Source organism: Triticum urartu, chromosome 6A, assembly GCF_056163025.1.
Source record: "Triticum urartu cultivar PI428250 chromosome 6A, HENAU_Tu73, whole genome shotgun sequence".
In the NCBI taxonomy this organism is placed as follows: domain Eukaryota; kingdom Viridiplantae; phylum Streptophyta; class Magnoliopsida; order Poales; family Poaceae; genus Triticum; species Triticum urartu.
The window spans coordinates 24,076,966-24,221,144 of record NC_141878.1 but is presented as its reverse complement, the minus strand read 5'-3'; the positions used below and the strand labels follow the sequence as shown (position 1 = coordinate 24,221,144).

The 144,179-nt window shown below is 43.1% G+C and overlaps 6 protein-coding genes and 1 pseudogene across 13 annotated transcripts; 4 read left to right on the top strand and 3 right to left on the bottom strand.

Annotated features, from left to right (window-relative positions):
- The first annotated feature begins 2,040 nt into the window (after positions 1-2,040).
- On the top strand, positions 2,041-3,859 carry LOC125528214 (high-affinity nitrate transporter 2.1-like). The gene has a single exon (XM_048692715.2). The coding sequence runs from the start codon at positions 2,141-2,143 to the stop codon at positions 3,665-3,667; it is 1,527 nt and encodes a 508-aa protein (XP_048548672.1). The 5' UTR covers positions 2,041-2,140; the 3' UTR covers positions 3,668-3,859.
- A 32,208-nt stretch (positions 3,860-36,067) lies between these two features.
- Positions 36,068-41,090, top strand: LOC147963441 (transcription termination factor MTERF8, chloroplastic-like). Of its 7 annotated transcripts, none has more exons than XM_087528425.1 (5): positions 36,068-37,365; positions 39,418-39,498; positions 39,640-39,722; positions 39,829-39,874; positions 40,651-41,090. In XM_087528425.1, exon 1 carries the CDS (start codon positions 36,150-36,152, stop codon positions 37,299-37,301), a length of 1,152 nt encoding a protein of 383 aa, XP_087384551.1. In that variant the 5' UTR covers positions 36,068-36,149; the 3' UTR covers positions 37,302-37,365; positions 39,418-39,498; positions 39,640-39,722; positions 39,829-39,874; positions 40,651-41,090. The 7 variants fall into 7 exon arrangements, with proteins under 7 accessions (XP_087384551.1, XP_087384546.1, XP_087384547.1 ...); XM_087528420.1 differs by having other exon boundaries at positions 36,068-37,373; XM_087528421.1 differs by lacking the exon at positions 39,829-39,874 and having other exon boundaries at positions 36,068-37,373.
- A 1,980-nt stretch (positions 41,091-43,070) lies between these two features.
- Positions 43,071-46,168, top strand: LOC125528001 (transcription termination factor MTERF15, mitochondrial). Of its 2 annotated transcripts, XR_015608576.1 has the most exons (2): positions 43,071-44,335; positions 45,470-46,168. XR_015608576.1 is itself a non-coding variant. In XM_048692513.2 (1 exon), the coding sequence occupies exon 1, from the start codon at positions 43,162-43,164 to the stop codon at positions 44,272-44,274; it is 1,113 nt and encodes a 370-aa protein (XP_048548470.2). In that variant the 5' UTR covers positions 43,071-43,161; the 3' UTR covers positions 44,275-44,564. The 2 variants fall into 2 exon arrangements, 1 of the variants encoding a protein (XP_048548470.2); XM_048692513.2 differs by lacking the exon at positions 45,470-46,168 and having other exon boundaries at positions 43,071-44,564.
- LOC147963440 (uncharacterized) lies at positions 45,525-47,510 on the bottom strand. The gene is made up of 3 exons (XM_087529576.1): positions 47,428-47,510; positions 45,877-46,027; positions 45,525-45,782 (listed from the first exon to the last, which is right to left on the bottom strand). The coding sequence occupies exons 1-3, from the start codon at positions 47,508-47,510 to the stop codon at positions 45,525-45,527; spliced, it is 492 nt and encodes a 163-aa protein (XP_087385702.1).
- Positions 47,511-57,730: 10,220 nt separating this feature from the next.
- On the bottom strand, positions 57,731-60,987 carry LOC125528003 (disease resistance protein RGA5). The gene is made up of 2 exons (XM_048692516.2): positions 60,053-60,987; positions 57,731-59,926 (listed from the first exon to the last, which is right to left on the bottom strand). Exons 1-2 carry the CDS (start codon positions 60,838-60,840, stop codon positions 57,955-57,957), a joined length of 2,760 nt encoding a protein of 919 aa, XP_048548473.1. The 5' UTR covers positions 60,841-60,987; the 3' UTR covers positions 57,731-57,954.
- A 2,595-nt stretch (positions 60,988-63,582) lies between these two features.
- Positions 63,583-120,137, bottom strand: LOC147963439 (disease resistance protein PIK6-NP-like; annotated as a pseudogene).
- A 9,175-nt stretch (positions 120,138-129,312) lies between these two features.
- LOC125517174 (transcription termination factor MTERF8, chloroplastic-like) lies at positions 129,313-130,338 on the top strand. The gene has a single exon (XM_087529575.1). It carries the CDS (start codon positions 129,313-129,315, stop codon positions 130,261-130,263), a length of 951 nt encoding a protein of 316 aa, XP_087385701.1. The 3' UTR covers positions 130,264-130,338.
- The last annotated feature ends 13,841 nt before the right edge of the window (positions 130,339-144,179 follow it).

Genomic DNA, 144,179 nt, shown 5'->3' with positions numbered 1-144,179 from the left:
TTAGTATTCTAAATGCTTTTATATTAGTTTACGGAGGGAGTACAATCTTAACATATGTACTACTCCCTCCATAAAGGGAGATATAAGAGCGTTTAGAAAATTGAAGTGATGATCTAAACACTCTTATATTTCTTTATAGAGAGAGTACGTACCATGCCAACCCTGATAAGCTCCACTCGACAGATCATATAATGTATTATTATAATTTCTCAATTACGTTAGAAGCCAATTTCTCAATTTCGTTAGAAGCCAATAAGCTGTCAAGTCGCCATTAATTACTTGAAAGTAATTCTCACTTTAGCTCTGTTGTTCCGAGAACACATAAACTATGCACACTAGCTAGCTAGATTCCAAAAGAAGAAACTCCCAGCACGGTTTCACACAGCGCTTTCACCAGTGTCCTCTAAATATTGGTGAATTGGTCCTCACCTAATTAACCTTTGTTTGGAGCTGTCATAAACCTCTAAAGAAATACACCAGTCCATCTTAGAATACTTTGGATATTAGGTTGGGACAAGCCGTTCCTCAACAATTATGTGATTAGTATATTTATGTGACATCTCCTCTGTAAAGAAATATAAGAACATTTAGATCACTAATAGATCTTATATATTTTTACAGAGAGTGTACTTACTTATGACTATATATCATAAAAGTTGCATATTACTATATTCACTTGACAAAACTTAATATCTATGTACATAGATAGAGGCCGTAGAGCCACATATTCCTATATATATATATATATATATATATATATATATATATATATATATATATATATATATATATATATATATATATATATATATATATGGAGCCAACGAGTTAACATGGAACGGCACGAACACTACTGTGCATGTTTTTTGTAAATGACTGTGGTTTTGTTTATATTAGCTACTCCCACCTTTCATGTATACTCCCTCCGTCTTTTAAAAAGTGTACTTCCAACTTTGTTGGAAATTCAAACATTTTAATGTTTGACCGTAATTATACAATAATACATCAATATTTATGCCATGAAATTAGTAGCATTAAATTCATAATAGAATATATTTTCATCATATACCTATTTGATTTCACAAATATTGATATATTTTTGCACAAACTCGGTCAAACTTTGAAATAGTCCGACCCTCCAACAAAATTGGAAGTACACTCTTTAAAGGACGGAGGGAGTATATAAGAACAATCTTAAAAATCATCACAAATAAAAGGCCACATTCTCCTCCCTCTACCTTTCTCAAGAGAAATTGAATCGTTTTTCAATAATCAAGCATTCATTCAAAATACTTCTCTTTCAAAAAAAGAAAAACCATCCACTGCATGTCTTAGTTACTCTCCATTTATTGGCATGCTTGGCATTCACTACCTAGGGTGTGACGCCCTAAAATTTCCATTAATCACTATTTTTCCTTTACTTGTTGAGAAGGCTGATCACAGTAGGAAGTATCATACACCAGCAAAAAAAAGTATCATACATCACACTACATGAAAAACACACGTCGCCTAGTATCTATACATATGTCATGTGTTAAAACACAGGTTCACGGCCAGTATCATGCATATGATGATGTGTGAAATATGCACATACCTAAAGATATGAGAAAAAAATCCAATTGAAAACAAGTTGTTGCGTACGACAGCTCCATGGAAAACCATATTATTATTATTTTTCAAAATTTCAGTGCAAACTTGAGAATTTACATGTTTGTATAGCATGGCATTCCCATCATAATGGACTTTGTTTTAGAACCTGTTAGAACCCATACATAGTTTTCACCGGCAACCCCGATAAGTTCAACGAAACAGCCTGATAAGTTCAACGAGACAGATGGACGCTCTTACTAATTAAGAAGCAGAAGAGGTCAAACATGTGACTGATGTTGTGCGTTAATTTCAGCAGATCAAGAGAAATGGGGACAAAAGGAAACGTCAGGATACGACAGAGAACGTGTCAAACTGAAGTAAGGACCGTGCATGCTATAAATACATGTATCCTTCTAACCTCTTGAGCACCCAACCATTACAACATAGAGACTTAGCTACCTAGCTCTCGCCTCTTCAGTCCGCGGTGCAGCTCTGAAGAGAGCTAAGTACCAAGGAAAGAAGAAGGCTTCGGGCCTCAACAGAAGAGGACATGGAAATGGAGATCGGTTCGACAGGCGCCACCGCAGCATCCACCAACTTCTCGCTGCCGGTGGACTCTGAGCACAAGGCCAAGTCCATCAAAATCTTCTCCTTCGGCAACCCACACATGCGTGCATTCCACCTTGGATGGATGTCCTTCTTCACCTGCGTTGTCTCCACCTTCGCCGCCGCACCACTCATCCCCATCATTCGCGACAACCTCAACCTCACCAAGGCTGACATCGGCAACGCTGGGGTTGCCTCTGTGTCTGGTGCCATCTTCTCAAGGCTGGCCATGGGCGCCATCTGCGACCTTCTTGGCCCACGCTACGGCGGTGCTTTCCTCATCATGCTTTCTGCACCGGCAGTGTTCTGCATGTCCGTCATCGACAGTCCCGCCGGATACATCATTGTACGCTTCCTCATCGGTGTCTCACTTGCCACCTTTGTGTCATGCCAATACTGGATCAGCACCATGTTCAATAGCAAGATCATTGGGACAGTCGGCGGCTTAACAGCGGGGTGGGGAGACATGGGTGGAGGTGCCACACAGCTCATCATGCCTTTCGTCTTCGATGCCATCAAGGCATGTGGTGCGACACGTTTCACCGCGTGGCGCATCGCCTACTTCGTGCCAGGAATGATGTTGGTGGTGATGGGCTTGCTCGTGCTCACCTTGGGACAGGACCTTCCCGATGGCAACCTGAGGAACCTCCAAAAAAATGGTGACATGAACAAGGACAAGTTCTCCAAGGTTCTCCGTGGAGCCGTCACCAACTATCGAACCTGGATCTTTGTCTTCATCTATGGCTATTGCATGGGCGTCGAGCTCACCTCAAACAACGTGATTGCCGGGTACTACTACGATAGTTTCTACCTCGACCTTCGAAAAGCAGGTATCATCGCCGCCTGCTTTGGCTTGGCCAATATCTTTGCACGCCCCATGGGCGGGTACCTCTCCGACCTTGGTGCTCGCTACTTCGGCATGCGTGCCCGACTCTGGAACATCTGGATCCTCCAGACTGCTGGTGGAGTCTTCTGCCTTTGTCTCGGTCGTGCATCCACCCTTCCCACCTCCATAGCATGCATGGTCCTGTACTCCATCTGTGTCGAGGCTGCATGCGGCGCTGTCTATGGTGTCATCCCCTTTGTCTCCCGCCGCTCCCTCGGGCTCGTCTCTGGCATGACCGGTGCAGGCGGTAATGTGGGTGGCGGTCTCACACAGCTCCTCTTCTTCACTTCATCGCAATACACCACCGGCAAAGGACTCCAGTACATGGGCATCATGATCATGGTGTGCACGCTCCCCGTCATTCTCGTGCACTTCCCACAGTGGGGCTCCATGCTTGTCCCTCCCAGCGCGGACGCCACCGAGGAGGAGTACTATGCCGCCGAGTGGACGGAGGAGGAGAAGGGCAAGGGTCTCCACATGGCCGGACTCAAGTTCGCTGAGAACAGCATATCTGAGCGTGGCAAACGCAATGCCATCCTGGCCGTACCTGCTACCCCACCCAACAGCACGCCACAACACGTGTAGTACGTTAGTATCTTCTTACCTCAATGTATACAGTGCGCGTATACATATATACATACGTACCCATCAAGGTGGGGCACCCCATTTTGCCGGTGTGGTTTCCCCGACCACCTGCTTTTTGGGCGCTTATGTAGGCCTTAGTCAATAGTAACTGGGGCTTGTATCATGTTATGCGAATGAGCAATATGAGAATATGCATCGTTTCTTATACCTTGCATATATCTCCTTAATTTTATTGTACTTTTTGAGACAATATTTGTATTTCCCGAGATGGCTTACCTGTTGATTAATTTCATTGTACCTTGCATATATACCATGCGATTAATTTCATTGTACTTGTAAGGGCTTGTAATGTGTTACGAGAAAGATCAATATGAGAGCATTGGTCAATGGTGTATTCTAGCACAATGCATCGGCACGTACGAACTTCTTGCACGCCAAAGTACCACATGCATGACTCCACGAGTCTCTACCTTACGCATGCAAGCGTACGGCAGTACGGTGCGCTTTTGTACTTATTCTAGCGTGATGCGAACTTGCGTTCTTCTTCCACACCAAAGTACAGAACCATTCAAAAGGCGACTCTATGAACAACAACGATGGCGGTGCATGCATGAAAGCGTACGGAGTACTATAATATTATGAGTCATCTATAGCCTGACCTCTCAACAGCACATGACACTTGCATTTTCTCTAACCAAGTCAATAAAGTTGTTGTACTCAAGGAAAAAAAGCGTCAAGTTTGCCAAAAGAACAGGAGAGAAAATAAATCAAACGAGTCGGTGGTCCGAATTTCTACCTTTAGATACATTCAGCACGCAAAGAGTTTGACCTGCGAGAGTACTGGTCGATCGACACGTGGTTCGTATGGACAGGACTGTTTACTAGCTATTTTGACGACAAATAAGACGCGTTGCTCTGAGATTCTTAACCTTGAGAAGCTCTTTGTATTTTATGTTTACTAGCTTTTCGGCGTCCGTTAGTATATTTTATGATTTTATACTATGCACTAATATACACACTTTCTGTGGTGGACTGATCTTTATGTAGTTTGTACATAGGCAGCTTCTAAGATGTATCTAGTTTGTATATTTGTCTATATCGATATGTAAAATAAGAAAACGCCAATATCATAATGAAGGAAACATGGAGGGCGTATCGCTAACCAAGAGCCATGGACAAGTGTTGGATCCCTCTACACATACGCGTGCATTTCTATTGGAAAGTGGTGGCCAAAGTCCTCAGCCTAGGTCATGTGTGTCCTTCTCATCTCAAATGGGTGCAACGTGTATACATTTTGGTGGTCAAGTTGTAGCTTCATGGTGGTGACGCCTGTATGGAGACTCTAAGGATGTATTCTTGTGAGATATTTGACCTAATTTGGTGAATTCTTGTGCTACGGATAACAACGTGTATAACTTATTTCATGTGGTAGTTGAAGGTTCACAAGCCCGTGATGAAGCACGTGATAGATCTTGTCGGCATTGTCATTGGGCCAAAGATGATCTAGAGAACAGGCACAATCCTTGGATGTGTGTGCCATACTGTGCCAACCGAAGAGGAAGGGGATTGTGGGTGTGATTAATCTTCATGTTTCAAATTGAGGACCTTTTTCTTAAACAACTACATGATTTTTATCAGAAATGTGATGTTCCATAGGTTGCTCTTATCTGTCAAACATACTATTAGGTTGTGGTTCCTCGTGCTCTTGGTCATGTGGGATCATTTTGTTGGTGTGATGCCTTCTCCCTTTCGCTAACTTACCGTGTCATTACTTGGTGCATTCCAGAAAACAATTTTGAGGACTCTTCTCATATGTCCTCAATCAGAATATTTATCTTGATGGTATGCTTGTGGAGACGGATCTTATTTTTAGACTCCCTCTCTCCACTCAAGCCTATAGGGAATTTTATCAATCGGAGGTATTATTGTATTTTTAGAATGACGTGGGGGCACTGATGTGTAATCTCCATCTAGGATCCAGCATTTCATGTATGTTGGTCTTCAAGTGCCATTTTTTTCTTCATAAAATTTGGAAATGTGAAAGCCTCTCTAAGATCAAAGTTTTCCCTTGGCTTTTTGTTGGGTGGATCTCCTTAACACTCATGATACGATGATAGGGCGACCCTGGTAGCCGGATTCTTTTCCTAATTTATTGCTTAATGTGATCTCTTGCCACCTTGAAAACCTGAAATCATATTTTTCATTGAGTGTGCTTTTGCTTTGTTGTTGGTGGTGGTTTATGGGTATTACTTGGTCTTCTGCAGCCTCCCTGCCCCACGCCATATAGGCTGCTGCTCTTAAGGCCCGTGCTTTTAGGAGGCATCCATTTTTGTCCTATGGAACATGGACCCCGATAAATCCTGAACGTTCGGGATTTGACCATCGCAAATCGAACATTTTCGGTGGCAATTTTAGTGACGCGAGGATGGCAAGTTTAGTTGGCAAGCATGGAAAATCCATGCTCAGTGTATTTTTTTGCCAGTAAAATTATTGTGTGTGTCAACTAAACTTGTCATCCTCGCGTCACTGGAATTGCCATCGAAAACGTTTGATTTGCCATGGTCAAATACCAAATGTTCGGGGTTTATCATTTCCGATGGAACATTTGGAAGGAGCGGAACAGCTTTATTTAAGCATGTGGTGCCTTCTTTTTCTTGGTGCAATATTCTATTTAAAGAAGAGCTACCCCTCATGGCCCATAGGGTTAAAACTTCTTCTAGATCGACCCTCTTGACTTGGTAAGACGCCTTGATGCAAAGCTCTCTGTGGGGATTCTTGCCCATGTATACGTTGTGCATATGTTTATATAATATGAATTCACATCTTTTGGCAGCTCCACCCATCCCTTCTCTCGTGCTTTTTCTTTTGACTTTCTAATTTAAATCCATATCTTTTGAACCAGAAGTCTAATTTTATGTTTCATTTGCATATTCGTGTTCCTTGCGACTAGGACTTTGAAACAAGACCATTCTTTATTACGTTTTGACAAGTTTGGAAAATTTTCACCAAGTTTCAACTACTAAAAGTTGCTGGGAACGAACGATAACACCAAGTTTCAAAACTGAAATTTATTTGGTACGTACTTAATATTACAGCTATCAAGCTTTAATACGAAACTAAATTTAAAAGTTGTCATAACGCAATCAAGAGTGCTCTTGTTCGAAAGTTCTCATCGCAACGAACGCAAATACACGAACAAAACTTAATTTAAACTTTTGGGTCAAAAGATATAATATTTCAAATTTGGAGATAAAATAAAAATATATGAGAGGTGGCGTGCATGCTGCTACTAATTTTCACATTTTATCTACTATAACTATAAGGATGGTGAAATGAAGGCCATAAGTAGTACTTACAAAACAAACAATAACTGTGCGCATAGAGTTGACCCAATAGTGCTAGCTACAGCATGGTTATTTTCCTTGACGTTTAATAGCTAAGTAAACAAGTCTAGTGGGCATAGCTCAGCAGTGACAAACTAAACGTTGGTGACAACGACTGTTGTGCTGGTTGTTTTCCGATCTCCATTGCATGTCAATGAAATTGACCAAAGGGGGGCCTTTCAACGTGTTGAGTAACACGGTTGATGAAAAAGACCGGTAACCGCCGGATATGGAGTTATTTCTGCTGTGACATCAGCTGTACCTAACGGCCTCAGATAGAAAGAAAACAACGGCGAAAGGGATACTTTCTGCGGAAAGAGGATATAACTATCTTAGCTAAATTACAAATAAATCGTTGGCATGAATTAGTTAAATAGATTTATTATACCAGAACTTTATGAAGGACTTGAATACGTTTCTTTATTATACCGGAACTTCTAACGTACTATGTGGTGATCACAAGAAGAGATGCATCCCCATTGAATATGTGACGGCCGCAAAGCAACATATAACTAGATGATAACTAATGCATTAATGTGAAAATGGGTTACTATATATTTTAAATATATTTGCTTGTGTAGAACATTAAGACTAATAATGTGAACTTGAACTAAAAATACAAATAAACTTTGTGTATCTTTTGTATTTGATAATTGCCTAGTTTTTAAAATATTTAATATAAGTAGCATAATACTCCTGCATGGATGCATGTGTGTGATGTATGCGTGCTAAGAAAGATAGTTTTATTGCTGGATCATATTTTACAGTTATATATGATACCATGTGATTAAGATTGTTGAGTGCAATACACGGTTTCTTTCCATACCAGAGATAACTTCATGGCGTGTATTAAATTTGACCCCTGAAAGGTAGGAGCTGATGCATGTTTGATACGTGTTAATTAGACAGATGAGCTCTTTAACGTGGCACTTCAGCTTCTCCAAACCCCTGTGAGAACACAAACACATCATAAGATACTCTTCTTGCACGTGCAGCGACTATATGTTACAACATCGATTACTATAATATTATGGGCTGAAAACAAGGGCCGGTGATCTTAAGTCCGAAGTCTCATTAAATTGGCATCGACTCAAGTGTGGAGATAGGGCATGTAGAAAGCTGCACTGCAAGTTAATTAGTCTTACGGATGCTGAAGGTAAGAAAAAAAATAGAGATACCATTGATCAAAACAAAGATTACAAGTGTGTGCACAATGATGTTATCTTAGGGCTGTCGTGTAGAATATAAATGCTGAATTGGAGGAGTGATGAAGCATAAGAAAAGGTTTGCCTTCTCTTAATCTTCTATATCTAAATAGCTAGCCCTCACTAACATATTTCTCTCAACATGCAAGCATGCCACCTCATCATTCAACATGCATAGGAAATGCCCACCTCAACATGCAACTATGCATATTAAAAATCCACTTCAACATGCAAACATGCATGCATGTAAAATTCCATTCTATTATGGTATTAAATTTAATTCTTATATAATTTTAAAAACTATTATTTCAAATATTCATGTTCCATATAACCAAAATCTCACTAAAATACTGCAAAATATTCTCGCAACAACGTGCGGGGCATCATCTAGTTAAGAAATAATCCCTCAACAACAATATCTCTTTCCACATATGTTTAAGGATATCTACTTAAGACTAAAAAATAACCCAATGTTAATAATTGTTTATTGTCTTCTCTAGATTACATGGCGGACTTAAGATAAGACTACCTTATCAATCACTGTACATGGAATAAAATTACAATTCTTGAGGGCGACCAACAACCCCCCCCCCCCCCCCCCTCACGGGTGACTGTAGGACGACAAACCCTAGCCCCTCTAGCCCCTATCCCCCCCTCCCCTCCACGCCGCCACCTGAGAAGGTCACCGACATCCCCTAGTGACTGCCAGTGAAGGTGGCAGTGAGGTTTATGTTGCCCTCTGTCACTTCTGGGAGCTCTGGATGTTGGGTCAGTGGCCCTGGTGTGAAGGTGGCGTCGACCTCTTTGGGCGGGTGGTGTTGTCTGGCCCTTCCGGTCGCATGGGTGGTGGTTGGTAGCGGTGACTCCTCGCGGCGTGGTCTACTCCAGCGGCCGCGCCAAATATATATATCCCGACACTCTCTCTCGGCTCCATACGTCCTCGTCGGTTGCGGATCTGCCTGCCTCCAGGTCGCCAGATCGGCGTGGGCGGTGGGCGTGACCGTGGTGGAGGAAGGCCTGGGATGGGGAAAACCCCTGGTCGACCTCGACGTCGACGGTAGCTTCTGCTCCATTCTCCCTCTTGAGGGGGGGTGATTCCCCTCCTTCCCCCACCTACTCCTCCCCAAATCCCGGGTGGAAACCCTAGTCGTGTGTGGTCGAGCGATAGTGGTGCTCCAGCATCGTGATCTTCCTAAAGACGCTGCCTTTGGATGGGTGGTGTGGATGTTCTTTGAGTCATCAGCATCGGTGGCAGTTGTGTGTTTTCTGTTGGGAGTCGCTAGAAGTGAGTGTGAGGTCGCCTTCCTGCTTCCACTATTGTGGTTCGCTACCAAGAGGCATTGTGGGTTGCTGGTTCGTGATAGTGCTCCTGTGATGGGGTGAGGGGAGATAAGGTCTCCTCTCCGGCAACGTGTCAGGAGAGATAGTGGTCTCTCCTCCGACCTCGGCTCAGCCATCCTGGCATAGGCGACGGGGCTCCTTCCTACGGCGGTGTTACTCTCACCCTTTGTCTGGTGTGCCTCTGCGGGCGTTGATCCTCTTTGGCATGGAATTCATCCTTGACTTGATCTTGCTATTTTCCTCGATGGCAGTTGTATTTGGGCCTCTCTGTAGATAGCATCTGGGTACTTGTTGCCTACATTCTTTTCATGTATTAAGGCTATATCTTTGTATTCAACACCACAGTATCCCTAGCCGGTATCTTTGTATTCAACACCACTGTATCCCTTGCCGGTTTATGGCTTCATTAATTTGAAGTTGGGATATATGCCTTTTCTCTAGAAAAATAAAGGCACTATATATGCCCTAAGGCGTGGTCACAACCACCTATGATATACTACCTCCACTCTGTGATATACTCCCTCCGTTCCTTGATATAAGGTGTATAGATTTTTGAGAAAAAGTTCAAAATATAAGGTGTATTGCCTTGCACCACTCATTTGGATAACTTTTTAAGGGATTTAATTACATTTCCTTACATAGGGCAAGCTCCTCTACTTTCTCATGTCAATTAGTCAGTTGTAGTCTTGCCCAAAACTTGTGAAATTTTCCCTTCATGTGCATTCTTTAATTTCCATGCCAAAAACTACACACCCTATATTTAGGAATGGAGGGAGTATGTTTTTTATTTTTTATTTTATAATGTATTGTCTATAGTTTTCTCAAAAATCAATTGCTATAAAAATTGACAAAGTTTATCAAGGAAACATCAATAATAATAATAATAATAATATAAGATATAAAATATAAAAATAATTCCTATGCGGTTTCTAATAATATGCTATTTGATTTAGATATGTAGATATTTTTCCCTTTGGTGGTGATCACCCAGAGCGATGCATCTCCTATCGAATTTGCCAAGTTTACAAAGTTACGTCTACATCCAGCATCCAGTGTTTCCATAACATTGATGGTTCGAACTCCATCTGCGTCGAGGCTGCATGAGGCGATGTCTATGGTGTCAACCTCTCCATCTCCAGACGTTCCCTCGGGCTCATCTTTGACATAACCGGTGCGGCTTGGGCATCATGATACTGACGCGGACACTCCCCATTGTACTCGTCAATTCGTGCACTTCCCCAGTGGGGCTCCATTCTTGTCCCTCCAGCAACAATGCCATCAAGGACTACTACATCATCCAGTGGACGAAGGAGGGGGAGGGCAAGGCCTCCACATGTCGGGCCTGAACAACATCTAAGCGTGGCAAACGCAATGCCATCCTCGCCATATCCGTGAAACCACCTAGCAACACGCGAAAGAAAATGTAAGCCGTCAGATTTTTACCCCGAAAGAGCACTAGTGCAGAACCGGGCAATAGCACCGGTTCGTAAGGCCCTTTAGTGCCGGTTCGGTAACTGGCACTAAAGTGTGGGAACTAAAGCCCCCCCCCCTCCTTAGTACCGGTTCAGCACGAACCGGTGCTAAAGGGCAACCACGTAGCACGAGCCAGCTCCGTGGGTGCGTAGGACATTAGTAGCGGTTGGTAACATCAACCGGTACTAAATGTTTGGGTGTGTTTTGGTTTTATTTTTATTTTTACTTTAATTTTGTGTTTTCAATTTAATTTAGTGATTTTTTTACATTATAATGAGTTGTTAAATCATTAGGTGAATGTACCGCAGATTAGTTTGACTGGATGCATGTGGATCCTAGCTAAGTCATCAAGTATATGTCATATCCATATTATATATACCTGATCACCTAATTAAGTGATCGAGGTAATATGGATATGGCATATACTTGATCACTTAGCTAGAATCCATCCAGTTGAAACTAATCTGTGGTTTCTTTCATAAATGATATAATAACTCATCATCATCATCATATTAATATAAAAACTCTTGCATCATATATATCATCACCAACAACAGTTTTCATAGCTAGCTAAAAATTATCATATAATAGTCGTCTCATTACCACTACTTAATCATCATATAGTCATTACCGCTATCTAATCGCCACCAACACTAGCTTAAAAGAAGAAACATTCACTTGTACCAGAAGCAAAGATATCATCGAGTTCAACATGGTAATGATATTATAAGCGTTCATAACACCACAAAAGCAAATCACTCTTTGAGATTAAGTTCAGGACGAAGAACACGGACATGAGAGGACAAGTATTAAGAGCATGAACTAGCTAATTAATCACCCCTGCTGCTCTCTCTCAGGTAAAATAGCATAGAACATGTATAGCTTTCCTGATTCATCATATTGGAGCATGCAGATAAACCTGTCTCCTAATCGTGGGTTGCGCTTCTGATTGCTGCCCCCTAGTACTTCTCTGCGATCGTTCACAATTTTGCTCCAGTCTTTTACTATTAAGCATTCCTCGCTATTAGAAATCCTGAATGCACTAAAGTGCATTGTAGGATATCTTGGCCGTAAGCTAACAATATTCATGGTACCTTTAGTCTCGATCCAATCAGGCACAACATTCATCGGGAGTCCCTGTTGAAGAACATCGTATAGTAACATACTTAGCAATGAAGTTTAGCTTAAAAAAATAATGTATGCAAAAGATGCACTGAGGAGAAATAGTAGAAATCTTACCATCTTTCCTAAATATATGTGACCGTAGTTAAGTATGAACACTATTGGTCGCACGTTTTGAGTAATAACATTTCTAAGTGCAGGAAAAAAATTTGTCTTGACAACATCAAGATCCTCAAGCCATGAAACATAACGACTTGTCTCCTCGCAGTTTAGTTCAGCCCCGGGACAGTGGACGGTCCTGTCTACCAAGCGTCGGACATGTTTGCTTGATTGGAAATAAGCTATCAATATAAATTGAGATCTATTAATTATTCAACTGGTTCAAATAATCCTATATCGAAGACATAAATATGGTTGAGAAACTCACATAATGGTAGAACTGGAGGCGTCTGCACATCGACCCAGATGTCTCTATTACCTTCGATATCATCTTCCAGACGAATATCAAAGGTGATAACCATATCAGTCTCAAATGCATAAACCTTGCATAGTGCTTGCCAAGTTTTGCATTCAAAATAGGTGTATGTGTCTGCATTGTATAATTTGACGTTGAAGGTATAACCATGCTCGGTCTTCAAGTAAAGTCTTTTTACCTCCATAGTTTCGTTAGGACTGAAACCTATCTTATCCAAGACAAAAATTCTTGCATGGCAGGGCATACGCTAGTAGAATAGTGAAAAATTAAAATTAAAAGTTGAAGCAAATGAAGCATAAGTCATGCTTAATTACGAAAAAAGACTTGTTGTTGTGACTTACTGTATCCACTTCGAAGTTCTTATCCAGCTTGATGCTGAAGCGTCTATCATCAACTAGAAAATTTCTGCCACACAGGACGCGCTGGTCTTCGCAGTATTCGCACATAATAAAATCGTGTTCGTCGTCAGACGACATTCCTATGTTCATAGGTGAAACATTAAACAATTATTAGTTCTATTAATTCAACTAGTTATGTTAAATCAACTAGTTCGACTAATTAATTGAACTAATTCAACTAAGCACTTACGAAAAATATACCTAAATAAAATAGCTCAACTAATTCAACTAACTAGTTCAACTAATTGATTCAACTAATTCAACTAAACTAGTTCTATTAATTTTCTTACTAAAAATAAGGTAGCTAGTTCTATATAATAAAATGTTAATTAGATAATCAAATCTCATATAACTAGATTAAATATATATCTAACATATAATTTATATCTAATTCATTTAACATTTGACATTAATATCTAACATATGTTCATATATAGGTGAAACATTAAACACTTACTAGTTCTATTAATTCAACTAAATAAACTAGTTCTATTAATTCAACTAAGCATTTACTAAAAATAAACTAGTTCTATTAATTTCTTACTAAAATAAAGTAGGTAGTTCTATATAGTATTTTGATTAGATCATCAAATCTCATATACCTAAATTTTCTTACTAAAAATAACTATTTCTATTAATTCAACTAAGAATTTACTAAAAATAAACTAGTTCTATTAATTTTCTTACTAAAATATATAAAGTAGACAATTTTATAACATTTATATATAACTGACATTTCTAATATTTCTATAACTAAAAACATAAAAATTTTAACATTTCTATAAATAAAAAACATAAAAATTTCTATAACAAAAATTTATAACTAAAAAACTAAAAAAACAATGTGTGTGTGTGGACATGGCGGCCGGGGCAGGATCTCACCGGCGAGGCGAGGCGACGGGGGCGGCGACGGGGACGGCGACGGGCGGTGCCGACGGGGATGGTGACGACGGGGATGGGGACGATGGGGATGGGGACGGGGCGGCGACAACGGGGACGGGGACGGGCCGGGCGGGGACGACGGGACGACGGGGCGCGGCGCGGCGATGGGGACGGGGACGGCCGGGGCGGCGACGACGGGGACGGGGACGGGGACAGGGCGGCGACGGGGGCAGCGACGGGGGCGGCGGGCGACAGGACAGATGAGAAGAAGCATATGAGAAACTAATTTTTTTGAAGTGTTTTCTTATATAGGATGGGCCTTTAGTACCGGCTGGAGCCACCAGCCGGTACTAAAGGCCAACTTTGGCCAGGCCAAGAGGCAGGAAGAGCACCCTTTAGTACCGGTTGGAGCCACCAACCGGTACTAAAGGTTGTGCGCTGCCACCCGCGATGCACAAAGTTTAGTCCCACCTCGCCGGGCGAAGGGCAGCCGCACTGGTTTATAAACCCAGCCGCGGCTGCCCTTTCGAACTCCTCTATAAAGCAGGCTTCTGGGCCTAACTACGGCGCGCTGCCCTGTGAGCCTGCTGGGCCTTGTGGGCCAGAAATTGCACGCCCGTGGCCTAGCAGGCACACAGGGCAGCGCCCCAAATTTTTTTATATAGTTTTTTTCCTTTGTGCTTTATTTTTTCTTCTATTTATTTCTGAGTAGTTTTTTTCTGCTATATTTATTTTCTTCTATTTATTTATGAGTAGTTTTTTATATAGTTTTTTCTTTTCTGCTATAGTTTTTTTCTTTTCTGCTATTTTTTCTTTTCTGCTTTTTTTCTTTTCTGCTTTATTTATTTTCTTCTATTCATTTATTTTTATATACCATGCCAAGTTGATGGTTGAAAGTTGATGACGTCGCTTTCAATGCTGCATACTGAACGCAAAAGAAGTCGGGAGTTCAAATAAGTTTAAAAAACATTGAAGTGCTCATGTAACAGATGAGTTCTCGTCCGAAACCCTGATACTCCGAAAGAGATTCTCCAGTTTGTACACGAAGTGCGTCCAGTTTTTGCCGTGACCCTCTCTACTCTTTCGCACATGCTATGCGGGTGAAATGATGATACCATTCCAAGTTTTAACATTTTCATAGTTCATTTTGTAGTTATTTTCAATTTCACGGTCATTTAGCTCTCTAAACAATTAGGTAAATGACTGAAAAACAGCAAATGTAGTCAGAACATGTTGGAAATTAATGACGTCACTTTGAATGCTGCATACTGAACGCAAAAGAAGTCCAGAGTTCAAATAAGTTCAAAAAACATTGAAGTGCCCATGTAACAGATGAGTTCTCGTCCGAAACCCTGATACTCCGAAAGAGATTGTCCAGTTTGTACACGAAGTGCGTCCAGTGATGGCCGTGACCCTCTCTACTCTTTCGCACATGCTATGCGGATGAAATGATGATACCATGCCAAGTTTCAACATTTTCACAGTTCATTTTGTAGTGATTTTCAATTTCACGGTCATTTAGCTCTCTAAACAATTAGGTAAATGAATGAAAAACAGCAAATGATGTCAGAACATGTTGGAAATTGATGACGTCGCTTTGAATGCTGCATACTGAACGCAAAAGAAGTCCAGAGTTCAAATAAGTTTAAAAAGATTAAAGTGCCCATGTACCAGATGAGTTCTCGTCCGAAACCCTGATACTCCGAAAGAGATTGTCCAGTTTGTACACGAAGTGCGTCCAGTTTTTGCCGTAACCCTCTCTACTCTTTCGCACATGCTATGCGGGTGAAATGATGATACCATGCCAGGTTTCAACATTTTCACAATTCATTTTGTAGTGATTTTCAATTGAACGGTCATTTAGCTCTCTAAACAATTAGATAAATGACTGAAAAACAACAAATGTAGTCAGAACATGTTGGAAATTGATGATGTCGCTTTGAATGCTGCATACTGAACGCAAAAGAAGTCCGGAGTTCAAATAAGTTTAAAAAACATTGAAGTGCCCATGTAACAGATGAGTTCTCGTCCGAAACCCTGATACTCCGAAAGAGATTGTCCAGTTTGTACACGAACTGCGTCCAGTTTTTGCCGTGGCCCTCTTTACTCTTTCGCACATGCTATGCGGGTAAAATGATGATACCATGCCAAGTTTCAACATTTTCACGGTTCATTTTGTAGTGATTTTCAATTTCACGGTCATTTAGCTCTCTAAACAATTAGGTAAATGACTGAAAAACAGCAAATGTAGTCAGAACATATTGGAAATTGATGACGTCGCTTTGAATGCTGCATACTGAACGCAAAAGAAGTCCGGAGTTCAAATAAGTTTAAAAAACATTGAAGTGCCCATGTAACAGATGAGTTCTCGTCCGAAACCCTGATACTCCGAAAGAGATTGTCCAGTTTGTACACGAAGTGCCTCCAGTTTTTTCCGTGACCCTCTCTACTCTTTCGCACATGCTATGCGGGTGAAATGATGATACCATGCCAAGTTTCAACATTTTCACAGTTCATTTTGTAGTGATTTTCAATTTCATGGTCATTTAGCTCTCTAAACAATTAGGTAAATGACTGAAAAACAGTAAATGTAGTCAGAACATGTTGAAAAATTGATGACGTCGCTTTGAATGCTGCATACTAAACGCAAAAGAAGTCCGGAGTTCAAATAAGTTTAAAAAACATTGAAGTGCCCATGTAACAAATGAGTTCTCGTCCGAAACCCTGATACTCCGAAAGAGATTGTCCAGTTTGTACATGAAGTGCGTCCAGTTTTTGCCGTGACCCTCTCTACTCTTTCGCACATGCTATGCGGGTGAAATGATGATACCATGTCAAGTTTCAACATTTTCATAGTTTATTTTGTAGTGATTTTTAATTTCACGGTCATTTAGCTCTTTAAACAATTAGGTAAATGACAGAAAAACAGCAAATGATGTCAGAACATGTTGGAAATTGATGACGTCACTTTGAATGCTGCATACTGAACGCAAAAGAAGTCCGGAGTTCAAATAAGTTATTAAAAATAAAAAATAGGTGCAATGCTAGTTAATTTGCTTCAAGCCTTTCGGAATAGTATAGACTGCACTGCACATAGCTCAGTGCAATCTATGTTATTCCGAAAGGCCTGAAACTAATCAACGTGCAGGTGAGCATTGCGTCTCTTCGTCATTGTCTCTGCACTCACGGCTTATAAACCGCTCATACTGCCTCTCCCTTGGCGAGGTGGGACTAAAAATCAGTTTACTAAGAAACTCTCACTTGTAGAAAACAGGGCTATGGTCCAGGCCGACTCAGCCCATTAGTCCCGGTTCAGTGTAGAACCGGGACCAATGTGGGCATTGGTCCCGGTTCGTGAGCCCAGGGGGCCGGCCGGGCCACGTGGGCCATTGGTCCCGGTTCGTCTGGACCTTTTGGTCCCGGTTGGTGGGACGAACCGGGACCAATGGGCCTCGCTCCTGGCACACCACCATTGGTCCCGGTTGGTGGCTTGAACCGGGACCAAAGGCTCCCCTTTAGTCCTGGTTCATGCCACCAACCGGGACCAATGATGTGCCTATATATACCCCCTCGCGCAAGAGCAGAGCACAGTGCTCTGTTTTTTCTGGCCGAGGGGGAGAGGGCTTTGTGGTGCTCTAGCTCACCTCCTATGCACATGAGGTGTTCGATGGAATGCCCGAGCCACACTACTTAAGCTTTCTCCTCTCGAAGCTCGACCTCCAAGCTCCATTTTCCTTGAGATTTGTCTAGATTTAGCGGTCTGTCACGCCCCGTCCCCGTCTTCACCGCCGTCGATCACCCGCGCCAATCTCATCACCGACACCATCGTGGTGAGCCTCTTGTTCTTATCTTCTTTCTGAAAGGAAAAATATTCTTACTTGTATGTTTATATAGATACTTGTATCATTTTCTTACATTTATTATTGCATCTTATATAGTGCGATGGTTTTGGTATCCGCCCCCGTCGGCCCTCGTCCTGTCTATGATTCGGATTTGGTATGTATATTATCTTTATAACTATTGGTTCATTTATTGTTTATGAAAATTATGCCGACCAACGTGACATAGATTTTATTTATCTAGGATGTATGTGAATCGGAAATGCCAACCGACCCTATTGTCGAGAGGTTAAATTTAGTTGAAGAAGAAAACAATTTGTTGAAGGAAAAAATAAAAAAAAATTGAGGAGGAGAAGATGATATTGGAGTTGCATGTTGCGGATGTCGTCGATGATCACAAGATCAAGATGGATGCAATGCGCTTGAAGATTAGAAAATATGCCATTCATACCGAGGCTTGGTATCATTATGCCGTTGGATCAATTGTTACCTTGGTTGCGATTATGATCGCATTTGTTTTCGCATTGAAATGTTTTACATAGTTTCAATGTATGGTTTAATTAATTAGATGCTCTGGGGAGCTATATGTTGTTAGATGAGAACTATGTATGCACTTTGGTTTTAATGTGATGATGAACTTCTATTAATTTGCACACTTAATTATATATAATGCACGCAGATGAACCGGCAATGGATGTACGGTGACAGACACACCCGCGAGTACATTAAGGGCGTGCATGAGTTTCTCGATGCGGCTGAGGCAAACAAGCAGAATGGTTTTATGTGTTGTCCATGCACTGAATGTGGGAATACGAGGTCTTGCTCTAACCGGAAAATCCTTCACTCCCACCTACTTTACAAGGGTTTCATGCCACACTATAATGTTTGGACGAGGCACGGAGAAATAGGGGTTATGATGGAAGACGGCGAAGAAGAAGAGTACGATGACAACTATGTGCCCCCTGAATACGGTGATGCTGCAACGGGGGGGGCTGGTGAAGATCAAGAGGAACCAGACGATGTGCCCAATGATGCTGCCACGGGTGAAGCTGCTGAAGATCAAGAGGAACCAGACGATGTGCCCGATGATGATGATCTCCGCCGGGTCATTGTCGATGCAAGGACGCAATGCATTAGTCAAAAGGAGAAGCTGAAGTTCGATCGCATGTTAGAGGATCACAAAAAAGGGTTATACCCTAATTGCGAAGATGGCAACACAAAGCTCGGTACCGTACTGGAATTGCTGCAGTGGAAGGCAGAGAATGCTGTGGCTGACAAAGGATTTGAGAAGCTACTGAAAATATTGAAGAAGAAGCTTCCAGAGGATAACGAATTGCCCGACAGTACATACGCAGCAAAGAAGGTCGTATGCCCTCTAGGATTGGAGGTGGAGAAGATACATGCATGCCCTAATGACTGCATCCTCTACCGCGGTGCATACAAGGATCTGAACGCATGCCCGGTATGCGGTGCGTTGCGGTATAAGATCAGACGAGATGACCCTGGTGATGTTGACGGCGAGCCCCTCAGGAAGAGGGTTCCTGCGAAGGTGATGTGGTATGCTCCTATAATACCACGGTTGAAACGTCTGTTCAGAAACGAAGAGCATGCCAAGTTGATGCGATGGCACAGTGAGAACCGAAAGAAAGATGGGAAGTTGAGAGCACCCGCTGACGGGTCGCAGTGGAGAAAAATCGAGAGAAAGTACTGGGATGAGTTTGCAAAGGACCCAAGGAATGTATGGTTTGCTTTAAGCGCGGATGGCATTAATCCTTTCGGGGAGCAGAGCAGCAATCACAGCACCTGGCCCGTGACTCTATGTATGTATAACCTTCCTCCTTGGATGTGCATGAAGCGGAAGTTCATTATGATGCCAGTTCTCATCCAAGGCCCTAAGCAACCCGGCAACGAAATTGATGTCTACCTAAGGCCATTAGTTGAAGAACTTTTACAGCTATGGAATGGAAACGGTGTACGTACGTGGGATGAGCACAGACAGGAGGAATTTAACCTTAAGGCGTTGCTGTTCGTGACCATCAACGATTGGCCCGCTCTCAGTAACCTTTCAGGACAGACAAACAAAGGATATCACGCATGCACGCACTGTTTAGATGACACTGAAAGTATATACCTGGACAAATGCAGGAAGAATGTGTACCTGGGCCATCGTCGATTTCTTCCGACCAACCATCAATGTCGAAAGAAAGGCAAGCATTTCAAAGGCGAGGCAGATCACCGGAAGAAGCCCGCCATGCGCACCGGTGATCACGTGCTTGCTATGGTCAATGATTTACACTACGTAATCTTTGGAAAGGGTCCCGGTGGACTAGCTGTTCCGAATGACGCTGAGGGACACGCACCCATGTGGAAGAAGAAATCTATATTTTGGGACCTACCCTACTGGAAAGACCTAGAGGTCCGCTCCTCAATCGACGTGATGCACGTGACGAAGAACCTTTGCGTGAACCTGCTAGGCTTCTTGGGCGTGTATGGGAAGACAAAAGATACACCTGAGGCACGAGAGGACCTGCAACGTTTGCACGAAAAAGACAGCATGCATCCGAAGCAGTATAAAGGTCCTGCCAGCTACGCTCTTACGAAAGAAGAGAAAGAAATCTTCTTTGAATGCCTGCTCAGTATGAAGGTCACGACTGGCTTCTCGTCGAATATAAAGGGAATAATAAATATGCCAGAGAAAAAGTTTCAGAACCTAAAGTCTCATGACTGCCACGTGATTATGACGCAACTGCTTTCGGTTGCATTGAGGGGGCTTCTACCGGAAAACGTCCGATTAGCCATTGTGAAGCTATGTGCATTCCTCAATGCAATCTCTCAGAAGGTGATTGATCCAGAAATCGTACCAAGGCTAAGGAGTGATGTGGCGCAATGTCTTGTCAGTTTCGAGCTGGTGTTCCCACCATCCTTCTTCAATATCATGACGCACGTCCTAGTTCATCTAGTCGACGAGATTGTCATCCTGGGGCCCGTATTTCTACACAATATGTTCCCCTTTGAGAGGTTCATGGGAGTCCTAAAGAAATATGTCCGTAACCGCGCTAGGCCAGAAGGAAGCATCTCCATGGGCCATCAAACAGAGGATGTTATCGGGTTTTGTGTTGACTTCATTCCTGGCCTTAACAAGATAGGTCTCCCTAAATCGCGGTATGAGGGGAGACTGACTGGAAAAGGCACTCTTGGAAGAGACTCAATAATATGCAGGGACGGATATTCTTGGTCTCAAGCACACTACACAGTTCTACAGAACTCTACCTTGGTGACCCCGTATGTCGATGAACACAAAAACAGTCTGCGCTCCAAACACCCGGAGCAGTGCGACGACTGGATTACATGTGAACACATCAGGACTTTCAGCAATTGGTTGGAAACATGTCTCAGAGGTGACAACACTGTTTGTGATGAGTTGTACTTGTTGTCCAGGGGACCATCTTTGACTGTATTGACTTACAAAGGATACGAGATAAATGGGAATACATTTTACACGATCGCCCAAGATCAAAAGAGCATCAACCAAAACAGCGGTGTCCGCTTTGATGCAGCAACCGAGAGCGGAAAGGACACATATTATGGTTACATAGTGGACATATGGGAACTTGACTACGGACCTGATTTTAAGGTCCCTTTGTTTAAGTGCAAATGGGTCAATCTGTTAGGCGGCGGGGTACAGATAGACCCACAGTACGGAATGACAACAGTGGATCTGAAAAATCTTGGGTACACTGACGAACCGTTCGTCCTAGCCAATGATGTGGCACAGGTTATCTATGTGAAGGACATGTCTACCAAACCGAGAAAAAGAAAAGATAAGGAAGCGAATACATCATACGATGAGCCAAAGCGCAACATAGTTCTTTCAGGAAAAAGGGACATCCTGGGAGTGGACGGCAAGACAGACATGTCTGAAGATTATGAAAAGTTTCATGAAATTCCTCCCTTCAATGTCAAGGCTGACCCAAGCATCCTGATAAACAATGAAGATTATCCATGGTTACGGCGCAATAAGCAAATGACACAAGCGAAGAAAAAGTGAAGACTTTCTCCCGCAACTATTATGATGATACCATGCCAAATTTGTAACAGACGAACATGCTACCATTGTCCATTTTGTACATGCACATGCTATGTGGGTGAAATTATGATACCATCCCAACTTTCAACTTTTTCAGAGTTCATTTGAAATGCTTTCATGTCTTATGGTTTGAAACTTTGATACTTCGAAAGTGATTGTCCATTTTTTACACGAAGTGCATCAAGTTTTTGTCGTAACCCTCTCTACTTTTTGGAACATGCTATGTGGGTGAAATGATGATACCATGCCAACTTTCAACCTTTTCAGAGTTCATTTTAAAATGCTTTCCAATTTCAGAGTCATTTAGCTCAAAAAATGAATTAATAGCAAATAGAATAAACTACAAAACTTTTATGAAAATAAAAACAATCAATTAAAATATTATGTTATGATCAACTAAAATAAAACTATAATATTCTTCAATAGCAAAAAGAATATAATTTTTGTGACCTAAAATCAAACTATAAGTATTTAATTGTAAGTATAAATAAAAAATAAATAGCAAAGAAGAAAAAATTTCTAATTTTATAGTAAAGTTATTCATAAACTAGTGATTCACACAAATTTTTAAAAATTCAAATTTAAACTATTTAAAATTTAAAACTAATGGCACTAACAGAAAGTTTATAATTTTTGTGACCTAAAAGCAAAAAGAAATCACTAAAAAACTGTAAGTATTTAGTTGTAAGTAGAAATAAAAAATAAATAGAAAAAAAATTCTATTTTTATAGTAAAGTTATTCATAAACTAGTGATTCACACAAATTTTTAAAAATTCAAATTTAAACTATTTAAAATTTAAAACTAATGGCACTAACAGAAAGTTTATAATTTTTGTGACCTAAAAGCAAAAAAAATCACTAAAAAACTGTAAGTATTTAGTTTTAAGTAGAAATAAAAAATAAATAGAAAAAAAATTTATTTTTATAGTAAAGTTATTCATAAACTAGTGATTCACACAAATTTTTAAAAATTCAAATTTAAACTATTTAAAATTTAAAACTAATGGCACTAACAGAAAGTTTATAATTTTTGTGACCTAAAAGCAAAAAGAAATCACTAAAAACTATAAGTATTTAGTTTTAAGTGGAAATAAAAAAATAAAAAACCAAAAAAATATAGAAATAAAAAAGAAAAAACCAAAAAAATGCCTCCTACTGGGCCTCCACGGCCTGAATACGACTAGAAACCCTACATGGGCCAGGATTCAGGCCCGTAGAAGGCCCAATAGGCCCACAGGCAGTAGCAAGTTTAGGCCCGAAAGCCTGCATTAGAGAGGAGCTCGAATGGGTAGGAACACCAGCGCTTATAAACCAGTGCCGGCGCCCTTCAGCTAGCGATGTGGGACTAAACTTTTGGGCTCGGGGCAGCAAAGGCCATTGGTCCCGGTTGGTGGCACCAACCGGGAGTAAAGGGGGCATTGGTCCCGGTTCGTGGCACCAACCGTGACCAATGCCCCCCTTTAGTCCCGGTTGGTTCCACCAACCGGGACCAAAGGCCGCCGCTTCCCGCCCTTTGGGCTGCTGAAAATTGGCCTTTGGTCCCGGTTCGTGGCACCAACTGGGACTAAAGGGGGCATTAGTCCCGGTTTGTGCCACCAACCGGGACCAATGCTCCGTCTATATAAGCCACACTTGTGAAAATTTTGGTTCAGTTTCTTCGATCCCGCCCCGACGTCGCCGCCAGGCTGCCCCTGTGCTCGCCTCGTCGTCGCCGCCGTTGCCCCTGCCCCGCCCCCGAGCGCGCCCTGCCTCGCCGTCGTCGCCGGCCGCCCGTCCACCGCCCCCGAGCACCCCCTGCGCCGCCGAGCCCATCCGCCGTCCACGAGCACCCCCTGCGCCCCCGAGCCCGTCCGCCGCCGCCGAGCGCGCCCCGCCGTCGCCCTCGCCCTCGCCGACCCCGAGCCCGTCCTCGTCGCCGTCGCCCCCGACGCCGGCCGCCCGCGTCTCCTCCCCGATCCCTCCGGGAGAGGTAGCTACCGCACCATCCTCCCCCCTTCCTTCCTTCCCTGCTCCTTAATTTGCAAAATATTGATATGATGTAGATGTATGTATGTATGTATGTATGTATGAGTTGGGGAGAAAGTTTATAATTTTTGTTCATATATACTGTACATGTATGTATGATGAATTTTGATATTTTTTTGTTCATATATAATGTAGATGTATATGTATGTATGGAATGATATCGATGGATGTATGTATATAGAACATTCGTAGAAAAAAATGTCCCCCTCCGGTTCACTCGGGAACACTAACTATCTCGGAGAAAAAAATGTTATCGGGGTCGAGGGTCGTCGAACATGAGAGGAAGAAGAGGATAAAAAAGAAGAGGAAGAAGAAAAAAAAGAGGAGAAGAAAGAATAGAGGAGCTTCTCCTCTATTCTTTCTTCTCCTCTCTTTTTTCTTCTTCTTCATCTTTTTTTTATCGGGAGGGGTCGACGGTCACCTAGGGGTCGAGGGTGGGGGGGTCGAGAACGCCGGACATTCATGAGAGAGGCGAGGAAGAAGGGGAAGAAGAGGGAGAAGAAGAGGAGAGGAAGAAGAGGAAGTCTTCTCCTCTATTCTTTCTTCTCTTCTTTTTTCTTCTTCTTCTTCCTCTTTATTTTATCGGGAACGAGGGTCGTCGAGAGGTCGAGGAGCGGTAGAGGAGAAACCCTAAATAGAAAGTATCGTCGGTGTGAGATACATGTACCGTCGGTGTCGGACACTACACCCACATCCCACAAGTGGCGCGGGCTTCGACGCCCACGTCACTTGTGGGACGTGGATGTAGTGTCCGACACCGAAGGCCACATGTATCTCACACCCACGATACTTGCTAGCTATTTAGGGTTTCCTCTACCGAAAAGAAGAGGAGAAATAAATAAGAAGAAGAAAAAAGAAGAAAAAGAAGAGGAGAAGAAGAAAGGAATAGAGGAGAAGAAGAGAAAAATAGAATATATATTCTATTTTCTCTTTTCTCCTCTATTCCTTTCTTCTTCTCCTCTTTTTTTTCTTCTTTTTTTTCTTCGACACGTGGGGGGGTCGAGAACGCCGGACATTCATGAGAGAGGCGAGGAAGAAGGGGAAGAAGAGGGAGAAGAAGAGGAGAGGAAGAAGAGGAAGTCTTCTCCTCTATTCTTTCTTCTCTTTTTTTTCTTCTTCTTCTTCCTCTTTATTTTATCGGGAACGAGGGTCGTCGAGAGGTCGAGGAGCGGTAGAGGAGAAACCCTAAATTGAAAGTATCGTCGGTGTGAGATACATGTACCATCGGTGTCGGACACTACACCCACATCCCACAAGTGGCGCGGGCTTCGACGCCCACGTCACTTGTGGGACGTGGATGTAGTGTTCGACACCGAAGGCCACATGTATCTCACACCCACGATACTTGCTAGCTATTTAGGGTTTCCTCTACCGAAAAGAAGAGGAGAAATAAATAAGAAGAAGAAAAAAGAAGAAAAAGAAGAGGAGAAGAAGAAAGGAATAGTGGAGAAGAAGAGAAAATAGAATATATTCTATTTTCTCTTCTTCTCCACTATTCCTTTGTTCTTCTCCTCTTTTTTTTCTTCTTTTCTTCTTCTTCTTCTTCTTATTCTTATTAGCCGGAAGTAGAGAGAGGTTTCCTAGTGTCAAAGTATTGAAGAAATCCATGCCTTCATCATTAGCCGGAAGTAACCAGGGCATGTTGGTACGAAGTTGTGCAAAGTTGTTCTGGAATGGAGTCCCGGATAGAATAATCCGCCTTTTGGTACGAATTCAGCAAAGGCCTTCCAAATAGCGATATTCGGAAGGCTCTTGCTGAACTTTGTACCAAAAAGCGAATTATCCTATCTGGGACTCCGTTCCAGAACAACTTTGAAGAGCTTCGTACCATCATGCACATGTTACTTTCACCTAATGATGAAGACATGGTTTTGTTGAATCCCTTGACACTAGGCAACCTCCCGACCCCTCGGCGATCCTATCGAACATGAGAGGAAGAAGAGGATAAAAAAAGAAGAGGAAGAAGAAAAAAAAAGAGGAGAAGAAAGAATAGAGGAGATCTTCTCCTCTATTCTTTCTTCTCCTCTTATTTTTCTTCTTCTTCCTCTTTTTTTTATCGGGAACGAGGGTCGTCGAGGGACATAGATGTAGTGTCGTCGTTGTCGATATATACCCCCTCCCGATAGCTTACTATGATTAGGTAGCTAGTTCTACGTTTGGCACTAATATATCCATCTGTCATGTTTGAATAATAATTGCCATGTTGTAAATATTTGTAGAAACTATGGACACCGCCCTAGACGAAGCAACAAAAGAAGCGTTGTTGAGGGACATAATCGCAGAAGGAAGTGATGCCATCTCGTTGTTTCTCAACGAAACCGATGGTCTGGAAGGAGAGGGTGAACAAGCTGGCTACGATGACCTAATGCCGGTGCAAGAAGAAGAACATGAGGACGGCTCCGGTGACCCAATGCCGGTGCAAGAAGGAGACCGTGATGACGGCTCCGGTGATCGAACCGAGTCCGGCCAGGTATATATATTAGTTAAGCCTATGCTGACTAGCTGATTGATGCATTCATTGTTTTGGTATGTACACATATTAATTAAGTCTTTGTTCTTTTTTCTAGCCCTCCGAATCGAGCACAACTTCGGTAAAGAGACGAGGCCCGAAGAAAAAGTTGAGCTCGGATGAAAAGTTTGAGATCATAGCAATCGCGCCCGACGGCCAACCTATTGAACCCCTCCGGACAAAGAGCGCATTTGTTGCTCAGTGCGGGGTTCTGGTTAGGGACAAGATCCCGATAAGCATCCAACAATGGTTTAAGCCGGCTACAGAAGACCCTGAGGTGTCTTATGTCAATGATATGCAGAAAAATGATCTTTGGACTGAGCTGAAGTCAAATTTCACCCTACCGCCTGAGGATAATCCAGAGAACCCAGTTAAAGAGAAATTAATCAAGTCTTTTGCTCTGAAGAGGATGGCAGAACTATTTAGGAGGTGGAAGAAAGAGCCGAATAAGTTTGTCGAAAATAATGAGACACCAGAATTCAAGGGCAGATATGAGAAGATCAGAGATCACTGGCCCGCATTTGTGGCCCACAAGACATCAGAAAAGAGTAAGAAGATGTCGGCGACAAACAAGCAAAATGCTGCGAAGAAGAAGCTTCACCATCGCACGGGGTCAGGTGGCTACCTCGTAGCCCGGCCTAAGTGGTCCAAGACTGAGAATGATCTGATTCATAAAGGGATCGAACCAGAGACAATTAACTGGCCATACCGTTGCCGGACTTGGTTTCGGGGCTGGCGGAACACTGGACCCTGTAACAGGGAAGTGCATTTGGATGAATGATCAAATGGACATACCAGTCAGTAAGCTTAAGCAGTATATCGAAGCAGCGCAGGAAGGGACGTTCTTTCCAGACAGAGAGAACGACGAGCTCACAATGGCCCTCGGGAATCCTGAGCACCCTGGACGGACACGAGGCACGCCAGGCTCCATTCCGTGGAAGGTTGGGTTTCCGGACGCAGGCGGTTACAAATCCCATGAGAGGAGGAAAAAAGTGCAGCAGACCCAAATACAGGCGCTGCAAGCAAGGGTAGACGCGATAGAGAAACGAGAAGCAAATCGCAGCAAACGTACTGCCGAAGCCTCCCCCGAAGCTACCCCGCCATCTCAGCGCAGAAGCAGCGTGGCTTCCACCGAGCTGCTTCAGCTGGAGCATGCCTTGACGGCTCCTGCCAGCTATCCCGTGGATGCTATAACGGAGTCTCAAAATTGCCACCTTATGACGCAATGGATGAATTTGAAGGTCAAGGCGGTTGTTGGCTCTGTTTATCCTACTGAACCCGGCGCAACTTTTCACTGCCGGCCGATTCCAGAAGGATATGCTAGGGTGATGGTGGATGAGATAACGGAGGGATTTGAGGACCTCCAGCTTGACCACCCTACCGGTGAAGGGGACACTCGGCTGGGGTCTGCTCTGAAGACTCCATGCCTATGGCGGAAGGAGTTCATCAACCTTCCGAACTGGACGCCACCGCCTCCTCCTCCTCCGGCGAGTCAGGGCACTCCGCCTCCACCGCCTCCTCCTCCGGCGAGTGACGATTAGGGCCCTCGGCCGGCTCCTTCTCCGGCGCGTGGCGGCACTCCGCCTTCTTCTCCGCCTGCGCCGACGCGCCCGAGCAGCCAGCCTCCTCCTTCTCCGCCTCATCAGCAAGGGCGGAAGAGACCTGCCGCTGCTCCAGCTGCTCCGGCGCGTCGTAGTCCTTCTCCTCCGCCGCTTAAGCAAGTAAAGAAGACAACCGCTCCGTCTGCTCAGTCGGCGTCTAGCAGTACAACCAGAGGCGGGAGGACATACAGATTCGGTCCTTCTCTGAAGACTCCAGAGAAGTTACCATATGAGAGGACCCTGGAGGAGAACGCCGAGATCGCGCGAGAAGAAGTGAGGAACTTCTTTGAAGGGGTGAAAGCAAAGAAACATCCACCTCCGGAGGAGAAGGTAGATCGGGTGAAAGTGAAGCGCACTCTGGCTGCCCTGACAAAACCACCGAAGTCTGATCCGCCGAAAGGAAACTATGACCGCATTATTGGAAAGGAATTTGCCGAAGCGGAGCGGTCGGGAAGTACTGTCAGTGATCAAAGGCTGAAAGAACGACGAGCTGGGAAACAAATTGCCCAGCTCGGCGAACAAGCGAAGCAATCGTGCCCCCCGCTCAAGGTGCCTAGCCACAACATCGATAATGATCCGAGGATGGTGCCCGGTTATAGCAATCTTGCAGATTACCTGCCCGACGAAGTACATTATGAACCCATGGAGGTGCAAATACAAAGATACGAGTACAGGAAGCCTCTCGTCAAAGATGAAAGATCTCTATCAACGATGATGCGAAGATTGCATGATTGGTACTTGAAAATCTGCACAGACTCTGGGGGAGGAGTACTTTGTATGTGAAAGTTAAAAAGGAGCATGACCTCGTTGGAATTGATCTGTTGCCTATTCCATTTGAGGAGTTCTATCAGTTTTTCAATCAATTGGCCCTCGATAAAACAACGGTCGCCTGCTACTGTCTGTAAGTAGTACTACTTCTGTCATTAAGTTTCTCTATATAGCTTAGCTCTTTCATTGCATGTATTTATAATCATCCTCACTATATTATGCAGATTGAAGATCGCCGAATTGAAGAAAAGACAAGTCGGTGATATTGGGTTCATTAACACATATCTCATAGATGCAACTCAGGTTAAATTTCATGCCGCAGCTACCGAGGCCAACTTGCTACGATCGTTCGTAATAAATCAAAACAAAGATATAATACTCTTTCCTTACAACTTCAGATGAGTGTTACTGTCTTGTGCGTATTCAGTTTCCCTTATATATTAGTCAAGGTTATAGTAATGTAATTCATGAGTTATGCATGTGTGTGCAGTTTCCACTATATTCTCCTAGAGATTAAGCTTGAGCAGGGAGTAGTAACCGTCTTGGACTCTAAACCAAAAGATCCCAAGGAGTATGCGGACATGACTGAAATCCTCAAGAAGTAAGTTAAATCGATCATTATCCACCATATCAACAACTTTGTTCATTTCCTGATATCAAGTAATTGTTTTCTTTGTCCGGCAGGGTTTGGAGAAAATTCACCAAAACAGTTCCGGGACTGCCGAAGGAGCTGGAATTTAGACACCCGAAAGTAAGTACTATAGTAGCATGTTCCGCGCATCTCCTAGTGATTCAAGCGCTAGTTTCATCAATACCATTTAGCATTCTTGCTTATCAGTTTGATTGACCTCTATTTCTTGTAAAGTGGTTGTGGCAGGAACAAGGGAATGATTTCTGTGGATACTACATCTGCGAGTCCATCCGCCACACGACCTGTGAGCGGGGCGGGTACTCTAACGAACAATATGAAGTACGTAAATAACAACATTCACAATTTTATTTTATTACCATCATTTGTGTTGAGTTTCATTCATTTATATATATATATATATATGTATTGACCCCCTTCTTCAAATTAGATGTTTCGGAAGCGGGATGAACTCCTAGCACCAGCTCGCATGCGAGCAATTCAAGAGGAATTGGCGGCATTCTTTCTTGACCACGTGATCCCTGAAGACGGAGAATTCTATGTGGACCCTGAGTCCGTATGATTATATTTGTAAGAGATAATTATTGTATATATGTAGCCGGTAGTGTCAGATAGATATACGAGAACTTGTTGTTCGACCAATCTCTCGGAGAAGAAGAGGTGGTCGATATCACTTCTCTCTATATATATGCATATATGTTCATGACGATCTTCTGTTTCCTTCGTTTGCTTACTAGCTAGCTAGCGTGTCTAGTCCTCTCTATATACGTATGTATAGTACGTAGCGTCGACAAAGCACGGACATAACAGAGGACACTTCTCTCTATTAATTATAACTAGCTAACACAATATATGAAACACCTAAATTAACCCCCCAAAACCCCCAACCCCCAACCCTTCGAAAAAAAACAAAAACCCCAGCCACAGAAGTGCTGACGCGTGGATGCCTATTGGTCCCGGTTGGTGCCACCAACCGGGACCAAAGGGTCTCCTGACTGGGCTCTGCGCACTGCCCACGTGGAGGGCCTTTAGTCCCGGTTTTGGATTGAACCGGGACTAAAGGGGGAGGTATTAGTACCGACACTTTAGTCCCGGTTCCGGAACCGGGACTAAAGGCCCTTACGAACCGGGACTATATGCCCTTTTTCTACCAGTGTCTAGTACCGGTTCATGCCATGAACCGGTACTAAAGGTCTTCGTGGGGGCCCCGGCCTGACCACAGCCGCACTGACCTCATTAGTACCGGTTCGTGGCATGAACCGGTACTAAAGGTTGCCACGAACCGGTACTAATGATGTTCGCCCGCCTAGCCGTTGGAACCGGCACTAATGTGCTTCACATTTGACCCTTTTTCTACTAGTGGAGGCGGGGCACCCATTTGGTTGGTGTGGTTTCCCAGACCAAGTGGCTTTTGGGGCACTTACCCAAACTCCCCATAATAACTGATGCTTATATCATGTTATGAGAGAAGTAATACTCCCTCCGTTTCTAAATATAAGTCATTTTAGATATTTCAATAACTACATACGGATGTATATAGACGTACTTTAGAGTTTAGATTCATTCATTATGCTCCGCATGTAGTTCATATTAGAATCTCTAAAAAGACTTATATTTAGGAACAGAGGGAGTATAATAGTTTGCTTATCCAAACCCACATTATCAGAGGCCTTAATCTATAACACAGGTTTGTAATATGTTATGAGAAAGACAAAAGAATAGTTCGCTTTGTGCCAAAATAAAATATGTTATGAGAGAGATGAATATGTGAACATTCATCGTTTCTAATAGAGTGAATTCCACATTTTATCCCCTACGTATGCATTTGTGACACTAATTACCTCCTCGAGTGGAAATTCATCTAGAATTCTGCTTTTAGAAGCTTTGTAACCTCGTTTTCTAATGTGTGTCATTAGGTAAGGTGTGAGGTGACAACCAGGGTCCAAAAATATCTGGATGACGACAAAGGATGGAACAGATGGACAAGAGAAGTCTAGACATAATCGCCCTCCGATCTTTACAGGTTTTTTACGAATCATTGACGCTGCATGCCGATCCTATCTCCTTTTTTTTTGCGGAAATGCCGATCCTATCTAACATAAAGGAAAATGGAAAACTAGGGTAAAACCGTGTTAAAAGTCTCCAAAATATGATATTTCAATATAAATTCTACTAAATGGGCTAATATGTGTCACAAATGTACAACTACATGGTAAAAAGTGGAATTCACTCTTTTTAATACACCTTGGATATTTCTCCTCAATTTCATTGTATGTGCATGTACTTGCGTGCTTCTGTGCCTTGATTACTACTACACAGCCTTCGTACGTTATACCGCCGCGGCCGGTAACCGAAAGTGGAAGATGCTGCGAAGATCATGCCACCCACTACTAGCTAGTTAATTAGCACACATTGATCAATGAGCTAGCTCTCGAATATGTTTCTTAATTAGCAGGCAGATTACACAGTGATTAAACACAGATATTTTGTATACTTATTCTAGCTAGCGTACTTATTCCACACCAAACTACAGAACCATTCAAAGAATTGACTCTATCAGTCAAACGCATGACTTCATTAATTAGTCTCTATGTTCTACATGCATTCGTCCGGCGGTACGCTGCGGTTGCTATGCATGAACGCGCACGGAGCACTATGATATTCTTGGGCCCCGAACTCTCTCGGTAGCGACAGGAGTGCATTTTCTCTATGCAAAGTCAATAAAGCTAGTGTGTTCTAGAGAAAATGCCAAGTTCTCCTAAAGAACAGGAGAAAACAACAGAGACGGCGACCAGAACTTATACTTTTAGACAATTCAGCACGCCAAGAGTTTGACATGCGAGAGTACGGATCGACGCGGTGGTTGATACGGACATGGCTGCATCAAAACTTCTAGTCTTGAATTCTCCTTCTTGTTGTGTTTTTAAATCCTCTTTGGCCAGTTAACGTTGTGAAAACGATTTTGCCGTGCCGGTTGTTTTCGGACCTCCACTCCATGTGTCAATTAAATTGACCAAAAGGGAACTTTCAGCTTGCTAAGTGACATCTGCCGTATCTGATGACCTCACGTAGAAAGGAAAGTGTAGTGAAAAGGGAGGCTTTGTGCAGAGATAGAGGACAAAATGTATCTTTTTTTGAGCCGGCATATCATCTTGAGATTTACGAAGTCACCGCAGACACCTCGTCGTCGATGGAAACGTCTCCTCCCACTGAAAGCATATCGCCGGAAATCCTGAAATAAATCCAGAAATAATGCGAGCACCAAGATTTGAACCCTGGTGGGTTGGGGATACCACTGTCCACCTAACCAACTCAACCACAGGTTGATTCGCGGACAAAATGTATCTTAGCTAATACGTAAATGCTTGTAGTTAAATAATTGAAGTTTGCCTTTCAAAGTCTCCGTCTCAACGTATGTGGTGACCACACGAAGAGATGCGTCTCACACTGAATATATTGAATAAGTCAGGGATGCAGAATTATGTATAATTAGATGATACCTCACGCGTTTCTGCAGGAATTAGTTGCAATATTTTAATGAGATTTGATGGTATAAAACATTAGTAGTTGGATTGATAATATGAGAACCGAAACCAAGAATACATATGATTTATTGCATTTTATTATCATATAGTAGTACAATATAATGAATATGAGTAGCACAACAGAATGGAAATGTTAGGCTTTTTTCAACGTGTGTTTATGGTGAGTCTTTTTCACACATGGTTGTATGTTGAGGTGGCATATTTACATGTTGTTTAGAGATACATCGGTGGAGATTTTGTTTCATCTATTTCTATTATCTATTATCTAATCACCATGCAAAGCATCATTGCTCAATTTCATCATTTTAAATATGAAGTTGCTTACCACACATACCATGTGGTTAGATTAGTGGAGATTACCTATTTAACTATGTAAGGTACAATAATATGGTACCTACCTATGTGATTGAGATTGTTGAGTGCATTACACGATTACTTCTCACTCCATAGATAACTCCATGTCGTGTATTAATTGTATGCTACTCCACTACGTGTCACTTCAGCTTCTCCAAACCCTTGTCAGCAAAACACATATCACAAGCTACTCCTCTTGCACGCGCAACTAGAGTACGGTAGCTAGCGACCAGTGAAAGGTCCATTGCATTTTAGTCCTACGGACAGTGAAGGCGAAGAATATTAGAGATATGGTTGGTCAAAACAATCGTCGTGAGGTGTCTACCAACAGATATGTTATATTATGAAGAAGTGTAGAGTGATATAAGTCATAGACATTAGGGACCATACACACGTATGATCATGTGTGAGCAGCCTCCCCTCGGCATGGGCAGTTCTGATAATATTTTACAAAAATAGAGGGTAGGCTCTAGCCTTAGAGGGTGTTTGGTTGGGCTTTTACTTGGCGTTTTCACTTTGGCTTATAAGCCAAAAGCACCTATGTACATGCTTTTGCTTTATTTAGAGACAAAGGCCAAAAGCCAAAGTCAAAAGCACCTAAATAGGTGCTTTTGACAAAAGCCAATGCCAAAGCCAAAAGCATATACATAAGTGCTTGTTTGGCTTATAAGTTTTCCACCTTGGCTTATAAGAAAAAAAATCAACTGCTTAGGTACTTTGGGCTTTGGCTTTTGGCTTATTTACAAACAAAAGCCAAAAGCCAAAGCTGAAAGCACATAAATAGGTACTTTTTGGCTTATAAGCCAAAGTGAAAACGCAAGTAAAAGCCCAACCAAATACCCTCTTAAGTATGCCAGTAAAATTGCCCCTAGGTATATCGATGCATCCGATGCATCTACAAATGGACATGTATGTTTATGCTTATATATGTCCTTTAGTACCATGCAAATAAAAAGCAGTGGCATGTCATTGTGTTCTACACTCAAAGTTAGTAAAAAGTCATCTAAAATACTTCCAAAAAACGGTGGATAACCATCTTTTGCACGTTGTTAACATTGGCCAAAATATGAACTATTTATTAAAAGCAGATTATTAGACGTTGGATGAAACTACTATGTGGTCGAGTGGGTGATATTAGGACACTTAAGATTTTGGTTGATCCTCTACATGGAAAAAGGAAGTATGGTTATTACTACGAAAAACCTAAGAAATAATCTATAATACTGTTAAAAAAATCATGGTTTCCATATATTGTGCTTGCTATAAAAAATGGTAGACATAGTTAATAACTTATAAACAAGAACGAAATAACAAGATAACAAAAAAAATGGAGATATTATTTTTGTAGTACAAATGGAGCTTCGTTAAAATGATCCCAGTAAATAATAAAATAACATATTTATGTCTCACTAATTCTAGTTCATTTGAACCTACAACACTCCGTCAAAACATTTTACAACCACTTGTTTTATCCGCTATCATGGTTGTATGTGGAGTTAATTGTTGGCTACGGTTTTCCTAAACTTAAAAATATTAATCATATTTTTGCGTTGAACATGCACTAATCACTAAATATTTTTTGTTGCATGATATTTCTCTAATAATAGAGCAAATTAATATGGTGCCTTCTCTAGTATGTGCATGAGCATGATACCTGCATGATGAAATGGCCCTTAACAACATACAAAAATATACAATGTCTTTTCCTCATTTTCTAATACATAATATGTCTATGATTTCAAAAAACATATATCATAAAATAATAAATAGTAAATATACAACTTTGTACTAAATCAAGACACTTATTTTGGGACGGAGGGAGTACGATACATAAGTGGAATATAGATGGGAAATTTTAAACAGAGACATGCTTGTTCTTTCATCAAAAGAGGATGACAGTTTTTTTTCCTCTATGAATCGAGTTCTAGAATGCGCAAATCAGATGCTGCCACTTGCTTAATTAAGGGAGCACAATGCTTTCTACTTTTCGGTTTATGTTGACCCAAAAAACACATCAAAAATGAAAAGAAAAGGACTGAAATCCACTTTTTTACATGCCATATTTAACTCTCAATTTTCTGTGTCAATTTTGCCCCGTGTATTCATTTCTTTTGAGTCGCGGCAGCGCACTTCATTTTATCGACAAAAGTGTTGGGATACAATCATACAAAGGTTGCTAGGAGGATCTGAGAGCCACACATGGCGTTCCAAACCCAAGCTAGTAGCCATTTTTGCAATATTGTGAGCTTCAGATTATGCTCGCGCTTCTCATGGCATATTTCACGTGCAGAAAACTAGTCTTGCCAGGGTTAAGCTATTGCAATCATACAATAACCACCTAGATGACGTGTCGTCCATAGGTCGTTTGCGACTCTCAGACAGTCAATGGTGAAATAGATCTTGCGCATTGCCAAATCTTCTACTAAAGCTTGAGCTTCTCTGCACGCATGTTTGTTCTTTCTAAAGTTCGCTCAAAAGAGGATCAACCTATTATCGATAAATAATCAACATGAACGACGCACTATATTTCGTTTTGCAAATAATTTTTGCCTGAGTTTTGTTTTGAGAACAGTTTCACTTTTTGAGTGGAAGCAAAGCTCTATTCACCGTGACTGTACGCTCGACAGTCAACGAGGCCGAGGAAGGAAGAAGATGGCAAACTAGCCCACTCAACGATTGCATGAGCCCAAGATGGCATTCGGCCCAGCAGAAAAGCGAGCCATGCGAACATAACTGTACGGTCACGGCCTGTTACGGCAGACGAGACGCAGCTGCAACCTACCCCAAATCCCTCCGCCGCCGCCGCCGCCACTGCTGCCGGCGCAATGCTCCGCCTCCGTGGCTGCATCGTCTCCCACCTCTCCTCTCCGGCCGCCTTCCGCGTCTCTTCGCCCCACCGCCTCCTCTCCGCCGACGCGGCCCCCATTTCCCCGAGCCAGCGCTTCGCCGTGGAGGAGTACCTGGTCGACACCTGCGGCCTCACCCGCGCCCAGGCGCTCAAGGCCTCCACGAAGCTCTCCCACCTCAAGTCCCCCGCCAACCCCGACGCCGTGCTCGCCTTCCTCGCCGGCCTCGGCCTCTCCGGCGCCGACATCGCCGCCGCCGTCGCCAAGGACCCGCGGCTGCTCTGCGCGGGCGTGGACAGGACCCTGGCCTCCAACGTCGTCGGGCTCACCGGCCTCGGCCTGTCCGGCTCCGACGTCGCGCTCCTCGCCACCATCGCCGGCGAGCCCTTCCGGTTCAAGTCCGTCGTCCCCAAGCTGCAGTACTACCTGCCCCTCTTCGGCTCCTCCGAGAACTTCCTCCGGGCCCTCAGGAAGAGCTCCCACCTGCTCACGTCCAACCGCGAAAGGGTCGTCGAGCCCAACGTCGCGCTCCTGCGGGAGTGCGGGCTGGCTGCTTGCGACATTGCCAAGCTGTGTATGGTCGTGCCAAGGATCCTCACCGCAAATCCAGAGCTCGTCCGGGAGATGGTGGCATGCGCCGAAGCTCTAGGCGTGCCCCGCGGCTCTGGGATGTTTAGGCAAGCGCTGCAGGCTGTCTCGTTCAAAAGCGAGGACAAGATCGCCGCCAAAGCCAACTACTTGAAGAAGATATTCAGGTGGTCTGATGCCCAAGTGAGCCATGCTGTGTGCAAGGCTCCGATTGTGCTGAGGAAGTCAAACAGCTCGCTGCAGCAAAGGTCCGAGTTCTTCCTCTCCGAGATGGGGCTGGAACCGGCGTACATTGCTCATCGCCCGGCATTGCTCTCTTACAGCATGGAGGGCCGACTCAGGCCCAGGTACTATGTTATCCAGTTCCTTAAGGCAAATGGATTGCTAGGTCAGTACCGGGACTACTATAATATAGTCATGCTGAGCGACAAAGTATTTATGGAGAGGTTCATATGCCCTCACAAGAAGGCTGCACCACACCTTGCTAAAGACTATGCAACTGCTTGCAAAGGGGAAGTGCCAGCTAATTTCAGATTTACATGAACCAAGAAGAGGCTATGGAAATTTGTAACATGTGTATGGCGCAACAAAGTTTTCACTCTGCATTGTATGCTGGTAACTCTTGTCTCAGTATTCATTGCCTTACTTGATGTTGGCTATATTTTACAGTATATCCATGACATGCCAGTTTCGTCATTGCTAATTCTTGAAATAACTGATAATTTGATTCCTGAACCCCGATATGATGTTTTGTTATTCCTTAGAGTTGATTTTTGAAAATGAGAAGTCTATGTTTGTGTTTCTAACTAATGTTGGGGATCATGGAAATCGGATGTGTGCGTGGACCAACTTTCGGATCAAACCAGGACCCAGAAAACCAGACATAACAGAAGAGCCTTTGTCGTTTTCCACTAAAAATATCAGCGTGATCTGCTTTCATGGCAGCATTTATTTAGCATGTCCTGTTTTGATTTCATTGTATTTTCTGTCCCATCATATTTCAGGTAGTACTAAGCTTGCAGTTCCATGTTCAGTATTTAGATTATGCTTAGAAATACTTTGTCAGTTAGTACTAACTACCAAGTTTGCAGTTCAATGTTAAATATTTCGATTACGCTTAGAAATACATTTCTAATGGACGTCTTTTTTCTTAACCTTTTGTTTTCTTTCCCCTTATTGTTCTAAAGATTCATCATCTTTTTTCTAAATACTATCAAAATTGACCTTTCTTTAGTTTGGAAGCTTTCAAATTTGAAAACGTAACCTAGGTGGGACTAATCCATGATCTACAAATGAATGTTTTATCATTTACATAGTTCATTAATCTTCAAAACAAACCAATGGAGGTGCCATGAAATATGAATAACAAGAAAATCCAATGAAATTTGAACTAACATTTGTTATTGGGAACATATGAAGAAGAAAAGGATAGAAAGTTTTTCCGCTGCAACTTACAGCTTGCATGGATCCAGATGTCTTTTCTTCATATCTATCTACTATTCAGTGATTGCATATGTAACACCGTTGTTCACAAAACCACATACATATGTTTTGGCAGCAAAAGTAGCCAATATGAAATCGTTGGTTTAGTATCTATTTCGCAATGCCACAAAATTCAGCCCAATTTGTTGCTTTGACACGACATTTAGACCTTCGACCCGTTATCCATCCTGACATAAAAAGTGGCAAATTATATTGTTTAGCAATTAGCAATGTCTTCCAACTGAACTAGTCGCATGACTAGTCCATGTGTCAGCTTGTAATCCTTGGTGTTTAGTGATGTAAGTATGTGTTCTGATTGTGCTTAATGAGCAACAGGGGTAACTATCCTAGCTACTGTTACCATGCCATTATATGCAAACATTTTGCTTGTTAAATCACATGACAGATTACGACCATATCTAATCTGAAAAGGAAGAGAAAAATGAGAAATAGTATCTATTCAGTTAAAACAAAATATTAATTCATGAATTACTAAATGAAGTGCCCATCATCGCGGTGACTCCAACTCGCTTTCTCAGCCGTTGGATGAATTGTGCCACTGCTCTGCTGCCTCTGCAGAGCTTCAGCAGATTTGGGTTGCTGCTGTTAGTTTTTTTTATTGCTCAGTGACTTGAACTGAGGTAAGTTTAACTTTCTTTTCCTGAACTTCATGATCGATACAGAGAATTTAAGGGGCGCGAGAGGAAAAAAATTGAAATACTTAGGCAAGATGTATGTGCTTATGTTGACCAGTGCTTTTATATTTATATGGATGAATGTGTGGGATATTAGGTTCAACTAGGATGTATTCTGAACCTATTGCCACTAGGAAAAATTCACTCTACTGTTCAGATTCATAAACTTTCCTTAAAAGGGTTTTATATAATCACAATTGGAGGTTGAGATAGCTTGATATTTTCACTTGGATTAGACTTATGTTTACTAAAACATATCCTATGTTCCTACTGCATGTTTGGCATATATGGTTTGTCGGGCATATTAATGTATCAGCCAGACTGTAGGAAGAACATGATTCTTCCATCCAGAGACTGGGTGGTTGTATTCAGAGCACTGCAGCTATTTTCTCCCTGCAGCTATTTTCATGTACCATCTCATGTTTCTTATACCCCACACCTGAAAGTAGTATCTTCGTACCTGACTTTATGCTATCAAACAGCGCCAAAAATAGCTGTGGGTCAACTCGCGTCCGTGAATCCCTGCTTGACACACTCTTAAGACTCACAAGAACACCTTACAGGTATTCTGACATCTATGGCCTCTATCACACACAGATCTACTGGATTCACTGTATTTTCTATTATTGCAGATGTGACTGCCTTCTCTGTCACTGTCAGTATAACATTCTGTAAAAAGTAATTGTCTCCTTCCCTCATCACAGTTACTCGTCATACATTCTATTGGGGTGATCATTGAAATCCAGAGATATGATCTAGAACTTGGCATTTTCTTTTGCCATAAAAGGTAGCGGCATTCAGTTCTTTGTACACTAAGTAGTCTGGCTGAACACTGAAAGAATTGGCGATTTGGTGTATCCTGCCTATTTGCTGAGATCTGCCTCTTTACGCAGTGCCTTCCCTCATCACAGAGAGTTGCTCGTCGCAGAGTCTATTGGGGTGATCATCTAAATCCCAAGATATGATTTAGAACTTGGCATTTTCTTTTGCTATAAGATGCTACTATCCAATAAAAAGTAGTGGCATTCAGTTCTTTGTACAGTAAGTAGTCTAGCTGAACACTAAGAATAACCACAATCCTACCTTACCACCGATATGGAGAAAACAAGGGGTCCATGAGTTTTCATTCTTTTCTGCTTTTGTTGTAGACGTTCCCTCTGTCTGGTTGCTGTGAGGTGAGCCCTTTCAGAAACCTGCTCACAGCAGTCTACGTTTATATAGTTCCTAACTGGCAGCTATAATAAGCCTATAACGATTTAACAAGTATCCAGACCTTTCAAAAGAAAACAGTACCCACATCACATATAGATACAGTTACTTTTCTGAATTGCTCACGAAGCAGGAGACATTATTCCAGTTGATTAGGTAAAATACAATCGTTTATGCGAGTGGATTGGGAACCATGGTCGTTTGGCTGTTGGTAGGAGGATATTCTTTAAGCCGTGTCGTACTATTATGTAAGTGGATCATATGTAATAGTAGAACCCAAACGTGGCCAAGTGTATAATTCTTGTGTGAGTAGATCATATCATGCCAAATCAGCCTATAACGACAGGAGTAACAGCGGCTCGGTTTTTGTCTTGTTTTTGTCCTGCTTCTTTGTGGTTCAATCGGTTTCCATTGAATTTGTGCGTACATCTTTTAATTATCCAAACCAAAAACAGGAACTTCTGATCTCATATGTGATGCTTGTGCGTTCATGATCTACTGGGCAGGTCTACACAAGCAAGAGGATGGGTGGTGGCTAGCGCGGGCGCGTTGCTCACCGAAGCCATGCGTTATCATCATCAAGGTATTCGAGGCCTAGCGAATGTAATGATCTTCAAAGATGCCGATCCTACAATCATTGGCCTGCTTGACCACCAATTGAAGCCTCATAGCTTGGAGGTTTCTTGCATTGTGGTTTCTCAAATTTGGCTTGTTTGGTTCCGTTGTCGAAAGTCACTGGCTTTTGCATGGCGAGCATGGTGTTGGATTTGTAATGGGCGGCCATTTACTTTGTATCATTGTCATCTCATTTTGTTCTCATGTAAGAACGTCAGTTAGCCCTTTTGGGCAATACCACCTCTGCCCGTTAAGCAACAATAGTGGAGCTCGACAACTTGTAGCATGAACATTTAGCACATCTAATTTTAGATTTTATATCTTTTTTCTCCCAGATTTCTACATGATAAAGTATAGTTTCCGCCATGTTAATTCAAAAATGATACTCCCTCTGTTCATAAATATGTCTTTCTAGATATTTCAATATAGAGTACTTACGGATGTATATAAATGTATTTTAAAGTGTAGATTCACTCATTTTGCTATGTATGTAGTCCATATTAAAATCTCTAATAAGACTTATATTTAGGAACGGAGGGACTACTATACTAGAATAAATAGAAACTATAATAGAGTGTTGAACAAATATTCTTCCCAACAAATGTTATGACTTGTAAAAGTGTCTTGGGTGTAGAAGCTTCTTTCTTGGCATATGTCTTAGTGTACACAAAAATGACCATTTTATGTATATTCGTGTATGTTCAACAAAATTATGAATGAAATTTGTCTATGTTTATCAAATAAAATGTTTATTGTACTTCCAAAAACTAGTGCATCGCATAAAAAATAGAAAAGAGCAAAAGGAATATTAAACCTATATGTTACAAATAATAAAAATATTACTATTTGGAACAAAGTACCTATTAAACTCCGCCTATGTTGTCTCAACATAGCCGGTCTCAAATCCGGGTAAAGGAGAAGGGTTGTGATAGGCTTGGCGAGCAAATGTAAAAACTCAGCCACTCTTATGGAGATGAAATCCAAAAGATTGCTATCCATCTGCCAGAGCCATGAGTTGGTTGGGAGATCTTGTGGGTTTCATCTCTAGCCTACCCCAACTTGTTTGGGACTAAAGACTTTGGTGTTGGTGTTGTTGTTGTTGTTTTGAACAAAGTACCTATTAGTGGAAAAAATCTCCACTTTTATAAGTAGAGTCAAAGAAAAACATAGAACATAGTCATAGTAAATAAATCCAAAATTCCATATATAACAAGTGAGCCTATCTCACATCTGGTCTGAAGTCCTCATGAATGTGAATTTGGCTTCTTATTGTTTCAAAAAAACAAAAATCGTTGTAGAGGCTTCGCATACAACATTTCTTAAAAAAATTTAAAATGCTAGCAAACATATTGGAGAAAAGTAAATACATATAAAAGTTCCAAAAAGCAAATACATAGAAAATGGACCCAAAATAGGGAAAATAATAAAATGATAAATAGGAAAGTGAAAAAAGGGTGGATTACAGTTAAATAGAAATATGAGAAAATAAATAAAACTGCAAAACAAAACAAAAATAGGAGAAAGGAAAAAAAAACATGCTAACTAAACTGGGCCGAACACAAAACAACATTTACTAGTATGCGTACAAAAAATTTGATCGTATTTGAACTAAAGAATTGAGAGTTTTTTACTTTCTCCATACAAAGTTAACTTTGAGTCCCTCTTCATTTCTTTCAAGATTCACCGTTGTTCCCATGATGAGGGAGAAAAAGATTGTCTAAAAAATTTGACTCCGAGGAAAGCAAGCCATGAAGGCCAACTAACCAAACATCAGGGTCGATGATCTCCCGCCGCCATGAGCAGTAGCACTGCCATCTCAACTCACCGCTGTCGTGAGCAGCAACGCCGTTGGCCTCGTTTCTTCGTCGCCACCGCCACCGCCGCCGCCACTGATCTCCCTTCAATTCTGTGAGGAATGGTGCCGATGTGAGCAATTGTTGATCTCGTTTTACATCGCCAGCCATCCCCGGCCGTCGCCCCTCCTCCGGCATCTTCTTCAAGGGCAATGGTTGTATGCCACCTCTTCCTCTTCCCTTGCGTGAAGCAAATACATCACGTATTCACTTATGTCTGATCTAATAATACAATGTATTCTCATTACAACAGTGAATGCAGTACCTCTACTCCAACCAAACGCGTCCTTAGTTGCCTATCGGATCCGGAAAAGCATTTGTTTTTGTATTTTGGAACAAGCGCATGTTTTTTTTTTCTTTTTGAGTGAACATACAGTTTTTTTTAGAACAGTGTTAACACATAGGTAGGCCCATCAAAACCCACGGCCCAATAGAGCCCACGCACCAGACTTGCAGTGACGAGTACGCAGTTGCAATTTGCATTCCAATCCACACCCCCAAAAAAGAATCTCTGTCGCCGCCGGCGCCGCCGCCACCGCCGCCTGCGCCATGTTCCGGCTCCGAGAGTCCATCCTTTCCCATATTCTCTCTTCTCCCTCCAAAGCTGGATTCGCCCCACTCCGCTGTCTCCTCTCCGCCACCGCGTCGCCCCCCATTTCCCCAAATCCCAGTGGCTTCGCCGTGGAGGACTACCTCGTCGGCACCTGCGGGCTCACCCGTCCCCAAGCCCTCAAGGCCTCCAAGAAGCTCTCCCACCTCAACTCCCCCGCAAACCCCGACGCCGTCCTCGCCTTCCTCGCCGGCCTCGGCCTCTCCGGCGCCGATGCCGGCGCCGTCGTCGCCAAAGATCCGCACTTCCTCGGCGCCGAAGTGGACAAAACCCTGGCCCCCGTCGTCGCCGGGCTAACCGGCCTCGGCCTGTCTAGTCCTGAGATCGCTCGCATCGTCTCGCTCGCCCCCGACGGCTTCCGCCGTAGATCCATACTCTCCAGGCTGCTCAAGCGCTCGTCCTGCCTGTTGTTTTCGGACCTCGACAAGGTTGTCAAGCCCAATGTTGTGTTCCTCAGGGAGTGCGGGCTAGGTGATTCTGATATTGCCAAGCTGTGTATCCATGGGCCGAGGATGCTCACCACCAACCCGGAGCGCGTCCGGGCGATGGTGACATGCGCCGAAGGTATAGGCGTGCCCCGTGGCTCTGCGATGTTCAGAAAAGCCCTACATGCTGTCGCATTCCAAAGCAAGGAGAAGATTGCCGCCAAAGTGGACTACTTGAAAAATACCTTCAGGTGGTCTGATGCCGAAGTGAGAATTGCTGTGCGCAAGTATCCGGGTGTGCTGAGGAAGTCAAAGGAATCTCTGAACCGCAGGTCCGAGTTCTTGTTCTCTAAGGTGGGGCTGGAACCCGTGTACATTGCTCATCGACCGGAAATACTTTCTTATAGCATGGAGGGCCGACTCAGACCTCGGTACTATGTTATCAAGTTTCTCAAGCAAAATGGACTGCTAGATTGTGACTTGAGCTTATATTCTTCGATCAAGATGACTGAGAAGGTATTTGTGGAGAAGCTCATATGCCCTCACAAGGAAGCTGCACCACACCTCGCTGAAGATTATGCAGCAGCTTGCAAAGGGGAAGTGCCAACTAATTTCAGATTTACATGAACAAAAAAGGTCTATGGAAATTGGTTACAGTGTATGGTGCAACAAAGTTACCACCCTGCGTGTAAGCTGTATTTCCTGTTTCGGTGTTCTTTGCCTTACTTGATGTTGTTTGTTCTCTGTAGTATGCCTGTTACATGCCACTTGATCATTGCTAAATGCTAACTCCCTATGAAGCTGGCACTTTAATTCCTGAACCCCCATATATGTTGATATTGTCATTCCTTAGAGAAGAACTCTGTAAATGAGAAGTTTATTGATATATATGTGATTCCGACTTCCATTGAAGATCATGGAAATTGGGTGTGTGGGTGGACCAATTTTGTGTTTAAACCAGCACCGGAGCATAATATGGTGATGTTTAGTTACGGTAATCTAACATCACCATATTATGCTCGGGAGCATAATATGGACCAGTTTTGACTGAAGAAGTGGATGTTTCAATTGATGCGTCAGATCAAATATGTATATGTGATTGAGATGAGTTGTATATTTCTGAGGTTTACATTGCAATGAGCACTGTTCTTAGAAACACAAAACTGAATTTATATACTAGGCCCGCATGATTGTTTTCCCTCAGCAAGGTCACCGCAGCTGTTTCCTTAACTTACATTTTTCTTCTACGGTAAGATACTAATATCCAATACATAGTAGCGACATTAAGTTCTTGGCAGACTAAGAAGTCTATGGCTGAAGAATAAAAGAATCGACGCTATCATGTCTTACCACCGTTATGGAGAAAACAAGGGGTGCAGCTTAGTCGGGCTTACTGTTCAGATCCCCATGAGTTCCCATCTTTTGGTTTTCCTTTTCTATGAGGTGAACCATTTCAGAAACCGGCATTGTGTTGGCGCACATATATAGTTTCTAACTTGCAGCCAGAACCATTTAACAAGTATCGACAACTTGCACAAGTAAAGGGAGTATCCACATCCATTATCTTGACATATAAATTCTGTTCCTTTTCTATACTGCTGACACAACAGGAGACCTATGATCTAGTGTTATCAGCGTGTTCCTTAGACATATTCTGCTTTAGTTTTATTCTGTTGCAGTTAATAATGCATCTTCAGTTCCTTCCATTTATTTGTTACTTTTGCAAGACTGAATACGAATTCTGACCATTATATGTGATATGAAATAATGAAATGGAAAATACGAAAGATTGTGACAATACAAATTTATTGAGCGATTGCAGGTCTTAGCAAAGGCGATCAAAACCAAAGGAGAAATAATTTGGGAAGGAGAGGAAATTACAGCCCAGGAGAGGAGGAGACAGATAACCCAAACTCATAGAAATAGAGACAGTGGTGGATCTTGAAGGACTCCAGGACTCTCTCCCTGCCGTCGTCGGCGGCATGGTATGCCTCCATGAACTCCTGGTACTTGGGCGGATTCCCTGCTTCGTGCACCGTCTCCAGTATCGGGCCTATGCGGCATTCCATCTTGGGCATGGCTATGGAGTTGGTGACTAGATAGTGCTGTGCTTGACCCACACCAGCACCCCATTGCTATTGGTGATTACATATATCTCAATGACTCCGTCTGGTGCCCAAGTTGATGACAAATGCATCGGGTACTGTGGGACGATGAGCCACCTCTGACACCCTGGGATTGGGAGAGCACGGTGAGGAGGTGGGGGTCGCAGTGTGGGAAGAAGCCAAGCGTGACAGTGACAGTCGGGTCTGGGCATGGCGGGTAGTAGTTCACGTTTATCTGGGCCACCGCCTCAGAGGTGGGTGAGCCGGAGCGGTGTCTGACAAAACCAAAGTGCGTGACTGTACCTGTCAGAAGCCGAACTCCTGGCCAGCCTGGATGACATGGCTGAATGGTCTCATCCAATTATATTTTTCCAAATCATGGTTGAACGAATTATATGTTGTCAGTTCCATTTTTTTCCCATGTTCAGATTTTAAGAGTGATTTGGGAAGTATCAGTGTTCAGTGATGGACCATCTTCAGATACTGGTCATTGGTTGATTTCGTTAGTGAAATTCTGCACTTGCTTCTCGTTCTCTCATTGCTTCATGTCATTAGTTGAATTCACGCCTTACAGCTAGCTGTTCATAATTTAGATACTCATAATTTAGTTAAGTTCCATGACCTTACTTTCACCTAAATTTTAATTGGTGGTGTCGAGATTTGAACCCAACCTCCAGCCTACTGCAATGGTAGTGAGGTTTGCTGATCCTTGAAATACCATGCATATTTCTTGATTCTTTAATTTGGTGTAACCCGTACCAAAAAATTATGACACATTCTGTAGAAGTTACTGATAGACAAAGTGAAATTCTGTAGAAGTTGTTTTTATTTAGATTCGAGCCTCCTTGGTAGTAGAGAGTAACAGCTATGTTGACACTGCTTTTGATTTTTTTTTCTTTCTTTCTTTGAGATGTAATGCCTAAGATGCATACTGTCTGAATCTTTTTAGGACAATGGCTGCTGTTGATATTTTTAGTGCCTAGTGCAAAATCATACACACACTGTTGTGAGATTTTTTTTAATGATATCAGCTGTTGTCTATATCTTTTTATTGGGTTTTATCAAATTGAAATCGAGATTGTCACCTGCTCATAAGCAGCCTGCAGGTACTAATCCCCATCTCTCTCTGCCTGAGAAGCAAAGATGAATTATTTTGAACTTGGGATTAGTTGACTTGGAAGTATGTACGTACCAGTTAGGTTTGATTAACAATGCGTTCCACTTGTGTAATCATCTCCGGTGCCTTTTCAAAATTTCCGAATCCCTGTGTTTCACCGTTGCGATGACCATCAGGCAGGCCTCACCGGCAAATTAAATTTTGCGTATTATCAATGGTGTTCTGTTGTGAACTTGTGATATATAGGCGAGTAGTAGGAATCGTGGCGATGGAGCTTTCGGCTGGAAATTTGGTTGCTGCTCTGGTAGCAATCCTGAAATTTGATACCGTGTGCTCCAAACCATGCATTGCTGTTCCGATCTCTATCATATGCTTTCCCGTTGCGGCAGAAGCTACAGTACTACGTAGATTTCAAAACTTGAAACCAGAAATTTCGTATGTTTTAATGTTGTATGTTTAAAATGTTCGATGATAAGTGTGATATGCTGCTGAGGTAGTTGCACCCTTTCAGCGTCACCATGGTGCTTGCAACTGCAATAAAAGCAACGCTTCGAGTACAGCATTTTCACCAGCTGCAGCACCGAAGCAATGACGCCGATGCGTTTCCAATCAAGTCGCATCAAGTTGAGCTTAATCAGCATGTGCGCCAAAATTAGACATGTCCAAAAGTATACATGCATGCATACATCGATCGAGACAAGGCAGAGGCAAGATTGATCTATGCATGCATGCATACATTTCCAAACTCATCTTCTGAACTCCCAGTGTAGCAGATAGAGTTCATGTAAGGAGTCCAGCTGGCTGTCAGGGTCACTGTATCCATGCTGCAAGTCAAGCTCGAGGCGCTTGAGGTCTCTAAGCATTCTGATGGAGGAGACCAAAGCATCCTCTTGTTCCAACGTCAAGCACTATGGTAGGGGCGGTGCTCCTGGCCGGCGGATGGTGTCAGGTGCTGGTAATAGAAGGAACAAAGGAGGAGATGAGCAAGAGGGAGGGGGATTTGTGAGTTGGGGTGGGGCCCGCATGACAGTCCCATTTTCACCCTCACATATGTGCTTGATTTGGGGTAGTCTGGACACATGGGCTAGGTTTGGGGGAGCCTACTGGGTAGTCATTCCGAGGAGAAATGGCTACATCCTTGGTGATGTTCTTACCATATACTCCCTCCATCCCAAAATAAGTGTGTGAGACACTTATTTTGGGACGGATGGAGTATAATTTTTCATAAAATTTTCTACATAATAAAAGTATGGTTTCTATCACATTTATTAAAAGAAAAGCTATACTATGACAATGAAAACTAAGCCTTATAATAAAGCATTGAGCAAATATTCTTAAAAATATATTACCCCCTCTATAAAAAACAATCATATATGTTAATAAAGTTCACACGTATGTCAAATAAAGCGCCTATGCTACTTCTATCTTTTTATTTGTAAAATTGCCCCGTTTGTAGATATTTTTCCCACTTGAGATACATCTCATAGTGCTAAAAAATGATCATGCATCATGCATGTCAAATATTTATTTTCTCTATTTCTAGTTTTTGATAGCTATAAATGTCTAATATTTTTCTTTCTTCAGATATATTAATTTAATCTCAATAATTTTATTTATGTATATCAAATAAAATGTTCACTAACATGTTGATTATTATTTACTCACACAAAAAAATTCCATATAATCCTTTTATTTGTCTCGAATTAATAAAGATCTACCATGAGAACAAAGTATCTTTAGTGAAAAGGTCTGCATTTTTAAACTAGTGCTGAAGACAAAGATAAACTTTTGCTAATATAGTATTCCACTGAAATTTGTTTATGTATATCCAATAAAATTTTCACAGCACTATTTCATCAGATAAAGAAATGTTCCATATAAGTGAGCAAATTATTATTCCATAAAACCTTTTTTTAATATGTATGCATGGAAGGTCACTTCATGCAGATAGAGAGTATTCCCGACTCTATTTACACATTCCTTGTGCATGTTTGCAGGGCCAGTTCTGTCTGGTCGAGCCTGTTAATGTATCAGGGGAAGACTGCCCACGCAGCCCATCAAAACTCCTCCGGCCCACGCAGCCCATATTGACTAGGTCACTCACTACGACGGACCAGAGCAATTTGTGAGATCGCAGTAGCAATTGCAATCCACCGGAAATATCTCTGTCGCCGGCTGCGCGATGCTCCGGCTCCGAGAGTGCGTCGTCCTCGCCTTCATGAAGGCCTCCATGAAGCTCTCCCACCTCAAGACCCCCGCCAAACCCAACGCCGTCCTCGCCTTCCTCTCCGGCCTCGGCCTGACGCCGCCGCCGCCGTCGCCAAAGACCCGCGGCTCCTCTGCGCCAAAGTGGACAAAACCCTGGCCCCTAAGGTCGTCGGGCTCATTGGCATCGGCCTGTTGCGTCCTGACATCGCCCGCATCGTCTCCCTTGACCCCTACCGCTTCCGCAGCAGAGCCATAGTCTCCAAGCTGCACTACTACCTGCCCCTCATCGGCTCAGTGGACAACTTACTCCGGATGCTCAAGCGAGAATCCGGCCTTCTCTCGACCAACCTTGACAAGGTGGTCAAGCCCAATGTCGTGTTCCTGAGGGAGTGCGGGCTAGGTGCTTGCGATATTGCCAAGCTCTGTATCCGTGTGCCTAGGATGTTGACCAGCAACCCGGAGCGCGTCCGTACGATGGTGGCGTCCGCTGAAAGATTAGGCGTCCCGCGTGGCTCTGGGATGTTTAGGCAAGCGCTAGAGGCCGTCGTGTTTCTCAGCGAGGAGAAGGTCGCCGCCAAATTGGAGTACTTGAAGAAGACGTTTAGGTGGTCTAATGCCGAAGTGAGCATTGCTGCGTAGTTAAAGCTAGAGATTAGGATCGGTGATGAGGCAAATGAAAAAAAAACAGGTCGGGAAAGAACAAATATTTAGAAATTTACCCACCGTACTAACAAAATACACACGTGCAATAGGATTAGTGATGAGGCAGGCAATGGAAAAGAGATAACAAAGCATGACTACAAGTCAATGTTTATATTTTCTCAAGGAAAATTCCTAAAAGTGTAAAGATAAATGAAAATGAATGAGAAAAAAGTTGGAATAGTTAAAGCTAGAGATTAGTAAGAAAACTTATGGTTTGGCATGTCGGGACACATTTCATGGTTCTTTTTCTCTTTCGATGCCAGATAACCAAATATTTACCAACACATTTTGTACAAATTTGGTATATGTAGTTAATTTTAATAATATGTTCTCAAAATAGGAAAATTGTCGATAACATTTTCTATGACTAATATAACGATGGATCAAATGAAAAAAACAGGTCGAGAGAAACAACAAATATTTAAAAAATTACAGAAAACTAGCCGCGCAAATGCGCGGGTCACCCCACTAGTTATTACTAATCTGGAAAGTATTTTTCAGCATATTCCTAATTTGTTAAATATTTTTAGTGCAAGATTACAAAATAAGTTCATCACTTAATCAATAAAAAACTAACCTTAATTTGCCACATGTTTTGATGTGTTGACTCATGCACTCAGACACATACGACCGTTACGACTGAGCTGTAGATGGTGTGCGAACCCCTTTAGACCCATGTATTTCAAGCACACCTAGCACGTCTTGCTGACTTATTTTTTTCGAGAAAACTTTTGATCTATTCATCTTCAATCGTGGTAGTACAATAAACACTAGAAATAATAAAAATTACATTCAGATCCGTAGACCATCTAGCGACGACTACAAGCACTAAAGCGAGTCGAAGACGCGCCGCCGTCATCGCCCCTTCCTCGTCGGAGTCAGGCATAATTTGTTGTAGTAGACAGTCAGGAAGTTGCCGTGCTAAGGCCCGATAGGATCAACGCACCAAAACAGCAACCGCCGCCGATGAAGAATAACGTAGATCAAATCTTGTTGACTTTATGGAATTCAGACTTACAAGTACTTAACAAATAGCAGTGCTTGCACTGTCATGCACGATGTAAAACCCCGTGGACGGGCGCTTGCCCTTTCCACTCTTAATTGACGATGTGTATCCTAGAAAAAAAAACAAATGATAGTGCTGAAAGAAGTTTGATGTTTAAGCCTAAACATGAAAATCTGTACCTAATAATAAAGCGGCTATTGCTTTTGGCGGTACGTCGAAATTGCCCCTAAATTTGCAAAATATTACTCCCTGATGCCATTTATAAGTGATAAAAAAAATATTTCACACAGGGAAATCCCTGCCTGGGCCGACCCATGTAGTAGAAACCCTGCCTGGGCCGACCCATATACTGCGCTCTGCACGCTGGGATAAGACACAGCGTGCCTATTTGGGCCGGCCCATGTCCGAGTGACCTATTTTTTAAAATAATTTCCATTTTTGTCTTTGTTTTTTTCTACTTTTTATAAATTGGGACTTCAAAAAAGTTATGAAATTAAAAGAAATGTGAATATTGAAATAAAAATGTTTGTGCATTCAGAAAATGTTAGAATTTTTTAAAAAATGTACGCATATTCAAAAGATGTTCACAATTTTGAAAACACATGTTTGAGAAATAAAAAAGGGTCATGATTTTTTAAATAGTTTGTATATTAAAAATGTTAATGAAATTGAACAAAATTTCTCCAATTCAAAATTTTTTCATGAATTGAAAAATATCCTAGAAATTTAAAAACTGTTTGTGACTTGCAAAATAGTTTATTGATTCATAAAATATTTACTGATTCAAAAAAGGATCATGCATTAAGAAAACATTTGTTAAATATATAAAAAAACAAGTTGCATCAAGTTCAGCTTGATCAGCATGCGCTCCAAAATTAAACATGTCCAAAAGTATAGATGCATGCATACATACATTTCCGAACTCTATCTTGTGAACTCCCGGTGTAGCAGATAGAGTTTCTTGAGATGGGGAGGAGGATCGTCATGTAAGGAGTCCAGCTGGCTGTCAGGGTCACTGTATCTATGCTGCCAGTCAAGCTCGAGGCGCTTGAGGACTCGAGGCATTCCGATGGAGGAGACACCAAAGCATCCTCTGGCTCCAACGTTAAGCACTATGGTAGGGTTGGTGCTCCGGGTGGCCGGCGGATGGTGTCAGGTGCGGGCAATGTAAGGAACAGAGGAGGAGAGGAGCAAGAGGGAGGGGGATTTTGTGGGTTGGGGTGGTGCCCGCATGTCCAGGGGACAGTCCCATTTTCACCCTGACATATGTGCTGGATTTGGGGAAGTCCGGATATATGGGCAAGGTTTGCGGGAGCCTACTGGGTAGTCGTTTTGAGGAGAAATGGCTACACCCTTGGTAATGTTCCTAGCACATATAATTTATAGATTATATTTTTTTTCATAAAATTTTCTACATAATAAAAGTATGGTTTCCATCACGTTTATTAAAAGAAAGCGATACTATGACAATGAAAACTAAGCCTTATAATAAAGCATTGAACAAATATTTTGTCCAACAAAAGTTTTTCTAAAAATATATTACCCCCTCTATAAAAAACAATCATATATGTTAATAAAGTTCATACGTATGTAAAATAAAACGTCTATGCTACTTCTATTTCTTTACTTGTAAAATTGCCCTGTTTGTAGAATTGTTTTCCACTTGTGGTACAGCTCATAGTGCTAAAAAATGATCGTGCATGTCAAATATTTGTTTTCTCCATTTCTAGTTTTTGATAGACATAAGTATCTAATATTTTTTATTTCTTCAGATATATTATTTTATTGTCTATACTTTTATTTATGTATATCAAATAAAATATTCACTAAAATTATGATTATTATTTAGTCACACAAAAAGCATTCCATATAATCCTTTTATTCTACCGACGTGCTTTGCACACAGGTGGCTAGCGGGTGTCAGTTTCTCCAACTTTAGTTGAACCGAGTGTGGCTATGCCTGGTCCTTGCGAAGATTAAAACAGCACCAACTTGACAAACTATCGTTGTGGTTTTTAATGCGTAGGTAAGAACGGTTCTTACTAAGCCCGTAGCAGCCACGTAAAACTTGCAACAACAAAGTAGAGGACGTCTAACTTGTTTTTGCAGGGCATGTTGTGATGTGATATGGTCAAGACGTGATGAGATATAAGTTGTTGTATGAGATGATCATGTTTTGTTGAAGTTATCGGCAACTGGCAAAATCCTTATGGTTGTCTCTTTATTGCATAAGATGCAAGCGCCCAATAATTGCTTTACTTTATCGCTATGCGATAGCAATAGTTGCAAGAGTAATTGTTGGCGAGACAACCACGTGACAACACATTGATATAGATCAAGATGATGGAGATCATGGTGTCATGCCGGTGACGATAGAGATCATGACAGTACTTTGGAGATGGAAATCAAAGGCGCAAGATGATGATGGCCATATCATGTCACATATTTTGATTGCATATGATGTTTATTTTTTATACATCTTATTTTGCTTAGTTTGACGGTAGCATTTTAAGATGATCTCTCACTAATTATCAAGAAGTGTTCTCCCTGAGTATGCACCGTTGCGAAAGTTCTTCGTGCTGAGACACCATGTGATGATGGGGTGTGATAGGCTCTACGTTCAAATACAACGGGTGCAAAACAGTTGCACACGCGAAATACTCAAGTTATACTTGACGAGCCAAGCATATACAGATATGGCCTCGGAACACGGAGACCGAAAGGTCGAGCGTGAATCATATAGTAGATATGATCAACATAGTGATGTTCACCAATGAAACTACTCCATCTCACGTGATGATCGGACATGGTTTAGTTGATTTGGATCACGTGATCACTTAGAGGATTAGAGGGATGTCTATCTAAGTGGGAGTTCTTAAGTAATATGATTAATTGAACTTAAATTTATCATGAACTTAGTCCTGGTAGTATTTTGCAAATCATGTTGTAGATCAATAGCTCGCGTTGGTGCTTCCCTGTGTTTATTTTGATATGTTCCTAGAGAAAATTGTATTGAAAGATATTAGTAGCAATGATGCGGATTGGATCCGTGATCTGAGGTTTATCCTCATTGCTGCACAGAAGAATTATGTCCTTGATGCACCGCTAGGTGACAGACCTATTGCAGGAGCAGATGCAGACGTTATGAACGTTTGGCTAGCTAAATATGATGACTACTTGATGGTTTAGTGCACCATGCTTAACGGCTTAGAATCGGGACTTCAAAGACGTTTTGAACATCATGGACCATATGAGATGTTCCAGGAGTTGAAGTTAATATTTCAAGCAAATACCCAAGTTGAGAGATATGAAGTCTCCAACAAGTTCTATAGCTAAAAGATCGAGGAGAATCGCTCAACTAGTGAGCATGTGCTCAGATTGTCTGGGTACTACAATCTCTTGAATCAAGTGGGAGTTAATCTTCCAGATAAGATAGTGATTGACAGAATTCTCTAATCACCATCACCAAGTTAGTAGAACTTCGTGATGAACTATAGTATGCAAGGGATGACGAAAACGACTCCCGAGCTTTTCATGATGATGAAATCGATGAAGGTAGAAATCAAGAAAGATCATCAAGTGTTGATGGTTGACAATATCACTAGTTTCAAGAAAAGGGCAAAGGAAAAAAGGGGAACTTCAAGAAAAACAGCAAGCAAGTTGCTACTCAAGTGAAGAAGCCCAAGTCTGGTCCTAAGCCTGAGACTAAGTGCTTCTGCTGCAAAGGAATTGGTCACTGGAAGCGGAACTACCCCAAGTGATTGGCGGATAAGAAGGATGGCAAAGTGAACATAAGTATATTTGATATACATGTTATTGATATGTACTTTACTAGTGTTTATAGCAACCCCTCAGTATTAGATACTAGTTCAGTTGCTAAGATTAGTAACTCGAAACGGGAGTTGCAGAATAAACAGAGACTAGTTAAGGGTGAAGTGACGATGTATGTTGGAAGTGGTTCCAAGATTGATATGATCATCATCGCACACTCCCTATACTTTCGGGATTAGTGTTGAACCTAAATAAGTGTTATTTGGTGTTTGCGTTGAGCATGAATATGATTTGATCATGTTTATTGTAATACGGTTATTCATTTAAGTAAGAGAATAAATTGTTGTTCTGTTTACATGAATAAAACCTTATATGGTTACACACCCAATGAAAATGGTTCATTGGATCTCGATCGTAGTGATACACATATTCATAACATTAAAACCAAAAGATGCAAAGTTAATAATGATAGTGCAACTTATTTGTGGCACTGCCGTTTAGGTCATATTGGTGTAAAGCGCATGAAGAAACTCCATGCTGATGGGATTTTGGAATCACTTGATTATGAATCACTTGGTGTTTGCGAACCATGCCTTATGGGCAAGATGACTAAAGACTCCGTTCTCCGGAACAATGGAGCGAACAACAGATTTGTTGGAAATCATACATACTGATGTATGTGGTCCGATGAATATTAAAGCTCGCAACAAGTATCATTATTTTCTGACCTTCACAGATGATTTAAGCAGATATGAGTATATCTACTTGATGAAACATAAGTCTGAAAAGTTCAAAAGTATTTCAGAGTGAAGTGGAAAATCATCGTGACAAGAAAATAAAGTTTCTACGATCTGATCGCAGAGACGAATATTTGAGTTACGAGTTTGGTCTTCAATTAAAACAATGTGGAATAGTTTCACAAACTCATGCCACCTGGAACACCACAGCATAATGGTGTGTCCGAACGTCATAACCGTACTTTATTGGATATAGTACAATCTATGATGTTTCTTACCGATTTACCAATATCGTTCTGGGATCATGCATTAGAGACAGCTGCATTCACGTTAAAAAGGGGCACCATCTAAGTCCGTTGAGACGACACAATCTGAACTGTGGTTTGGCAAGAAACCAAAGTTGTCATTTCTTAAAGTTTAGGGATTGTGATGCTTATATGAAAAAAGTTTCATCCTGATAAGCTCAAACCCAAATCGGAGAAATATGTCTTCATAGGATACCCAAAGGAGACTGTTGGGTACACCTTCTATCACAGATCCGAAGGCAAGACATTCGTTGCTAAGAATGGATCCTTTCTAGAGAAGGAGTTTCTATTGAAAGAAGTGAGTGGGAGGAAAGTAGAACTTGATAAGGTAATTGTACCTTCTCCCTTATTGGAAAGTAGTTCATCACAGAAATCTGTTCTTGTGACTACTACACCAATTAGTGAGGAAGCTAATGATGATGATCATGTAACTTCAGATCAAGTTACTACCGAATCTCGTAGGTAAACCAGAATGAGATCCACACCAGTGTGGTACGGTAATCCTGTTCTGGAAGTCATGTTACTAGACCATGACGAACTTGCGAACTATGAGGAAGCGATGATGAGCCCAGATTCCGCGAAATGGTTTGAGGCCATGAAATCTGAGATATGATCCATGTATGAGAACAAAGTATGGACTTTGATGGATTTGCCCGATGATCGGCAAGCCATAGAAAATAAATGGATCTTTAAGAGGAAGACGGACGCTGATAGTGGTGTTACTATCTACAAAGCTAGAATTGTCGCAAAAGGTTTTCGACAAGTTCAAGGTGTTGACTATGATGAGAGTTTCTCACTCGTATCTATGCTTAAGTCTGTCCGAATCATATTAGCAATTGCCGCATTTTATGAAATCTGGCAAATGGATAAACAAAACTGCATTCCTTAATGGATTTATTGTATATGATGCAACCAGAAGGTTTTGTCAATCCTAAAGGTGTTAACAAAATGTGCAAGCTCCAGCGATCCATCTATGGACTGGTGCAAGCATCTTAGAGTTGGAATATACGCTTTGATGAGTTGATCAGAGCATATAGTTTTATACAGACTTGCGGTGAAGCATGTATTTACAAGAAAGTGAGTGGGAGCACTACAACATTTCTGATAAATATATGTGAATGACATATTGTTGATCGGGAATAATGTAGAATTATTCTGCAAAGCATAAAGGAGTGTTTGAAAGGAGTTTTTTTAAGACCTCGGTGAAGCTGCTTACATATTGAGCATCAAGATCTATAGAGATAGATCAAGACGCTTGATAAGTTTTTTCAATGAGTACATACCTTGACAAGATTTTGAAGTAGTTCAAAATGAATCCTTGTAGGACGCTGGTTGTTGTCGATATATTTAGTGCCTACCGCAAAATCATACACACACTGTTGTGAGTTTTAGAAAAATGATATCAGTTGTTGTCTATATCTTTTTAGTGGTTATTTTCAAATCGAAATCGAGGTTGTTTCGTGCTCATAAGTACTAATCCCCATCTCTTTCTCTGCCTGAGAAGCAAAGATTAATTATTTTGAACTTTGGATTATTTAAATTGGGAGCTATGTATGTACCAGTTACATTTGATTAACAATGCGTTCAACTTGTGTGATCATCTCCGGTGGCTTTTCTAAATTTCCGAATCCCTGTGTTTCACCGTTGCGGTGACCATCAGGCAGGTCTCACTGGCAAATTAAGTTTTGCATATTATCAATGGTGTTCTGTTCGGATATATAGGCGAGGAGTATTAGGAATCGTGGCGATGGAGCTTTTGGTTGGAAATTTGGTTGTTGCTGTCTGCTCTCTATCATATAAGTGCCCCTCTGGTAGCAATCCTGAAATCAACTGAAATTTGATACTGTCTGCTCTATCATATGCTTTCCCGTTGTGGAAGAAGCTACAGTAGGTAGATTTCAAAAGTTGAAACCAGAAATTCCATATGTTTTAATGTTCGATGACAAATGCGATGTTGTGCTGCTGAGGTAGCACCCTTTCAGCGTAACCATGTCACTCGCAAATGCAATGAAAGCGACACCTCCAGTATAGCATTCTCAACAGCTGCAGCCTAGATTTTTTCTTTACAGCATCAAAGCAATGACGCCGATGCATTTCCAATCAAGTCACATCAAATTGAGCTTAATTAGTACATCGATCGAGACGAGACATGCACAGGCAAGATTGATCAGGAGCTTAATCAGGATGAAACATTTCCAAACTCTGTTGTCTGCATTAATTGCGCTGGCAGAAATATCCGTTGTAAGAATAAAACTGAAGGTGCATCAGGCTTACAGTCCTCGAGAAGAAGAAAATAATTAAGTTACAGTCCTCGAGAAGAAGAAAATAATTAAGTTACAGACAGCAAAGTGGTGGATCAATCGAATGGATGGCTACCAAAAGTAACATAGGGACGGCAAGTAACAGAGGGATGCCTTGGGTGCAGACTTACGGCGCCCTTGAAGGCAGACTCGACTTCAGCTTGTACATCAGCGAAAAAACCAGCTCGATATGTCCACACTTCGATTTTCTGGAGGCAGGGCAGGCACTCCATGCCGATTGGTGTAGCACCTCTCCACTCTCTCCATCTGAATTGCAGTGTGAGTGTTTGTACCTTGGGCATAGCTCCTGCCTCGAAACTCAGATACGCATTGGCATCTTTGACCCACTCAAACCACAAGTGCTCCAGAACTGGGAACAACCCCGTGCCAACCACAACCTTGTCTTGGGAGACATCCGACACTTTGATCCTGACATGGACGAGGGAGGGGAGCTCACCAAGAATACGAACCTCATCACTCGACAGGTGCAACACACGCAGATCGAGGATCCGGAGGTAATATAGTTCACCGATCCATTTGGGAACTCTTTTGAGCTCCCAGTCTATCAGATAGAGTACCTCGAGACGGGGAGGCGGGTCATGTAAGGAGTCTAGCTGGCTGTCAGGATCACTGCATCTACGCTCCAACTTGAGGGAGAGGCGCTTGAGGTCTCGGAGCATTCCAATGGAGGAGACCAAAGAATTCTCTTGTTCCAACGTCAAACACTCCCATCCAGCCGTGCTTAAGTACAATTCCTTCAGATTGGTCAGCTCACCAAGACCTTTGATATCTTCCAGTGAACTCTCGAACATGTATCGACAACGCAGGGTGCGGAGTGATCTCATCTTCTTGATCCCTTCAGGCAGTCCACCCCTTGGAAGCACCAGATGAAACAAGTTGGCCAAACAACTTATGTCTGAAGGAAAGCTTTGTGTCGACTTGCAATATAGCACCAGAGTTTGCAAATGCACAAGACCTTGGATTTCTTCCGGGAGCGCTACGACTGCTGATGAGGCTAAAACATGCAAATATCTCAGTAAAAACAAACAGCCAATTACAGTGAGGTCGATTGTCATTTCCCAATTATAAGGAAACTCAAGGACAAGCACCCATAGATACTTAAACTGTGAAAGGGGAGGTGTGTATTGGGACTCTCCAAACCGTGCGTATGATCGAACTTGTGACATGCCAGTAGCAAGGGCCTCCGACTTTGCACTACGTACACCTGATTGGAAGGATAATCGACGAACCTTGTACTTACAACTGGGCAATCTTGCCATGTCCTCATAGTTATATGCTACACTGATAAAATTATCTTCTGTACTCTTGCTTAGGATCAAATCAAGCATCATATCATGCACCCTACAAGAAAGTACCTCCCCGTAAGATGTTCTTCCGGGCTGAATCATACTTCTATTGACAAGCTCGTTGAAATAACTTTTCCCAACATCATCCAAATCCGCTCTGTGCAAACTACAAACAAAGCCTTCGGCTATCCATTGCCGAACGAGATCATCCCTCTCAATCTCACGGTCTTCTGGATACATGCCAAGATACAAAAAACATGGCCGAAGATAAACAGGAAGATGCACGTAGCTAAGATTCAGAATACCCCTCATTTCTTCCAAGGTGGGTTTTGTAGCAGACCTAGCACCAAGAGAATTCTTTATGTTCTCCCATTCATTCAACAATCTTGCTTCATGGCTAGCTAATAGGCCAGCTATGGTGATAATTGCAAGTGGCAAACCGCCACACTTCCTGAAAATTTCAACCGAAATTTCTTTGAACTGTGGTGGGCATACATTTTCAGACCCAAATACTCTATCGAAAAATAATTTTCTTGAGTCTTGTTCTTTGAGTGGCTTCATACTGTAAATGCAGGCACGATCACTCAAACATGTTGTGGCAGCTACGTCATCCAATCGCGTGGTTACCATTACTCTACTTCCATTAGTATTGTCTGGAAAGGCACACCTAATAGTATTCCATGTTGACTGATCCCACAGGTCATCAACTATAATTAAGTACCTATTGCAATTCATACATTATATCAGTATATGGTTGTATGGCACAAAGAAACATCAAAACTGAAATGAAGGAAACAAAGTATGTTAAGAATGACGTAAATGTCGGTACTAGAAGAAAAAAAAATACCTTTTATCTTTGAGGCCTTCTCTAAGGCTGTCAATAATATCTTGCAGCTCGTAAGCATGAGAAGAATTCCCCGTCTCAAGCTTTAATTGTAGGCCAATAAGAAGGCTTTTCACATCTGGCCTTTGGGAGACCGAGGAAAATGCCTTGCGATCAAACTGCCCTCCAATTTCATCATACACTTGTTTGGCAAGCGTGGTTTTACCCAAACCTCCAAACCCGACGATGGAAACCACTTTGAGTTTCTTCTGGGAATCCATCAGCAAAGTGACAAGCTCTTCTCTCGGGCCGTCAATACCAACAAGGCCTGCTGCCTCCTTGTAGAGCGCTGGGATCCGGGGATCCATAACCACAGGGCCAGGACTCAAATTGATGCAAGCATCAATATTGTACCTCTTGCACCGAGCATTGGCCTCCACAGCAAGAACCTTGAGCTCCTCGATGCGGTTGGCGATCTGATGGCGCCTCCCAAGCCTCCTGAGGCGCTGAGCCATCTTTCTGACGAAGCCTTTCTTTGCACGGGCACCTTCGATGTCATGAATGAAGTCGTCGATGCAGTTCTCCATATCATAGGACATCTCCCTGATGTGGTCCCTCCAGTCCTTGGCCGATGGATCAAGCTTGTCCATGAGCTCCATCTTGTCAAGGAGAGCTTTCATGGCGCTGAGCTCATCCTTGAGGAAAGATGCCTGCTTCCTCACACCTGTGAGCTTCTTGTACTCTTCGCCGAGCAGCCTGGAGAGTTTGCCGAGGAGCGGATTCAACACCCCCGACGTCGCACTCACTGCCATGCCGAGTTGGAGTTGAACTGCTCCTCTACCCTTCCCTCCTGTGTCGCCTAGGATCCAGAGAGAGGAGGTGGGCAGCGGCTCGAGGCGTGGGTGGGAGTTGGGAAATCGACGCAGGAGGCGCGCGCTGCCGTTGCCGACTCCGGATGTGGATGGGAAAGGTGAGGAGGAGGCTCGGTGGAGATGGTGATGAGGGAATGGGGGATTTGGAACGGGAGAAGAGGTTCGGCCACAACCGCGTGCGTACGTGTGGCCTTTTCATCACCTAAGATAAGAAAGCAGCAGCATGCATAGCAGTTTAGTGTAGCTTCGCTCCATCATATCTCAGCCAATAATTTCAAAGATCTGTGCTCTTATTCGCTGTTTGTAAAAGTATACAGTTAGATGCGCTAGCTTTTTACTGTTGCATCTTAGAGCTGTTTCTGAGCTTACCCTAACATTCCATGCTAGCATGTGCAAGTGTTACCCTAACAACCGACCAGGGAGCCCGCCCCGTCCACGCGCGCATGACTTTTCTGGTTGGCATTTTGAATGAGACAATGGTTAATATTAAGCCTCAAGAAACAACAGTGAGAAAGACTATTTATCAACCATAAATGCATTTTCAGGAATTTTAGGTTTTCTACCAAATTTAGATATTAGAATATTTCAGTATACTGATTTCTAGAAAGTTAAGGAAAACATTTGCCATGGCATTTAATTATTTGTAAAATAAAATTTAAGTGGAAAACTAAGAAATTGAATGATAGTAATCCAAGAAATCTCATTTTGCAAACTCTACGAAATTATGGCTCTTCTAACAAATTTAAGAATTTCATTATACTAGTTCCGGGATTTTGTAGTGAAAGAATTTTCACGATAATGTATGTATTCAAAATTTCAATGGAAAGCTAATAATCCACTACAAGAAATTTCATTATACTAATTCCTACTGTAGTGTAAAAAATGCTCTTATATTATGGAATGGAGGGAATACGAATTATGTATCTTATCAGAAACAAAGAATTTCATGATATAATTTGGGAAATTTTAATCTGCATACAAACATGAATTTTTTAGGACATACAAAATTCATATTACTCCCTCCGTCGTTGAATATAAAGCCACCTCATATTCTTAGGTTAACCCTTTGACCATTAATTTTATCAATAAAATGTGAGTTATATGGCATAAAAAGTATATATTTTTATGACATATAACTCATAACTTGTTGACCAAAAATTTGAAGTCAAAGTTTGACAAAAAAACGAAGTGGCCTTGATGTTTAATGTTCAGCGTATGATCGTTCACCATTTTGTGAAATGACATGTACAAAGCTTGCCGACGAGCGGGTCCATCACCCCTGTCGCTCATCGCACTCACTGCCAACCCCGATTCTGTTTTTGAGAGTGGCCACAGTGCTTGTGTGGACTGAACAAGGGAAGGGCCCAGTCATCTGTACGGTGCAGCGCACGAGACGAGACATTGACCCGAGCTGGTCAAGCGTCAAGAAAAGTAGAGTAAGAAAGATTAGCCACGGAAAATGGTACGTCGCCTACCCCTTTGCTAAAAGTGATTCGGAGAGCACATGGATGGACGGGTCATGATGGGTGGCATTCGTGATTTTTACTGGAGACATGCATTTTACGGTGCATTGCAATACACTAGAGCACGTGTATTATATGAGTGATCCAACGGTTGAGACTAATTGAACCTTATTAAAGCCCAAGGGTATTTTTGACCTAAAAATATATTTAAGTTTAACTAGCCCAATTAAGTCCAGGGGTATTATGCTCCTAAAATTTCAAATTAACTTAATTGCATCATATAGCACTTAATTGTAACTAAACGCCATCGTACGTGGTCATTTAAATTTGGGTAGAGCGGTTCCTCGTCTCCTCTTGAGCTCTAGTCTCCGGTGAACACATGCATCGATGCCGTGGCACTCCCTCTTCCTCCCCCCCCCCGCCTCCCTCGCACGTGATCCCGCTTGGGTTATGTGGCGCCAGATCTTCTAAGGAGCCACCTAATCCCCTCCTCCCCGATTCGACACCCCCTTCCCTGACGCGGGGCCAGATCATCCTCATCGTCGTGCATCAACTTTATCGCATCGGATCTTCGCATCGACCTCTGAGAGTAAGTGGCTAGCCATCTCTAATTTTGGCTAGTCCCTTATGCATAGTATAGATAGGGTTAGATTTGATTAGGGTTTCGGATATGTGATATGGGAAAGTTGTGACTAGATTTCGATTGAAAGAAAATGTAATTCGGATTTAGTTAGGACATATTTTGGACTTAGTTAGGGTTATGTGCCATGAGAAAGTTGTCAGCAGATGTGGATTCAAAGAAAGTGTAGTTTGGATTTAGTTAGGAGATATTTTGGATTGAGTTTGGAGTTATTTTGGATTTAGTGAGGGGATATTTTTGAATTGAATTTGGAGCTATTTTGGATTTAGATAGGAGATCTATGAGGGTAGATTTATCAGGGCGTGATTAGTCACGACATCTAAAGGATTTGTGGATGATTAGAGTAATGAATTTAAACAAACATGCATACATGAAGAATTATGTGATATCCTTACATCATAGACAGAAGCAATCAAATGTTTAGTTACAACAAGTACAACCAATCAAATATTTTTGGATTTAGTTAGGGAATATTTCATACTTACTTAGAGCTTTTGAAGGACTGAGTTAGGTACATGAATCCGAACTGAACATTTATTTCAATTATTTGAGTAGAGTAGTGCAAAATTATTTTGTATATTATCCATCTGTGACATTGTCTATGTGTTTTCGTTGGCAGCATAATGACATGGATGATAAATGCAAGGATGGCGAAAACATGGTTGATAAAGGCAAGATGACAAGGACATGGGTGATAGATGCCTTATAATCAAATTGCCCTCCAATCTCATCATACACTTGTTTGGCAAGTGTAGTTTTTCCTAAGCCTCCAAACCCCACGATGGAAACTAATTTGAGTTTGTTGTGGAAATCCGTCAACAAATTGACCAACTCTTCGCTCGGGCCATCAATACCAACAAGGCATGCTGCCTCCTTGTTGATCGTGTCATTCGGGGATCCACAACCACAACGTCATGACTCGAATTGATTCAAGCATCGATTTTGTACCTCTCACGCCGAGCATTCACCTCCACTACAAGAACCTTGAGCTCCTCGATGTGATTGGCGATCTGAGCCGCTGAGCCATCTTCCTGATGAACCGTTTCTTTGCTTTGGCACCTTCAATTGTTGGAAATATGCTTTAGAGGCAATAATAAATTGATTATTATCATATTTCCTTGTTCATGATAAAGGTTTATTATTCATGCTAGAATTGTATTGATCGGAAACTTAAATACATGTGTAAATACATAAACAAATATCAAGTCCCTAGTGAGCCTCTACTGAACTAGCTCATTGATCAAAAGATGGTTAAGGTTTACTAACCATAGACATGAGTTGTCATTTGATAACGGGATCACATCATTAGGAGAATGATGTGATGGACAAGACCCATCTATTGGCATAGCATATGATCGTTCAGTTTTTGCTACTACTTTCTTAATGTCAAATATATATTCCTTCGACCATGAGATCATGCAACTCCCGAATACCGGAGGAATACCTTGTGTGCTATCAAACGTCACTTCATAACTGGATGATCATAAATGTGCTCTACAGGTATCTTCGAAGGTATCTGTTGAGTTGGCGTGAATCGAGATTGGGATTTGTCACTCCGTATGACGGAGAGGTATCTCTGGGCCCTCTCGGTAATACAACATCACAATAAGCTTGCAAACAAAGTGACTAGGGAGCTAGTTATATGATGATGTATTATGGAACCAGTAAAGAGACTTGACAGTTACGAGATTGAACTAGGTATGGAGATACCGACGATCGAATCTTGGGCAAGTAACATACCGACGGATAATGGGAACTACATATGTTGTCATAAAGGTTCGACTGATAAAGGTCTTCGTAGAATATGTAGGAACCAATATGGGCATCCAGGTCCCGCTATTGGTTATTGATCAGAGAAGCATCTCGGTCATGTCTACATCATTCTCGAACCCGTAGGGTCCGCACGCTTAACGTCCGTTGACGATATAGTATTATATGAGTTATGTATGTTGGTGACCGAATGTTGTTTAGAGTCTTGGATGAGATCACGGACATGACGAGGAGCTCCGAAATGGTCCGGAGGTAAAGATTGATATATAGGATGATATGATTGGGCCAAGGGGTAAGGCCCACGAGTCCTTAAGATAGTGCACAAAGGGGTTTTCTCGGAGGGCAGGGGCTAGACACCAAGGTTCCGGTCGTCTACCCCCTGGGCCAGACGCCATAGTACGTGGCATTTACGTAAACGCCAGGAACCATGGCGTTTGGCCCTGGAGTCCGGGAAGGACTCTTCTTTGCGTTCCAAACCGATTTTGGAGAGGCCCTCTCCCCAAGTAACGACCCCAGGCCTCAACATGTAAATAGAGGAGCAGGGCTAGCCTCTAGAACACAAGTTTTTGGGCCTCCTCTAGTTGGTCCTAGTTGACTAATTAGAGCTAGCCCTAGCTATCTCTAATCCTCATAATTAGAAGCTCACTGTCGTTCTAATCTCCTCCCTCTAGTTCACCACCACCACTATAAGAAATATGTCAACTTGTGACCCTCACTATTGGCCACTGAAAGGTCATAGTTTTTCATTTGCGACCTTTTTTTGACCAAAAACAGAAGGTTAAAAGCTGGCAATCGTAAACTGAAATTAACGACCTTCTGTAAAAGGTCGTTGGTTCTTCGACCAAAATTTTGGTCACTAGCAGCCTCCCCAGACCACGTAGGATCCAGTGTGGCAAGCTGACGTGGATAAGAATCAAGCCGGTCCAATTCGGTGTTTTACATGGGCCGAGCCCAACAATTCAGCCTTTTTATATTTTTTCCTATTAATTTTAGTTAGCCACATGGGCCAGGCCCAACATTTCGGCCTTTTTATCTTTTTTTCTGCCAAATTATGTTTAACCAAATAAGTCCAGCCCAATGTTTTTCAGGCTTTTTCTTTCCTGGGCCTTGGCCTTTCCACATTCATTTATTTTCGTTTCATTTTTTACCCAAAATATTTGTCCAATATAATTTGATCCTTGGCCTCTTTAAGGTCCAACTCCAGCCCATTTAACGAACATTTTCAAACCAGTTTGAATAACAATATGAATCACCACCAATTAGCTGAATATTACAGAAATATCTCAAAACTCACATTCTACAAATTTCCATCACATCCGTATTTTATACAGATCCAAGCAACCTACAACATTATGTATTCAAGCATTCAGCTGCTGAAATACTCTAGAACAGGAAAGAATAAATAGAACTATCTAATGCTTCACAACAAGAAAACATGTAGTCTGCTTCTTCAAGTACTGCTTCTTCCTTAGCAATGACAGGCTGATGCAAAACATCTGGGCATTCAAAAGAGAACAAAAAGTATGTCACTGATAAAAGAAATATTACACGAATACTTTTAAAATAAAAACTAAAGGCACATGAGATGGAAACAAGTAATTTGAGATGAAAAGTTAGCCAACAGAATTTATATAAACTATCTTTTTACAATACAATTATCTTATGTACATATGAATGACACCCAAGTAATTTGAGATGGAAACAAGTACATCTAGCAATCTAACATGTATAGTGGCACCAGCAAAAGAGCAAGACACGGAAGAATTTTAGCTTTACATAATGTTTACAAGAACAGGACCCTGATACAGGATTTAGCTTGTCCTCAACACTGTTAACAAGGTACTGAAAGTAGCTATGTCCATCAGCCTCACCAAGTCTTATCATGAATTGGTTGCTTTTAAAAACTATACTATATTTCTGGACAGCAAACTAAATAGACGGCTGCTCTCAAACCGTACATCCAAACAAAGCAAATAAGTACTCTACGGAAACCTTAGAACATGCTTTACAACTCATATGTAGAGGCCAACTTGAAATTATGAGCATAACAAACTTGTTTTTCAGTTAGAAGCTCGCGGTCCAAAACTGTCAGGTAGTGCAGTTTTTTAACTGAACCAAATTCAGTTTACACAGAGGTAAGGAACTACTTCAAAAACTGAGGTAAGTAAGGAACTACTTCAAAAACAGAGGTGCTAACTATGTTTACACAGAAAAACTGTACTATATTTCTGGACAGCAAACTAAAATAGACGGCTGCTCTCAAACCATACATCCAAATGAAGCAAATAAGTACTCTACGGAAACCTTAGAGCATGCTTTACAACTCATATGTAGAGGTCAACTTGAAACAAGATTTGTTGTTGATTAGCTTAATAGTTGGGGCAGAAGCAGAAGCATTTGAGCAGGAAAGCTACATAGATGTGCACTTGTGGGGCCACATATTCTGGGTCGTCCACCACACTAGCAACCATCACGTACCCGTCGCCATCAGCAATGTTTCTCCTACAGGAGCAACAGGTAACCATTTATAAATTAAACGGACAGTCCAGCTATAAAGTGGATGGCACAAACAAGTTGGCTGCTCACATATAACTTTTTGCAACAACAAATGATTTTCATCGTGACCCAACATGTAAACATCAGTCACTCGCCGCGACATCAGCTTCGGGCACCTTCTTCTTGAAGATTTCTTCTTTGCCCCTGAAGAAGCATCCGCCAGCAGGCTTGGCGTGCCTACAATCTGCATCATCATGCATGCACAAGTGTGTCAGTTTCAATATAGTAGGCTAGCTTTATAAGGAATCAAGGAACACTCCATCCATCCATCTGATGCAAATATTTGCACTAAAACTATGATGAACCTGCACCCAGAATTATATCTCTAGGAGAGAGGGCCCCGCTTGTACAACAACAATACCAACTAACAAGAGCTAATTAATAATCCTACTATATACTAGCATAAAAATCGAACAAGTACTTCCACTTCAATCAAGTGTGGACAAGTAGCTGTTTAAGCAGGGACAGTTTTACAGCCCAATATTGATGTTGCTAAGAAGCCAGATATAAAAGTACGGAGCTGAAAGTGGCAACATATACATATACCTTCAGTACAATCTCCTCAAAGCACTACTCCACATTCACTTTGGTCTTCATGATGCATTCCAGGTAGACATAAAGTCAATGCCTTCCTTCTTGGTGACCACCCCCTCGCTCTCCTGCCAAACCCAACATCTAAATTCAGCTCTTAAACACAGATATGAATAAATCGACACGAGAAACCTACTATGCAACATGCCTCAACACAATACAGACAATAAAGTAGTACTTGTGTCAAGCTGGTCTACTTAATGATGAGGACCAAACATATACAGGCCCTTGGAAATAGAAGTTACATTCAGTTCACCATTGTATTAAGGGCCATTTGCATTTCTGTCCCTAACTCGAACCACCTAATCATATATACCCCTAATTCGAAAGCCTGCTCAAATTTGCCCCTCCGCCGTTAGGTGCCCTTACAGAAAAGCCCTTCTACGTCGTTACCGTCCGGTCAAACAACTTTGACCGTCCTGAAAAAAATAGCAAAAAAATTTAAAAAAATCTAAAATTTTGTGAGATCGAAGATACTCATGTGTGCAAGGTGCGTGCAAATTTTTGTGCTATTTGGACATTCTAGGAGCTCGTGGCGAGGAAAAACAGTTAATATGCACGCTTGTGAACGGTAAATTTGAAATAAAATAGCAAGAAAATTCAAAAAAATATGAAATTTTTTGGCATCAAAGAGGCTTGGGTGCACAAGGTGCTTGCAAGTTTTTGTGATCAAATGACTTGCGAGGAGCTCTCGCAAGAAAAAACAAAATAGTCATTTTTTCCCAAGTTTTTTCCCGGGCCAGATTTTGTTTTTTTCTCCACAAGCCCCTCCAATGTCCAAACACAACAAAAATTGGCACGCAGCTTTTATACCATAGCCTCTTTGATGCCAAAAAATTTCATATTTTTTTGAATTTTCTTGCTATTTTTTTGAATTTACTGTTCACAGGCTTACATATTTACTGTTTTTCCTTTGACACGAGCTCCTGGAATGCCCAAACAGCACGAAAAATTGCACGCACCTTGCGAACCTGAGTATCTTTGATCTCACAAATTTTCAGATTTTTTAGATTTTTTTTGCTATTTTTTTGGGGCCGGTCAATGCCCTTTGACCGGCTTTGACCGGACGGTAACGGCGCAAAAGGGCATTTCTGTAAGGGCACATAATGGCGGAGGGGCATTTTTGAGCAGGCTTTCGAATTAGGGGCAAATGTGAGTAGTGAGTTCGAGTTAGGGACACAGATGTAAAAGACCCTTGTATTAAAACCTACATGCTGTAATGAAAAATAACAAGAAAAGGTTTTCTAGTTATTAACAAGGCAAAAACTGATAAGTAGGAAGCTAGTCACATCAGGTAAAAAGTTAAGTAGCACAGTTTTCAATTTTAAGAAGCATAAAAACGAGCACAGGCTGCAGAACGCTAACATATTGGAAGAACACCCTTCAGAACATATTGCACAACCTGTCTGCAACCAAAACAATTGTCACGGGATTGTAACTTACTAGTAAATCAACAACAAAAAACTAATGATGATACATCTACTCTGCTCTTCAAGTGGCCATTGGAGATGGCGTTGTCAAACCAATCCTCCTATCAGTGAGCAAGTTCGGCCTCTACTAGTATACTACCAAAAAAGAATGGCACAAAATCTTGTTTGTTTGCCGCCAGCAAGGGGCAGGTTGCAGAACAAGAGGCTATATTCATTTAACAAGCATTGAATTCAGTATCTTCAGTGTGTGCACTGCACCACCAAATGCAGCTGGCTGCAGAACATCTCAGTTCGTCAAGCAGGCATGGACGAAATCAATCCAAGCCGCCATCTACCTATTTCAAAGTCAGATAACACTGGAGTGCTATCTAACACCATCAATTCCAAGCCGGCTAATACTACTAGCAAAATCAGGCCTGGACTCTTAACAAGTTAGAGACCACTCCAAAATCAGGCGAACTCTTATACCTCATAGAACGCTGACAGAACAACACAAGCATCAGGTATGCTGACAGAAGAAATCAAGGGTAAAACCACTCTAAAACCTTTCAGACCACCAGATCTGGCTATTGGAGCGGGTGAAAACCGCAGATCGAGGGGCATACCATGTACTCGGTGGTATGAAGGGGTCGTTGACGGCGACGAGCTCGACATCGTCGCTCTAGAGGGCGACCCTGGCGACGAGCCTCCCGATCCTTCCGAAACCTGAGCAAAAGCAGCCACTCGAGTCAAAACAGAGGCACACCAGCACCGATCGGTGAATCGAGAGTTGCGCGTTAAAGTGACAGAGAAACTCACCATTGATTCCGATCTTAATCTTGCCTGCGAAACAGCAAAATCGATCCCAGACCACGCAGAAAGAGCAAAGGAGCAAAATCAATCAGCAAAAGACAATCATCACTCAGATCAGGAGACGAAGTAGCAGTAATTCAACGATCAATTTACCCATGGCAAGGGAGTGGAACTGTCGCTGCGACGCGAGGGAGTGGAAGGGAGGGGAAGAGAAGGTGGGGGCCGACGGCGAGGTGAGGGAGACGGGGGTGGTTGGTGGCGGCGGTGCTGTGAATGGCACTAGGGGGTGGAAGGCGGGAGCGGCGATTCTGGCCGGAGGCGAGGGATGAGTGGAGGGGAGGGGAGGGGAGGGTGCAGACCGGTGGTGAGGGGAGAGGTGGGCGGCGGAAGGAAGGGGAGGACGGGGCAGCGGCGGAGGGATCTGGATCAGGGAGAGGAGTGGGGGCGGGGAGGGATCTGGATCGGCTAGGGTTCACGCGCGTGTGAGAGAGAGGCTGCACTGGGTTGGATCGACGTATGGATTGATGTATGGATGGATGGACGGATGTTTGCCACGTCATCGATCCATGCCACAACGGATTCCACCAATCAGAATTCAGCCTATGTTTAGTTTTTATCCTCTTATTTAGGGCAAACATTCAACATATTAACCACTTATAGTTTGTTAAAAAGAAATAATATTGTGCACATGTGTGTATCTTGTGATGACAAACAATGTTGATCTTGGGAGTTTTCATTTTCATTCCACAAAATACCCGTTTTCCATTTTTTGAGTGCCTAAAAGGAGGTTTTTTTTGTGAAGAACATACCAAATAATTGTTGCAAAATTGGACCAAATCATTTTTCTAAAATACTAGGCCATATTTAATGCACAATTGACCAAATTGTTGGGTGTAAAAAGTTTTGATCCACCTCTCGTAAAAAAGACAAATTTTCGCCGATTTAGCTTGAAGCGGGTCAAATTTAAACTGTAGTTGCCTTATGGTTTGCTCTTTATTTTTTCCAAAAATCATTTCTAGGTACATAAGTATCTACTTAATCAGAGAAAAACCAATAAAATTCCAAGATTCAACCACTAGTTAGGAACGGTCATTCCCACCGTTTTGACCGCATTTTGAAACGGGCATAAAAATTTCAAAAAAAAATCAAAAAATTGGGAAACCTTCGTATTGTGTCATTATATGTAGCCAAGTTCCCAGGAAAAATAATAAACTTGTAGTACGGTAATTATTTTAAAAAAGTGTTCTCAGAAGCGAGCTATCACGTGTGGAGATCGATGGCTTTCAAGCCAAATAATCAATCTTATGGCCACATTCATGGCATAGTTCGTTCAAATGATCTCATATTGTGCACAAGGGTGCATATTGGAATGGCAAACAATATTGCCTAAGGAAGTTTTCATTTTCTTTGGACAAAAAAAACCATTTTCCATTTTTTGAGTGCCCCAAAGGAGGTTTTTTTGTGAAGGACCTCCCAAATAATTGTTGCAAAATTGGACCAAACCAATTTTCCAAAACACTAGGACATATTTAATGCACAATTGACCAAATGGTTGGGTGTAAAAAATTTTGATCCACCTCTCGTGAAAAAGACAAATTTCCACGGATTTAGCTGAAAGCGGGTCAAAATTGAACTGTAGCTGCCTTGTAGTTTGCTCTTTATTTTTTACAAAAATCATTTCTAGGTACATAAGTATCTATTTAATCAGAGAAACACCAAAAAAAGCAAGATTCGACCACTAGCTAGGAACGGTCATTCCCGCCGTTTTAACCGCATTTTGAAACGGGCATAAAAAATTCAAAAAAATTAAATAATTGGGAAACCTTCGCATTGTGTCATTATATTTGGCCAAGTTCCCAGGAAAAATAACAAACTTGTAATACAGCAATTATTTTAAAAAAGTGTTCTCAGAAACGAGCTGTCACGTGTGGAGATCAATGGCTTTCAAGCCAAATGATCAATCTTATGGCGACATTCATGGCATAGTTTATTCAAATGATCTCATATTGTGCACAAGGGTGCATATTGGAATGGCAAAAAATATTGCCTAAGGAAGTTTTCATTTTCTTTGGACGAAAAAACCATTTTCCATTTTTCGAGTGCCCAAAAGGAGGTTTTTTTGTGAAGGACCTCCCAAATAATTGTTGTAAAATTGGACCAAATCAATTTTCTAAAATAATAGGACATATTTAATGCACAATTGAAAAAATGTTTGGGTGTAAAAAGTTTTGATCCACCTCTCGTGAAAAAGACAAATTTACGCCGATTCAGCTGGAAGCGGGTCAAATTTGAACTGCATCTGCCTCATAGTTTGCTATTTATTTTTTCCAAAAATCATTTATAGTTACATAAGTACCTATTTAATCATAAATACATGGTTTGGTGGCGATACACTGGTAGAAAAAGGGCCTATAGTCCCGGTTCTGGAACCGGGACTAAAGTGTCGGTACTAATACCTCCACCCTTTAGTCCCGGTTCAATCCAGAACCGGGACTAAAGGCCCTCCACGTGGGCAGTGCGCAGAGCCCAGTCAGGAGACCCTTTGGTCCCGGTTGGTGCCAACCGGGACCAAAGGGTCTCCTGACTGGGCTCTGCGCACTGCCCACGTGGAGACCCTTTGGTCCCGGTTGGTGGCACCAACCGGGACCAATAGGCATCCACGCGTCAGCACTTTTGTGGCTGGGGTTTTTGTTTTTTTTGAAAGGGGGGGGGGGTTGGGGGTTTTGGGGGGTTAATTTAGGTGTTTCATATATTGTGTTAGCTAGTTATAATTAATAGAGAGAAGTGTCCTCAGTTATGTCTGTGCTTGGTCGACGCTACGTACTATACATACGTATATAGAGAGGACTAGACACGCTAGCTAGCTAGTAAGCAAACGAAGGAAACAGAAGATCGTCATGAACATATATGCATATATACAGAGAGAAGTGATATCGACCACCTCTCCTTCTCCGAGAGATTGGTCGAACAACAAGTTCTCGTATATCTATCTGACACTACCGGCTACATATATACAGTAATTATCTCTTACAAATATAATCATACGGACTCAGGGTTAACATAGAATTCTCCGTCTTCAGGGATCACGTGGTCAAGAAAGAATGCCGCCAATTCCTCTTGAATTCCTCGCATGCGAGCTGGTGCTAGGAGTTCATCCCGCTTCCGAAACATCTAATTTAAAGAAGGGGGTCAATACATATATATGAATGAATGAAACTCAACACAAATGATGGTAATAAAATAGAATTATGAATGTTGTTATTTACGTACTTCATATTGTTCGTCAGTGTAGCCCCGCTCACAGGTCGTGTGGCGGATGGACTCGCAAACATAGTATCCACAGAAATCATTCCCTTATTCCTGCCAAAACCACTTTACAAGAAATAGAGGTTAATCAAACTGATAAGCAAGAATGCCAAATGGTATTGATGAAACTAGCGCTTGAATGACTAGTAGATGCGCTTAAAATGCTACTATAGCTAGTACTTACTTTCGGGTGTCTAAATTGCAGCTCCTTCGGCAGTCCCGGAGCTTTTCTGGTGAATTTTCTCCAAACCCTGCCGGACAAAGAAAACAATTACTTGATATATCAGGAAATGAACAAAGTTGCTGATATGGTGGATAATGATCGATTTAATTTACTTCTCGAGTATTTGAGTCATGTCTGCATAGTCCTTGGGATCTTTTCGTCTTGAGTCTAAGACGGTTACTAGTCCCTGCTCAAGCTTAATATGTAGGAGAATATAGTGGAAACTGCACACGCATGCATAACTCATCAATTACATTACTATAACATTGACTAATATATAACGGAAACCGAATACGCACAAGACAGTAACACTCACTTGAAGTTGTAAGGAAAGAGTATTATATCTTTGTTTTGATTTATTATCAATGATTCTAGCATGCTGGCCTCGGTTTCTGCGGCATGAAATTTAACCTGAGTTGCATCTATGAGATTTGTGTTAATGAACCCAATATCACCGACTTGTTTTTTCTTCAATTCGATGATCTTCAATCTGCATAATATAGTGAGGATGATTATAAATACATGCAATGAAAGAGCTAAGCTATATAGAGAAACTTAATGACAGAAGTAGTACTACTTACAGACAGTAGCAGGTGACAGTTGCTTTATCGAGGGCCAATTGATTGAAGAACTGATAGAACTCCTCAAATGGAACAGGCAAAAGATCAATTCCAACGAGGTCATGCTCCGGTTTAACCCTCGCATACAAAGTACTCCTCCCCCAGAGTCTCTGCAGATTTTCAAGTACCAATCATGCAATCTTCGCATCATCGTTGATAGAGATCTTTCATCTTTGACGAGAGGCTTCCCGTACTCGTATCTTTGTATCTGCACGTCCATGGGTTCATAATGTACTTCGTCGGGCAGGTAATCTGCAAGATTTCTATAACCGGGCACCATCCTCGGATCATTATCGATGTTGTGGCTAGGCACCTTGAGCGGGGGGCACGATTGCTTCGCTTGTTCGCCGAGCTGGGCAATTTGTTTCCCAGCTCGTCGTTGTTTCAGCCTTTGATCACTGACAGTACTTCCCGACCGCTCCGCTTCGGCAAATTCCTTTCCAATAATGCGTTCATAGTTTCCTTTCGGCGAATCAGACTTCGGTGGTTTTGTCAGGGCAGCCAGAGTGCGCTTCACTTTCACCCGATCTACCTTCTCCTCCGGAGGTGGATGTTTCTTTGCTTTCACCCCTTCAAAGAATTTCTTCACTTCTTCTCGCGCGATCTCGGCGTTCTCCTCCTGGGTCCTCTCGTATGGTAACTTCTCTGGAGTCTTCAGAGAAGGACCGAATCTGTATGTCCTCCCGCCTCTGGTTGTACTGCTAGACGCCGACCGAGCAGACGTAGCGGTTGTCTTATTTACTTGCTTAAGCGGCGGAGGAGAAGGACTACGACGCGCCGGAGCAGCTGGAGCGGCGGCAGGTCTCTTCCGCCCTTGCTGACGAGGCGGAGAAGGAGGAGGCTGGCTGCTCGGGCGCGTCGGCGCAGGCGGAGAAGGAGGCGGAGTGCCGCCGCGCGCCGGAGAAGGAGCCGGCCGAGGGCCCTGATCGTCACTCGCCGGAGGAGGAGGAGGCGGTGGAGGCGGAGTGCCCTGACTCGCCGGAGGAGGAGGAGGAGGCGGTGGCGTCCAGTTCGGAAGGTTGATGAGCTCCTTCCGCCATAGGCATGGAGTCTTCAGAGCAGACCCCAGCCGAGTCTCCCCTTCACCGGTAGGGTGGTCAAGCTAGAGGTCCTCAAATCCCTCCGTTATCTCATCCACCATCACCCTAGCATATCCTTCTGGAATCGGCCGGCAGTGAAAATTTGCGCCGGGTTCAGTAGGATAAACAGAGCCAACAGCCGCCTTGACCTTCAAATTCATCCATTGCGTCATAAGGTGGCAATTTTGAGACTCCGTGATAGCATCCACAGGATAGCTGGCAGGAGCCGTCAAGGCATGCTCTAGCTGAAGCAGCTCGGTGGAAGCCACGCTGCTTCTGCGCTGAGATGGCGGGGTAGCTTCGGGGGAGGCTTCGGCAGTATGTTTGCTGCGATTTGCTTCTCGTTCCTCTATCGCGTCCACCCTTGCTTGCAGCGCCTGCATTTGGGTCTGCTGCACTTTTTTCCTCCTCTCATGGGATTTGTAACCGCCTGCGTCCGGAAACCCAACCTTCCACGGAACGGAGCCTGGCGTGCCTCGTGTCCGTCCAGGGTGCTCAGGATTCCTCGTCGTTCTCTCTGTCTGGAAAGAACGTCCCTTCCTGCGCTGCTTCGATATACCGCTTAAGCTTACTGACTGGTATGTCCATTTGATCGTTCGTCCAAATGCACTTCCCTGTTTCAGGGTCCAGGGTTCCGCCAGCCCCGAAGAACCAAGTCCGGCAACGGTCTGGCCAGTTATTTGTCTCTGGTTCGATCCCTTTATGAACCAGATCATTCTCACTCTTGGACCACTTAGGCCGGGCTACGAGGTAGCCACCTGACCCCGTGCGATGGTGAAGCTTCTTCTTCGCAGCATTTTGCTTGTTTGTCGCCGACATCTTCTTACTCTTTTCTGATGTCTTGTGGGCCACAAATGCGGGCCAGTGATCTCTGATCTTCTCATATCTGCCCTTGAATTCTGGTGTCTCATTTTTTTCGACAAACTTATCAGCTCTTTCTTCCACCTCCTGAATAGTTCTGCCATCCTCTTCAGAGCAAAAGACTTGATTAATTTCTCTTTAACTGGGTTCTCTGGATTATCCTCAGGCGGTAGGGTGAAATTTGACTTCAGCTCAGTCCAAAGATCATTTTTCTGCATATCATTGACATAAGACACCTCAGGGTCTTCTGTAGCTGGCTTAAACCATTGCTGGATGCTTATCGGGATCTTGTCCCTAACCAGTACCCCGCACTGAGCAACAAATGCGCTCTTTGTCCGGAGGGGTTCAATAGGTTGGCCGTCGGGCGCGATTGCTATGATCTCAAACTTTTCATCCGAGCTCAACTTTTTCTTCGGGCCTCGTCTCTTTACCGAAGTTGTGCTCGATTCGGAGGGCTAGAAAAAAGAACAAAGACTTAATTAATATGTGTACATACCAAAACAATGAATGCATCAATCAGCTAGTCAGCATAGGCTTAACTAATATATATACCTGGCCGGACTCGGTTCGGTCACCGGAGCCGTCCTCATGTTCTTCTTCTTGCACCGGCATTAGGTCACCGTAGCCAGCTTGTTCACCCTCTCCTTCCAGACCATCGGTTTCGTTGAGAAACAACGAGATGGCATCACTTCCTTCTGCGATTATGTCCCTCAACAACGCTTCTTTTGTTGCTTCGTCTAGGGTGGTGTCCATAGTTTCTACAAATATTTACAACATGGCAATTATTATTCAAACATGACAGATGGATATATTAGTGCCAAACGTAGAACTAGCTACCTAATCATAGTAAGCTATCGGGAGGGGGTATATATCGACAACGACGATACTACATCTATGTCCCTCGACGACCCTCGTTCCCGATAAAAAAAAGAGGAAGAAGAAGAAAAATAAGAGGAGAAGAAAGAATAGAGGAGAAGATCTCCTCTATTCTTTCTTCTCCTCTTTTTTTCTTCTTCCTCTTCTTTTTTTATCCTCTTCTTCCTCTCATGTTCGATAGGATCGCCGAGGGGTCGGGAGGTTGCGTAGTGTCAAAGGATTCAACAAAACCATGTCTTCATCATTAGGCGAAAGTAACATGTGCATGATGGTACGAAGCTCTTCAAAGTTGTTCTAGAACGGAGTCCCAGATAGGATAATTCGCTTTTTGGTACAAAGTTCAGCAAGAGCCTTCCGAATATCGCTATTTGGAAGGCCTTTGCTGAATTCGTACCAAAAAGCGGATTATTCTATCCGGGACTCCATTCCAGAATAACTTTGCAGAACTTCGTACCAACATGCCCTGGTTACTTCCGGCTAATGATGAAGGCATGGATTTCTTCAATACTTTGACACTAGGAAACCTCTCTCTACTTCCGGCTAATAAGAAGAAGAAGAAGAAGAAGAATAAGAAGAAGAAAAGAAGAAAAAAAAGAGAAGAAGAAAGGAATAGTGGAGAAAAGAGAAAATAGAATACTCTTCTCCACTATTCCTTTCTTCTTCTCCTCTTCTTTTTCTTCTTTTTTCTTCTTCTTATTTATTTATCCTCTTCTTTTCGGTAGAGGAAACCCTAAATAGCTAGCAAGTATCGTGGGTGTGAGATACATGTGGCCTTCGGTGTCGGACACTACATCCACGTCCCACAAGTGACGTGGGCGTCGAAGCCCGCGCCACTTGTGGGATGTGGGTGTAGTGTCCGACACCGACGGTACATGTATCTCACACCGACGATACTTTCTATTTAGGGTTTCTCCTCTACCGCTCCTCGACCTCTTGATGACCCGTGTTCCCGATAAAATAAAGAGGAAGAAGAAGAAAAAAGAAGAAAAGAAAGAATAGAGGAGAAGACTTCCTCTTCTTCCTCTCCTCTTCTTCTCCCTCTTCTTCCACTTCTTCCTCGCCTCTCTCATGAATGTCCGACGTTCTCGACCCCCCCCCACGTGTCGAAGAAAAAAAAGAAGAAAAAGAAGAGGAGAAGAAGAAAGGAATAGTGGAGAAGAAGAGAAAATAGAATATATTCTATTTTCTCTTCTTCTCCACTATTCCTTTCTTCTTCTCCTCTTCTTTTTCTTATTTTTTCTTCTTCTTATTTATTTCTCCTTGTCTTCCTCTCCCCTCTCGGCGACCCTAGACCCCCTATCGACCCTCGACCCCTAGGCGACCGTCGACCCCTCTCTTTTTTTTCTTCCTCTTCTATTTTATCCTCTTCCTCCTCTACCGCTCGGCGACCCTCGACGACCCTCATTACCGATAAAAAAAAGAGGAAGAAGAAGAAAAAAAGAGGAGAATAAAGAATAGAGGAGAAGATCATCTCCTCTATTCTTTCTTCTCCTCTTTTTTCTTTTCTTATTCCTCTTCTTTTTTTATCCTCTTCCTCCTCTCATGTTCGACGACCCTCGACCCCCTCTTCTTCTCCCTCTTCTAATTCATTTGTTCATATGAATATACAAACATTTTCATATTTACAATAATTAATATCACCAAAAAAAATCTATGAACAGAAAAAAATCCTAATTTTTCTAATCCTAATCTTTTGCATATATACATGAACATAGATATATACACAGAGAACATATGTATACATATATATAAAAAATCCTAATATTCTTCTCCCTCTTCTAATCCTAATCTTTTGCATATATACATGAACATAGATATATACACAGAGAACATATGTATACATATATATAAAAAACAAGCATATATATATATGAAAAAAGCATATATATGAAAAAAATGCTAGCTAGGGCGCCGGCCGGACCAGAGGAGACGCGGGCGACGGCGACGGCGGGCCGGGGCGGCGGGCGTCGGGCAAGGGGCCGGCCGGAGCGGGCGACGGCGAGGGCGGGACGGGGCGGTGCGCGTCAGGGTAGGAACGAGGGCGACAGCGACGGGGGCGGGCCGGGGCGGGCGACGACGACGATGGGCGCGGGCGACAGCGACGATGGGGGCGGGCGACGGCGACGATGGGGGCGGGCGACGGCGATGATGGGGCGGGCGGCGTCGGGCGGGCGGGGTAGGAGCTCGGGGGCTCGGGGACGGCGGAGCTCGAGGGCGAGGGCGACGGCGACGGCGGGGCGGCTCGGGGTCGGCGACGACGGCGAGGCAGGGCGCGCTCGGGGACGGGGTAGGGGCAACGGCGGCGACGGCGAGGCGAGCAGAGGGGCAGCCTGGCGGCGATCGAAGAAACTGTACCAAAATTTTCACAAGTGTGGCTTATATAGACGGAGCATTGGTCCCGGTTGGTGGCACCAACCGTGACCAATGCCACCCTTTGGTCCCGGTTGGTGCCACAAACCGGGACCAAAGGCCAATTTTCAGGAGCCCAAAGGGCGGGAAGCGAAGCCCATTGGTCCCGGTTGGTGGCACCAACCGGGACTAAAGGGGCGCAATGGTCACGGTTGGTGCCACGAACCAGGACCAATGCCCCCTTTAGTCCCGGTTGGTGCCACCAACCGGGACCAATGCCCTTGTGCGTCCCGCGCCCAAAAGTTTAGTCCCACATCGCTAGCTGAAGGGCGCCGGCACCAGTTTATAAGCTCTGCTGCCTCCTCCCTCTCGAACTCCTCTGAACTGCAGGCCTATGGGACTAATTTGACACTGCTTTGCCTGTGGGCCTATTGGGCCTTCTGCGGGCCTGAATCCTGGCCCATGTAGGGTTTCTAGTCGTATTCAGGCCGTGGAGGCCCAGTAGGTGGCATTTTTTTTGGTTTTTTCTTTTTTATTTCTACATTTTTTTTGGTTTTTTATTTTTTATTTCTTTTTGCTTTTAGGTCAAAAAAATTATAAACTTTCTGTTAGTGCCATTAGTTTTAAATTTTAAATAGTTTAAATTTGAATTTTTAAAAATTTGTGTGAATCACTAGTTTATGAATAACTTTACTATAAAATTAGAATTTTTTCCTATTTATTTTTTATTTCTACTTACAACTAAATACTTACAGTTTTTTAGTGATTTCTTTTTGCTTTTAGGTCACAAAAATTATAAACTTTCTGTTAGTGCCATTAGTTTTAAATTTTAAATAGTTTAAATTTGAATTTTTAAAAATTTGTGTGAATCACTAGTTTATGAATAACTTTACTATAAAATTAGAATTTTTTCTATTTATTTTTTAATTGATCATAACATAATATTTTAATTGATTGTTTTTATTTTCATAAAAGTTTTGTAGTTCATTCTGTTTGCTATTAATTCATTCTTTGAGCTAAATGACTCTGAAATTGGAAAGCATTTCAAAATGAACTCTGAAAAGGTTGAAAGTTGGCATGGTCTCATCATTTCACCCACATAGCATGTTCCAAAAAGTAGAGAGGGTTACGACAAAAACATGATGCACTTCGTGTACAAAATGGACAATCACTTTCGAAGTATCAAAGTTTCGAACCATAAGACATGAAAGCATTTCAAATGAACTCTGAAAAAGTTGAAAGTTGGGATGGTATCATAATTTCACCCACATAGCATTTGCTTATTGCGGGAGAAAGTCTTTACTTTTTCTTCGCTTGTGTCATTTGCTTATTGTGCCGTAACCATGGATAATCTTCATTGTTTATCAGGATGCTTGGGTCAGCCTTGACATTGAAGGGAGGAATTTCATGAAACTTTTCATAATCTTCAGACATGTCTGTCTTGCCGTCCACTCCCAGGATGTCCCTTTTTCCTGAAAGAACTATGTGGCGCTTTGGCTCGTCGTATGATGTATTCGCTTCCTTATCTTTTCTTTTTCTCGGTTTGGTAGACATGTCCTTCACATAGATAACCTGTGCCACATCATTGGCTAGGACGAACGGTTCGTCTGTGTACCCAAGATTTTTCAGATCCACTGTTGTCATTCCGTACTGTGGGTCTACCTGTACCCCGCCGCCTAACAGATTGACCCATTTGCACTTAAACAAAGGGACCTTAAAATCAGGTCCGTAGTCAAGTTCCCATATGTCCACTATGTAACCATAATATGTGTCCTTTCCGCTCTCGGTTGCTGCATCAAAGCGGACACCGCTGTTTTGGTTGGTGCTCTTTTGATCTTGGGCGATCGTGTAAAATGTATTCCCATTTATCTCGTATCCTTTGTAAGTCAATACAGTCAAAGATGGTCCCCTGGACAACAAGTACAACTCATCACAAACAGTGTTGTCACCTCTGAGACGTGTTTCCAACCAACTGCTGAAAGTCCTGATGTGTTCACATGTAATCCAGTCGTCGCACTGCTCCGGGTGTTTGGAGCGCAGACTGTTCTTGTGTTCATCGACATACGGGGTCACCAAGGTAGAGTTCTGTAGAACTGTGTAGTGTGCTTGAGACCAAGAATATCCGTCCCTGCATATTATTGAGTCTCTTCCCAGAGTGCCTTTTCCAGTCAGTCTCCCCTCATACCGCGATTTAGGGAGTCCTATCTTGTTAAGGCCAGGAATGAAGTCAACACAAAACCCGATAACATCCTCTGTTTGATGGCCCATGGAGATGCTTCCTTCTGGCCTAGCGTGGTTACGGACATATTTCTTTAGGACTCCCATGAACCTCTCAAAAGGGAACATATTGTGTAGAAATACGGGCCCCAGGATGACAATCTCGTCGACTAGATGAACTAGGACGTGCGTCATGATATTGAAGAAGGATGGTGGGAACACCAGCTCGAAACTGACAAGACATTGCGCCACATCACTCCTTAGCCTTGGTACGATTTCTGGATCGATCACCTTCTGAGAGATTGCATTGAGGAATGCACATAGCTTCACAATGGCTAATCGAACGTTTTCCGGTAGAAGCCCCCTCAATGCAACCGGAAGCGGTTGTGTCATAATCATGTGGCAGTCATGAGACTTTAGGTTCTGAAACTTTTTCTCTGGCATATTTATTATTCCCTTTATATTCGACGAGAAGCCAGTCGTGACCTTCATACTGAGCAGGCATTCAAAGAAGATTTCTTTCTCTTCTTTCGTAAGAGCGTAGCTGGCAGGACCTTTATACTGCTTCGGTGGCATGCCGTCTTTTTCGTGCAAACGTTGCAGGTCCTCTCGTGCCTCGGGTGTATCTTTTGTCTTCCCATACACGCCCAAGAAGCCTAGCAGGTTCACGAAAAGGTTCTTCGTCACGTGCATCACGTCGATTGAGGAGCGGACCTCTAGGTCTTTCCAGTAGGGTAGGTCCCAAAATATAGATTTCTTCTTCCACATGGGTGCGTGTCCCTCAGCGTCATTCGGAACAGCTAGTCCACCGGGACCCTTTCCAAAGATTACGTAGTGTAAATCATTGACCATAGCAAGCACGTGAACACTGGTGCGCATGGCGGGCTTCTTCCGGTGATCTGCCTCGCCTTTGAAATGCTTGCCTTTCTTTCGACATTGATGGTTGGTCGGAAGAAATCGACGATGGCCCAGGTACACATTCTTCCTGCATTTGTCCAGGTATATACTTTCGGTGTCATCTAAACAGTGCGTGCATGCGTGGTATCCTTTTTTTGTCTGTCCTGAAAGGTTACTGAGAGCGGGCCAATCGTTGATGGTCACGAACAGCAACGCCTTAAGGTTAAATTCCTCCCGTCTGTGCTCATCCCACGTACGTACACCGTTTCCATTCCACAGCTGTAAAAGTTCTTCAACTAATGGCCTTAGGTACACATCAATTTCGTTGCCGGGTTGCTTAGGGCCTTGGATGAGAACTGGCATCATAATGAACTTCCGCTTCATGCACATCCAAGGAGGAAGGTTATACATACATAGAGTCACGGGCCAGGTGCTGTGATTGCTGCTCTGCTCCCCGAAAGGATTAATGCCATCCGCGCTTAAAGCAAACCATACATTCCTTGGGTCCTTTGCAAACTCATCCCAGTACTTTCTCTCGATTTTTCTCCACTGCGACCCGTCAGCGGGTGCTCTCAACTTCCCATCTTTCTTTCGGTTCTCACTGTGCCATCGCATCAACTTGGCATGCTCTTCGTTTCTGAACAGACGTTTCAACCATGGTATTATAGGAGCATACCACATCACCTTCGCAGGAACCCTCTTCCTGAGGGGCTCGCCGTCAACATCACCAGGGTCATCTCGTCTGATCTTATACCGCAACGCACCGCATACCGGGCATGCGTTCAGATCCTTGTATGCACCGCGGTAGAGGATGCAGTCATTAGGGCATGCATGTATCTTCTCCACCTCCAATCCTAGAGGGCATACGACCTTCTTTGCTGCGTATGTACTGTCGGGCAATTCGTTATCGTTTGGAAGCTTCTTCTTCAATATTTTCAGTAGCTTCTCAAATCCTTTGTCAGCCACAGCATTCTCTGCCTTCCAGTGCAGCAATTCCAGTACGGTACCGAGCTTTGTGTTGCCATCTTCGCAATTGGGGTATAACCCTTTTTTGTGATCCTCTAACATGCGATCGAACTTCAGCTTCTCCTTTTGACTAATGCATTGCGTCCTTGCATCGACAATGACCCGGCGGAGATCATCATCATCGGGCACATCGTCTGGTTCCTCTTGATCTTCAGCAGCTTCACCCGTGGCAGCATCATTGGGCACATCGTCTGGTTCCTCTTGATCTTCACCAGCTCCCCCCGTTGCAGCATCACCGTATTCAGGGGGCACATAGTTGTCATCGTACTCTTCTTCTTCGCCGTCTTCCATCATAACCCCTATTTCTCCGTGCCTCGTCCAAACATTATAGTGTGGCATGAAACCCTTGTAAAGCAGGTGGGAGTGAAGGATTTTCCGGTTAGAGTAAGACCTCGTATTCCCACATTCAGTGCATGGACAACACATAAAACCATTCTGCTTGTTTGCCTCAGCCGCATCGAGAAACTCATGCACGCCCTTAATGTACTCGCGGGTGTGTCTGTCACCGTACATCCATTGCCGGTTCATCTGCGTGCATTATATATAATTAAGTGTCCAAATTAATAGAAGTTCATCATCACATTAAAACCAAAGTGCATACATAGTTCTCATCTAACAACATATAGCTCTCCAGAGCATCTAATTAATTAAACCATACATTGAAACTATGTAAAACATTTCAATGCGAAAAAAATGCGATCATAATCGCAACCAAGGTAACAATTGATCCAACGGCATAACGATACCAAGCCTCGGTATGAATGGCATATTTTCTAATCTTTCTAATCTTCAAGCGCATTGCATCCATCTTGATCTTGTGATCATCGACGACATCCGCAACATGCAACTCCAATATCATCTTCTCCTCCTCAATTTTTTTTATTTTTTCCTTCAACAAATTGTTTTCTTCTTCAACTAAATTTAACCTCTCGACAATAGGGTCGGTTGGCATTTCCGATTCACATACATCCTAGATAAATAAAATCTATGTCACGTTGGTCGGCATAATTTTCATAAACAATAAATGAACCAATAGTTATGAAGATAATATACATACCAAATCCGAATCATAGACAGGACGAGGGTCGACGGGGGCGGATACCAAAACCATCGCACTATATAAGATGCAATAATAAATGTAAGAAAATGATACAAGTATCTATCTAAACAAACAAGTAAGAATATTTTTCCTTTCAGAAAGAAGATAAGAACAAGAGGCTCACCACGGTGGTGTCGGTGATGAGATCGGCGCGGGTGATCGACGGCGGTGAAGACGGGGACGGGGCGTGACGGACCGCTAAATCTAGACAAATCTCGAGGAAAATGGAGCTTGGAGGTCGAGCTTCGAGAGGAGAAAGTTTAAGTAGTGTGGCTCGGGCATTCCATCGAACACCTCATGTGCATAGGAGGTGAGCTAGAGCACCACAAACCCCTCCCCTCGCCGGCCAGAGAAAAACAGAGCACTGGAGTGCTCTGCTCGCGGGCGAGGGTATATATAGGCACCTCATTGGTCCCGGTTTGTGGCAAGAACCGGGACTAAAGGGGAGCCTTTGGTCCCGGTTCAGGCCACCAACCGGGACCAATGGTGGTGGGCCAGGAGCGAGGCCCATTGGTCCCAGTTCGTCCCACGAACCGGGACCAAAAGGTCCAGACGAACCGGGACCAATGGCCCACGTGGCCCGGCCGGCCCCCTGGGCTCACGAACCGGGACCAATGCCCACATTAGTCCTGGTTCTACACTGAACCGGGACTAATGGGCTGAGCCGGCCTGGACCATAGCCCTGTTTTCTACTAGTGATATGTTGAGGTTTGGGCGGTGGCCGAGGGCCCCAACTCTAGAGCGCGTAAACTCGCATGCTCGCCGCGTGGTCACCGCGTGACCGTGGTGTTGCCATGTGTTCTGGGTGGCTTAGGCATGTCTAGTGGGTTGGGCACTCCTCAGGTAGGTGCTAGGAAGAAAATTACAACATAAGATTCTCACGAGGAGACCGATCGATGCTCAAACATGAATTAGGAGCCAAGTGTTTGATTAGGGGTACGGGAAATTTACATGGCTAATGGGTGTGAGTTTTGGCTGAGGATGATCAGTTACTAAGAATACCGTCTTCACAAATTTTCAGCTCAAAAGGAGGAGCCTAGGTGGTACAATGTTGCCTAAGGAAGTTTTCATTTTCTTTGGATGAAAAAACCATTTTCCATTTTTCGAGTGCCCAAAAGGAGGTTTTTTTGTGAAGGACCTCCCAAATAATTGTTGTAAAATTGGACCAAATCAATTTTCTAAAATAATAGGACATATTTAATGCACAATTGACAAAATGGTTGGGTGTAAAAAGTTTTGATCCACCTCTCGTGAAAAAGACAAATTTACGCCGATTCAGTTGGAAGCGGGTCAAATTTGAACTGCATCTGCCTCATAGTTTGCTATTTATTTTTTCCAAAAATCATTTATAGTTACATAAGTACCTATTTAATCATAAATACATGGTTTGGTGGCGATACGTCGAGGTTTGGGCGGTGACCGAGGGCCCCAACTCTAGAGCGCGTAAACTCGCATGCTCACCGCGTGGTCACCGTGTGACCGTGGTGTTGCCATGTGTTCTGGGTGGCCTAGGCATGTCTAGTGGGTTGGGCACTCCTCAGGTAGGTGCTAGGAAGAAAATTACAACATAAGATTCTCACGAGGAGACCGATCGATGCTCAAACATGAATTAGGAGCCAAGTGTTTGATTAGGGGTACGGGAAATTTACATGGCTAATGGGTGTGAGTTTTGGCTGAGGATGATCAGTTACCAAGAATACCGTCTTCACAAATTTTCAGCTCAAAAGGAGGAGCCTAGGTGGTACAATGTTGCCTAAGGAAGTTTTCATTTTCTTTGGATGAAAAAACCATTTTCCATTTTTCGAGTGCCCAAAAGGAGGTTTTTTTGTGAAGGACCTCCCAAATAATTGTTGTAAAATTGGACCAAATCAATTTTCTAAAATAATAGGACATATTTAATGCATAATTGACAAAATGGTTGGGTGTAAAAAGTTTTGATCCACCTCTCGTGAAAAAGACAAATTTACGCCGATTCAGCTGGAAGCGGGTCAAATTTGAACTGCATCTGCCTCATAGTTTGCTATTTATTTTTTTCCAAAAATCATTTATAGTTACATAAGTACCTATTTAATCATAAATACATGGTTTGGTGGCGATACGTCGAGGTTTGGGTGGTGGCCGAGGGCCCCAACTCTAGAGCGCGTAAACTCACATGCTCGCCGCGTGGTCACCGTGTGACCGTGGTGTTGCCATGTGTTCTGGGTGGCCTAGGAATGTCTAGTGGGTTGGGCACTCCTCAGGTAGGTGCTAGGAAGAAAATTACAACATAAGATTCTCACGAGGAGACCGATTGATGCTCAAACATGAATTAGCAGCCAAGTGTTTGATTAGGGGTACGGGAAATTTACATGGCTAATGGGTGTGAGTTTTGGCTGAGGATGATCAGTTACTAAGAATACCGTCTTCACAAATTTGCAAGGTACCACCCTGGACATAAATACGAATGTTGAAGCTGGGCTCAAAATAATGAATGGATTGAGCTGGCATTTGGTGGAGGATGGTTATTTGGGCATAGGAAAGCACCGTAGAAAATGGATACTATTTGGACATGCCAAAGTGGTACTTCCTTCACAAAGTGTTGTTCTGAACAGAATAGGAAAATGAATATTGTTGAATTATTTTTGAACTAGGCAAGGAAGGTTTTTTACATATTTGACGAAGATATGACCCAAAGAATTTGTGAGATTTTTTTGGGAATTTTGGGAATGATAGAAATATAGGTTGCTTCACAACCTGGGGCAAAAATTGCCACATGGACATGACACATAGGCAAAACTGATGAGGTGGCGCCTAGTCATAGCAACCCACCACAATTTACAAGGTTATGACCATCTATATTGGTCGTGATCAGCTAGAAATAAGGCAGCGGACCAGTGCTATCTGCTTTATGACCATTTCTGTAAGTGCATCTAGTGCCACCCCTAGTTGGTTTTGGAGTATTGATGACAAACCTAGTTGAGGGACTCATGTGTTTGTGAGAATTGCAGGATAACACAGGTAGAAGTTCCTCATTGATTCGGTTTTACTACCAGAGATGACCCCTAAAAATGTATGAAGACATTGAAGCCAAAGGTGGTATATGAAGATATTCACATTGAAGACTATGACAAAAGAAGACACGTTATGAAGCCTATGGAGCTCGAAGACTTAGATCTGTCGTAGTTCTTTCTCTTTTGTGTTGAGTCATAGGAAACACCGTACTGTTAAGTGGGGTCCAGGAGAACCGGTCAGAATGACTGAAGTGATGCCTAAACCAAAAACCTATGTCTTCAAGTGAAGACAATGAGAGAGAATCTTGTCCAGAGCCAGACAAGTCAGCTTTGCTTGTAGCCCAAGTAAAGCTGCCATGAGAGTTTGAAATCTGACCATTGCGACACGTGTCAGTTCCTTAGTGACCCAGGGTCATTTCGGACAAATCAGGTCGGGTTGTCAAGTGGCTATAAATAGCCCACTCCCTACAACCATAAACGGTTGGCTGCTCAGATTTCAGTGCACGGCTTTTGTCGTTTGAGAGCAACCCACCTCGAAGCCTTTGAGAGAAAATTCCTAGCAAGGAGAAAAGCCCTAACCACCCAGAACCAGAGTAAATTGGGCATCACTTAAGTCTTCTTGTCTTTGTGATTTGAAGAATTATTACACTTGAGGACTGTGAATCCTCCAGACGGTTAGGCGTCGCGTTCAGAGCATCCAAGAGACATTGTGGATTGCCAGTGAACGGAGTCTGTGAAGGTTTGGGAGTCTACCTTGAAGACTTACCAGAGTGATTGGGCGAGGACTAAGTGACCTTAGCTCAAGGAGAATACGGTGAGGACTTGGTGTCCTGAACTGTGTGTTCAGGACTGGGTGTCCGGGACTGTGTGTCCTAAGGTTTAAATACCTAGCCGCTCCAACCAGACGTACAGTTGTCACAGCAACTGGAACTGGTCCAACATATCATTGTCTTCAACGAGTCACTGGTTTCATCTTCACTTCCTTTTCTTACTGTTACTCATTGTGAAGACATTGCATGCTTACTTTATCTTTTGTCTTCACAACATGAATGTATGATCTGTTTGGCTTCATAACTTCTTCCTACCTGATCCTTATTACACTGCAGTTGTTTGTCTTTGTGCTTTCACTCTATTGAATACTTGACCATGGCTTGCCTAGTGTAATCTAACTTCCGCTGCATAGTAATAGGCAAAGTCTTCACTGTTTGTCTTCATAACTCCCACGTCTTGAAGACTTTCATAAAAATCGCCTATTCACCCCCCCTCTAGTCGATATAACGCACTTTCAATTGGTATCAGAGCAAGGTGCTCCCTTGTTCTGTGTGATTCGGTTTAATCACTGGAGTTTTAGCTATGTCGACTGCAGGGATAATCAAAGTCTCCGCTGCGTGCCCCGTCTTCGATGGAACTGAATATCCCTACTGGAAGAATAAGATGCGCATGCATCTTGAAACCATTGACGTCGACCTATGGTATGTCGTCGAGAACGGCGTTCCCAAGGCTGGAGAAGGTGTCACTGCTGCTGATGTCAAGAAGTTCACTCAACTGGACTCTACTGCCAAAAATATCATCTGTGGTCATCTGACAAAAGGACAGTATGGCCGTGTGAGTGCCTTGAAGACATCCAAGCTGGTATGGGACTGGCTCTCCAAGGTCAATGAAGGCGTCTCAACCCAGAGAGATCAAAGAATCAGTGTTCTTCGCAACCTCTTCAACCGCTTCAAGCGAAATGATAATGAGAATGTCCAGCACACATTTGACCGGCTCACTGACATCACAAATGAGCTTCAAGCCCTCGGCGCCACTGAGATCACCAAACATGAAGTCATCAAGACGCTGCTGAGATCACTTGATAGTTCGTTTGACATCCTAGCCCTGATGATTCAAGAACGTCCTGATTTCAAGACACTCGATCCGTCTGACATACTTGAGAGGCTCAACACACATGAGTTTCAGCTTTCTGAGAAAAGAGATATCTACGGTCCAAACTATGGGCGAACTCGTGCCTTGAAGGCAAAAGCTGTTTCCTCATCTGAAGAAGAATCTGACAGCAGTTCTGATGATCCTGAAGACATTGGAAGGGAACTTGCAATGCTAGTGAAGAAGTTCCAAAAATTCACCAAGAAGAAAGGCTTCAGAAAATCTTCACGATCAAGCTCAAGGAATGATGAAGCTTCTGCTCATGACTACAAGAAGAAAACATGTCACAAGTGCAAGAAAACTGGACACTTCATCTCTGAGTGTCCACAGTGGGACAATGAGAACAGAAGGAAGAAGAAGAGCAAGGAATATGATTCTGACGACAAGAAGAAGAAGAAATACTCAAAGTCTTCTTTCAAGTCTTCCTCAAAGTCTTCATCACACAAGAAGAGCTCATCTGGCAAAGCACGTGCGTTTGTTGGCAAGGAAATGGATTTAGAGGAGGAGTCCGCTTCTGAGGAGGCAGAGGTGGAGTCTGAGGAGTCTGATTCTGGCATTGCGAGTCTGGCTACAGCATACGTCGCCAAGTCCATCTTCAACACTGAAGACAATGACTGCATCGCCGACACCGACGCAAATGACAAGAACGACTCCACTCCTACCTACTGCTTCATGGCACACGGTGCCAAGGTAAACACACGCACTACTCGCTATCAAACATCTAGTGATGATGACTCTGACTATGATTCAAAACCCAGCTACAAAACACTTGCTAAAATTGCAACTGAACAACAGAAAGCTATGGAACATATTCAAAAACTGTTAGACAGAAGCGATGATCTGTTGGGTGCTGAAATGACTCGATCTGAATCCTTAATTGAAGACATAAAAAATCTTCACGTTAAGTATCAGGAACTTGAAGATCGTCTTGATACTCTCTCAACAACTCATGAAAAGCTTTCCTATGATTATCTTCAAAGGAAGCAAGAACTTGAGAAATTGAGAGCGGCTCATGAAGATCTTCAAAAGGAAAACAAGTCACTTCGCGCCAAACAGATCAGTTCTGCTCAGGAAGGATTTGAACCACCATGTCTTAAATGCATTGAGCGTGATAATGCTACTTCTGTTGCTGAATGTTCCACTGCTACTGCTGTTGCAATATCTTCAACTGTTGATGTGGTAACTAACCCCTCTGCTGAGGATACCACTGCTATTGCTGATGAGAATGCTAGGTTGAAGACATTGCTTGAAACAGGTATGTACAAAAGTCTTAAAGGACATCAGACATTATGTGATGTCCTCAAGAAGCAGATTCTGAATCGAAACCCTAGGAAAGAGGGTGTTGGGTTCGCAAGGAAAATAAATGCAGATGGCTCTTACTGGAAACCTGAGCAGTACCCCAAAACCACATGGGTTGCTGCAAAGGAACGTTCAGCAGATCCATCCAATTTATCTGGCTTCACTTGTGCTAACCCCATTATCATTGATGAATCCTTTGATGCAAACTATAAACTGTTTAAGAATCAGAATGGTGAAGTTTTTGCCAGGTACATTGGTACTAACTGCAGGAATGGACCTCCTATGACGAAGATCTGGGTTCCGAAAAAGTGTTTGGAAAATCTTCCTATGAATGTCTTCATGACACCTCACTTGAAGAAGACAAACCTCAGACCAAAGGCTTCATACGGTCCAAAGGCTTCATACAATCAGAGGACTCACCTAAGTCACACTAACGCAAATGTTTTGCAGGGAAACCATACTCAGGCATATGAATATGAGAGCGGTTCATCGAACCGTCATGTTCATATGACCAAAAATTATTCTGCTTATTCTTATGAGTACTATTGTCCACCTGCAAGACTGTTTGCTAAGGCTTCAAAGCCAAAATTCTCAGATGCTGCACTTAGACTTATTGCTTCTAAGCCACCCTTGACGATGTGGGTGGTTAAGAAAGCTTAACTCTCTTTTGCAGGGAAAGGTCTCCAGCAGAAAAACAAAATCTTCTGACGCTATTGCTGGGGACCTTAAAAATCTTGTAGGGCGCAAGATAAAATGCCCGAATGGCATCATTATGTACCTCATTCCTGAATCGCATGCTACTCTCCCTATTAGTCCTAATCTGGATCTAAGTTTTCATAACCCACTGGTTCGTCAAATGTTTTTGCTTCACAATTCTCTTCGTGAAGCCTATCCCCCTAACTGCACTGTAGGGTACGACACCAGCGTCTTCAAAGTCTTCAGAATGGATTATTGACAGTGGGTGTACAAATCACATGACTGGCAAAAGAAGCCTTCTTATGGACTCAACCTTACGTCCATCCGACAAGAGCCACATCACATTTGCTGACACTGGTAAAAGTAAGGTATTGGGTCTAGGTAGAGTTGCAATCTTAAAGGATCAACACATGGATAAAGTCATGCTTGTTGAATCCCTTGGCTTCAACTTAATGTCTGTCTCAATGCTTTGCGATTTGAACATGATCGTAATGTTTGGAAAATATCGTTGCCTAGTACTAATGGAATCTGACAAGTCTCTAGTGTTTGAAGGGTATCGAAAAGATGATTTGTATGTGGTAGATTTCTCAGCAGGACCACAACTTGCAGTATGTCTTCTTGCAAAAGCTTTAGAATGCTGGCTTTGGCATCGGAGGCTTGGGCATGCTGGCATGAGGAACCTCCACACTCTTGCGAAGAAGAAGCATGTCATAGGCATCGAGGGCGTCAAGTTCAAGAAAGACCACTTATGCGGTGCTTGTGAAGCAGGGAAGATGACAAGGGCAAGACATCCTTCGAAGACAATCGTGACTACTACACAACCCTTCGAACTGCTCCACATGGATCTTTTCGGTCCCACTCACTACTCAACTTTTACTACTTCTGCTTGCCTCTATGGCTTCGTCATTGTTGATGATTACTCTAGATATACTTGGGTGCACATAATCCTTTACAAGACTGAAGTGCAGGATGTCTTCAGACGCTTCGCCAATCGAGCTATGAACAATTTTGGCGCCAAGATAAAGCACATCAGAAGTGACAATGGCACTGAATTCAAGAACACTGGCCTTGATACATATCTTGATACCTTGGGCATCACACATGAATTCTCAGCTCCGTACACGCCACAGCAGAATGGCGTCGTCGAACGCAAGAACAGAACACTCATTGAGATGGCCAGAACTATGCTAGATGAATACAAGACTCCAAGAAAATTCTGGACTGAAGCCATTGACACTGCATGCCATACAATCAATCGTGTTTATCTTCACAAGCTACTGAACAAGACATCTTATAAACTCCTAACTGGCAAGAAGCCAAATGTCAGTTACTTCAGAGTATTTGGCGCAAGGTGCTGGATCAAGGACCCACACCACACCTCAAAGTTTGCACCAAAAGCACATGAGGGCTTTATGCTAGGATATGGAAAGGATTCGCACTCCTACAGAGTCTTCAACCTCTTTCATTACAAAGTTGTTGAAACAGTGGATGTGCGGTTCGATGAGACAAATGGTTCACAAAGAGAGCAACTGCCAAATGTGCTAGATGAAGTTCCAGATAGTGAATCAATCAAGCTTATGGGAACTGGAGAGATTATACCTTCTGAAGCTCATCCTGAAGAAGAACTTATCATCTCAGCACCTGATCAACATGAAGACAATGCTCAGCCTGAAGACATTCCTCCCAACAACAACACAGATCAGCAAGAGCAAAGTCTTCACCCTGTGCATCCTCGTGTTGCAAATGAAGTGCAGATTGACAGAATAATTGACAGCATCAATGCACCTGGTCCACTCACTCGTTCAAGGGCAACTCAGCTAGCAAATTTCTATGGGCACTTCGCATTCGTCTCAATATCAGAACCCAAGAAAGTTAAAGAAGCCTTCATGGAACCTGAATGGATTCAAGCTATGCAAGAAGAGCTTCAACAGTTTGAGCTGAATAATGTATGGGAACTGGTCAAGCGTCCTGATCCACGGAAGCACAACATAATAGGCACCAAATGGATATACCGCAACAAGCAAGATGAGCATGGTCAAGTTGTCAGAAACAAAGCTCGTCTCGTTGCTCAAGGATATACTCAAGTGGAGGGCCTTGACTTCGATGAAACATTTGCTCCTGTGGCAAGGCTTGAAGCCATACGCATACTGCTGGCCTATGCAAATCATCATAACATACTTCTATATCAAATGGATGTGAAAAGTGCCTTTCTCAATGGCAAGATTGAAGAAGAAGTGTATGTTGCACAACCACCTGGCTTTGAAAATCCAAAACATCCTGACATGGTATACAAGCTCAACAAGGCACTGTATGGCCTCAAACAAGCCCCTAGGGCCTGGTATGACACACTCAAATACTTCCTGAAGAGCAAAAGCTTCATACCTGGTTCCCTGGATCCCACTCTTTTCACGAAGACATATGATGGTGAACTGTTTGTGTGCCAAATATATGTGGATGACATTATCTTCGGCTGCACCAATCAGAAGTACAGTGAAGAGTTTGGATATATGATGCAAGAGCAATATCAGATGTCAATGATGGGGGAGCTGAAGTTCTTCCTTGGTCTTCAAATACGACAACAACGCAATGGCATCTTCATATCTCAAGAGAAGTATCTCAAAGATTGCCTGAAGAAGTTCGGTATGCAAGACTGCAAAGGCTTCACAACACCAATGCCAGCCAAACATCATCTAGGTCCTGACGACAATGGTAAAGAGTTCGATCAAAAGGTATACCGCTCCATGATTGGTTCTTTGCTTTATTTATGTGCATCTAGGCCAGATATTATGCTTAGTGTTTGCATGTGTGCTCGATTTCAAGCGGCACCAAAGGAGCCGCATCACTTAGCTGTGAAGCGAATTCTTCGATATTTGGCTCACACCCCAACTCTAGGATTATGGTATCCCAAGGGCTCAGAGTTTGATTTGGTTGGATTTTTGGATGCTGATTATGCTGGTGACAAAGTTGAACGCAAGTCTACATCAGGCACATGTCACTTTCTGGGACGATCACTTGTATGTTGGTCTTCAAAGAAGCAGAACTGTGTATCTCTCTCCACTGCTGAATCTGAATACATTGCTGCTGGATCTTGCTGCGCTCAGCTTCTGTGGATGAAGCAAACACTCAAGGACTATGGCATTCATCTGAAGCAAGTGCCACTTTACTGCGACAACGAAAGAGCCATCAAGATTGCCAACAACCCAGTTCAGCACTCGAAGACAAAGCACATTGAGATTCTTCATCACTTTCTCAGAGATCATGTTGTGAAGGAAGACATTGATATCATACACGTCAACACTGAAGAGCAATTGGCAGATATCTTCACCAAGCCCTTGGATGAGAAGAGATTTTGCAAGTTACGGTGTGAGCTAAATATCTTTGAATCCTCAGATGTCCTGTGATCAGGCACACATCCTAACACTTATGCATACTGATGACTTAGATGTGCAACACACAAAGTAAAGTATATCTTCAATCAATGAAGACATACATTCTAAGTGTGAATACATTAATGTGGAATTTGACTTCAGAGCGCCACGATAATTGTGTGCCGTGTCTGGGTCTAATACTTCCTATACAGTGGGTAACGCCACCAGCAAACATTCCATTGAAGTGTTTCACTCATGGCATTACCTTGCAATATCTTCACATTTGATTTGGCTTCGAACTCAACATGTCTTCATGATTATCTTCACTACGTTGATTATATAGATGTATACATACTAGTGTTCTGTCCTCTACAGCATTCACTTATAGCTATGTCCTCTTGGTTGAATCTTTTGAACTAAGTGATGTGATCGGACCCTAATCTCTCTATGCTTTCTATCTCAAATTCTATCTCTCCAAGTCATATGCATTCTATTGAAACTGTCGAATGTCTTCACTGCGTCCTTGTCAGCAGAAGATAAAGAGGCAACCATAAAGTCCGTTTTCAATGCTCATTCCTCCACATAAAATCCGGAGAAGTAGGAACGACCGCCCGACAATCCAGGCGTGCGTGGGATGTGGAACTGCCCCCAAAATACCGCATGATGGCCACGTACTACTCAAATGCGAATCGCTAGGGGCACCTGAGTAATAGCGCAGTGCCACCCCTGCGCCTATACGTTCACACTTACCGCGGTCATTATCTCCTTCTTCCACCCTCGCACGAACCCTAGCGCCACCGCTAGCTCTCGACGACGCCGGCGACGAAGCGCTTCGCTGCCGCAACTTCTCCAACGCTGTCCTCACGCCGACTGCGGACATCGTCCTCTCCGCCGTCGCCGTAGGTGTCTTCCGTCGCCAAGTTAGGGCACGGAGGACTGAACTGCTCGGCATCATATCTCACTTCCGTCTAGCAGTTCCAAGTGTGGTAAATAAAACTTCTTTTTACAGCCTCTTTTGATCTCATGGTTCTGTCACTTTCTACCATAAGAAGTTTCTCTTCACATAAGATAGATCTCTCAATCTGCATCTCATAACATGCCTAGTATATTCACTTGTGCTTCATGAAGTAGTTAGATTCCTCACTTGTACTGATCTGTGGGTTCGTACAAATCTGGAACCAACTTCTTATCTATGAGTGAATGTCTTCGCACGATGAGGTCAATGTCTTCTAAACTGATTAATCTTCAAAACCTTCTGAGAATGCATATGACCTCTTCCCCTTCCCTCGCACCTTAATGCTGTCACAGGTACATGTCCGTGGGAGAATCCTTCGGTTCTCATAGTCTGCATTCATTTGCAGAATTCCTACAGCATCACATAAACTCTCCTGAAGCCAGTTCCTATTGGTCCATTAAAAGAAAGCCTTTGAAGCCTTTGAAAGTTTTGAAGCCTTTCAAGTTAAAGTTTATGGCTTCAGAAACAGCAGCAAGGAAAGGGGGCAAACAGAGACGTGAAAGAACTTCCAAAGATCTGCCTGAAGACCTGGCAGAAATGTATAAAACAGATCCTGAAGAGAACTATGGGCAGCGCAAGACTCGAATCCAATGGATTCGACGCTATTGGGAAGAACAATGGTTCAAATACCGCTTCGTCACCGAGGAATATGCTGAGAAAAGTGCCATCAGGAGACCATGGGGGGACATCCGTTTCAAGAATCTCATACCCAGGACCAGAGATGAAGCCATTGCTCAAGGCTTCTACCCATGCATGGTCCGAGGACCACAGCCTGATGATGCACATCCGTCGTCACTACTCTGGTGTTGTGACGACAATCTGTTCAAGCGCAACTTCCAGTTTGCTCAACAATCAGCGAAGCTGAACAAGAAGAAATTTGGGTTAGACTTCAATCCTGGTCCCTCCACACCAAGGGCAGATGGCACACGCGACGCCGAACCCAATATCTGAAGGAAATATGCCCTAGAGGCAATAATAAAGTTATTATTTATTTCCTTATAATCATGATAAATGTTTATTATTCATGCTAGAATTGTATTAACCGGAAACATAATACATGTGTGAATACATAGACAAACAAAGTGTCACTAGTATGCCTCTACTTGACTAGCTCGTTAATCAAAGATGGTTATGTTTCCTAACCATGAACAATGAGTTGTTATTTGATTAACGAGGTCACATCATTAGTTGAATGATCTGATTGACATGACCCATTCCATTAGCTTAGCACACGATCGTTTAGTATGTTGCTATTGCTTTTCTTCATGACTTATACATGTTCCTATGACTATGAGATTATGCAACTCCCGTTTGCCGGAGGAACACTTTGGGTGCTACCAAACGTCATAACGTAACTGGGTGATTATAAAGGAGCATTACAGGTGTCTCCAAAGGTAGATGTTGGGTTGGCGTATTTCAAGATTAGGATTTGTCACTCCGATTGTCGGAGAGGTATCTCTGGGCCCTCTCGGTAATACACATCACATAAGACTTGCAAGCATTATAACTAATATGTTAGTTGTAAGATGATGTATTACAGAACGAGTAAAGAGACTTGCCGGTAACGAGATTGAACTAGGTATTGGATACCGACGATCGAATCTCGGGCAAGTAACATACCGATGACAAAGGGAACAACGTATGTTGTTATGCGGTCTGACCGATAAAGATCTTTGTAGAATATGTAGGAGCCAATATGGGCATCCAGGTCCCGCTATTGGTTATTGACTGGAGACGTGTCTCTGTCATGTCTACATTGTTCTCGAACCCGTAGGGTCCGCACGCTTAAGGTTACGATGACAGTTATATTATGAGTTTATGCATTTTGATGTACCGAAGGTTGTTCGGAGTCCTGGATGTGATCACGGACATGACGAGGAGTCACGAAATGGTCGAGACGTAAAGATTGATATATTGGAAGCCTATATTTGGATATCGGAAGTGTTCTGGGTGAAATCGGGATTTTACCGGGTTACCGGGAGGGTTACCGGAACCCCCCGGGAGCTATATGGGCCATAGTGGGCCTTAGTGGAAAAGAGAAGGGGCTGCCCTAGATGGGCTGCGCGCCTCCCCCTTCCCCTAGTCCTATTAGGACTAGGAGAGGTGGCCGGCCCCCTCCTCCTCTTTTCCCCCTCCGGGGAATCCTAGTTGGAATAGGATTGGGGGGGGAGTCCTACTCCCGGAAGGAGTAGGACTCCTCCTGCGCCTCTCTTCCTGGCCGGCGCCCCCTCCCCCCTTGGCTCCTTTATATACTGAGGTAGAGGCACCCCAAAGACACACAAGTTGATCCACGTGATCTATTCCTTAGCCGTGTGCGGTGCCCCCTGCCACCATATTCCTCGATAATACTGTAGCGGAGTTTAGGCGAAGCCCTGCTGCTGTAGTTCATCAAGATCGTCACCACGCCGTCGTGCTGATGGAACTCTTCCCCGACACTTTGCTAGATCGGAGTCCGGGGATCGTCATCGAGCTGAACGTGTGCTCGAACTCGGAGGTGCCGTAGTTTTGGTGCTTGATCGGTTGGATCGTGAAGACGTACGACTACTTCCTCTACGTTGCGTCAACGCTTCCGCAGTCGGTCTGCGTGGGTACGTAGACAACACTCTCCCCTCTCGTTGCTATGCATCACATAATCTTGCGTGTGCGTAGGAATTTTTTTGAAATTACTACGAAACCCAACAGTGGCATCCGAGCCTAGGTTATTTATGTTGATGTTATATGCACGAGTAGAACACAAGTGACTTGTGGACGATACAAGTCATACTGCCTACCAGCATGTCATACTTTGGTTCGGCGGTATTGTTGGACGAGACGACCCGGACCAACATTACGCGTACGCTTACGCGAGACCGGTTCTCCCGACGTGCTTTGCACACAGGTGGCTTGCGGGCGACTGTCTCTCCAACTTTAGTTGAACCAAGTATGGCTACGCCCGGTCCTTGCGAAGGTTAAAACGGAGTCTATTTGACAAACTATCGTTGTGGTTTTGATGCGTAGGTAAGATTGGTTCTTGCTTAAGCCCGTAGCAGCCACGTAAAAATTGCAACAACAAAGTAGAGGACGTCTAACTTGTTTTTGCAGGGCATGTTGTGATGTGATATGGTCAAGGCATGATGCTGAATTTTATTGTATGAGATGATCATGTTTTGTAACCGAGTTATCGGCAACTGGCAGGAGCCATATGGTTGTCGTTTTATTGTATGCAATGCAATCGCGATGTAATATTACTAAACGGTAGTGATAGTCATGGAAGCATAAGATTGGCAAGACGACAACGATGCTACGATGGAGATCAAGGTGTCGCGCCGATGACGATGGTGATCATGACGGTGCTTCGGAGATGGAGATCAAAAGCACAAGATGATGATGGCCATATCATATCACTTATATTGATTGCATGTGATGTTTATCTTTTTATGCATCTTATCTTGCTTTGATTGACGGTAGCATTATAAGATGATCTCTCACTAAATTATCAAGAAGTGTTCTCCCTGAGTATGCACCGTTGCGAAAGTTCTTCGTGCTGAGACACCACGTGATGATCGGGTGTGATAGGCTCTACGTTCAAATACAACGGGTGCAAAACAGTTGCACACGCGGAATACTCAGGTTATACTTCACGAGCCAAGCATATACAGATATGGCCTCGGAACACGGAGACCGAAAGGTCGAGCGTGAATCATATAGTAGATATGATCAACATAATGATGTTCACCGATGAAACTACTCCATCTCACGTGATGATCGGACATGGTTTAGTTGATTTGGATCACGTGATCACTTAGAGGATTAGAGGGATGTCTATCTAAGTGGGAGTTCTTAAGTAATATGATTAATTGAACTTAAATTTATCATGAACTTTGTAACTGATAGTATCTTGCTTGTTTATGTTGATTGTAGATAGATGGCTCGTGCTGTTGTTCCGTTGAATTTTAATGCGTTCTTGAGAAAGCAAAGTTGAAAGATGATGGTAGCAATTACACGGACTGGGTCCGTAACTTGAGGATTATCCTCATTGCTGCACAGAAGAATTACGTCCTGGAAGCACCGCTGGGTGCCAGGCCTGCTGCTGGAGCAACACCAGATGTTATGAACGTCTGGCAGAGCAAACCTGATGACTACTCGATAGTTCAGTGTGCCATGCTTTACGGCTTAGAATCGGGACTTCAACGACGTTTTGAACGTCATGGAGCATATGAGATGTTCCAGGAGTTGAAGTTAATATTTCAAGCAAATGCCCGGATTGAGAGATATGAAGTCTCCAATAAGTTCTATAGCTGCAAGATGGAAGAGAACAGTTCTGTCAGTGAGCATATACTCAAAATGTCTGGGTATAATAATCACTTGATTCAATTGGGAGTTAATCTTCCGGATGATTGCGTCAATGACAGAATTCTCCAATCACTGCCACCAAGCTACAAGAGCTTCATGATGAACTATAATATGCAAGGGATGAACAAGACTATTCCTGAGCTCTTCGCAATGCTGAAAGCTGCGGAGGTAGAAATCAAAAAGGAGCATCAAGTGTTGATGGTTAACAAAACCACTAGTTTCAAGAAAAAGGGCAAAGGGAAGAAGAAGGGGAACTTCAAGAAGAACGGCAAGCAAGTTCCTGCTCAAGAGAAGAAACCCAAGTCTGGACCTAAGCCTGAAACTGAGTGCTTCTACTGCAAGCAGACTGGTCACTGGAAGCGGAACTGCCCCAAGTATTTGGCGGATAAGAAGGATGGCAAGGTGAACAAAGGTATATGTGATATACATGTTATTGATGTGTACCTTACTAATGCTCGCAGTAGCACCTGGGTATTTGATACTGGTTCTGTTGCTAATATTTGCAACTCGAAACAGGGGCTACGGATTAAGCGAAGATTGGCTAAGGACGAGGTGACGATGCGCGTGGGAAACGGTTCCAAAGTCGATGTGATCGCGGTCGGCACGCTACCTCTACATCTACCTTCGGGATTAATATTAGACCTAAATAATTGTTATTTGGTGCTAGCGTTGAGCATGAACATTATATCTGGATCTTGTTTAATGCGAGACGGTTATTCATTTAAATCAGAGAATAAAGGTTGTTCTATTTATATGAGTAATATCTTTTATTTTCATGCACCCTTGAAGAGTGGTCTATTTTTATTGAATCTCGATAGTAGTAATACACATATTCATAATGTTGAAGCCAAAAGATGCAGAGTTGATAATGAAAGTGCAACTTATTTGTGGCACTGTCGTTTAGGTCATATCGGTGTAAAGCGCATGAAGAAACTCCATACTGATGGACTTTTGGAACCACTTGATTATGAATCACTTGGTACTTGCGAACCGTGCCTCATGGGCAAGATGACTAAAACACCGTTCTCTGGTACTATGGAGAGAGCAACAGATTTGTTGGAAATCATACATACCGATGTATGTGGTCCGATGAATATTGAGGCTCGTGGCGGATATCGTTATTTTCTCACCTTCACAGATGATTTAAGCAGATATGGATATATCTACTTAATGAAACATAAGTCTGAAACATTTGAAAAGTTCAAGGAATTTCAGAGTGAAGTTGAAAATCATCGTAACAAGAAAATAAAGTTTCTACGATCGGATCGTGGAGGAGAATATTTGAGTTACGAGTTTGGTGTACATTTGAAAAACTGTGGAATAGTTTCGCAACTCACGCCACCCGGAACACCACAGCGTAATGGTGTATCCGAACGTCGTAATCGTACTTTACTCGATATGGTGCGATCTATGATGTCTCTTACTGATTTACCGCTATCGTTTTGGGGTTATGCTCTAGAGACGGCTGCAGTCACGTTAAATAGGGCACCATCAAAATCCGTTGAGACGACGCCTTATGAACTGTGGTTTGGCAAGAAACCAAAGTTGTCGTTTCTTAAAGTTTGGGGCTGCGATGCTTTTGTGAAAAAGCTTCAACCTGATAAGCTCGAACCCAAATCGGAGAAATGTGTATTCATAGGATATCCAAAGGAAACTATTGGATACACCTTCTACCACAGATCCAAAGGCAAGACTTTTGTTGCTAAATTCGGAAACTTTCTTGAGAAGGAGTTTCTCTCGAAAGAAGTGAGTGGGAGGAAAGTAGAACTTGACGAGGTAACTGTACATACTCCCTTGTTGGAAAGTAGTACATCACAGAAAACTGTTTCTGCGACACCTACACCAATAAGTGAGGAAGTTAATGATAATGATCATGAAACTTCAGAACAAGATACTACTGAACCTCGTAGATCAACCAGAGTAAGATCCGCACCAGAGTGGTACGGTAATCCTGTTCTGGAAGTCATGCTACTAGATCATGATGAACCTACGAACTATGAAGAAGCGATGGTGAGCCCAGATTTCGCAAAGTGGCTTGAAGCCATGAAATCTGAGATGGGATCCATGTATGAGAACAAAGTATGGACTTTGGTTGACTTGCCCGATGATCGGCAAGCAATTGAGAATAAATGGATCTTTAAGAAGAAGACTGACGCTGATGGTAATGTTACTGTCTACAAAGCTCGACTTGTCGCAAAAGGTTTTCGACAAGTTCAAGGGATTGACTATGATGAGACCTTCTCACCCGTAGCGATGCTTAAGTCCGTCCGAATCATGTTAGCGATTGCCGGATTTTATGATTATGAAATTTGGCAGATGGATGTCAAAACTGCATTCCTGAATGGATTTCTGGAAGAAGAGTTGTATATGATGCAACTGGAAGGTTTTGTCGATCCAAAGGGAGCTAACAAAGTGTGCAAGCTCCAGCGATCCATTTATGGACTGGTGCAAGCCTCTCGGAGTTGGAATAAACGCTTTGATAGTGTGATCAAAGCATTTGGTTTTATACAGACTTTCGGAGAAGCCTGTATTTACAAGAAAGTGAGTGGGAGCTCTGTAGCATTTCTAATATTATATGTGGATGACATATTGCTGATTGGAAATGATATAGAATTTCTGGATAGCATAAAGGGATACTTGAATAAAAGTTTTTCAATGAAAGACCTCGGTGAAGCTGCTTAAATATTAGGCATTAAGATCTATAGAGATAGATCAAGACGCTTAATTGGACTTTCACAAAGCACATACCTTGACAAAATTTTGAAGAAGTTCAAAATGGATCAAGCAAAGAAAGGGTTCTTGCCTGTGTTACAAGGTGTGAAGTTGAGTAAGACTCAATGCCCGACCACTGCAGAAGATAGAGAGAATATGAAAGATGTTCCCTATGCATCAGCCATAGGATCTATCATGTATGCAATGCTGTGTACCAGACCTGATGTGTGCCTTGCTATAAGTTTAGCAGGGAGGTACCAAAGTAATCCAGGAGTGGATCACTGGACAGCGGTCAAGAACATCCTGAAATACCTGAAAAGGACTAAGGATATGTTTCTCGTATATGGAGGTGCCAAAGAGCTCACCGTAAAAGGTTACGTTGATGCAAGCTTTGACACTGATCCGGACGATTCTAAATCGCAAACCGGATACGTGTTTACATTAAACGGTGGAGCTGTCAGTTGGTGCAGTTCTAAACAAAGCGTCGTAGCGGGATCTACATGTGAAGCGGAGTACATAGCTGCTTCGGAAGCAGTGAACGAAGGAGTCTGGATGAAGGAGTTCATATCCGATCTAGGTGTCATACCTAGTGCATCGGGTCCAATGAAAATCTTTTGTGACAATACTGGTGCAATTGCCTTGGCAAAGGAATCCAGATTTCACAAAAGGACCAAACACATCAAGAGACGCTTCAATTCCATCCGGGATCTAGTCCAGGTGGGAGACATAGAGATTTGCAAGATACATACGGATCTGAATATTGCAGACCCGTTGACTAAGCCTCTTCCACGAGCAAAACATGATCAGCACCAAGGCTCCATGGGTGTTAGAATCATTACAGTGTAATCTAGATTATTGACTCTAGTGCAAGTGGGAGACTGAAGGAAATATGCCCTAGAGGCAATAGTAAAGTTATTATTTATTTCCTTATAATCATGATAAATGTTTATTATTCATGCTAGAATTGTATTAACCGGAAACATAATACATGTGTGAATACATAGACAAACAAAGTGTCACTAGTATGCCTCTACTTGACTAGCTCGTTAATCAAAGATGGTTATGTTTCCTAACCATGAACAATGAGTTGTTATTTGATTAACGAGGTCACATCATTAGTTGAATGATCTGATTGACATGACCCATTCCATTAGCTTAGCACATGATCGTTTAGTATGTTGCTATTGCTTTTCTTCATGACTTATACATGTTCCTATGACTATGAGATTATGCAACTCCCGTTTGCCGGAGGAACACTTTGGGTGCTACCAAACGTCACAACGTAACTGGGTGATTATAAAGGAGCATTACAGGTGTCTCCAAAGGTAGTTGTTGGGTTGGCGTATTTCGAGATTAGGATTTGTCACTCCGATTGTCGGAGAGGTATCTCTGGGCCCTCTCGGTAATACATATCACATAAGCCTTGCAAGCATTATAACTAATATGTTAGTTGTAAGATGATGTATTACAGAACGAGTAAAGAGACTTGCCGGTAACGAGATTGAACTAGGTATTGGATACCGACGATCGAATCTCGGGCAAGTAACATACCGATGACAAAGGGAACAACGTATGTTGTTATGCGGTCTGACCGATAAAGATCTTCGTAGAATATGTAGGAGCCAATATGGGCATCCAGGTCCCGCTATTGGTTATTGACCGGAGACGTGTCTCGGTCATGTCTACATTGTTCTCGAACCCGTAGGGTCCGCACGCTTAAGGTTACGATGACAGTTATATTATGAGTTTATGCATTTTGATGTACCGAAGGTTGTTCGGAGTCCCGGATGTGATCACGGACATGACGAGGAGTCTCGAAATGGTCGAGACGTAAAGATTGATATATTGAAAGCCTATATTTGGATATCGGAAGTGTTCCGGGTGAACTCGGGATTTTACTGGGTTACCGGGAGGGTTACCGGAACCCCCCGGGAGATATATGGGCCATAGTGGGCCTTAGTGGAAAAGAGAAGGGGCTGCCCTAGATGGGCTGCGCGCCTCCCCCTTCCCCTAGTCCTATTAGGACTAGGAGAGGTGGCCGGCCCCCTCCTCCTCTTTTCCCCCTCCGGGGAATCCTAGTTGGAATAGGATTGGGGGGGGGGGAGTCCTACTCCCGGAAGGAGTAGGACTCCTCCTGCGCCTCTCTTCCTGGCCGGCACCCCCTCCCCCCTTGGCTCCTTTATATACTGAGGTAGAGGCACCCCAAAGACACACAAGTTGATCCACGTGATCTATTCCTTAGCCGTGTGCGGTGCCCCCTGCCACCATATTCCTCGATAATACTGTAGCGGAGTTTAGGCGAAGCCCTGCTGCTGTAGTTCATCAAGATCGTCACCACGCCGTCGTGCTGACGGAACTCTTCCCCGACACTTTGCTGGATCGGAGTCCGGGGATCGTCATCGAGCTGAACGTGTGCTCGAACTCGGAGGTGCCGTAGTTTCGGTGCTTGATCGGTTGGATCGTGAAGACGTACGACTACTTCCTCTACGTTGTGTGATCGCTTCCGCAGTCGGTCTGCGTTGGTACGTAGAAAACACTCTCCCCTCTCATTGCTATGCATCACATGATCTTGCGTGTGCGTAGGAAATTTTTTGAAATTACTACGAAACCCAACAATATCATCGGTCCGTTTGCCAACCTTGAAGGCCTCATCACCCACATCCTAGTCCAAGGGACTGTCGTGAATGACCCTCCAGCTGACTCTGAGTCTGATGAAGCTCTTGCTGTACCGAAGCCAAAGCAGTCGAAGAAGCCAAAAGCTTCAAAGCCGGCCCCTTCGTCAAAAATCTCAAGGGCGAAGCCATTGGCGACTGCACCTCCTGAAGTCAGTGTGCAGTCTGAAGACATATCCCGCATCTCCAAGCCCCAGAAGGCCAAAGTGCCTCAGCCACACACCGGCAAAGAGCTCACTGCTGCTGCCATTCTGCGCAGCGAAGCCATTGATCTATCAAGCGATGAAGATCTTGGAGATGACGCTCTAGAGCAGCTTATCAAAAGCAAAGAAGAAGCTGAAATCTTCAACAATTTGCCTCTATTTGATGTCGCCATCATCCACAACTTCATCGACGAATGGTTTGCCTCACCAGACATCAGCTTCGAAGATCTGCAGCTGCCCGTTGGCCTCAGCGTCGCCTTCCAAGGCGCAATTGCTTCAGAACTTGCCATTGCCCAACGCATTGTTGAACTGAAGCAGAAAATTGATCATGAGAAGGCTCAGTTCAAGAAGCACATGGCCAGGCTCAACGTGCAGGAAGTGAAGAGCTTCAAAACCATGTTGCATGAGCTCAAGGAACATTTTCTGAAAAAGCGTGCAGAAGCTCAGGGCTCACGTGAGCGGATGACGTCTTTGGCTGAACGATGCGTGCAAGCCTACAATGAGGCCGAAAAGCACAAGGCACTTGGGCGTCCTGGCATCGACCCCAAGATGGCCGCAAAGAAAAAGAAGAAGACTGTTCCAGCTGAACCAGAGGCACCAAGGCAAGAAGCTGTTCCGATTGTCTTCCCAACCGCCACGACTGGCTCGAAGCCAAAGAGCCGGTCAACCGCTTCAGAGCTCAAAAAGACACGGAATGCAGAGTCTGAAGCTAGGAAGAGGAAACACTCGGAAGCCTCTCCTTCTGACCCCAGCAAGAAGAAGCGCAAGATCAAGAAAGCTCAGGCTGCTCCCACAGAGCCCTTGATGGTTGAACCCCTCTCTATGGTTCACCCAATGCAGAAAGACAACTGACAGTTCATGAGCCTGCTCCCACAGAGGCTCCTGAAGCTGAAGATATTCCAGCAGCCGACCCCATAGCTGCTGAAGACATTGGTCACCAGGACAATGTGCAAGATGATGCAGCCCTTCCTCAGCTTGAAACAAGCGAACTCATCAGCATTGGTCGTCCTCTGACGCCAATTGCACAAGATGCGTCATGGGCGGATCGCCCTCAAGAGGAAGAAGACATTGAGGCCCAGCCCACTCCAACCCCACAGGCGTCGTCTGCATTCCGCAGGCTTCGCAAAGGTCCAAGGCCTCAAGTCTATACTGAAGAAATTCCGGCTGCATCAGCCGAAGACAATGAAGAAGCACCACCAGAACCCACTCCCCCGCTCCATCAAGACACAGTTCTCCAGGAGAACGTGCCTGAGTCTGCTGCTGAAAATGAGGCTGCCACAACACACACTGAAGCAAATGTGGAGCCCTCCCCACCAAAAGCTTCAGCAGACAGCGAAGCTACTGATCCAGACACTTCTGTTCCTTAGTCTGCTGCAGGTCCTCAATTTGATTACCATGTTGAGCACAGGCCTCATGTCCAGAAGCCAGTCCCAAGGCTGCCAAGGTTCCCAGGTCCTGCATCAGCACCTGGCTCATTTGACATCAATAGCTTCAAGGCAGACAATACATTTTTCAACAGCTCCAAGAACCCCTATTCAAGGGAAAGGATTTCATCAGATAGGTTCTGGAGCTATCCTCAGCGCAGCTACTACTCAAGCATCCTATACAACCAAGGTCGCATCTTCCCGCACAAGCGCCTTGAGGTTGAAGCCATTGCTGGTCTTCCATGTCTAGAGGAAGCTTTGGATTGCTTTAAGCAAGTGGGTCTGCTGCAGTTTGTCATTGATGAAGAGTACTGGAATGAAGAGCTTCTGCTTCAGTTCTATGCCACCCTCCACATTAAAGGATACAACAGAGATCCGAAGACTTGGGTCCTGGAGTGGATGACCGGCAATGTCCATCATGAAGCCAATGCATTTGATATCATTGAGCTCACCGGCCTGCCCACTCCTGGCGAATTCTTCGAGGAAGGCTATCAACTACATGCTGAAGCTATTGAGAGCATATTCCAGAGGCCTGAACCAAATATGAGTCAGATGCTCTCAATGATGAAGCCATTGCCCCACGATGCTCCTTATCCAACAGAGTTCTTCGTTGAAGACTTTGAGTTCCTGCCCAAGACCATATATCACATCAGGCGGACTCTCTGGCCTATTAAAGGGCACTCTCCAAATGCCAAGATCGAGGGTGCAATGAAGACTATGATATTCTGTATCCTTCATGGCAAATGCTTCAACGCACAGGATTTCTTCATACGCCAACTTGCAGCGTCAGGCTCAGATTTATTTGGTTTGAAGTTCTATGCTCCTTGGGTGATGAGGCTGATCAAACTGCACTCTGCGATCTCGTATCAGCCCTCAGCCCGAAATCATCGGATCTTCTTGCCAGATGTGGATACCTCAGTTGAAGCTATATATCCAGAGCCTGCCAAACAACCATTGAGTCTTCAGAATGCAGAACACCAGAGCTTCACTCAGAACAATGAAGGTGTTGAAGCCATCTCCAGGGTGTATCCTTTGGATGGCACTACACGTGCGCCACACCCTGCTTCAACTGAAGCCACTGATAGTGCAACTGCTTTAAGACCCAAGAAGCGCACTCGTGTTCTCACTGACCGAGAGCTTCTTGTGGCCCTTCATCAAAAACAAGATAGGCATCACGACTGGCTAAAGAGTTAGATGAAAAGCCTCTTGGTGGATGTTAATCATCTTCGAAATCTTGCCACCAAGAATGCCTTCGTCACTCATGAAACCTGTCGTCGTACATGGAAAGGGCTCTCAATGATATGTACTGAAGCTGAACTTGAAGAGGATGGCTTCACAGAGCGTTTCAAGTTTGACACCACACCTCCTAGAAGGGCTGTGATGTGCAACACACCATCACTTGAAGACTCTGAGTTTTCTTCATCTGCTGCCACAGTCACTGCCAGAATTATTGATGAAGAAGACGATGCTACATCACCGCCACCTGCTTCAGCACCTCCAAGCTCTTCTGCACCGCCAACCACCTCCAACGACCCTGCTGCTCCTGGGAACGAATAGACACTCTATGTCTTCAAACCTTTTTGGTCCTTGCTGACAAAAGGGGGAGAAGCATATGAGTTGATAGTCTTCAAGCGGGTCCATATGGGCGGGTGCTTTATGTTTTGCTATATTTTGCTTTGTGCTTACAACTCTCGTTTTTGCTTCATTTGGTTCTTATGAGTTGTAACACTTAAACCAGATGGTCGTCTGCTACTTGTTTGCCACCCTGTTTTGCGAAGATAAATTCCGCACTTATCTCATTCCGCAGACGTCCATTTTCCATTATGCTTGTCATTATCTTCATATACCTTCACATGCATAGTGGATTGTCATCATAAGCTGAAGTGGATCTCCACACGTACAACTTGCCATGTGCATTTGCATTCCAAAAGCAAATTAACTTATATGCACATCTTCAGGGGGAGCCCTTGCAACTTATGAAGACAATTCCTTATCCTTTACAATTTCACAGACTATATTCCCCGTTGAAAACTTCAACTAGTTTGTCATCAATCACCAAAAAGGGGGAGATTGTAAGTGCATCTAGTGCCACCCCTAGTTGGTTTTGGAGTATTGACGACAAACCTAGTTGAGGGACTAATGTGTTTGTGAGAATTGCAGGATAACACAGGTAGAAGTCCCTCATTGATTCGGTTTTACTACCGGAGATGACCCCTAAAAATGTATGAAGACATTGAAGCCAAAGGTGGTATATGAAGATATTCACATTGAAGACTATGACAAAAGAAGACACGTTATGAAGCCTATGGAGCTCGAAGACTTAGATCTTTCGTAATTCTTTCTCTTTTGTGTTGAGTCATAGGAAACACCGTACTGTTAAGTGGGGTCCAGGAGAACCGGTCAGAATGACTGAAGTGATGCCTAAACCAAAAACCTATGTCTTCAAGTGAAGACAATGAGAGAGAATCTTGTCCAGAGCCAGACAAGTCAGCTTTGCTTGTAGCCCAAGTAAAGCTGCCATGAGAGTTTGAAATCTGACCGTTGCGACACGTGTCAGTTCCTTAGTGACCCAGGGTCATTTCGGACAAATCAGGTCGGGTTGCCAAGTGGCTATAAATAGCCCACTCCCTACAACCATAAACGGTTGGCTGCTCAGATTTCAGTGCACGACTTTTGTCGTTTGAGAGCAACCCACCTCGAAGCCTTTGAGAGAAAATTCCTAGCGAGGAGAAAATCCCTAACCACCCAGAGCCAGAGTAAATTGGGCATCACTTAAGTCTTCTTGTCTGTGTGATCTGAAGACTTATTACACTTGAGGACTGTGAATCCTCCAGACGGTTAGGCATCGCGTTCAGAGCATCCAAGAGACATTGTGGATTGCCAGTGAATGAAGTCTGTGAAGGTTTGGGAGTCTACCTTGAAGACTTACCAGAGTGATTGGGCGAGGACTAAGTGACCTTAGCTCAAGGAGAATACGGTGAGGACTTGGTGTCCTGAACTGTGTGTTCAGGACTGGGTGTCCGGGACTGTGTGTCCTAAGGTTTAAATACCTAGCCGCTCCAACCAGACGTACAGTTGTCACAGCAACTGGAACTGGTCCAACATATCATTGTCTTCAACGAGTCACTGGTTTCATCTTCACTTCCTTTTCTTACTGTTACTCATTGTGAAGACATTGCATGCTTGCTTTATCTTTTGTCTTCACAACATGAATGTATGATCTGTTTGGCTTCATAACTTCTTCCTACCTGATCCTTATTACACTGCAGTTGTTTGTCTTTGTGCTTTCACTCTATTGAATACTTGACCATGGCTTGCCTAGTGTAATCTAACTTCCGCTGCATAGTAATAGGCAAAGTCTTCACTGTTTGTCTTCATAACTCCCACGTCTTGAAGACTTTCATAAAAATCGCCTATTCACCCCCCCTCTAGTCGATATAACGCACTTTCAATTTCGTGTAAGGAAATTACGACCTTTCTGACCAAAATGGTCGTTATAGTTTAGGGTTTGGAGCCCCCCGAACAACTTTTGACCAATTGGTCTGAAATGTTCATAGATCTATTACCAATTCTTCCAGGGTCACTAACATAAGGTCACTAGTTGACATATTTCTTGTAGTGCACCGTCACCATGCCATTGTGCTGCCAGAACTCATCTACTACTTCGCCTCTCTTGCTGGATCGAGAAGGCGAGGACGTCATCGAGCTGAACATGTGCTGAATGCGAAGGTGTCGTACATTCGGTACTTGATCGGGACGGATCATGAAGGTGTACGACTACATCACCCGCATTGATAAAGGCTTCCGCTTAGCAATCTACAAGGGTATGTAGATGCTCTCCCCTCTCGTAGCTATGCATCTTCATGGATAGATCTTGCGTGTGCGTAGAATTTTTTTGTTTTCCATGCAACGTTTCCCAACATCAATTCATGAATGAAATCACTGATGTAGTTCTACATATCATAGCACATCTCCTTGATGTGGTCCCTCCAGTTCTTGGCGGATGGATCAAGTGTTGGAAATATGCCCTACAGGCAATAATAAATTAGTTATTATTATATTTCCTTGTTCATGATAATCGTTTATTATCCATGCTAGAATTGTATTGATAGGAAACTCAGATACATGTGTGGATACATAGACAACACCATGTCCCTAGTAAGCCTCTAGTTGACTAGCTCATTGATCAATAGATGGTTACGATTTCCTGACCATGGACATTGGATGTTGTTGATAATGGGATCACATCATTAGGAGAATGATGTGATGAACAAGACCCAATCCTAAGCCTAGCACAAGATCGTGTAGTTCATATGCTAAAGCTTTTCTAATGTCAAGTATCATTTCCTTAGACCATGAGATTGTGCAACTCCCGGATACCGTAGGAATGCTTTGGGTGTACCAAACGTCACAACGTAACTGGGTGGCTATAAAGGTGCACTGCGGGTATCTCTGAAAGTGTTTGTTGGGTTGGCACGAATCGAGACTGGGATTTGTCACTCCGTGTGACGGAGAGGTATCTCTGGGCCCACTCGGTAGGACATCATCATAATGTGCACAATGTGACCAAGGAGTTGATCACATGATGATGTGTTACGGAACGAGTAAAGAGACTTGTCGGTAACGAGATTGAACGAGGTATCGGGATACCGACGATCGAATCTCGGGCAAGTATCGTACCGATAGACAAAGGGAATTGAATATGGGATTGATTGAATCCTCGACATCGTGGTTCATCCGATGAGATAATCGTGGAACATGTGGGAGCCAACATGGGTATCCAGATCCTGCTGTTGGTTATTGGCCGGAGAGTTGTCTCGGTCATGTCTGCATGGTTCCCGAACCTGTAGGGTCTACACACTTAAGGTTCGGTGACGCTAGGGTTGTAGAGATATTAGTATGAGGTAATCTGAAAGTTGTTCAGAGTCTCGGATGAGATCCTGGACGTCACGAGGAGTTCCGGAATGGTCCGGAGGTAAAGATTTATATATAGGAAGTCCAGTTTCGGCCACCGGGAAGGTTTCAGGGGTCATCGGTATTGTACCGGGACCACCGAAAGGGTCCCGGGGGTCCACCGGGTGGGGTCACCTATCCCGGAGGGCCCCATGGGCTGAAGGGGCGTGGGAACCAGCCCCTGGTGGGCTGGTGCGCCCCCCTTGGGCCTCCCCCTGTGCCTAGGGTTGGAAACCCTAGGGGTGGGGGGCGCCCTACTTGGCTTGGGGGTAAGTTTCCCCCCTTGGCCGCCGACCCCCTTGGAGATGGGATCTCCTAGGGCCGGCGCCCCCCTAGGGGCCCTATATATAGTGGGGGGAGGGAGGGCAGACGGACCCTGGCCCCTGGCGCCTCCCTTTCCCTCTCGTGACACCTCTTCCTCCCCGCTTGCGCTTGGCGAAGCCCTGCCAGGATCCCGCTACTTCCACCACCACGTCGTTGTGCTGCTGGATCTCCATCAACCTCTCCTTCCCTTGCTGGATCAAGAAGGAGGAGACGTCTCTCCCAACCGTACGTGTGTTGAACGCGGAGGTGCCGTCCGTTCGGCGCTAGGATCATCGGTGATTTGGATCACGACGAGTACGACTCCATCAACCCCGTTCACTTGAATGCTTCCGCTTAGCGATCTACAAGGGTATGTAGATGCACTCCCCTCTCCCTCGTTGCTAGATGACTCCATAGATTGATCTTGGTGATGCGTAGAAAATTTTAAAATTCTTCTACGATCCCCAACAGTGGCATCATGAGCTAGGTCTATGCGTAGTTTCTATGCACGAGTAGAACACAAGTTGTTGTGGGCGTCGATTTTGTCAATTTACTTGCCGTTACTAGTCGTATCTTGATTCGGCGGCATCATGGGATGAAGCGGCCCGGACCGACCTTACACGTACTCTTATGTGAGACAGGTTCCACCGACTGACATGCACTAGTTGCATAAGGTGGCTAGCGGGTGTCTGTCTCTCCCACTTTAGTCGGATCGGATTCGATGAAAAGGGTCCTTATGAAGGGTAAATGGAAATTGGCATATCACGTTGTGGTTTTGGCGTAGGTAAGAAACGTTCTTGCTAAGAAACATATAGCAGCCACGTAAAAAAAATTTGCAACAACAATTAGAGGACGTCTAACTTGTTTTTGCAGCATATGTTGTGTGATGTGATATGACCAAAAAGGATGTGATGAATGATATATGTGATGTATGAGATTGATCATGTTCTTGTAATAGGAATCACGACTTGCATGTCAATGAGTATGACAACCGGTAGGAGCCATAGGAGTTGTCTTAATTTATTTATGACCTGCGTGTCAACATAAACGTCATGTAATTACTTTACTTTATTGCTAAACCGTTAGCCATAGTAGTAGAAGTAATAGATGACGAGACAACTTCACGAAGACACGATGATGGAGATCATGATGATGGAGATCATGGTGTCATGCTGGTGACGATGATGATCATGGCGCCTCGAAGATGGAGATCAAAAGGAGCAAAATGATATTGGCCATATCATGTCACTATTTGATTGCATGTGATGTTTATCATGTTTTACATCTTATTTGCTTAGAATGACGGTAGCTTAAATAAGATGATCCCTCGCAATAATTTCAAGAAGTGTTCCCCCTAACTGTGCACCGTTGCGAAGGTTCATTGTTTCGAAGCACCACGTGATGATCGAGTGTGATAGATTCTAACGTTCGAATACAACGGGTGTAAGCCAGATTTACACACGCAATACACTTAGGTTGACTTGACGAGCCTAGCATGTACAGACATGGCCTCGGAACACGGAAGACCGAAAGGTCGAACATGAGTCGTATAGAAGATACGATCAACATGAAGATGTTCACCGATGATGACTAGTCCGTCTCACGTGATGATCGGACACGACCTAGTTGACTCGGATCATGTATCACTTAGATGACTAGAGGGATGTCTATCTGAGTGGGAGTTCATTAAATAATCAGATGAACTTAATTATCATGAACATAGTCAAAAGGACTTTGCAAATTATGTCGTAGCTTGCGCTTTAGTTCTACTGTTTTAGATATGTTCCTAGAGAAAATTTAGTTGAAAGTTGATAGTAGCAATTATGCGGACTGGATCCGTGAGCTGAGGATTGTCCTCATTGCTGCGCAGAAGGATTATGTCCTTAATGCACCGCTCAGTGAGCTGAACCTCGAGCATCGGTTGTGGATGTTGCGAACATCTGACATACACGTTTTGATGACTACGTGATAGTTCAGTGCGTAATGCTAAATGGTTTAGAATTGAGGCACCAAAGACGTTTTTTGAAACATCGCAGAACATATGAGATGTTCCAAGGACTGAAATTGGGATTTCAGGCTAGTGCCCACGTCAAGAGGTATGAGACCTCTGACAAGTTTCTTAAGCCTGCAAACTAAGGAGAAAAGCTCAATCGTTGAGCATGTGCTCAGATTGTATGAGTACTACAATCTCTTGAATCGAGTGGGAGTTAATCTTCTAGATGAGATAGTGATGGTTCTCCAAAGTCACTGCCACCAAGCTACTAGAGCTTCGTGATGAACTATAACATATCAGGGATAGATATGATGATCCTTGAGCTATTCGCGACACCGCGAAAGTAGAAATCAAATAGGAGCATCAATTGTTGATGGTTAGTAAAACCACTAGTTTCAAGAAGGGCAAGGGAAAGAAAGGGATACTTCATGAAACGACAAATCAGTTGCTGCTCTAGTGAAGAAACCCAAAGTTGAATCCAAGCCCGAGACTAAGTGCTTCTGTAATAAGGGGAACGGTCACTGAAGCAGAACCACCCTAGATACTTGGTAGATGAGAAGGCTGGCAAGGTTGATAGAAGTATGTATTGGACATACATTATATTAAATGTGTACTTTACTAGTACTCCTAGTAGCAGCAGGGTATTAGATACCGGGTTGATCGGTTGCTAAGTGTTAGTAACTCGAAATAAAAGGCTACAGAATAAACGGAGACTAGCCAAAGGTGAGATGACGATATGTGTTGGAAGTGTTTCCAAGGTTGATGTGATCAAGCATCGCACGCTCCGTCTACCATCGGGATTGGTGTTAAACCTAAATAATTGTTATTTGGTGTTTGCGTTGAGCATACACATGATTGGATTATGTTTATCGCAATATGATTATTCATTTAAGGAGAATAATGGTTACTCTGTTTATTTGAATAATACCTTCAATGGTCTTGCACCTAAAATGAATGGTTTATTGAATCCCGATCATAGTGATACACATGTTCATGCCAAAAGATATAAGATAGTAATGATAGTACCACCTACTTGTGGCACTGCAATTTGAGTCATAATGGTACAAAACGCATGAAGAAGCTCCATGTTGATGGATCTTTGGACTCACTTGATTTTGAATCACTTGAGACATGCGAACCATGCCTATTGGTAGATATGCATGAAGGAACTCCATACAGATGGATCGTTTGGACTCACTTGATTTTGAATCACTTGAGACATGCAAATCATACCACATGGGCAAGATGACTGAAAGGCCTCGTTTTCAGTAAGATGGAACAAGAAAGCAACTTGTTGGAATTAATACATTTCAATGTGTGCAGTCCAATGAGTGCTGAGGCACGCAGTGGATATCGTTATGTTCTTACTTCACAGATGATTTGAGTAGATGCCGAGTATATTTACTTGATGAATCACGAGTCTGAATTATTGAAAGGTTCAAGTAATTTCAGGGTGAAGTTGAAAGATCGTCGTGACAAGAGGATAAAATATCTATGATATGATCATAGAGATGAATATCTGAATTACGAGTTTGGCACACAGTTAAGACATTGTGGAAATTGTTTCACAACTAAAACCGCCTGGAACACCATAGTGTGATGGTGTGTCCGAACATCATAACTGCACCCTATTGGATATGGTGCATACCATGATGTCTCTTATCGAATTACCACTATAGTTTATGGGTTAGGCATTAGAGACAACCACATTCACTTTAAATAGGGCACCACGCAATTCCATTTGAGTCGACACCGTATGAACTATGGTTAAGAGAAACCTAAGTTGTCATTTCTTAAAAGGTTTGGGGCTGCGACGCTTATGTGAAAAAGTTTCAGGCTGATAAGCTCGAACCCAAAGCGGATAAATGCATCTTCATAGGACACCCAAAACAGTTGGGTATACCTCCTGTCTCAGATCCGAAAGCAATAGGGATTGTTTCTAGAATCGGGTCCTTTCTCAAGGAAAAGTTTCTCTCGAAAGAATTGAGTAGGAGGATGGTGGAGACTTGATGAGGTTATTGAACCGTCACTTCAACTAGTGTGTAGCAGGGCACAGGGAGTTGTTCCTGTGGCACCTACACCAATTGAAGTGGAAGCTTATGATAGTGATCATGAAACTTCGGATCAAGTCACTACCAAACCTCGTAGGACCACAAGGATGCGTACTACTTCAGAATGGTACGTAATCTTGTCTTGGAAGTCATGTTGCTAGACAAAAATGAACCTACGAGCTATGGAGAAGCGATGGTGGGCCCGGATTCCGAAAATTGGCTCGAGGCCATAAAACCCGAGAGATGATCCATGTATGAAAACAAAGTGTAGACTTTGGAAGAAATACTTGATGGTCGTAAGGTTGTTGGGTACATATGGATTTTAAAAGGAAGACGGACAATGATGGTAAGTATCACCATTAAGAAAGCTCGACTTATCGTTAAGATGTTTTCCGACAAGTTCAAGGAGTTGACTGCGATGATACTTTCTCACTTGTAGCGATGCTAAGAGTCTGTTGGAATTATATTAGCAATTACTGCATTATTTATGAAATCTTGCAGATAGGATGTCAAAACATCGTTTCCTCAACGATTTTCTTGAGGAAAGGTTGTATGTGATAAAACCAGAAGTTTTGACAATCCTGAAAGATGCTAACAAGTATGCAAAGCTCCAGCAACCCTTCTAAGGACTGGAGTAAGCATCTCGGAGTTGGAATGTACGCTTTGATGAGATGATCAAAGATTTTGGGTTTATACAAAGTTTATGAGAAACTTGTATTTCCAAAGAAGTGAGTGGGAGCACTATAGAATTTCTGATGAGTATATGTTGTTGACTATTGTTGATCAGAAATGATGTAGAGTTTCTGGAGAGCATATAGGGTTATTTGAAAAGTGTTTTTCAATGAAAAACCTGGATTAAGCTACTTGAACATTGAGCATCAAGATCTATAAGGATAGATCAAGATTGCTTGATAGTACTTTCAAACGAACACATACCATGACAAGATTTGGAAGGAGTTCAAAATAGATCGGCAAAGAAGGAGTTCTTGGCTGTGTTATAAGGTATGAGTATTGAGTAAGACTCAAGACCTGACCATGGCAGAATAGAGAGAAAGGACGAAGGTCGTTCCCTATGCTTTAGACGTAGGCTCTAAAGTATGCTATGTTGTGTACCGCACCTGAAGTGTGCCAAGCCATGAGTCAGTCAAGGTGTACAAGTGTGATCTAGGAATGGATCACAGGACAACGGTCAAGGTTATCCTTAGTAACTAGTGGACTAAGGAATTTTCTCGAATATGGAGGTGGTAAAAGAGTTCGTCGTAAAGGGTTACGCCAATGAAATCTTTGACACTAATCTGGATGATTCTGAGTAGTAAACCGGATTCGTATAGTAGAACAGTTATTTGGAATAGCTCCAAATAGAGCGTGGTAGCTGCAAGATGACATAGAGATTTGTAAAGCACACACGGATCTGAAAGGTTCAGACCCGTTGACTATAACATCTCTCACAAGCATAACATGATCAAACCCAGAACTCATTGAGTGTTAATCACATGGTAATGTGAACTAGATTGTTGACTCTAGTAAACTCTTTGGGTGTTAGTCACATGGGGATGTGACCTTGAGTGTTAATCACATAGCGATGTGAACTGGATTATTGACTCTAGTGCAAGTGGGAGACTGTTGGAAATATGCCCTAGAGGCAATAATAAATTAGTTATTATTATATTTCCTTGTTCATGATAATCCTTTATTATCCATGCTAGAATTGTATTGATAGGAAACTCAGATACATGTGTGGATACATAGACAACACCATGTCCCTAGTAAGCCTCTAGTTGACTAGCTCGTTGATCAATAGATGGTTACGGTTTCCTGACCATGGACATTGGATGTCGTTGATAACGGGATCAAATCATTAGGAGAATGATGTGATGGACAAGACCCAATCCTAAGCCTAGCACAAGATCGTGTAGTTCGTATGCTAAAGCTTTTCTAATGTCAAGTATCATTTCCTTAGACCATGAGATTGTGCAACTCCCGGATACCGTAGGAATGCTTTGGGTGTACCAAACGTCACAACGTAACTGGGTGGCTATAAAGGTGCACTGCGGGTATCTCCGAAAGTGTCTGTTGGGTTGGCACGAATCGAGACTGGGATTTGTCACTCCGTATGACGGAGAGGTATCTCTGGGCCCACTCGATAGGACATCATCATAATGTGCACAATGTGACCAAGGAGTTGATCACGGGATGATGTGTTACGGAACGAGTAAAGAGACTTGCCGGTAACGAGATTGAACGAGGTATCAGGATACCGACGATCGAATCTTGGGCAAGTATCGTATCGATAGACAAAGGGAATTGAATACGGGATTGATTGAATCCTCGACATCGTGGTTCATCCGATGAGATCATCGTGGAACATGTGGGAGCCAACATGGGTATCCAGATCCCGCTGTTGGTTATTGGCCGGAGAGTTGTCTCGGTCATGTCTGCATGGTTCCCGAACCCGTAGGGTCTACACACTTAAGGTTCGGTAACGCTAGGGTTGTAGAGATATTAGTATGCGGTAATCCGAAAGTTGTTCGGAGTCTCAGATGAGATCCCGGACGTCACGAGGAGTTCCGGAATGGTCCGGAGGTAAAGATTTATATATAGGAAGTCCAGTTTCGGTCACCGGGAAGGTTTCGGGGGTCATCGGTATTGTACCGGGACCACCGGAAGGGTCCCAGGGGTCCACCGGGTGGGGTCACCTATCCCGGAGGGCCCCATGGGTTGAAGGGGCGTGGGAACCAGCCCCTGGTGGGCTGGTGCACCCCCTTTGGGCCCCCCTGCGCCCAGGGTTGGAAACCCTAGGGGTGGGGGGCGCCCCACTTGGCTTGGGGGGCAAGTTTCCCCCCTTGGCCGCCGCCCCCCTTGGAGATGGGATCTCCTAGGGCCGACGCCCCCCTAGGGGCCCTATATATAGTGGGGGGAGCTAGGGAGGGCAGCCGGACCCTAGCCCCTGGCACCTCCCTCTCCCTCTCGTGACACCTCTTCCTCCCCGCTTGCGCTTGGCGAAGCCCTGCCGGGATCCCGCTACTTCCACCACCACGCCGTCGTGCTGCTGGATCTCCATCAACCTCTCCTTCCCTTTCTGGATCAAGAAGGAGGAGACGTCTCTCCCAACCGTACGTGTGTTGAACGCGGAGGTGTCGTCCGTTCGGCGCTAGGATCATCGGTGATTTGGATCACGACGAGTACGACCCCATCAACCCCGTTCACTTGAACGCTTCCGCTTAGCGATCTACAAGGGTATGTAGATGCACTCCCCTCTCCCTCGTTGCTAGATGACTCCATACATTGATCTTGGTGATGCGTAGAAAATTTTAAAATTCTGCTACGATCCCCAACATCAAGCTTATCCATGAGCTCCATCTTGTCAAGTAGAGCTTTCATGGCGCTGAGCTCCTCCTTGAGGAAGACGGCCTGCTTCCACACCCATGTGGGCCTCTTGTACTCCTCGCCGAGCAGCTGGCTGAGCTTGCCGAGGAGAGAGTTGCACCCCTGTCGTCGTGCTCGCTGCCATGCTGATTTGTATTGCTCCTCTGCTCTTCACTTCTACGCCGCCCTAGAAGGCCGGAACCAGAGAGAGGGGTGGCAGTGGCTCGAGGCGGCTGATACGTCTTAGCGTATCTATAATTTTTTATTGTTTCATGCTATTATAGTGTCAATCTTGGATGTTTTATATGCAATTATATGCAATATTATATCATTTTTGGGACTAGCCTATTAATTTAGTGCCAAGTGCCAATTGCTGTTTTGCCTGTTTTTGGTTTTCCAGGAAATCAGTACCAAACGAAGTCCAAATGCCAAGAAACTTTTTGACGATTTTTTCTGGACATAAGAGACCCTAGAAGCTTCGGGAGGAGGCCAGAAGGCGAAGGAGTAGGTGACAAGCCACATGGGCGCGGCTAGGGGGTAGGAGCGCCCATGTGCCTTGTGGGCCCCTCGTTCCTCCGTTGACCTAATTCCAACTTTATAAATTCTCTAAAATCGGGAAACCAACAATAAATCACCCAAAATACTTTTTCCGCCGCCGCAAGCCTCTGTTCTTGCGCTTTTCCATCTGGAGGCTTTTCCGGTACTCTGCCAGAGGGCGAATCGGCCACGAAGGGCCTCTACATCAACCCTCCTACCCTTCCAATGATGTGTGAGTAGTTTACCACAGACCTACGGGACCATAGCTAGTAGCTAGATGACTTCTTCTCTCTCTTTGATCTTCAATACAATGTTCTCCTCGATGTTCTTCAAGAACTATTCGTTGTAATCTTCTTTTGCGGTGTGTTTGCTGGGATCCAATGAATTGTGGGTTTATGATCAGGTTATCTATTAATATTATTTGAGCCTTCTCTTAAATCTTTTATGCATGATTATTATAGCTTTGTATTTCTCTCCAATCTATCTGTTTGGTTTGGCCAACTAGATTGATTTATCTTGCAATGGGAGAGGTGCTTTGTGACGGGTTCAATCTTGCGGTGCTCTATATCCTAGTGACAGAAAGGGACAAGACACATATTTGTATTATTGCCATTAAGGATAAAATGATGGGGTTTATTCATATTGATTGAGATTATTTTGTCTACATCATGTCATCTTACTTAAGACGTTACTCCGTTCTTTATGAACTTAATACTCTAGATACATGCTGGATAACGGTCGAGGTGTAGAGTAATAGTAGTAGATGCAGGCATGAGTCGGTCTACTTGTCTAGGAAATGATGCCTATATACATGATAATTGTCATGGACATCGTCATAACTATGCAATTTTCTATCAATTGCCCAACAACAATTTGTTTACCCACCGTATGCTTTTTGTTCGAGAGAGAAGCCTCTGGTGAAAACTATGGCCCCCTGGTCTATTTTTATCATATATAAAAATCCAAAAATACCTTGCTGCAATTTATTTACCATTATTTTGTTTTGTGTTTTTGTTTATGTATCTATTACTACGAGATTTGATCCTTGCAATTAACTGCTAAGGGGATTGACAACGTCTTGTTTGCGTTGGGTGCCAGTATTTGTTATTTTGTGTGTACATATTGTTCACAGGTGTTGCGTGGTTAAGTGTCTATTGACCCCCCCTAGACATATCTTCTCGATTCCACAATTACCCACTTTATAAAAAAACAAACATATATGTTACTTTCTCCGATCCATATTACGTGTCTTAGATTTATCTAGATACGGATGCATGGGTCTAGATATATCCGTATTTAGACAAATCTAAGACAAGTAACATGCGTCTATGCTACTTCAATTTTTTTACTTGTGAAATTGCCCCGTTTGTAGAATTTTGTTTCACTTGAGATACATCTCACAGTGCTAAAAAATGATCATGCATGTCAAATAAAAACATTCTCTATTAGATAGAAATGTCTAATATATTTTTCTTTCATGTATACCAAAATAAAATGGTCTCTATAATTATTTGATCACACAAAGAACATTCAATATAATCCTTTTATTTGTCTCAAATTAATAAAAATCTGCTATTGAGAACAACGTTTCTTTAGTGAAAGTTCTGCATTTTTAAAGTAGTACCAGACAAAGATAATTTTTTTGTTAATATATATTCCCTCTGTCCGGGTTTATTGGGCCCGTGGGCAGCACAACCATGTATGTTTTAATAAGGCCTTGCTTTGGGCTGCGTGCATGCAACAACTTTATTGGTTGCACCAAGAGCCATTATTGCTAGTCCCATGGCTAGAGAATCAATGCGGTGCATGCATACTTTTTCATCCGCTTCATGTGAGATGGTGTATTGGGGGAGGGATGGAAGTATTAATGTGAGCAAATTACTATGTGTCTTGGTCCAATAGAAGTGGTCCTCATGCCTAATAAACCCGGGCGGAGGAAGTATTTCATTCTCCATGAAATCTATTTATGTATATTAAATAAAATACCACAATATTTCATTAGATAAAAATGTATTCCATATGAGTGAGCAAATTATTCCATAAAACCTATTTTACGAAACAAATAAAATGTTAACGCTGAAAAAAATACCTATTAGAGGAAAACTATTATGCACTTTTGCAAGTAGTTCAAAGAAAAAGATAGTATATTGTAGCAAATGATCCAAAATGGAAATAAATAAAACTAATAAAATAAAACATATTACGCGAGACAAATAAATAAAAATGTGGATCAGATAGAGGTAAATTTTAAATAAAAAAGGGAACTATGAAAGCCGAAGAAAAATGGCTAAGAAGCAAAATAATCTGGATATGAACATCAAAAAACTTCGGGCCCCACAGCCTATATTGACTAGGTCACTACGATGGACTAAGCGCAGTAGATACTGGTGATTTTGTAGTAGCAACTGGAATCCGTCGGAGATATGTCTGGCTAATCTACGCTTGAGTTTAGTAGCTTAACGACTAGACTAGGTCTCCTAGGTAAAGTACACAAATCTCTCCAGAGTGTAGAAACTGACCATGATTAGTCGTGTCCTTGGTTTTGGAAAACATTAAGCATCTTGGGCGGGAACTATCTGGAAGATCTCATCACCATCTCTTTTAACTAAAATTTATTGGGTTGAACTAGAGAAGAAGACTAACAGAGGGGTTTCCCTCTGTGTCCAAGACATCGACCGGGGTGTGTTGGGAGAGTCTTGTTATGCTATGGATTTGCTGGGATTTACCATGAAGTCCTATGTACATAGTAGATCCACCTATATAAACGTTAAGGAAAAACTATTATTGCTTTCTACAAAATAAACTGGCCTCCACTTACCACAAAAGCATGATTTAGGTTTGTTATACATTCTGGTGAACCTTGCCAATACATTTGTTGACCCTTGTGGATGCAACGTACTCCCATATTCTTGTGCAACGTACTCCAATATCTTAGGCGTATTAGGATTGGCATGCAATCCCATATTCTAGGGCGGACTGTTACATCCTGGCCAAACAATCGCTACTTTTGTGGGGAAAAAGGAAAAGCGGACAGTATTCTTGTGCGGTTACTAGCACCCACGCGAGAGAGTCTTCATTGGGGATTGAATCGGTCAAACAAGACTTGGTCAAACTAGATCTGTTGGTTGTGTTGTCAATAGTCACTGACTTTTTGTTGTGGCCATGGTGTTGGACCATTTAGGACATCTATTTTTTATATCTTTTTTTCAAAAGTTTCTACATGATAAATATAGCCTCCATTATGTGTATTAAAAGGTGATACTGTAATAGAAAATTGGAAATTGTAATGAAGTATTGAGCAAATATGTTGTCCAACAAATGGTTTTTTAGTATATTCCTTCCTCTATGGATAATATTCATATATGTTAATAGAGTGCACATGTATGTCAAATAAAACACCTATCCTACTTCTAACACTTGCTTTGACTTGTAAAAGTGTCCTGGATATAGAAGCTTCTTTCTTTATATATGTTTCACTGTACACAAAAATTATCATGCATAGAATTTTTTATGTATATTTATGCATGTCAAATAAAACCATCTATAGAATTTGTTTGTGTTATCGAAGAAACTGTTCATTGAACTTCCAGAAATTAGTTCCTTTGATAAAAACTTTCATAGAGATATTTTTCCATTTAACCTGTTATTTTCCCATTTTAAAATAAATATGACTATTTGGAACAAAAGACCTATTAGCGAAAAAAAATCTCCGCATTTATAAGTAGATCAAAAAAGTAGAATATAGTTATAGTAAATAAATCCAAAATTCCGTTAATAAGAAGTGAACCTAGCTTACCTAATTGTGGGGAGTGGATGTACAACCTAACCACCAGGTTTAAAGTCCTCACAAATGCAAATTCCGGTTCTGATTGTTTCAAAAAAAAAATCTTTGTCTGGACTACACGTACTGCATTCCTTTCAAATTTTTTTAAAGTGCAAGCGGACATATTGGACAACAACAATTATATGGAAAATGGATCATGAATAGCAAAAATAAAAATGAAAAATGAAAGCTAAGAATAGGAAGACAGATGCATAACTCGTTAGATAATTAAATAAATGTGAGAAAATAGATAAAACTTGAATACAAAGTTGCTACTTATTGAGCTTGCTTTGGTTTTTCCCTTGAAGAGGAAAGAGTGATGTATCAAAGTAGAGATAAGTATTTCCCTCAGTTAGAGAATCAAGGTATCAATCCAGTAGGAGAAGAACGCACAAATCACCAATACCTAGACAAACAATCAAACACTTGTGCCCAACGAGATAAAGGGGTTGTCAATCTGTTCACGGTCACTTGCAAAGGTGAGATCTGATAGAGATAGATAAATTAAGTAAAGATAAAGTAAATATTTTTGGATTTTTTGGTTTATAAATCTGAAAGTAAAAGATTGTAAAATAGTAAAATTGATGGATATTATGGTTTTTTGGTCGTGAGTTGTAAAATTGATTGGCAGTTCAGTCTTCAATAATTACATTATGATTTTTTGTATGCTTATTATGCCTTTTGGTTTCTTTCACCTTATTCTTAGTGATGGATTATCTTTGTTGCCAAGTCCTGTAGGCTGTAGATGGCCTTACTTTCGCTGGGTTTTTTAAATTCCAAATTTGATAAAGTAACCTGCTAAAGCATGACCAACAGATTAGTCTAAACCATTAACATCGGTCATTAATCGTGTAACTAAGCCAATGAAGATGGCATGAATTGGTCTTGTCAGAGTATACTATCAGTGCTTACATATGTGATATTCCAGCTGTTCACAAAACTGCATCTATCTTTTGGCAACAAAACTGTCGATGAACTGTAGATTCAGAAAATCAGTTTGCCATAGCTCAAAACTATCTGCCTTGACTCAAGTCAAAGTTGTTCGATCTCATGAAATAAGCAACATGCTTTTTGTCAAACCATATTCTAAATTTGCAATTTGCAAACTGGATTTTAGTTTCTCATGCTCCGTCTTTTAAATTTTCATCAGGACTTAGGTACATAATTAATAGAAGGTGCAGTCTCTGTTTTATCAATAATTTCCTTTACCACACCCGCATCTGTATGACATGAGTTCTTATGTTTTCAGAACACTCTGTGTGGGCTTAACTAAATCTGTTAACAAAGCACTTTCTTATTATCCTAAAATACATTGGTAATTACTGGAGTTCAAGAGGAACATTCCTTTTATTGTTTCCGGATGATGTGGCAAAGCCCTTCATGGTTAATCGTATTGGTTTCTGCTCAAGTGCCATAATGCAATCTTCTGTCTTTGATTGTAAACTCCGGTTTGGTGTTTTTAGTTGCATGGTTCAGTGAAACAGGGTTAGGTCTGCCCCTACAAAAAAGGAAAACCCTACAAAAAAGGAAAATCAGTGGCAAAGTAGAATGCACATCACAGTAGGAAGCCTGCCGCTGAAGAGTTTGTGGCAGCGGATATAAATAATCAGCCTTTTTCTTCGGGTTTGTGGCAGCCAGATACTATCCAGGGACATCTGTATCTGCTGTAGAGTCATGTTGAGGGTCCTGTTGCAAACCTTCATATATGGATGGATATGAGAAGCTGACTATATTCTGTTTGGTGTCCCTATTCTTTAGTGGCATAGCTTAAAAGTTATCTAGTTCGATATCATGAAGTAGGCAACATGCCTTTTGTCAAACCATATTTTAAATTTGCAAGATAGACTTTTGGTCTGCTTTAAGATACTACTATCAGATAAATAGTAGTGACATTAAGTTCTTTGTACAGTATGTAGTCTTATCACCGATATGGAGAAAACGAGGGGTCCATGAGTTTTCATCTTTTGTGCTTTGATTGCAGACTTGTCCCCCTGTCTGGTTGCTGTGAGGCGAGCCCTTCAGAAACCAGCATTGTGCTGTGCCACAGCAGTTTATGTTTACATAGTTTTAAATTGCAAAAGAACAAGTAAAAAAAACATCTTGAAAAAGAGAAGGGAGTATCGGACATACAAATTCAGTTGTTTCTCCATACCGTTCTTCACAAAAGAGGAGACCTGTGATCGAGCTGGTGTTATCAGCATGTTCCTTCGTACAGTTAGCTCTGCTCTAGTTGTATTTTATTGCACTTAAGTGTCTTGAGTTCCTTCTGCTTACTTAATAAGAGTACATGGTTTTTTTTCAAGACTACAAATTCGTCTGTCCTTGCTAATGTACTGACCTTCAGTGGTTGGTCTCGGCAATCAGGATGAAAATCCTTGTCCTGGCTATCTCTAGCCCGGCATGATGATGGCGGCACGAGGTCGTGTTACCCCTTCCTAAAGGCGTTGTTGCGGAAGGAGTCAACTCAGTCGTATGTGTTTTATCCATCTCTTTTGTAATGGTTTGGTCAAGGTTGTCTTTGCTATGTACTCTTCTTTATAATTATAATTACACTGTTCTGAGTTTTTATGAAGAGTTGTTTGTATGTTTGAGTGGCTAATTCAAATTATAAGCTGCAGGTAGTAGTAATCACCATGTTTATGTCCGTTTGAGAAGTAAATTAAGACGACACAAGGATGAAATTTATGTTGGCGCAAGGATGAGATTTTCCTTTAGCAAACACGCCAATTTTTTTTTATCTTTGTCCCTGCAGTGAAAGGGGAGGGTGGGGGCGCTGGATTCTCGGACCACCTGACCCAAAGGAGAACAAGCAATGATGATGTGACGGCTCAAGCACATTGTTCCTAGTAGCCAAAACAACAATCTATTGCATTATCTATTATTTCCTATGTATATCAAATAAATCTTCACTACACTAATAAATATATCATCAGAAAACAAAAATTCATACAAACTAATTATTTTTCCCACATAAATAAAAAACTAATACCGAGAATAAAGTATCTATTAGTGAAAATTATTCTCGATATTTATAATTAATGCAAAATAAAAATTATACTACGTCTTTCAAAAGATATCTCTACAACTATAGTACACAATTTTTTGAATATTTGAACCTACCCTCATCTCACTTGTTTTACCCGCCGCATGAAGAATGAATTCATTTATAGCCGTCCATGATATTGGATCAAACGGCTCATGTCACATGGATTCGTCACCTACAGTGCTCCCGCCACCCTAAGAACCAACCGTTCCTTCTGGAAAACTCCACAAAGCACAGTCCCCTCGGACAAATCGATTGCCTCCTCCTAACCTCCCTTTGCCTGGATGGGTGGATGTGCATCCGTGAAGCAAATCAATTCCAAAGCCCCATCATGGTATAGCCTTGCCCGTGCGTGCTGATGTATGCTGCGTGTGGCCATGGCTGCCGGACGCAAGCGCCGCCGTGCTTGGTCAGGGAGACTAGACGAGTGCCAGATGGAAGGTCGTGTGTTGCGCCGGTGCCATGGCAATCCTCGGGCCGGCGTTCAGTGGGTCGGCACTGGCATTGCCTCACCGGGTCAGTACCTCTCTCTCTCTCTCTCACGGTCTCTCTCTCACGGTCTCTCTCTCTCTCTCTGAGATGATAAGCTCTTTCAGAAGCACTGTAGGTCGGCAGCCAAAGAAAGTAGGTGGCGGGCAGAGCAGAGAACAGGCAGGAGGGTTGCTACGGCTTCCGGGTGGCCGACGAGGCGACGCCGCGACGACTAAGCAGGCGCTCAGCTGGCGGCAGATCGGAATCGAGAGAGGCAGTGGCTGCGTCGGTCGTGTGCCCGTGCCCTGTTCGTGCGGCCTTCCTCCCCCAGCCCATGGCTATACAGGCCAGCCCAAAATTACAGGGTGGAGCGCGGCCCACCTTGTTGCTCTGCCACTGGTTATTGGATTTGATTTTCTAAAAAAAGGTAATGGGATCTAATGAATGGACTTGACGGCATTGGTACCCCTAAAAAAAACTTGACGGCATTTGCGCTTTGATCGAAAGTCAGAGGCAGCACCATGTGGCTTGGTTTCTGAAAAAACGCTAACACGAGGCAAACATGATGTTAGCCCTTTCTGAACTGGATGGAGTGGCTACAACTGGCTCAGCCTGTGGTTGCATTCTATTTACCTCCAAGTGATAATGCATCGAGATGATCATTTCCTGAACAATATACGATCCCATGACCTGAGTTGTCACTTTGTGAATGTTGACTGCAGGTTTGTAAAGTACTCCCTCCGTCCGAAAATACTTGTCGGAGGAATGGATGTATCTAGACGCAATTTAGTTCTAGATAAACCCATTTTCATCCATTTCTTCGACAAGTATTTCCGGACGGAGGGAGTACTCGCTACTAACCAAAACATCTTGTAATATTTTTGCAATGTAAGAAGGGTGAAACTTTATCAAGACATTGTAACTTGGCACGAAGTTGGAAAGCAAAAACAACTCGCGTAAAAAGTGCTCAGTTTGTATTGAAAATTTTCTTATTTGTGTGAAAATTGTACTCAACAATGCACACGTGCAAAGCACGTGGATTTGACTAGTATTCCTTGTCTATGGAATTTGATTATGTATATCAAATAAAATGGTCACTATGGTTGTAAAGATTATTCCACTAGATTAAAAATACTATATATAAATGGCAAACTATTCCATGAAACATATTTTCTGAAATTAATAAAATGTTAATTTTGAAAACAAATTTCCCATTAGATGCCAAGTTTTCCTCCATTTCTATAAGCAGTGGCAAAGAAAAAAGATACATTGTTTGTAGTAAAAAAAATCCAAAACGGAAATATAAGAAATGCAACAAAATATATGAGAGGAAATAATTCAATAAAAATGTGGAGGCGACATAGGTAAAGTAAATAAAAATAAAACAATGGAAAGGGAAGGAAATGGATTTTTTTTAGAACAAGGAAAGAAGAATGGATGAGAAAAATGAACCCCTGTCCAGTAAACGCCGTCCTCGCCTTCCTCGCCGGCCTCGGCCTCTCCGGCGCCGATGCCGCCGCCGTCGTCGCCAAAGACCCGCTCTTCCTCTGCGCCAAAGTGGAGAGAACCTTGGTCCCCGTCGTCGACGGCCTCACCGGCCTCGGCCTGTCGCGTTCCGAGATTGGCGGCCTCGTCTCCCTTGTTCACAACCGCTTCCGCTGCAGATCCATCGTCTCCAAGATGCAGTACTATCTGCCCCTCTTCGGCTCATTGGACAACCTACTCCGGATGCTCCAGCGCTCGTCCTACCTTCTCTCGTCGGACCTCGACAAGGTGGTCAGGCCCAATGTTGTGTTCCTGAGGGAGTGCGGGCTAGGTGATTGTGATATTGCCAAGCTGTGTATCCCTGTGCCTAGGATACTCATCACCAACCCGGAGCGCATCCGAGCGATGGTGGCATGTGCCGAAAGATTAGGTGTACCCCGTGGCTCTAGGATGCTCAGGCACGCGCTGCAGGCTGTCGCGTTTCTCAATGAGGACAAGATCGCCGCCAAAGTGGACTATTTGAAGAATACGTTCAGGTGGTATGATGCCGAAGCTTGCATTGCTGTGCGCAAGTATCCGGGTGTGCTGAGGAAGTCAAAGGAATCGCTGAAGCACAGGTCCGAGTTCCTGTGCTCTAAGGTGGGGCTGGAACCCGTGTACATTGCTCATCGATCGGAAATACTTTCATATAGCATGGTGGGCCGACTCAGACCTCGGTACTATGTTATCAAGTTTCTTAAGCAAAATGGACTGCTAGCTTGTGACTTGAGCTTATATAGCGCGATCAAGATGACTGATAAGGTATTTGTGGAGAAGCTCATATGCCCTCACAAGGAAGCCGCACCACACCTCGCTGAAGATTATGCAGCAGCTTGCAAAGGGGAAGTGCCTACTAATTTCAGATTCATATGAACAAAAAAGGGGTATGCAAGTTGGTTACAGTGTATTGTGCAACAAAGTTATCACCCTGCGTGTAAGCTGTTAGTACTTCCTGTTTCGGTGTTCTTTTCCTAAGATGATGTTGGTTGTTTTCTGTGGCATGCCTGTTGCTAAATGCTTACTCCCTATGAAACTGATAATTTAATTCCTCAACCCCTGTTTGTTCAGGTTGTCATTCCTTAGAGAATATCTCTCTAAATGAGAAGTTCATGGATATTTTGTCTTTCTGAGTTCCATTAAAGATCTTGGAAATTTGATATGTGGGTTGGACCAATTTTATGATGAACCAAGCATTCACCAAAAGAGTAGCGTTGTGTCGTTTTCCACTAAAATGCATCAGTTTGATCTGCCAAAATTTATTTATCATGCATGTTCATGTTCATTTCCATGTCTTTTAGCTTCCACTGTATATCGATTAGTACCAACTTTGTTTAATATTTAGGTTAGACTTAGAGATACTGAGACCTTCTACCTGTTGTCCACCCATTATATGATACTGCGACCTTCTGCCGGTTTTCCATTCTAACATAAAGAGTGGCAAGTTGTTGTGTTTTGTGATGTAATTATGTTTCTTGGTTGTGTTTAATGAGCAATAGGGGTAACAATCCCTGCTACTGTCACCATGCCATTATATACAAACATTTTCCCTGTTCAGAGACACGAAATATGACAGCCATTTAGATCTGACAAAGAAGAGAAAATTGCAGCAATTAGTTGTGTGGATGTTTCCATTCAGGCGTCAGGAAAAAATGTAAATGTGATTGAGGCTGGTGAGTTGTGCTTTCTCAGGTTTACAAGCATTGTTCACAGAAACACAAAACTGAATTTATATACTTAGGCCTGCATGATTGTTTTCCTTTTGCAAGTTGACTACAGCTGTTGATGCCTATTGGGGTTATTTATAACAGTCCAAATATATGACTTAAAACTTAGCATCGTGTTGTGCCATGAGTTTTCACCTTTTGTGTTTTGGTTGCACATTCTTTTCGGGTTTACTTTTCTATGAGGTGAGCCCTTTCAGAAACCTGCATCGTGTTGTGCCACAACAGTTTACTGTTATATAACTTCTAACTTGCAGCTACAATAATTTAACAAGTATCGACATCTTGCAAAGGAAAAGAGTATCCGCATCCAGTATCTGACATATAAATTCAGTTATTTCTCTACACTGGTCACAAAGCAGGATACCTATGATTTGGTGTTGTCAGCATGCTCCTTATAGTTACGGTTCTGCTTTACCTAATGTATTTTGCAAAGACTATGACTAGTTGACTACAGAATCTGACCATAATACGCTACATGAAATAAAAATTGCAAGCCAAATTTAATGAGCAGTTGTCAGTCTTGGCAAAAGCAGGGACCTAAGCGATCAAATCAAAGGAGAAAGAGGTTGAAACCAGGGGAGAAGATCATAGCAACCACCAGGAGAAAATATGTCTCCATTTTTCATGACCCGAATACCTTGAAATTGATGTAGTAGGAGGATGCTGGTACATGTTTGGTCTTCAGTGCGCCACCAAAAAAAGTTTGCTGATGGGATGCAAAGGATAAGCTTACTTGAGGTAGTAGGCTATGCTTACTGTACTGCCTGCTAAAATGCAATGCCTAAGATGCACTGTCCTAAATTTTGAGGACAATGGCTGTCGTTGACAATTTTGTCATGCCCATTACATGCTAGTTCTGTCACTGCAAACTAGCTACGTCGCAATTGTTATGTTGATTTAATGAGCAATTGCAGGTGTTAGCAAAAGCAGAGCCTAGGCGATCAGACCAAAGGAGGAAGGAGGACTGGGAAGGATGGAAATCGTAGCAACCACCAAGAAAAAATATCTCTCAATTTTCCATGGCCTGCCTAGCTACCTTGCAATTGTTATGTTTGATTTTAGTGCTTCACCAAGACACTTGCTGATAAGATGCAAGGGCTGGGGTAATGTTGTGAGGTAGTATTAGTCTATGCTTAGTGTACTGCCTACTAAAATGTAGTAGTAATGCTTAAGATGCAATGTCCTGATTTTATTTTATTTTACAACAATGACTGCTGTAGATATTTTTTAGAAAGATGACAGACACACTGTCCTGAGTGTTTATGATGTCAGCTGTTGTTTATATCTTTTAAAGGCCAATTTCAAACTGAAATCGAGATTGTTACCTGCAGATACTAATTGCCATCTGTAACCCAGTTTGAGAAGTAGAGAATATTTGACCTTCAGATACTGATCCCAACTTATTTTGAGCATTTGATTAGTTGAGTTGGGAGCCTGCTGTCGATGTCTGAATCCTTTTGTTCCACTGCAGCGGTGACCGTCAGACTTCACTGGCAAATTAAGTTCTGACAGGTGAGGAGTAGTAAGAATCGTGGCGACGGAGTTTTTGGCTGGAAATTTCTTTGCAGCTCTTTGATACTGTTTGCTCTATGCATTGCTCTTCTTTTGGTGTATGCTTTCCCAGCTGTAGTAACGTAGAAGCTGCAGTATGTCGACTTGAAAGCTTGCAACTAGAAATTCCATATATTTGAATTACTACATGGCTAAGGCATCTACTCAAAGAACACGAAGCATCCTCTAAACATTTTTTTAGGAGGCATGACTAGACTCTGGTATGCTCCGTGGTCTCCAAATCCCCAAAGAACACGCAATCAGGGTTGGCAATGATATGCCTTCTGAAGAGCAGGTCGGCACTAGGCAGCCGCTGATGATGACAGAGCCAAAGGAAAAATTTGCATTTGCCCGGAGCGAAACTACGCCAGATTGTCGGCGCAAAGACATCCACCACATGAACCTCCATGGCGGCCCGATACGCCCCCGTGGCACTGTAACCGGCCCCGGAGAAGCGCAGGCACCGTTGGTCAGGGACGCCCACGATCAGAGTCACACCACGTAGCTCATTCCGGAGAGAGACCAGCTCTGCCCGAGCGACCGAGGAGAGCCGCGGTTGGAGCTGCCCGCCAAAACAGCCAAGAGACACTCGCATTGGGGCGCAGTGAGTGAGAGAAGAGAGCGGGGAACCTGAGCTCGCCTGGCCCAACCATAAATCACGCCATCTCCAACCACACATTTGGTGCAAGCACGGAATCCAGGGAGGAGAGCCAGGAGAGACTTCCAAGTGGGAGTGTCTAGCCGGCCAGCATCACCAAGGTCGCGCCTAGCAGACCACCCATATTGCGAAGAGAACCACCGTTACCAGCCGGTAGAAGACGGGGCATGAATTTTGTCCAGGAGCTTCATGAGTAGGCACGTGTTCTGCAGCCGCATATCCCAAACGCCCAGGCCCCCACGCGCCTTTGGCCTGCAGACCCGAGCCCAAGTAATTTTGCACTACGCACCGTTGACAGAAGAATCATTGGCCCAGTAGAAAGCGCGACATTTCTTCTCAAAGCTGGAGTGTGTGCCCTCCGCGAGCTGGAGCGACCCCATGGCGTAGGTGTGGAGAGCGACGTGAGGACGGTGTCCACCAGGGCCCATTTCCCTCTAGAGGACAGCAGCAAACCATGCCACCCGGACAACTGAAGAAAATATGCCCTAGAGACAATGATAAAGTTGTTATTTCATATTTTTTTATATCATGATAAATGTTTATTATTCATGCAAGAATTGTATTAACCGGAAACTTGATACATGTGTGAATATATAGACAAACAGAGTGTCACCAGTATGCCTCTACTTGACTAGCTCGTTGAATCACTATGCGGAATAGTTTCGCAACTCACGCCACCCGGAACACCACAGCGTAATGGTGTGTCCGAACGTCGTAATCGTACTTTACTAGATATGGTGCGATCTATGATGTCTTTTACTGATTTGCCGCTATCGTTTTGGGGTTATGCTTTAGAGACGGCTGCATTCACATTAAATAGGGCACCATCAAAATCGGTTGAGACGACGCCTTATGAACTGTGGTTTGGCAAGAAACCAAAGTTGTCGTTTCTTGAAGTTTGGGGTTGCGATGCTTACGTGAAAAAGCTTCAACCTGATAAGCTCGAACCCAAATCGGAGAAATGTGTCTTCATAGGATACCCAAAGGAAACTGTTGGGTACACCTTCTATCACAGATCCGAAGGCAAGACATTCGTTGCCAAGAATGGATCCTTTCTAGAAAAGGAGTTTCTCTCAAAAGAAGTGAACGGGAGGAAAGTAGAACTTGATGAGGTAACTGTACCTGCTCCCTTATTGGAAAGTAGTTCATCACAGAAACCGGTTCCTGTGACACCTACACCAATTAGTGAGGAAGCTAATGATATCGATCATGAAACTTCAGATCAAGTTACTACTGAACCTCGTAGGTCAACCAGAGTAAGATCCGCACCAGAGTGGTACGGTAATCCTGTTCTGGAGGTCATGTTACTTGACCAAGGTGAACCTATGAATTATGAAGAAGCGATGGTGAGCCCAGATTCCGCAAAATGGCTTGAGGCCATGAAATCTGAGATGGGATCCAAGTATGAGAACAAAGTGTGGACTTTGGTTGACTTGCCCGATGATCGGCAAGCCATTGAGAATAAATGGATCTTCAAGAAGAAGACTGACGCTGACGGTAATGTTACTGTCTATAAAGCTCGACTTGTTGCGAAAGGTTTTCGACAAGTTCAAGGGATTGACTACGATGAGACTTTCTCACCCGCAGTGATGCTTAAGTCTGTCCGAATCATGTTAGCAATTAATTGCTGCATTTTATGATTATGAAATTTGGCAAATGGATGTCAAAACTGCATTCCTGAATGGATTTCTGGAAGAAGAGTTGTATATGATGCAACCAGAAGGTTTTGTTGATCCAAAGGGAGCTAACAAAGTGTGCAAGCTCCAGCGATCTATTTATGGACTGGTGCAAGCCTCTCAGAATTGGAATAAACGTTTTGATAGTGTAATCAAAGCATATGGTTTTATACAGACTTTTGGAGAAGCCTGTATTTACAAGAAAGTGAGTAGGAGCTCTGTAGCATTTCTGATATTATATGTGGATGATATATTACTGATTGGAAATGATATAAAATTTCTGGATAGCATAAAAGGATACTTGAATAAGAGTTTTTTAATGAAAAACCTCGGTGAAGCTGCTTACATATTAGGCATCAAGATCTATAGAGATAGATCAAGACGCTTGATAGGACTTCCACAAAGCACATACCTTGACAAAGTTTTGAAGAAGTTCAAAATGGATCAAGCAAAGAAAGGGTTCTTGCTTGTGTTACAAGGTGTGAAGTTGAGTCAGACTCAATGCCCGACCACTGCAGAAGATAGAGAGAAAATGAAAGATGTTCCCTATGCTTCAGCCATAGGCTCTATCATGTATGCAATGCTGTGTACCAGACCTGATGTGTGTCTTGCTATAAGCCTAGCAGGGAGGTACCAAAGTAATCCAGGAGTGGATCACTGGACAGCGGTCAAGAACATCCTGAAATACCTGAAAAGGACTAAGGATATGTTTCTCGTTTATGGAGGTGACAAAGAGCTAGTCATAAATGGTTACGTCGATGCAAGCTTTGACACTGATCCGAACGATTCTAAATCACAAACCGGATACGTGTTTACATTGAACGGTGGAGCTGTCAGTTGGTGCAGTTCTTAACAAAGCGTCGTGGCGGGATCTACGTGTGAAGCGGAGTACATAGCTGCTTCAGAAGCAGCAAATGAAGGAGTCTGGATGAAGGATTTCATATCTGATCTAGGTGTCATACCTAGTGCATCGGGTCCAATGAAAATCTTTTGTGACAATACTAGTGCAATTGCCTTGGCAAAGGAATCCAGATTTCACAAGAGGACCAAGCACATCAAGAGACGCTTCAATTCCATCCGGGACCAAGTCCAGCTGGGAGACATAGAGATTTGCAAGATACATACGGATCTGAATGTTGCAGACCCGTTGACTAAGCCTCTTCCACGAGCAAAACATGATCAGCACCAAAACCCCATGGGTGTTAGAATCATTACTGTGTAATCTAGCTTATTGACTCTAGTGCAAGTGGGAGACTGAAGGAAATATGCCCTAGCTAGAGACAATAATAAAGTTATTATTTATTTCCTCATATCATGATAAATGTTTATTATTCATGCTAGAATTGTATTAACCGGAAACATAATACATGTGTGAATACATAGACAAACGTAGTGTCACTAGTATGCCTCTACTTGACTAGCTCGTTAATCAAAGATGGTTAAGTTTCCTAGCCATGGACATGAGTTGTCATTTGATTAACGGGATCACATCATTAGGAGAATGATGTGATTGACTTGACTCATTCCGTTAGCTTAGCACTTGATCGTTTAGTATGTTGCTATTGCTTTCTTCATGACTTATACATGTTCCTATGACTATGAGATTATGCAACTCCCGTTTACCGGAGGAACACTTTGTGTGCTACCAAATGTCACAACGTAACTGAGTGATTATAAAGGTACTCTACAGGTGTCTCCGAAGGTACTTGTTGGGTTGGCGTATTTCGAGATTAGGATTTGTGATGTCTACTACACAACCTTCTTCTTGTAGACGTTGTTGGGCCTGCAAGTGCACAGGTTTGTAGGACAGTAGCAAATTTCCCTCAAGTGGATGACCTAAGGTTTATCAATCCACGAGAGGCGTAGGAGGAAGATGGTCTCCCTCAAACAACCCTGCAACCAAATAACGAAAAGTCTCTTGTGTCCCCAACACACCCAATACAACGGTAAATTGTATAGGTGCACTAGTTCGGCGAAGAGATGGTGATACAAGTGCAATATGGATAGTAGATATGGGTTTTTGTAAACTGAAAATATAAAAACAGCAAGGTAACAAGTGGTAAAAGTGAGCGTAAACGGTATTGCAATGATAGGAAACAAGGCCTAGGGTTCATACGTTCACTAGTGTAAGTTCTCTCAACAATAATAACATAGATAGATCATATAACAATCCCTCAACATGCAACAAAGAGTCACTCCAAAGCCACTAATAGCGGAGAACAAACGTAGAGATTATGGTCGGGTACGAAACCACCACAAAGCTATTCTTTCGGATCAATCTATAAAAGAGTTCGTACTAGAATAACACCTTAAGATACAAATCAACCAAAACCCTAATGTCACCTAGATACTCCATTGTCACCTCAAGTATCCATGGGCATGATTATACGATATGCATCACACAATCTCAGATTTATCCAACCAACATAAAAGTACTTCAAAGAATGCCCCAAAGTTTCTACCGGAGAATCAAGAACGTGTGCCAACCCCTATGCATAGGTTCCCAATGTCACGAAACCCGCAAGTTGATCACCAAGACATACATCAAGTGTTCATAAAAGACTCAATCCGATAAGATAACTTCAAAGGGGAAACTCAATTCATCACAAGAAAGTAGAGGGGGAGAAACATCATAAGATCCAACTACAATAGCAAAGCTTGGGATACATCAAGATCGTGCCATAGAGGGAACACGAGAAAGAACACGAGAGAGAGAGAGAGAGAGATCAAACACATAGCTACTGGTACATACCCTCAGCCCCGAGGGTGAACTACTCCCTCCTCGTCATGGATAGTGCCGGGATGATGAAGATGGCCACCGGAGATGGATCCCCCCTCCGGAAGGGTACCGGAAAGGGGTCCCGATTGGTTTTTGGTGGTTCTGGAGGCTTGCGGCGGCGGAACTCCCGATCTATCTTCTGTTCTGGAAGTTTTAGGGTACGACGGTATATATGGGTGAAAGGAGAACGTCGGTGGAGCTACGGGGGCCCCACGAGGCAGGGGGGCGCGCCCAGGGGGGAGGGCGCTCCCCCCACCCTCGTGAGCACCTCTCGTATCTTCTGACATGGGGTCCAAGTCCATCAGGTGGGTTTCCTTCCAAAAATAACTTCTCCAGTTGATTTCGTTCCATTTTGACTCCGTCTGATATTCCTTTTCCTCGAAATACTGAAATAGGCACAAAACAGCAAATCTGGGCTGGGCCTCCGGTTAATAGGTTAGTCCCAAAAATAATATAAAAGTGGAAAATAAAGCCCAATATTGCCTAAAACAGTAGATAATATAGCATGGAGTAATCAAAAATTATAGATACGTTGGAGACGTATCAATTTGTCACTCCGATTGTCAGAGAGGTATCTCTGGGCCCTCTCGGTAATGCACATCACTATAAGCCTTGCAAGCATTGTGACTAATGAGTTAGTTGCGATATGATGTATTACAAAATGAGTAAAGAGACTTGCCGGTAACGAGATTGAACTAGGTATTGAGATACCGATGATCGAATCTCGGGCAAGTAACATACCGATGACAAAGGGAACAAACTTATGTTGTTATGCGGTTTGACCGATAAAGATCTTCATAGAATATGTAGGAGCCAATATGAGCATCCATGTTCCGCTATTGGTTATCGGCCCAAGACGTGTCTCGGTCATGTCTACATAGTTCTTGAACCCGTAGGGTCCGCACGCTTAAAGTTAGATGACGATCGATATTATGAGTTTTGTGTTTTGATGTACTGAAGGTAGTTCGGAGTCTCGGATATGATCACAGACATGACGAGGAGTCTCGAAATGGTCGAGACATAAAGATTGATATATTGGAAGCCTATATTTTGGATATCGGAAGTGTTCCGGGTGAAATCGGGATTTTACCGGAGTACTGGGGGTTACCGAAACCCCCCCGGGGAAGTAATGGGCCTATTGGGCCTTAGTGGAGAAGAGAGAGGGCAGCCAGGAGGTGGCGCGCGGCTCCCTTGCCCCAGTCCGAATTGACGTGGGAAGGGGGTGGCCGCCCCCTCTCCTTCCTTCTCTCCACCTCCTCCTTCCCCCTTCTCCTTCTCCAACTAGGAAAGGAGGGAGTCCTACTCCCGGTGGGAGTAGGACTTCTCCCTGGTGCGCCCTCCCGTGGCCGGCCGCCTCTCCCCCCTTGCTCCTTTATATACGGGGGCAGGGGGGCACCTCTAGACACAACAATTGATCTCTTGATCTCTTAGCCGTGTGCGGTACCCCGCTCCACCATATTCCACCTTGATAATATCGTAGCGGTGCTTAGGCGAAGCCCTGCGTCGGTAGCATCATCATCACCGTCACCACACCGTCGTGCTGACGGAACTCTCCCTCAAAGCTTGGCTGGTTCGGAGTTCAAGGGACATCATCGAGCTGAACGTGTGCGGAACTCGGAGGTGCCGTACGTTCGGTACTCGGATCGGTCGGATCGTGAAGACGTACGACTACATCAACCGTGTTGTGCTAACACTTCCGCTTTCGGTCTACGAGGGTACGTGGACACAATCTCCCCTCTCGTTGCTTTGCATCACCATGATCTTGTGTGTGCATAGGATTTTTTTTGAAATTACTACGTTCCCTGATACGTCTCCGCCGTATCTACTTTTCCAAACACTTTTGCCCTTGTTTTGGACTCTAACTTGCATGATTTGAATGGAACTAACCCGGACTGACGCTGTTTTCACCAGACTTTCCATGGTGTTATTTATGTGCAGAAACAAAAGTTCTCGGAATGACCTGAAACTTCACGGAACGTCTATTTGGAATTAATAAAAAATCCTTGCAAAAGATGAAGACCAGGGGCCCACACCCTGTCCACGAGGGTGGGGGGCGCGCCCTCCCCCCTAGGGCGCGCCCCCCTACCTCGTGGGCCCCCTGGAGCTCCTCCGACCTCAACTCCAACTCCAACTCCAACGCCCCCTACCTTGCAGAAGAATTTATCACGGTTTACGATACGGAGCCGCCGCCAAGCCCTAAAACCTCTCGGGAGGGCTGATCTGGAGTCCGTTCGGGGCTCCGGAGAGGGGGATTCGTTGCCGTCGTCATCATCAACCATCCTCCATCACCAATTTCATGATGCTCACCGGCATGCGTGAGCAATTCCATCATAGGCTTGTTGGACGGTGATGGGTTGGATGAGATCTATCATGTAATCGAGTTAGTTTTGTTAGGGTTTGATCCCTGGTATCCACTATGTTCTGAGATCGATGTTGATATGACTTTGCTATGCTTAATGCTTGTCACTAGGGCCCGAGTGCCATGATTTCAGATCTGAACCTATTATGTTTTCATGTATATATGTGTGTTCTTGATCCTATCTTGCAAGTCTATAGTCACCTACTATGTGTTATGATCCGGCAACCCCGAAGTGACAATAATCGGGACCACTCCCAGTGATGACCATAGTTGAGTTCATGTATCCACTATGTGCTAATGCTTTGTTCCGGTTCTCTATTAAAAGGAGGCCTTAATATCCCTTAGTTTCCATTAGGTGAAGGAAATATGCCCTAGAGGCAATAATAAAGTTATTATTTATTTCCTTATATCATGATAAATGTTTATTATTCATGCTAGAATTGTATTAACCGGAAACATAATACATGTGTGAATACATAGACAAACAGAGTGTCACTAGTATGCCTCTACTTGACTAGCTCGTTAATCGAAGATGGTTATGTTTCCTAACCATGGACAAAGAGTTGTTATTTGATTAACGGGATCACATCATTAGTTGAATGATCTGATTGACATGACCCATTCCATTAGCTTAGCACCCGATCGTTTAGTATGTTGCTATTGCTTTCTTCATGACTTATACATGTTCCTATGACTATGAGATTATGCAACTCCCGTTTGCCGGAGGAACACTTTGCGTGCTACCAAACGTCACAACGTAACTGGGTGATTATAAAGGAGCTCTACAGGTTTCTCCAAAGGTACATGTTGGGTTGGCGTATTTCGAGATTAGGATTTGTCACTCCGAATGTCGGAGAGGTATCTCTGGGCCCTCTCGGTAATGCACATCACTTAAGCCTTGCAAGCATTGCAACTAATGAGTTAGTTGCGGGATGATGTATTACGGAACGAGTAAAGAAACTTGCCGGTAACAAGATTGAACTAGGTATGGATACCAACGATTGAATCTCAGGCAAGTAACATACCGATGACAAAGGGAACAACGTATGTTGTTATGTGGTCTGACCGATAAAGATCTTCGTAGAATATGTAGGAGCCAATATGGGCATCCAGGTCCCGCTATTTGTTATTGACCGGAGACGTGTCTCGGTCATGTCTACATTGTTCTCGAACCGTAGGGTCCGCACGCTTAAGGTTTCGATGACAGTTATATTATGAGTTTATGAGTTTTGATGTACCGAAGGAGTTCGGAGTCCCGGATGAGATCGGGGACATGACGAGGAGTCTCGAAATGGTCGAGACGTAAAGATCAATATATTGGACGACTATATTCAGACATCGGAAAGGTTCCGAGTGATTTGGGTATTTTTCGGAGTACCGGGGAGTTACGGGAATACGGGGGGAGAAGTATTGGGCCTTATTGGGCCATACGGGAAAGAGAGAGGGGCTGCCTAGGGCAGGCCGCGCCCCCCAAGGCCTAGTCCGAATTGGACTAGGGGGAGGGGCTGCGCCCCCTCCTTCCTTCCCTTCTCCCTTCCCCTTCCTTGTCTCCTACTCCTACTACACGGAAGGACTCCTAGTTGGACTAGGAAAGGGGGAATCCTACTCCCGGTGGGAGTAGGACTCCCCTAGGGCGCGCCATAGAGAGGGCCGGCCCTCCCCTCCTCCACTCCTTTATATACGGGGGCAGGGGGCACCCCATAGACACGCAAGTTGATCTTCGTGATCGTTCCTTAGCCGTGTGCGGTGCCCCCCTCCACGATATTACACCTCGGTCATATTGTAGCGGTGCTTAGGCGAAGCCCTGCGACAGTTGAACATCAAGATCGTCACCACGCCGTCGTGCTGACAGAACTCCTCCCCGAAGCTTTGCTGGATCGGAGCCCGGGGAGCGTCATCGAGCTGAACGTGTGCCAAGAACTCGGAGGTGCCGGAGTAACGGTGCTTGGATCGGTTAGACCGGGAAGACGTACGACTACTTCCTCTATGTTGCGTCAACGCTTCCGCTTCGGTCTACAAGGGTACGTAGACAACACTCTCCCCTCTCGTTGCTATGCATCACCATGATCTTGCGTGTGCGTAGGAATTTTTTTGAAATTACTACATTCCCCAACATTAGGATCCCGCTGCCACGGGAGGGTAGGACAAAAGATGTCATGCAAGTTCTTTTCCATAAGCACGCATGACTATATTCGGAATACATGCCTACATTACATTGATGAATTGGAGCTAGTTCTGTGTCACCCTATGTTATGATTGTTACATGATGAACCGCATCCGGCATAATTCTCCATCACCGATCCAATGCCTACGAGCTTTTCACATATTGATCTTCGCTTATTTACTTTTCCGTTGCTACTATTACAATCACTACAAAACCCAAAAATATTACTTTTGTTACCGTTACCACTACTATCATATTACTTTGCTACTAAATACCTTGCCTGCAGGTATTAAGTTATCCAGGTGTAGCTGAATTGACAACTCAGTTGCTAATACTTGAGAATATTCTTTGGCTCCCCTTGTGTCGAATCAATAAAATTTGGGTTGAATACTCTACCCTCGAAAACTTTTGCGATCCCCTATACTTGTGGGTTATCAAGACTATTTTCTGGCGCCGTTGTCGGGGAGCATAGCTCTATTCTTTGAGTCACTTGGGATTTATATCTGCTGGTCGCTATGAAGAACTTCAAAGATGCTAAGACAACAATTTATCCGTCAACTACGAGGGGAGGTAAGGAACTGCCATCTAGCTCTGCACTTGATTCACCTTCTTTTTTGAGTAAGCTTGCGACACCTAAACCTGCTTCTGCTATTCGTTCTGATATGTCGCATGTTATTGATGATGCCACTTCTGCTATGCTTGATACTTATGATGAAACTACCTCTATGCTTGATACTTATGTGCCACTTGGTGAATTTCTTGATGAACAAATTGCTAGGGCTAGAGAGAAAGAAATTATTGAAACTGATTATATTGATGAAAGTGATGATGAAGACTTGCCTGTTATTCCTGAGGGTTATGTTTTTGATAAAGAAGCTTCTTTAGCTATTTTAGCTTGCAAAGATAGATATGAACTCAAGAGGTTATTAGCTAAATGGAATAAGCAATCTCTTAATGATAGAATGAAACCTGACCCTGCTTTTGCTACTTCACCTATTTGTGTTGCCGATAAGGATTATGAATTCTCTGTTGATCCTGATATAATTACTTTGGTTGAATCTGATCCTTTTCATGGCTATGAATCTGAAACTGTTGTGGCACATCTTACTAAATTAAATGATATAGCCACCCTGTTCACTAATGATGAGAGATCTCGCTACTTTTATATCCTTAAAATATTTCCGTTCTCATTAAAGGGTGATGCTAAGATATGGTTTAATTCTCTTGATCCTGGTTGTGTGCGTAGTCCTCAGGATATGATTTATTACTTCTCTGCTAAATATTTCCCTACTCATAAGAAACAAGCTGCTTTGAGGGAAATATACAACTTTGTGCAAATTGAAGAAGAGAGTCTCCCACAAGCTTGGGGGAGGCTTCTCAAGTTACTTAATGCTTTGCCTGATCATCCTCTCAAGAAAAATGAAATACTTGCTATCTTTTATAATGGAGTAACTGATGCTTCCAGAGATTACCTGGATAGTTGTGCTGGTTCTGTTTTCAGGGAAAGAACACCAGATGAAGCTGAAATTCTATTGAATAATATGTTGGAAAATGAAAATAATTGGACACTTCCTGAGCCACTTCCTGAGCCAGCTCCTGAGCCTATTCCTAAACCAACTCCGAAGAAGAAAGGTGTTCTATTTCTCAGTCCTGAAGATATGCAAGAGGCAAAGAAATCTATGAAAGAAAAAGGTATAAAAGCTGAAGATGTTAAGAATTTACCTCCTATTGAAGAAATACATGGTCTTAATCTACCGCCTGTTGAAGAAACATATGATCTTAATCCTTCACCTATTGAAGAAACTCATGGTCTTTATAACCCGATACAGGTAGTAAAGGTAAATTCTCTCTATAGATATGATAAAGCTGAAATCCCTC

Excerpts from the sequence above, each read along its gene's own strand:
- LOC125528001 (XM_048692513.2), top strand. The coding sequence starts at position 43,162 with ATGTTCCGGCTCCGAGAGTCCATCCTTTCCCATATTCTCTCTTCTCCC.
- LOC147963440 (XM_087529576.1), bottom strand. The coding sequence starts at position 47,510 with ATGCTGATTAAGCTCAACTTGATGCGACTTGATTGGAAACGCATCGGC. Across the intron at positions 46,028-47,427 it reads CTGCAGCTGGTGAAAATGCT|ACACCGCTCCGGCTCACCCA; the intron begins GTACTCGAAGCG and ends TGGTTTTGTCAG. Across the intron at positions 45,783-45,876 it reads TGCTCTCCCAATCCCAGGGT|CAATGGGGTGCTGGTGTGGG; the intron begins GTCAGAGGTGGC and ends AATCACCAATAG.
- LOC125528003 (XM_048692516.2), bottom strand. The coding sequence starts at position 60,840 with ATGGCAGTGAGTGCGACGTCGGGGGTGTTGAATCCGCTCCTCGGCAAA. Across the intron at positions 59,927-60,052 it reads GAAGGCCTCAAAGATAAAAG|GTACTTAATTATAGTTGATG; the intron begins GTATTTTTTTTT and ends GAATTGCAATAG.
- LOC125517174 (XM_087529575.1), top strand. The coding sequence starts at position 129,313 with ATGAACCCCTGTCCAGTAAACGCCGTCCTCGCCTTCCTCGCCGGCCTC.
- LOC147963441 (XM_087528419.1), top strand. The coding sequence starts at position 36,150 with ATGCTCCGCCTCCGTGGCTGCATCGTCTCCCACCTCTCCTCTCCGGCC.
- LOC125528214 (XM_048692715.2), top strand. The coding sequence starts at position 2,141 with ATGGAAATGGAGATCGGTTCGACAGGCGCCACCGCAGCATCCACCAAC.